Raw genomic sequence first — 144,179 nt, 5'->3', positions numbered from 1 at the left:
CTAGTTCTTTGGGGGGAAAAAAAGGATTAAGGGATGTCTGACAAATCTGACAAAACAGAAAAAAGTTTGAGAACACATACGCTACATTAGCAATGAAAACATACATCTAACTACAGATAGGGAGGAGACTACTTTTAATAAAATAATACTATTTATATCCTTATGGCCATAATGTAAAGCCAAAAAAACTATTTTCTAAGTTACTACTACGAAAAAAAATTGAAATGATTAGTGAAATCAACTCCCCTCAAAACTTCCAGATGTTGGGTTTATTTAAAAAGTCATATAATGCTTTCAAGAACTCATTTCACAGGGCTAATGCAACCCTGATAGCAAAAGCTGAGAAAGTGAAAAAAGAACCAAAAGTCAAATTCATTTATTAATACATATATATGTAAACACCCTAAATATAATATTTACAAATAGAACCAACAACACATTAAGAGCACAATGTAACACCTTTACCTAGGATTTATTTTAGGAATTCAAGGATAGGTAGTTAGAAAAAATATGTCAATGTAATTCACTAGATTAATAGAATAAAAATCAAATGGTCTTTTGATAAATGCAGAAAATGCAGTTGATAAATTTCTGAATCCATCCTGGGTTAAACTTATGGGTAAACTAGAAATAGAAGGAAACTTTAATATGATACAGATCTTTTTTTTTTTTTTTTTTTTTGAGACAGAATCTCACTCTGTCGTCCAGGCTGCAGTGCAGTGGTACAATCTCAGCTCACTGCAACCTTCACCTCCCGGGTTCAAAGCGGTTCTCCTGCCTCAGGCTCCCAAGTAGCTAGGACCACAGGTGTGCCCCACCACACCTGGATAATTTTTTGTATTTTTAGTAGAGACAAGGTTTCACCATGTTGGCCAGGCTGGTCTCGAACTCCTGACCTCAGGTGATCCGGCCGGCTTTGGCCTCCCAAAGTGCTGTGATTACAGATGTGAGCCACTGCACCCAGCCAGTAACAGTCTCTTTCAAAAGTCACTATTATCTGGAGACAAAAGTTAAGGGGCCGTTCTTTATTAAAAAGAAAGTAAAGAGACCTAAACACCAAAAGCAATGGGTAAAACTTTATTGACCCTTTGGTTTTAAAAAAATAAAAGCAGCAACAAAATATATTTTGAGGAGAAAATATGTACACAAAGAGCAGTAAAAAGGTTAGTATCTCTATCTGATGAAGAGTTATTGTAAATCAGTGTTATTTATTTATTCATTCATTTATTTTGAGACAGGGTCTCACTCTGTCACCCAGGCTGGAGTGCAGTGACATCATCACGTCTCACTCAACCTCGACCTCCCCAGACTCAGGTGATCCTCCCACCTCAGCCTCCCGAGTAGCTGGGACTACAGGAACACCACTGTGTCCAGCTAATTTACATATTTTTTGTAGAGACAGGGTTTCGCCATGTTGCCCAGGCCTCGAACTCCTGGGCTTAAGCAATCTTCCTACCTTGGCCTCCCAAAACGCTAGGATTACAGGTATAAGCCACCATGCCCAGCCATAAATCCGTATTTTAAAAAGACAAGTAATCTCCTCTTGCCCCCCAAATAAGTAAAGAATCATGAACAGGACAATTTCAAAAGAAATACAAATTGCCACAAAAAAAAATATTTAAAAAGTATTTAGCCTGATTAATAGCCAAAGAAATTTAAATTAGAATAACAATGAAATATCTTTTTCAGTTTCAGATTAGCAAAGATTAAACAGAATGATAATATTCAAAGTTGGCAAAGGTGTAAAAATACTCTACTGATGAAGTGCAAACTAGTTCACCTTTTTGGAGGTCATGAATTAGATAATGTGCAACAAAATTTTTTAATTAAACATAAATATTCCTTTTGATCTAGCTGTTAAACTCCTAGAATATATCTAAGGGAAATAAGCAAGTAGGTAAAAATGAATATATATGATTTCTTATTGCAGTATTGTTTATAATTTTTTTAATTAAATCTAAATGACGAATTAAATAAGTTGTGCCAGAGCCATATAACCATATACTCTTAAGCACTTGGAAAGAACAAACACTGTAACTCTATATATTAGCATAGAAAGAGGTCTGAAAAGTATTTTAAATTAAAACAGCTTGTAGAAGAGTAGGTATGATTTTATCTAAAAAAAAGATACATATGTGCTAATACGTGTGTTTATAGATGCATAGAAAAACTACTGGAAAAGTATACAACAAATCATAACAGTGGTTATATCTGTGGGGTAGAATTAAGAGGACTTTCTACTGTATGTCTAAAATTTTCGTGATTTATAATCAGCATATATTATGTTTACAATCAGAAAACTAATACCAGTACATTGCAGAGAGAGAGAAAGAGGGATCCTGCGTTCTCTTTAATGAAGACAAAGTCCTTGCTCCATCTTAATGGGCTCCTCAAGACATACCCAGGCAAAGCCACTGGGCTTGGGGCAAAAACTCAGCCAGCACTGTGAAAATAAATCTTGCAGTATAAAGCTCCACACACCTGAGCCTTGAGTCACGTCAGAGATTGGGCCCTCTTTAAGTCATCCGTATTGCTACTGAAGTAACTACTCCACATCTGGGAATGAAAGTACATTTCCCCAAGGAAGCTCCTGTTTCCAAATCTCCACCCTGGTTTACCATCAGCTGAGACTCTTGGCCCCTCTTGGACCATCTGCTCAGCAGACCTCTGATCTGGTTAACAGCTTCATTATTTTTAAACTGTCTCTAAGCACAGATTCAGAAGCAAGGGCAGCAAGAATCTCTCCTAAGTCTCCGAAATAAATCAGTCCCTATAATCTGCTTCCCGTGGCCCTCTGTGACTAGACCATGACAGGAGGTGTCATAATCATCATAACATCTTTGCCCTGAGCATCAGTACATAAAAGCAGGCGCTTAGCATGGGGCATCTGCCAGGTCAATCCAAGCCAGAGGCTAAGGGAGGGCTTTGCCAAAATGATTCTGAGTGTCACGGAGCTGTGTCTGAGGCCTTCAGCACCTGAGGGTGATTCAAGAAACAGGTCCAAGATGCTGGGTTAGCAAGGAAAGACAGACTCTGGGTAATTACGATCATGACTTGAATACCGTGTGTGAGTAATTAACAATCTATAAATGTCCTGAATGAGTGCACATATTGAGTTATTCCATCATTAAACACGGTGCCAATGTTAATGCAGTTCCTCTGGAGGGTTCATTAACTGGACAGAGTGTCAAGTCAGAGTGAATTTATTTTTTCATTTCTTCCATTTACTTTTTATTTTGTTTCCTTCCATTGTTCATAAATAGAGGTAGTAATTATGGGGGATGGAGGGGCAGCATTTCTCAATTCTTTTGCTGGATATTGTAGGGAAAGGTGGGAATTACCTGTAATCATCTTGCCAAGTCTGAAAGAAAACTAAGTGAAAGTAAATAATTAGCTGACAGATTTTGGATTTTTAGGTACTTTGAAAAGCCTAATTTCTAAATACTAGAAAGCTGTTGTTTTCATCATGCACTGTGTATATCTGACTCAGTGATCTTTAGGCTAGAGAAATCACTGTGCAGGACAATTCAAAAGACACAAAACTCCCATCTTGCCATGGAGGGCTGCAAGTGCCTGGAGAAAAGTTATCTATACCTAAGCCCCACCTCAGAATACTACCTGCTGCCCCAGCATCTCTGAGGATGAGCATCAGAAGGACCTGGCTGGGTTCTGAGAAAAATGGAATGTTAGAGAGATGAATAGATAGATAGAAAGATGGATGGGTGAACAGATGGATGAATGACTAGACAAGTAGAAAGACACAGACAAATGGATGGATAGTAGGTAGGTGGCTTCCTCTCTCCCTCCCTCCCTCCCTCTCTCCATGCCTGTCCATTCAAGCAAAGACCAGGGAATGTCTCCTACCTCAGAGAAAGAGGTAGCCATACTGCTTCCCAGGACCAGTTCTCTTGTTGGCTTGATCACACTCCTTCTGCCCCCTCCCAAATCTTATTCCTCATCTATCCCCTGTCTTGATTAATCTCTCTCTCCACTAAAGATTCAGCTTACAAACACCTTCAGTTTTCCTGTAGGCTGATATATATATACACACATATGTATATATGTATTCCCCCAACCATCTTCTCATCAGGCTAAATTCAATTTCATTCCCTCATATGCTTCTTCTGGACCGAGTTCTCCACATCCTACCATCTATGTTCAGTCACCTCCACCCACTGCAACTTGAGGCCCACCCTCCACTCCATGCTCCTCAAAGGTCCCCAGCCCCCTTTCCCAACCTAAATCCCATGGTTTCCTCTCCTTGAAATATCTGAACCACATTATGTGCCTTGAAACTTTACTCCTGTTTCTTTGTTTTCCACATCTCCAGCAATCTTTCCTGATTTATTCATTCTTTAATTTATTCAATAAATATTTATTGAGAACAAAATAAGTTTTGTTCCAGACACTGAGCTAGAGATGTAGGGAACACAAAATGACCAGTTCCTAGACCTTACTCTCAAGAGCTGAGAAAGAGAGCTAGTTATGTATGCAGGTGAGTTACAATAACACAGGTAAACATTCATTCATTGATTCAAAAGGATTGCTGAGCACTTACTAGGTGCCAAGCATAGTTCTAAGAACTAGGGATACAACAATGAACAAAACTGATAAAGATTCTTCCTTTATTAAGTATGTACTAATGGAGGAGAAAAACACTATGTGAGTAAAATATAGAGTAGGTCAAAATATAATGTGTTATGGAGAAAAATAAAGTATGAAAGGAGAATAGAGAGAGGCCTGGGGGAGGGAGGGTTTGTAGTTTGCAATGGATTGATCACGGAAAAGCTTACTAAGGCAGAGACATTTGCACAAAGACTTGGCCGGGCATGATGGCTCACTCCTGTAATCCCAGCACTTTAGGAGGTCAAGGCGGGCAGATCACCTGAGGTCAGGAGTTCAAGACCAGCCTGGCCAAAATGGCAAAACCCCGTCTCTATTAAAAACACCAAAAAAATTAGCTTGGTGTGGTGGTGGGCACCTGTATTCCCAGCTACTCGGGAGGCTGAGGCAGGAAGAATTGCTTGAACCCAGGAGGTGGGGGTTGCAGTGAGCCAAGATGACGCCACTGCACTCCAGCCTGGGCAACAGAGCAAGACTCTGTCTCACAAAAAAAAAAAAAAAAAAAGGCTTAGACGAGGTGAGGGAATAAGCCTTGTACATATCTGACGAAAAGAATTCTGGCAGAAGGAACAGCAAATGGGAAGGCCCTGAGGCAGCGGGGTGTCCAGTGTCCTGGGACAGTGAGGAGGGTGAGAGTGGTGAAAGGCGAGGTCAGAAATGTAGGGCGGGGGCAAGGCAGTGTGTAGGGCCTGTGGTCCCTCAGAGGCCTGGGAGTTCCGCTCTGCATGAGACAGGAGACCACCAGACAGCTGGAACAAAGGAATAACATGATCTGAACTACATGCTGAAAAGATCCCTGTCCTGCATGTAAAACAGACTCCTGGAACACAGGCAGAAGCATGGAAACCCACCACAGTCCTGCAGGATAGAGTTGGGGGTGTCTTGGAGCAGGGGAAGTGGTGGGAGAGATACAAAATGATTGGATTTGGGGGACATTTGTAAGGCAGAACTAACAGATTTAGTGCCGGATTCCAAGTGAGAGCTCCGCAGAGGTAGGAGTACCCAAAGAACCCACCAAAGTGCCCCCCAAGACAATCGGCTTCAAATGCCTGCCAGCCCAGGTTCAGCCGCCAGCTGACAACAGCACTAGTCAACCAAGGCCTTCCGCGGCTGGACTCCTCTCTCCCGAGCCCCTCCCACCTTCTCCCTGAAAGATGATCCAAAATGGTGGCCTCATTCTGAAGACGAGGGAGGAGGGGTATGATGCACGTTGGAGAAAAAGAAAAGAGGCCAACCAAGCCTCCTTTTGCCCAGTGCCAGTGGCCAACTTTCAGCTGGCCCAAGCTGGGGGAAGAGAAGAAGCATTAACATTGAATGAAATTACTGATTGTATTATTACACTGGCCTCGACATGCTAAGAGCAAGACCTACTGTTAACTAAAAGTGGTCAGAGGTGTACAATAATTTGCCCTAAATTTTCTTTCAATTAGGGTCAGGAAAAAACTAGTTCTATGGAATAAATGTCAAGGGACAGAAGACAAAAATACAGTTTTTATTATAATAAAGTCATGCTAACTCAATGAAACATTTACTTTGGGAAAACAAGACTGAAATAGTCAACAAAAGCTCTTATGGAAAGGCTGGTTAAAAAAAAAAAAAAGCAACCTTATATCTAATTGATGATATATACTGCCAACCCTAAGCAGAGTTTGCAGGAGCCCTGCTTTTATGGTTAAATCTTCAATAAAAGACACAGTCCACAGAAAAAGCCTCTCTCTCTGAAACAAAACTGCTAGAAGCTAGCAGGAAAACAAAGGGTTTTGTTGTTTCTGTTGTGGTTGCTGCGGGTGCAGTGTCATTGTTCAGTAGAAGTCCTTAGGTTTTAGGAAGCAGAAACCCTGGGCTGAATTTATGATTTGAATAGATAGTTCCACAGTAAAGGTAATCCTTCATTTGACATTTCTTCACTTAGTTGTTTTTTCCATATTGTTCACATCGAGCCTTGCCATTTGATTTATTCTTACCATAATGCACTTGTACATTTGCTGTTTTGATTATTATCTCATACTTAAAGCTGAGTTGGCACTTTCTTCCAGGGCCTTCATTTCCAGTGGCTTATAAATTTTATGAACAAATTACTTTTTATTTATCAACCCCTTCCTCTGCCCAGCAGTGAATTTTTTGGAAGGTTGGCAGGGAATGCACAAATACTATTTTTTAAATGAAACATCCTAATTGAAGAAGGCTGTGGTATTTGAGGGGGAATAAGCCAAGATACTCCTTTCTTTTAAATTATTGCATTACTCTAAAATAAAGAAATAAATATAATTTAGGAAACATAATATAAAGCAAATACATGTGCTAGTCTCCAAAAGCAGAATGAATTCCTTGGAGGAGGTACTGGGCCAGGATCTCATTTGTTCTGGTATATAGCTTCTAGGCTGGAATGTTTCCAAAGCAGTTATAATTCCATAACCCCATCAAGTTATGCAAAAAAAGTTGATAAGTTTATTATGATTTCAAGAATGACATTTGACTTACATAGGAGCAAGAAGCTGTCAGACTCTGGATTGACAGCATCCTCCATCAGCAGCACTGTAAAAAGATATTAAAGTCACCACAAGGGGGATAGGGTTGGTGCACATGAATAAACTCCATAGAAGAATGGATTCAACATTTACTTAGGCTACAAAACAAGCATTATTATCCCCACTTTGCAGAGAAAGATACTGAAATTCAGAGAGGCTGAATATCTTGCCCAAGTTCACACAGTCAGTGTTACAGCTTGGATCTAAACCAAAGATCTCTCTCTCCAAAATATTGCATTTTAATTTTAGATAATATTTTTTAACCTTCTCATCCTTCCCACCAAAATACACTATCCATCCTTCTAAAAATCAGAAAAATGGCCAATTTGGGGAGGTACAATAAATACTAAAAAGGCTGAAAGTCAAGAGTGTAGATGGTTTGATTTCTGGATGATGGTTTTGGAGGTAAAAAGCACAGCAGAGCCCAGGAGTCAGAAAATTCTGGGTTCCCCCTCCATTCCACCTCTCCCCTCTGCCGGTCATCTCAGCCACTCTCCCAACACCTGAGAGTCCAGCCTGAGAAGAATCACTTTCATTCGTCAAAAAAGGAAACTCAGAAACATCAATTGCCCAGATTTACACAGTAAATGCTATTCTGACTCCTTAATAACTAGACAATGGTAAATTTGAATTAACCCATATCCAGAATTCTAGATCTCATAATTATCTGGTGTTAAGGAAATTCAGCCGAAGAGAGAATCCCCGATTATGTCTGAAGTCACAAAAAAAGCAGCACCCACCTTTAATGGTATATATCCTGAAATTCTACCAGATAACCAAAAAAAAAAAAAAAAAAAAACCCCCATAAAACTAAAACAAGTAGCTCTAGGCACTAAAATAAGAAAATATTTTTAACAGTGCTAAGAAGCCAAACTTCAATTATAAGAATATTGAAGATTTTTATTGAGGATAAGAAAACACCCCAGGAGATTTCAGTTTTTACTCAGTATCACTTCCACAAAAAGGCAACTACATTATGCTGTTAGCAATTGCACAGGCTGCACTCCACTTCCTTGAGGAAAAAATGAGGAATTGGGCTCATATAAAAACATATGCAAGAAAGGAAGTGTCAAGATTTGTCTGGGAATATTACATATTTAACCTAAAGTGGGAGTCTAATGTTCACCTTAGCTTCCCAATAGGAATCCCTTTCTTTTTTTTTTCCTTCAACTTTTAAGTTCTGGGGTACATGCACAAGATGTTCAGGTGACATAGGTAAATGTGTGCCATGGTGGTTTGCTGCACAGATCAACCCATCACCTGGGTATTAAGTCCATCATTCATTAGCTATTCTTACTGATGCTCTCCCTCCCCCTACCCCCACCCCAGAGGCCCCAGTGTGTGTTGTTCCCCCGACCCAATGTCAGTGTGCTTTCCTCATTCAGCTCCCACTTATAAGTGAGAACATGCCGTGTTTGGTTTTCTGTTATTGAATTAGTTTGCTGAGGATAACAGTTTCTAGCTCCATCCATGTTCCTGTAAAAGACATGATCTTGTTCCTTTTTATGGCTGCATAGTATTTCATGGTATATATGTGCCACATTTTCTTTATCCAATCTATCATTGATAAGCATTTGGGTTGATTCCATATCATTGCTATTGTGAATAGCTCTGCAGTGAACATACGTGTGCATGTGTCTTTATAATAGAATGATTTATATTCCTTTGGGTATATACTCAGTAATGGGATTACTGGGTCAAATGGTATTTCTGCCTCTAGGTCTTTGAGAATCACCACAGGGTATTCCACAATGGGTGAACTAATTTACACTCCCACCAACAGTGTAAAAGCATTCTTTTTTCTCCATAACCTTACCAGCATGTGTTGTTTCTTGACTTCTTAATTATCACCATTTTGACTGGCATGAGATGGTATCTCACTGTGGTTTCGTTTTTCATTTCTCTAATCATCAGTGATGTTGAGCTTTTTTTCATGTTTCTTGGCCACATAAATGTCTTCTTTTGAGAAGCGTCTGAGGAACCCCTTTCTATGGGGAATTCCATACTGTTTGAGTTTTGATGTGGGGAGAAGATGGACAGTCACCCCTAGAGGAGCTGAAAATGTTACATAGTCCCTTGCCATGTGGGCACATTCGAAGCAAAGGTTCTGCCGATCAAAGAACCGCACCAGGCTTGGTAGAGAAAATTCTCTCACACTAAGCGATTTCAATCTTTCTTTTTTCTTCCTCTCTCTCTTTTCCTCCCTCTCTCATACTAGCAGCAGCAGCAGTAGCTGCAAGGCAAAGCTCCTGGCACAGAAGCCACATTTAATACTGCCCAGGAGAAAATATGTGCAAACCACACACCTGATAAGAGATGAATATCCAAAATATATATATATCAGACAACTCAATAGCAAGAAAACAACCTGATTACAAAATAGACAAAGAAGATGAATAGACATTTCTCAAAAGAAGACATACAAATGACTAGCAGGTATATTTTAAAATGCTTAGCATCACTAATAATAAAAGAAAAACTTCAGCTGAATTAAATTTAAAGAAGTTTAATTGAGCAACAAATGAGTCATGAACTGGGCAGCCTTCCTTGCCAGAGTGGGCCCAGAGACTCCAGCGCAGCCACATGGTGGGAGAAGATTTATGGACAGAAAAAGGAAAGTGAGGTACAGAAACAGCTGGATTGATTACAGTTCGGCATTTGCCTTATTTGAACACAGTTCGAACAGTTGGCTACAAGTGATTGACCAAAACTCAGTGATTGGCACAAGTATAGGTTACAGTATGGTTACACCTCCACTTGTTATATAGTTCATGGTGTACAGAAAACCCTTTAGGCTGAACTTAAAATATGTAAGGAGGCAACTTTAAGCTAAACTTGATTTAACACTCATCATCAGACAAATGCAAATTAAAACTACAAGAAGATATTCCCTCACACCTGTTAGATTGGCTATTATCACAAAGATGGAAAATAAGTGTTGGCAAGCATGCAGAAAAAAGAGAACCCTCGTACACTGTTGGTGGGAATGTAAATTAGTACAGCCATTATGGAAAACAATGTGGAGGTTCCTCAAAAAAATTAAAATAGAGCCACCATATGATCCAGCAACCCCACTTCTGAGTATAGATCCAAAGGAAATGAAATCAGTGTGTCGAAGAGGTATCTGTACTTGCATATTCATTGCAGCATTATTCACAACAGCCAAAATATAGAATCAACATGAATGTCCATTGACAGATGAATGGATAAAGAAAATGGGGCATATATATGCAATGGAATATAATTCAGCCTTAAAAAAGAAGAAAATCCTGTCATTTGCAACAACATGGATAAACCTGAAGGACATTATGCTAAGTAAAATAAGCCAGGCACAGAAAGACAAATACTGCATGATCTCACTTATATGTGGAATGTTAAAAAATTTGAACTCACAGAAGCAAAAAGTAGAACAGCAGTTGCCAGGGACTAGGGGCGGGACAGGGAGGAAATGGGAAGATGTTGATCAAAGGGCACAAAGTTTCAGCCAGCAAGGATGTATAAGTTCTGGAGCTCTACTGTACATGATAACTGTAGTTAATAATAATGTATTATATACTTGAAAATTACTAAGAGAATAGATCTTAAATGTTCTCACCACAAAAATACAAGTATGTAAGGTGACAGACATGTTAATTAGCTTGATTTAATAATTTCCGTGTATACATAGAGCGAAACATCATGTTGTACATACCATAAATATATATAATTTTTATTTGTTGATTATATATTAATATAGCTGAGAAAGAATTTAAAATTTTAAAAAACAAAACTGTACTACCCAGTGCTCAGTGGCTGTAGTGATGGTACTTTTCTTATAGGACCAGGCCTATGGCTGGTATTTAGACATTTTTTCTGGAAGTTCAGCCTCAAGACTGGGTGTCTCCAGTCCTCTATATATTTCTGTGAGCACCCTCTATCCTTAATAAACCAAAGTTCATTTTTGTTGTGTGCTACTAAGAATTCTGACAGAATCAAAACCCAGCTCGGACAGCACTTGCCTGTACAGTCCACCAACACTCTTTTAATGGATGACCTACATCACTAAGGAAAGTTTCAATTATATTTTCTACATTCTGATTACTAGGATATAGAGTGTGGACTATCATTTTGGAAATTTCCATTTAAAAAAGAAAGAAATGGTTTTGTTATCTAAATCAAATCCTCCAAAACAACAATGCTATTGTCTGAGTATCTGTGTTCCTCCAAAATTTATATGTTGACATCTGATCACCAGTATGATGGTATTAGGAGGTGGGGCCTTCAGGAGGTGATTAGGTCATAAGCATAGAGACATTATAAATTTAGAATTAGTGCCCTTATAAGAGACCCCAGAAAGCCAGCTCACCCTTTTCCCCATGTGAGCATGCAATGAAAAGCCACCATCTATGAACCAGAAAATGGGCCCTTAGCAGACACCGAATCTGCTGCCCCCTTGATCTTGTACTTCCCAGCTTCCAGAATTATGAGAAATGAATTTCTATTGTTTATAAGCCACCCAGTCTGTGGTATTTTTGTTATAGCAGCCTGAACAGACTGAAACAAACAATCATCCAAACACTTTATGCCCAATCATACTAGGCTTCCATGGTATTACTGTGATATGATGTATGACACAATGCATAACACATTCCACACTAAAGAAATGCTTAGGAATGCCCAGAAAGCATTTATAGGGCATGCGTTTTGTGTTTGTATCTGGGATGGGGGTGGGGAACGTAAGAAGCAGAGGCAAAGAAATGGTTATAAACATCACCACTGTTGATTCGAGTTCATTTGAACAATTTTTAATAATTCCAAACTCACAATGTGATACTACATTGTGACTTGTAATTGCTAATAACTTCTTTGAGGGTGAAAGTAGGATAGGAGTTGAGGGAGAGATTATATCACTAATGTCCCTTTTTACAATTCATACTCTGGTTTTTAAAAAGAGATAAAGAAAAACATCTATTAACAGTAAATTATGTAAGAGTCTAACTGGACCATCAACCTTAACTTGGTTATATGAAAAACAACTGGAGACCAAGCGCATTAAAAAAACATGTTTTATGAATGTATACGTATATAGCACATATTAGGTTGATGCAAAACTAATTACAGTTTTGCCATTGAAAGTAATAGCAAAAACCACAATTACTTTTGCACCAATCTAATATAAATTACTTGTAATGGCAAAACCACAATTACTTTTGCACTAACCTAATATAAATACATTTAAGATTTGTTTCGTTTCAGCACATGGAATTCTACTAGACAGAGGGCTGGAAACAAACAAACAAAAAACCTGGTTCTCCCTTCAAGTAGCAGGAGTCTGTAATGTAATCTAGAACATATAAACTGCTACATTACTAAAGAAAAGGCCATATCTCAAAGGATCTCCATCAGTTTGAAACAAAAGAAAAGGGAAGACATTGAATCAAAAGAAAATGAAGGAAAGTCAGGAGAAAAGGTAAACTTCCTTAAGACAGAATACAAGGCAGGTCACCATGGATGGTTGTTAAGACTGTTTTGACTGAATTCATTAATTAAATTGATCAAACAGTTCAATGTCATCTAAAAAAAAACATTTAATGCTTTTGATGAAACTGATAGATAATTAATTACATAGACAGACAAAATAGTCCATGCAGGTGTGTGCTGATACAGCAAGAAGTCTTAAAGAAAAAGATCCTAAGAAAAGGACAAAACCAAATGAATATGTTCCTGAAAAAACAATGCTGAGAAACAGAAAGAGGCAAATGATAGAGCAATCGCTCCTCAAAGGCTGTAAATTGTATCGGGTAAATGAAGACTTCTGATTAGCTCCTGGCTATGCTGCTAATAAGGGAAAATTCTTCAGATTACCTATGATTGCAGCAATTTTCAAAGCATTAGAATGTACGAGAGACAAGTGAATGATGGGTTCGAGGGGGTGAATGAAGAAAAAGAGTTAATATATTTTTAATAAAAACTGAAGGTGGAAACCAGCCATGGGATAATGTCGTGAAATAAAAAATGAGGTGGCAGAAGGGGTACCCTGCATCCCAAAAAGGAAACACTTCCAGTAGCAAGAAATAGACTGGCTCATAAAGAAAAGCCTTCCCCCTACTCTTTTCCAGCTATGTTTCAAAACAAACACTTTAAGATAGTTAATTTGATTTTTTTAATGAAACATGTCACACAAAGATATTTTCTGATGGCAATGTCTAATTATATGAGATCGAGAGATCACGGTGAGACTAATACTGCTTTTCCCTACCTTCCTTTTGCTGTGTCCTTAACAGGTTGCAAGATCCCCTACACAGATCCACACAAAATTTACCAGTCTGCAGTCAGTCAATACATACGCATTGAGCACCTACTACGTGGCAGGCATTCTTCTGGGTGCTGGGATTTCAGCAGTAAACAAAACAAAAAATCCCTGTTCTTATGGAGTGAATATTCTAGTTGAGAGGGGAGAAAGACAGGCAAATAAATAAATAATACACACAGGAGGTCAGATTGTCATAAATGCTCTGGAGAATGATACAGCAAGGTCAAGAGAACCAGAATGGTTGGAGTAAGAAGCTGCCTGATAATCATACACGCGAACAGGAATGAGTGACTAGGGCCTGAAAGAAGACCTTGGGTCCTGGACTTTTTTGTTGTTCTTTTTTAATAGTGTTAAAATACATATAACATAAAATTTACCCTCTTAACCATTTTTAAGCATACAGTTCAGTGGTGTTAAGTACATTCATGTTGCTGTGCAACCGATCTTCAGAACTCTTTTCATCTTGCAAAACTGAAACTCCAATGCCGTTAAGAAACTCCCCATTTCCCACCCACCAACTCCCCAGCCCCTTGTGACCACATTTCACTGCACTAGGTGCCTCACAGAAGTGAAATGAGACAGAATTTGTTGGGTTCTGGGCTTCTTGTGGTGACTACTGGAAACTGCAATACAGTGCCTACAGAGATCAGTTCTGAGATGGTCAAGATGAAAAGAAATGAGACTAATCCCAGCTCTTTAGGAGGCCAAAGCAGGAGGATAGCTTTAGCCCAAGAGTTTGAAATCAGCCTGGACAACATAGTGAGACCCTGTCTCTACAAAAAAAACTTAAAAATTAGTGGGGCCTCGTGCCGTGCACCTATCATCCCAGCTACTCAGGAGGCAGAGGCAGGAAGGTCACTTGAGCCTGAGGTCGAGGCTGCAGTGAGCTGTGATCATGCCACTGCATCCTCTCCTGGGTTACAGAACAAGACCCTGTCTCAAAAACAAAACAGAACAGAACAAAACCATAGTAAGGTTCTGCAGGTTAGAACTGACAGGGGACTTTTCCAGGCACAAGCAGAATTATAGGACCTTTCTACACTCCTGCATACGTGGCAGACTCCCAACTCTCAGGGTCTTCCTTGGCCCCTGTAGAATAAAATGTGAAAAGCCAAGCATCTTCTTACCTGAAGCAGGTGAAACTCCTGGGCTCCCTCTTGACTGCCCAGAAATCTGGCTATTGCAGGGCAGGCAAAACACTCCCATGGTGCCCAACACATGAAGTGCACCCTCCAGAATGTTCTACACAAGGCTTAGTTTAGTGTGAGTACTCTGACCTTCCTTCCAAAAGGAAGCCCAGTTTTGTTATAAGGGAATCACTCTGCTCAACTGCCAAAGGGCAGGTCTACTTATATCTGCTCCTCAGAAAACCCAATGTGCCCCCTCCCATGAAGAGCACAGGCCAGTGCACTGAGGCCACCTGCTCCCACTCCAGGATCCTGCTACCTGGGCTCAGCTCTGCTCCTTCTCACTCTTGGGCCACAGTCATTGCAGCATAGGCCCCTTAGCCACTCAGAGCAGGGCAGGCCTTTTCACCCACCCAACCCCAACACAGACACATCTCCCTTAGCATTCTCACTCACACAAGAGTGTGGTCAGACACTCCCCTAGCCTCCTGAGCCATGTGTTGGCACACCATCAGTGACACTGGAGCCACCAATATTAATAAGTTTCTTACTGGTGGAGGACAAGGACAGATGAATTGGGATCAATTTCAGATAAGTTGCCTTCGTTCATCACCCCCTTTTGTTTTTAATAATTTTTTTAATAATTCTATAAAAAATAAATAAATAATGTCTTTATTTTTATTTCCTAATTCGTATTTGTTATAGTAAAATTAGAAAATACAGGTAGACTAAAAGGAAAAAGAACCACACCATTCAGAGTTAATCATCGTAAATATTTTGATGTTTAGTCTTTTAGATTCTGTCTGTATTAATTACACAAACTGTAAAATAAAAACAGATTCAACCTGCTTTTCATCATTGTATTATGACCACCTTCATATATCCCTAATTTTAATTTTACAATATCCTCTTTCATTAATAGCTGTATCATATTCCATCAAATGGTTACAATACAATTTATCCCAATTTCCCATTGTTGACTTTTCATGTTGCTTCCAGAATTCTTCTTAATGTTGCTGTGAAAAGACTTTCTCAAAAGTCTAGCTTCAGGCATGTTTAATACAGGTATTTAAATGATATCATCTGGAATCAGTGTCTGTCCAAATTCTTTGGTTTCCAGTGGGTACACTTTATTATCAGTCAGACTCTCCCCACATGGTAGCAAGATGGCCACCAGCAGCTCCAGCCCTGATTATCTCTGCCAAACAAGTCTCAGAAGACACACCCATTGGAGTGGGTGCCTTCGCCACATGCCTAGGCCTCACTCAATCTGTGTGGTCAGAGAAATAGAACACCGGTTGACCAGCCCTCAGTCACAAGTTCATCCCTGTGTTCTGGAGGTGGGGGTGAGTCCCATCGAAACCACAAAGACAAAGAATTGGGGAGAAAGTGAGGAATGGAAGCTGAATAGCAAAACAACAGCCAGCTACCTGGAAATCACTCTCCTCTCCTCCTGTGAGCCACATCCTTCCATTGGGTCTCTGAGTCCTGAGGAACCACCTTCTGAGGGCTCTTACCCCCGTCACTGGCCCTCTCCCACCTCCCAGAACTGCACTGGGGTGGTAAAACTGTTCACCTCCTCTGCCCTCTGAAGGTGTTGTTCATACCCCATGTACCATAGTCAATCTGCACTCCCAGAGGGAGTCTTGCCAAAGCTCCCAATTGACTGTGACCTTCCTTCCTCTGTACTAGAGTTTCTATTTAGCAATTAATTATGTAACACTCTGTCCATGTCTTATATTTTTATTTAACTTTAACTGTATGAATCTTGTCTCTCCCCAGTTAGTCTTTAAAAGTGAATTTTTTTAAGAAGACACACACAATTTTTAAGGGCCCCCTCCAAACTACACATTTTGCCTAATTAGACATATATTTAATCTTTATAGGCCCCTCAGTTTGTCTCTTCTTTCCTTTCAGTTCCTTTCAGTAAGTTGAGCCACATTTGATTTACACTGGCTCACAAGAACTGATTGTTAAATTTTCAGGAACTTTGCAAGCAGATTGTTAAATAATTGGCCGTTCAAAATCTGCCATGGCAGGACTATTTACACCACAGAAATTGGCAAATATTATAAATTTTTTTCGGAAAGCTGGTTGTTAAACATTTGCCAATACCCCACCAGTCCCTTCTAACAGTTGCCTTGCATTCAAATGATGTTTTAGATTTTGCAAAGCCCCGCATGTCACTCCCATCAGATCCTGTGGGTTATGAAACACACAAGCTGAATGAGATTATAGCCAAAAACTAGCCAAAGCTCAGAGTAACAAGAATCTACACACACATATACAAGACATCTCCTTAGGCAATCTGTGGGTGAGGCTAGAGATCTAGATTTCTTGGTTAAAGCAGGTCTTCGCATTCCAATGTCCAGGGCAGGTCTTTGATGACGTGATAAGCCGAGCCTCCAAAGCAGCAGAAGCAAAGCCTGACTTTATGTTTAGCTTTTATTCTGAAGAAGTCTTCTGTAACCTATCCTTCCTGTTATTGCTTATGTATCTTTTGATCTTTCTAGAGCCAGTAAGCTGCACGTGTGGAATGTGGCTCTAAATCACTCTGGATTATCTGTATACTCCCCTCATTTTGGGTAGAAATCTGTCTCTTTGGTATAAATCTGTTCCTTTCCCAAATCTTTTCTTAGTAACCCCAATCTTTAACATGTTTCCATACCCTCATCTTTGACCTTTACATTTGTTCATGCAGAGTCACATCACACCCCTGTGAAATATGTAAGGCAGATTTACTAAGCCCATTTTACAGGTGGGGAAACTGACACCCAGAGATTTACTCAGGCTCACATAACTAGTTTACGGCAGAGCTGGGACTAAAATTCAGGACTCCAATGCCTTCAGCTCATTCATTAACCTATTCGTTGATTTATTTATTCAGCAATATTTAATGATGCTATTAGAATGGCTGTTACTCCTCAGTTGGGCTAATGAGATTCTTGGCTTTATTATTACAGTCTGACTCTTTCCCACTAAGAATGGTTTCAAAAATACATTCAATTCCTATACCCTGTATGGGAATTTCCCCCCTCATGGAACTGACCTCTCCACCCCAGAGTGTTCCACATCTCAGAAAATCTAACTTGGAACCCGCAACCTAACCAAAAAAGCAGCAGGCAATAATGCCAAGACGGTGCCAGTCTCTCGCTAAATCTGATCCCCTGTAAATCTCCCAAGTATCTCTTTTAGAGCAGCGTGGCTATAAGCAACAGAAAGCAACTCTGGCATCTTTAATAAAAATTGACTCCACTGGCAGGATGTGAGGTAATTTACAGAATCAAAGAGATCTGGAAACCCAAGCCTTAGAAAGAACTCGAATCAGGTCCAGGGATACACATGGCAGATACCCTCACCACCACAACCGGACTCTAACCATCTTTAGTCATGGTTTCACAAAACTCAGTATCCAAATCCCAGAGCAATTCGTTTGCATACCTTCCCATGGGGGAAGGGAGCTCTCTAGTCTAGAGCAAAATAGGGATGCTGACAATCCAAAAAAGGAAAGAATCCGACATAGTTAATAATCACAGAGGTTAACATGTATGTAGTACGTTAGAGTCTACAAAATACTTCCCCAACAATAGCTTTTATAAGGGCTCTATGAGATAAGCTGGACAGGTGGTGCTTTCCCAATTCCAGAAGATAAGAAACTCTTAGAGAGGTGAAGCGGCTTTGCCAAATCACTTCTCATTCCTGTTCTCTTTCTCCAAAGACTTCAATCCAATAACTACCCACCAGGCCACAAAAATACACGAGTATTCCCTAAGCCCTCATCTCTCTCCCAGACCTCTGTAATAAGCTCCTTATTGGTCTCCCTGCTGTCTCCCTTTTTCTCCCAATGACATTTTCTTTACACAGCAACCAGAGTAATCCTTTTAAAATACATCAAATTATTTCACTTCCAAGCTCAAAACCTCCTAATGGCTTTCTATCACAGAATAAAACTCAGAGTTTTATGTGGCCTACAATGCCTCACATGATCTGACCCACAGGCATCTCTTCTACCTTATCCCCTAGCACCCTACCATTTTCTTTCACTCTCACTGCACTCCAGTCACATCAGACTCTTTTCTGGACTTCAGCAGGCAGCAGACATTGTCATTTGAAGAATGACTCCCGCCTCAGGACCTTTGCACATGCGGTTCCTGCCGCTTGGAACACAACTTCTCCCAGACATCCAATTGGCTCTGTCCCCACCCAACAGAAGCCCTTCTGACTACATTATTGAAAATGCATATCCTATGCTCTCTGGTCTCTTATGAGATAATTAATTTCTAAACCCAAACACTTTTGAGAGTAAAAGGAGCTGTTATTAATAATTACCGCCAAGATGACATAGGATCACCTAAACCAATTTATTTCTCTTTATGGCATCTATCAGTATCTGTAATTACATTATGTATCCATGTCTTTATGTTTCCATTGTCCATCTTCTCCACTAAAATGTAAGTTCTTGAACATCAGGGCCTCTGCCTTGGTAATTGCTCTATCTCATAACCTAGAATAGTACCTGGTATATAACAGGCACTCAACAAATATTTATTGAATGAATTAATGAACAAATGACCCTTGTTTTCTGCTTAATAATGTTTTAAGTGCTGTGGTAAAAATATCTAGACATCTGAAACATTTAGGAAACAATACAATTCCAGATGGATGGTACTGACCACAGGTCTTACTTATGACAACCATCGGTGGCTATTATTGAGAAACAATTGGTAATTTTGATAAGGGAGGATTAAATGTAGCTATTTCATAAAGACATTACAGAAAGAAGAGATTTGAGCCGGGCTCTAAAAGGTAGGTAGGTTTTAAGCAAGAAAGAGTAAAAAGAATGTCCTCTCAGGCTGTTAAAAATCTGAAAAAGCATGGCATGAACAAATGACTATGAAAAGACCTGCCCAAAGGTCTTCTTTTACCTCTATACTCTCTTCCTAGGAGTTTGATTTGGGACATGTTGGGTTTGAGATGCCTGCAGGAGACGTCTAGCTTGTGTTTAGAAATCTGAGTTTGGAGCTTGGCCTAGAGATTCCAGAATTGGAAATCATCCACATAAAGGTAATAACTGCCACGGATGCCATCCAAGAAATCACAGCTCTCCTTAAGACTTATCCTAATACCCTACAGCTTTGGAGAGTTCAAACAGAAGATGGTATTCATGTTGAGAAACAATCCACACATTCAATCTCAAATCCAGCCAAGTAGCCATATTGCAAAAGCAAGCAAATCCAGAATGTTCCTCAGGTTTGTGCCTGCCCAATCTGCGTCCAACACAGACGCCAGAGACCAATTTAGACTAGGGGGCAGGGAGGCAGATGATCTTACAGCTCAGTGTGCCCAGGACCATGCTATTAATAATTATTAATAGCACCCCTTTCATGCTCAAAACCATCCCAGTTTAGAAGATAAATTATATGCTCAATCTACTAATTCTACAAATGACAAATTGCCCAAATAACTAATTTCTTGAATGACCCATTCCCTAAAGAACAAATTTGCCTAACGTAATTGCTTCTTGTAACTTTCTAGTTTAGTTACTTGGTTTTCATTTTGCTTTCATAATACCACTTTGAGAAAGACTATGTTTAGACTGCTTCTTCCCCAGCTCCCTAACACTTTAGCTGGAAACTTAACTACATCTGTGCCTCAGTTTCCCCTCACTGCCTCTGATTCTGTCCCTCAGCCTCCAGCAGCAACAGCAGGGAGCTAGGGTACAGAAAAATTGAGCATGTTCTTCTTATGAATATATTCTCCTCATGAATATATTCATGTTTTACGAATATATTCAACGAAAACATTCTTTTTATGAATATAGTCTTTATAAATACTGCCTTCTTGCACATATTCTTAAATATGAAGAGTTCATATGAATGTATTATCCTAATGAATAATGACCTAATGAAAAATATATTTATAACAATTCTCCCTATTCCAGAATATATCCTTATGAATATATTTTTATCATGGTCCTCAAGGCCCCTCTCTCTGCCTCTCAATTTCCCCAGCTTCTGTCCCTCAGGTTCTTCAGCCTGACTAATCAAAAAACTGTCAAATAGTTCTCAAAATGCTATCAGAAAATCAAAATGAAAACCAAAACTAAATAGTATAGATAACATAAATAAGCTTGGTGAATTTGTCTTCCAATGAATTGGGCCAGGTAACAAAACTAGCTTTCAGCAAATTGGCTTTCCATTAGTTGGCTTTTAGCAACCTGATCTATGGCCTTCCTGACCAGTCCCTCTAAAATAGATCTGCCATTACCCTACCCATCACCTCAACCCCACCAAAATTCTCTACCAGAGGATTTATTTCTTTCATAGTTTTATCAAAACCCAAAATAATTGTGATCCTTTATTATTTTCTATTATCCCCACTTGGAATATCCTCATGAGGGCCAGGGGCCTATTCAGTTCTGTTCCCCAGTCATTCCACAGCCCAATCACAATCTCTGGCACATAAGTAGAGGGGCTCAATAAATATTTGTTGAATAAATCAGCAATGAGTCAATGAGTGAAGGAATGCACAGGGAATCCCAAGAGAGTCCCTAGATTCATGATAAAAACAAGACAGGGAGGATCAACCATGTACTAATCCCTACCTCAGTTCTGACCAGCATTATTTCAACCACCCTCCTTATCCACTGAAAAATAAACAGAAATAGTAAGCAAAACTTTTTTAATTGGGCATGAAAGGAAGGGGAGGAAAGTGACTCAAGAGATGAGCAAGCTTTAAACCATTTTTTAATCAAACTGAACCTGTTTGACCATCTCAAATCAGAATATACTGGAAAAAATTTCTCCCCCAGATGTTACAACATTGCCATTTAGTGCAGCGCTACTTGAGAGCAGATGGCGATGAGTCAGGATTTAACAAAGACCTTAATGGCTCTTCTGCCAGCCCTGGGCCATCATTTGCATAGGAAGCAGATTTGGCTCGGCTGCTGATGGTGATCGCCTCTTACCCACTTGGATGTGACCTCATTTTCACATCTCCATTTTCCATCTCTGCCATATGCACTCAAAGCCTTCTGGGAAATACTGTGCCACAAAATATAAAATAAAAGCAAATCCTAATCATTTGAAGCACTATTTTAATTATTATTTTACTGACATGCCTCCTCATTAGAAATTCATTTTTAATCAGTCTAACGCATTTGAGTTAGTATGACATGGTTTCCCTTTCACCGATTTAATGTCGCAAGTCCAAAGTTTATAGCATTGCATCAGGGTAGTTATATGAAGGGAGCCAGTTTTAAAGACGCATATAATTTTATTGTGGATTCACACTGTTTATGAATTAGGTTTATAGGCCTCACCTCATCTCTAGACACACTTACAATCATCAGAAGGAGAGAAAGAAGACATTTCACACATGAAAGCATAACCTCTTTCCCATTTGGAAACAAATCACCCAACCCTAACAAACACAAAGGCGTTTATTTACAGTTAGACAATTTACCTGGGGGAGGGTGGATGGGAACAAGGTCTTCATTTATCTGCCATTTCAACTCACTGAGGTTCAGCCAACAATGTATTTCCTCAGGAAAGGACAGGAGACAGAGGGGCTGGAGAGTGATATTATTCATTGTACTTTCTGAGAGCGGGAGTTCAAGGGACACAGCAGGAATCTTGGAAAGTCTCGCTTGTTTTCTTTCAGGTCCCTCAGAATTCCCCAGCCCAAAGTTCCAATAACTAAGTCCCATCATTTTCTAGCTTTCAAATACCCAGTGTTCCATACCAAGCCCTTAAGCTTTAGCCTGGCTCCTCCTCTGTGTCTAGAAATCTTAAATAGTTAATTTACCAAGGATGAAGACTAACTTATAAAAAATTGAACAATGTCCCCTATTGCTGACTGCTGTCCATAAGACTATAAGATGCTGATGAATATATTCTGAAATTGTATATATTTCAATTCAATATATATTGAATATATTTTGAAATTGTAATTAAAAACCCAGGGAAGGTATAAGTTTTTAATGAAATACAATATAATAATAGAACATATTAGCATGTATTACACGTAATAAATTTCTGTTTCAAATATGTGTGTGGAAGTATATACGTACTGAGTCAAATATAAAAATATTATTAGCACACTCATGTAATGTTTAATATGTGCCAGGGACTGCGCCAAGTGCATTTACATGTATTAACTCATTTAATCTTCAAGATCATCCACAAGATGGGACTATTTTTAGCCTATGTTTACAGTTGAATGAACCAGGCACTGAGAATTTAAGTAACATACCCAAGATCATCCAGCTGGCAAGTGGCAGAGACAGGATTCAGACCTAAGCAATTGGGTACTAGAGTCTATTCTCTTAACCACCGCACCAGCCTGCCTCACCTAAATGTATTTTTTGCTATGAGTCTTCGTTTTTTTAAAAAAAAATAAAAAGGTTGATAAATACCAATTTAAGGGGATTAGATATAATGCATATCCTAGGTTCATTCCAATTTCAAATATTCCATGCAACTGTCCCGATACCATCAGGCCATATGAGGTACTGTTTTGCTCAGGAAATGTGGTCCCTGTGTCATATATTCTAGTGTCACTAATGATACCAGTCTTGCCACTAATCATAAACCAGAGGTCTTCTGCCTTGATCACCTGTCCCTGGGATAGTGCCAGTTCTTACGTTCAATGGTCCCAAGCCCTATGGCATCAGAGTTAATTTAAAAAAAAAAAACACCCAGCTGCTTATATTATGGCAAAACTATTACACCATCAGCAGTGAAAGCTGAGTTTTTGAGAGACTAGACTTTGGAGGTGGGGGTGGAGGGACTATAGAATTATGTCATAAAATAACCATTGCAAAGTTTATTTTCCTTATCCTACTTTACGAAGAACTGTGCTAACTACTAGCAGATCACATAATCCATAAGAGCATCCTTCAACTTACAGGCACAAAAGCTGACCTCTACTCTGCCACAGTTACATAACTCAGGCAAATCACTTATTAACAACTGCTTACATGAGTTAGAATTTTATGCTTTCCATAGCATGCTCACATTCATGGTTTTCAGGCCCCAACAACCACTCTCTGAGGAAGGCAGAGATGGCTTTTGGAGACAGGGGTGTCTCTATCCTCCCTCCCCATGCTTCTGCCTCCCTCTCTCTCTTCGCTCTCATCCATCGAACTCCCTTCCCAAGAAGAGAGATGGTCACGTGGGTCAGAACACAGCACAGTCACTGATGACAGCCAGCACCACATGAGGCACACTCTTTCGCACTCCTTGCTCTGTGCAGGCAGTCCATATGAAACATCCTCTTCTCTCTGGCTCATCCTCTCCATCCAGATCACCTTGGGTGCCCTGTACCAGTTCCGCGTCCCATTCTCCAGTTTTGCTGTGCTGCTTTGCTCCTAGGGTGGAGTCCACCACCTTCTTCAGAGGATTAGCCTGGAGCCACTCCACCCGGATGTACATAGAGCCATAGGTGCCCAAGAGTTGATGTCCCACCCACCACCCCTGCCTCCCAGTCGCCACCTAACCAGTGACTGAATACACATAAGTAAAAAGCACAACGTCCACACCTCAGGGGAAAAGAACCTGAGATGTCAGTGACACTCCAGAGCTCCCCACGATATCAGGCTGAGTCTGGGAGCTCATCTGGAATGCGCCCTTGCTTGGCTCTGCCCCTTCCCTAGTCTCTTCCTCCACGCCCTTGCAGGTCTCCCCTGGGGGCCCTTCCTTAATAAGTCACTTGCACCTGTATCCTAGCCCAAGAGTCTGTTTCTGGAATCCTCACCTAAACTGTCCCTCTGTTCTAGGCCTAAACCTAAGAAGATGGCCTCACCAGGCTTTCTACATCTCTATGTGGCCTACTCATCATCTAACCAGGTTAAGGTAGGGAGCCCTCCGCAGAAATGGCGGCCATCTCAGAATCGAGAAGGAGAGCGTAACAGCCTCGCTTAAGTCCTCATGCCTTAGCCGGATTCTCCAACTCAGCTTCCGCCAGAGGCATGCTTTGGAGGTCAGTGTTCACTGGTCAGCTATTAATATAGCAGAGATTTCATATCCATTTAGCTACTGTTCTTAAACAGCTCCTTACCTAGAAAACTGAGGGGAGGAGTACTAAGTGGATTCAGGTATTCCTGTTTCCCTGGTCCTAAAACTAACATAATAGCAATAGAAACCTCATCTCTAACTTCCTACAACTATGTTGCCCTGGGGATCCACTTCTGGATAGTAAAAGTCATCCCGTATAACTTAAGAGCTGGAAGAGGCCTTTTAAATCTATCCTTTAGTGTACAGATAAAAGAAATGGAGCTAAAACCAGGCATTTTCCTAACATCCCCTTAACTGACAGTAAAACTCTTCACTGAATCTGAGTCTCTGGGCTTAGAGCAGAGTGGTGGGTACTGGCACCTGAATGAGGCTGCAGAGGGAGGTGAGGATAGGTCAGTTGACCATTGTCTTCCCAAATCTTACCCCCTGAAAGCATCTCTGGGTATCTGTAAATAGTCACAGCAATTGTCTGGTTTGAACTGCTTAATCTTTTGCCCATTAAGATATATAGCTTGAAACACAGAGTAACTCTCATCATCGGCCTTGAAGAAAATTTAATCCATATACTGTCATCCCTCCATATCCACAGGGGATTGGTTCCAAGACCCCTGAGGATACCAGAACCGGAGAATGCTCAAGTCTCTTACATAAAATGGCACAGAGTTTGCATATAACATATACACATCTTCCCATATACTTTAAATCATCTCTAGATTACTTATAATACCTACTGCAATGTAAATGATAAATAAACAGTTGTTATACTGTATTTTTTGTATTGTTTTATTGGGGCTTTTTTAAAACATTTTTAATCTTTGGTACATTGAATCCAAGGGTGCAACCCCTGCAGATACAAAGAGCCAACTGTAGTCAGTTCAGTAAGGAGACTCAGACTACAGGGAATTACTCCAAATTTACCAACATATTATTATTTACATTTGACAGACAATTGAGGCTTAGAAAAGTTAAATACTGGCTGGGCGTGGTGGCTCACGCCAGCACTTTGGGAGGCCGAGGTAGGCGGATCACGAGGTCAGGAGATCGAGACCATCCTGGCTAACACGGTGAAACCCCGTGTCTACTAAAAATACAAATATTAGCCGGGCGTGATGGCGAGCACCTGTAGTCCCAGCTACTCGGGAGGCTAAGGCAGGAGAATGGCGTGAACCTGGGAGGCGGAGCTTGCAGTGAGCCGAGATCACACCACTGCACTCCAGCCTGGGCGACAGAGTGAGACTCCGTCTCAAAAAAAAAAAAAAAAGAAAAGAAAAGAAAAGTTAAATACTTTGAGTATGTTTCAAAGTTATCAAATGAAAGAACTAGCATTCTACCTACCTTAGGACCTACCTAAGATCAAAGTCTAATGTTTTCCCTACTTCCTGCAACCTCCTTATGTAGTCATGTGCTGCCTGTATAATACTTTGGCCCTCTTAGATCCTCCAGAGGGCAACACAGAGACTATATCATTCTCTCTGACTTATGGTCAAAGTCTGGATTGAGAAGAGGGGCCATGAAACCCCAAATGTGACCTAAGGAGGTACCTAGGTCACATTTGGGGTTTCATGCTCAGAGGATTCTGAAATCCTGAAACACCATCTTCCTAAATGCTCCTAAAGGAATGAACATGCCTTAAAGCCTTGGGCTCCCACAGTGGGACACGTTTCAGGTGGCTTTTATGCTGCCTTGAGCTGGGACACTTGGAGGATCCAAACAGCTAAAGGGAAAAAGGGGTGTGGGCTAATAGTCCTGCTGTTGAATGAGGCCCAGGATCTGTTAAGGTCCATGGGTCCCAGGGTTCCTAGTTAGTCTTTCAGTTTTTGCTTATAAACTTCTCTCTATACAGCCTCTATGAGGCTGTGTTAGGGAAAAATTTGAGACAGCTTCTTCTCTGGACAATATTCATTCTCTCATTGCACACCAACTCTGCAGTAGGCCCTCTTCTAGCCATCGGGCCTAGAGTAGAAATAAAAAAGAAGTCCCTGATGTGAAACCTCCTTTCTGGTCAATGAGAGAAAAGATGATAAATAAGCAAACAAAGCAATAAGTAAGATCATTTTAGATAATAAATGCCACAGAGAAAAATGTTAAAGCGTGAAGGAGTATCTTTTTATAAGAGATATGAGGTAGGGAGAGCATCAGTTCAGATAAGATGATCTGAGAAGGTCTCTCTGAGGAGGGAACTTTGATTAGAGGCACAAATCACCATCCCCTTTGGAGATCTAAGATTGGTTATCATGCCCGGTTGCTCCTGTCTTCCTAAAGAATCCCTTCCCCAAAGAATCCTTAATTTATAACAATCTTTTGGCAAGCCTGCCATACCAATTCAACACATAAGCCCAGACCTGTTCAGATTCCTCTTAGACAAAAGCTGGCATCTCTTCTACAGCAGCAATCACGTCAATATTATAACTGCTACCATTACTGCAGGGCCCCTGCAGGACATCTGCTTCCCAACTACAACAAAGAAAGAAAAGGAATAAACCAGGAACAGCCATGGATGTGGGCTTCCTAAGGCAAAATAAATAGTAATAAAAGCAGGTTTGGTCAAATAACTCAAGGTCAGCAAGAAGATATACACTATTTTTACATGAGAACCAAGAACTATGCTTAGCAAATGATTCTTTAAGGAGATCCAGTGAGAAAATTCTCACAGTGTAAAATCTGGGTTTTTTTTTTTTTATCTGGAGGAAATATTTTTAAAAAGCAGAAAAGGGAAATGAAAAAGGTAAGCTGCCCCTGAAGTCAAGACCACCTATCATCCTTCCTCTTCTGCTCTCTCCCCAAGTCTTAGAGCTTCTACTCTCTCTACCCAGCAAAAGGAGGGCTTGGGAGAGACTAGCTATGACTCACGCCCTGTGATAAGAGAATGAGGATGTTTGAGGCATGCGAGGAGTGGGGACAAAGAGAGATGGAGACTTCTGGAGACAAAAGAGAGAAGAGGGTCTGGCTGAACACTCTATCCTAAGAGAGTACCCTTATGGGAGCATCCCAATTGTCTGGTCAGGGAAGCCCTCCTTGTTTGTAGAGCACAAACATAATTTAACCAAAATAAAGCTGCAACCCCTCACATTTTGTTCTCATCCCTACGATGCCTTTTCTTTATACTCTGGATACTCTATTATCATGAACTTGGAGTAAGGAACTGAAAGAAATTTCTTTAGGGTTTTGCGTATTTGTGTTAGCTCACCAGGGAGAGGGATGTAGCCCACACCCCATGATTCCCCAGAGCCCCAATCCCAGAAGCACCTGGAACATCTTCAGTGTCAAAGGGAGCCATTCACAGCCATCACCTGACCAGGATAAAGGTGATTTTCGTGATCCACTTCTTCTTGCCACCCAGAAAAGTCCCACAGATTACCACCCCTTCCCACTCCACTCCACCTCACCCACTCCCACTCCCATTCCAGCCCAGAATAGACCCGTGACAGGTAACGTCATCTTTATCATTCTAATCTTTGGCATCATCCTTTCTTTTTCCTGTTTCTTTTCCCATTTTACAGATTAACGGTGATTAGGGCATTTTCTCAAGTTCACAGTGCCAGCAGACAGTTGAACTGAAACACAAACACCAATCATTCATTAATTCTTTTTCCAACTTCCTTATGATGACTATTTATATCAGATTTAAATCCATTAGCATAATAGAGTCTCTTTATGTGGTTATGGTGAACTGAGCAGCAGTCTTGAGCAATTATTCTGCTACTTTATCTACTATAATTCTGTAATACAATTTGTAGTATTTTTTATTTTGGTAATATGTGCCATCAGAAAATTTACCATTTTAACTATTTTGAAGTATAAAGTTCAGTGGCATTAAGTATATTCACATTGTGGGGGGGCATGGTGGCTCATGCCTATAATCCCAGCACTTTGGGAGGCCAGGGTAGGCAAATCACTTGAGGCCAGGAGTTCGAGACCAGCCTCCCCAACATGGCGAAATCCCATCTCTACTAAAAATACAAAAAAAAAAAAAAGTATATTCACACTGTTGTGAAATCACTATCACCATCAGTCTCTAGAATTGTTTCATCTTCCCATTCTTCCCAAACTGAAACTCTGTACCCATTAAACAATAACTCCTCATTTCCCAATTCCCCAACCCCTGTTCCATTCTACTCTCTGTCTCTGTGTATTTGATTATTCTAGGTACCTCATATAAGTGGACTTATATAAAATATGCCCTTTTGTGTCTGGCTTATTTCAACTTAGCATGAGGTCTTCAAGGTTCACTCATATTGTAGCATGTGTCAGAATGTCCTTCCTTTTTAAGGCTGAATAATATTCCATTGCATGTATATACCACATTTTGTTTACTCATTAATCTGTCGATGGACATGAGTTGTTTCTACCTTTCAGCTGTTGTGATAATGTTGCTATGAACCTGGTTGTACAAACATTTGTTCAAGTCTTTGCTTTCAGTTCTTTTGTGTATATACCCAGAAGTGTCATTGCTGGGTCAAATGGTAAATCTATGTTTAATTTTTTAAGAGAGGAAGAAAATATCTGGAAAAATATTCTTCTGTTTGAGCACTACACTATTTTTAGTCATTCTGGCCCTCAATTTTCCACTGTAAAAAATGGGAGGGACAATATTTACTTTCTATTGTAAATTTAGAAAAAATAATATATGTAAAGCAAAAAAAAAAATTCCTTTTTTAGGAATTGCCATACTGTTTTCTAGAGCTGCCGCACCATTTGACATTTCCACCAGCAATGCACAAGGGTTCTAATTCCTCCACATTCTCACTGACACTTGTTTTCTGTTTTTTGATAATAACCATTATACTGGGTGTGAAGTTGTATAATACATTTTAACCCAGTTAAAATACAGCTGCTCTCTCATTATAATTCTTTTTTAAAAAATGTTTTGGCCATTCTCTATTTTTTTCTCCAAGAACAATTTTGCTATTATGTGTAAGTCCCCAAAATATCTTACACAAATAATAATTAGAATTCTATTAAACATGTTTTTAAAAGTATGAACAGAATTCATACCTTTAAAACTTTTAACCCCATTCTCACCAAAGAACATAAGGTCTTCTCTCATTTCCCTTGGTAAAGTTTACAATTTTTTTCATATTGGACCTAAACATTTCTTGTTAAGATTATCCCAAAGTATTTCATATTTTTGTGCTATTGCAAATGGAATAATCAGTCTCATTTTAGAAAATAATTTTTGGAGGAAGAAGCCCCATAATCAACAATAACACTCACTTATGAAACATCTGCTACTTTAAGGTCAGTGATAAAGGTCAACAATGCCTGTCTTCTACGTGGAAATTTACTGTAAGAGAAAAAGAAAACATAGGTTAAAACTTCATTGGATTACCTCTGTTAAAAGCCCAGGGCATTTAAATTACTCCTAAGGAGGCATGCAAAATTGTAGGTAATTTAATGTTTAATCAATATTTGTTACAGCTATCATTAATTTTGGGTCAAATTCATGATGCATGCCTTTTCTTGTCTCCTACATGGACCTTACATTACACTGGCCTCTCCTTGTGGAGTTATACTCATTTTATTACTTTATTAATTTATCATCTATTACAGAATTCCACACCTATCATCTCTCCCTTATAATATATTGATATAGCTGTGATTTTCTTTTTTTATTATTGTTATAATTTAAGTTTTAGGGTACATGTGCACAACGTGCAGGTTTGTTATATATGTATACATGTAACAAACATGTTGGTGTGCTGCACCCATTAACTCATCATTTAACATTAGGTATATCTCCTAATGCTATCCCTCCCCCCTCCCCCCACCCCACAACAGGCCCCGGTGTATGATGTTCCCCTTCCTGTGTCCATGTGTTCTCATTGTTCAATTCCCACCTATGAGTGAGAACATGTGGTGTTTGGTTTTTTGTCCTTGTGACAGTTTGCTGAGAATGATGGTTTCCAGCTTCATCCATGTCCCTACAAAGGACATGAACTCATCATTTTTTATGGCTGCATAGTATTCCATGGTATATGTGCCACATTTTCTTAATCCAGTCTATCATTGTTGGACATTTGGGTTGGTTCCAAGTCTTCACTATTGTGAACAGTGCCACAATAAACATACGTGTGCATGTGTCTTTATAGCAGCATGATTTATAATCCTTTGGGTATATACCCAGTAATGGGATGGCTGGGTCAAATGGTATTTCTAGTTCTAGATCCCTGAGGAATCGCCACACTGACTTCCACAATGGTTGAACTAGTTTACAGTCCCACCAACAGTGTAAAAGTGTTCCTATTTCTCCACATCCTCTCCAGCACCTGTTGTTTCCTGACTCTTTAATGATCGCCATTCTAACTGGTGTGAAATGGTATCTAATTGTGGTTTTGATTTGCATTTATCAGATGGCCAGTGATGATGAGCATTTTTTCATGTGTCTTTTGGCTGCATAAATGTCTTCTTTTGAGAAGTGTCTGTTCATATCCTTTGCCCACTTTTTGATGGGGTTGTTTGTTTTTTTCTTGTAAATTTGTTTGAGTTCATTGTAGATTCTGGATATTAGCCCTTTGTCAGATGAGTAGATTGCAAAAATTTTCTCCCATCCTGTAGGTTGCCTGTTCACTCTGATGGTAGTTTCTTTTGCTGTGCAGAAGCTCTTTACTTTAATTAGATCCTATTTGTCAATTTTGGCTTTTGTTGCCATTGCTTTTGGTGTTTTAGACATGAAGTCCTTGCCTATGCCTATGTCCTGAATGGTATTGCCTAGGTTTTCTTCTAGGGTTTTTATGGTTTTAGGTTTAACATTTAAGTCTTTAATCCATCATGAATTAATTTTTGTATAAGGTGTAAGGAAGGGATCCAGTTTCAGCTTTCTACATATGGCTAGCCAGTTTTCCCAGCACCATTTATTAAATAGGGAATCCTTTCCCCATTTCTTGTTTTTGTCAGTTTTGTCAAAGATCAGGTAGTTGTAGATATGTGGCATTATTTCTGAGGGCTCTGTTCTGTTCCATTGGTCTATATCTCTGTTTTGGTACCACTACCATGCTGTTTTGGTTACTATAGCCTCGTAGTATAGTTTGAAGTCAGGTAGCGTGATGCCTCCAGCTTTGTTCTTTTAGCTTAGGATTGACCTGGCAATGCGGGCTCTTTTTTGGTTCCATATGAACTTTCAAGTAGTTTTTTCCAATTCTGTGAAGAAAGTCATTGGTAGCTTGATGGGGATGGCATTGAATCTATAAATTACCTTGGGCAGTATGGCCATTTTAACGATATTGATTCTTCCTACCCATGAGCATGGAATGTTCTTCCATTTGTTTGTATCCTCTTTTATTTCATTGAGCAGTGGTTTGTAGTTCTCCTTGAAGAGGTCCTTCACATCCCTTGTAAGTTGGATTCCTAGGTATTTTATTCTCTTTGAAGCAATTGTGAATGGGAGTTCACTCATGATTTGGCTCTCTGTTTGTCTGTTATTGGTATATAAGAATGCTTGTGATTTTTGTACATCGATTTTGTAACTTTTTTTTTTAAGTAGAGATGGGGTTTCACTGTGTTAGCCAGGATGGTCTCGATCTCCTGACCTCATGATCCACCCACCTCGGCCTCCCAAAGTGCTGGGATTACAGGTGTGAACCACCGCGCCCGGCAATATAGCTGTGATTTTCTTACTGACAACTCTTCAGTCAGAAAAACAATCTTTTATTTTACTACATCTCCTAGGAACAAATGTGAGTCACTTTACAATTTACATAAGACACTCTACTTTACTATATAGTTATTTTTGCTCATTACATAGAAAAGCTTCTATTGGCAAAATTCCTCTCTTGGCAAGGGAAAAAAATCGTCAACTCTGCTCTAGGTATTGAATGCAGTGTGGGTATATACTAATACCCATCAAAAATATAGAGTTTATGACTTTGCATATCCATATCCTCAGGAAATGTATGAAAATTTTCCTGTCCCTTTCTAAAAACAGCCTAAGAATGTTAAAAAAGAACAAAGTTACCACCTAATACATCTTCCTCCCTGACATTTTTCCCCTTCACATGGGGATAATTTTGTCAATAGAAGCAAAAGCAGCAAATGGCCCACAACATTTTGAATCCTGATGAGGTTGCACACCAACCCTATTTGCCCCCATCCTCCCCTGACCACCACCACTGAAGGGCCCACGAAAAGCACATTCATTGTGGCTCCTCTGTTTTTTAAGATTCATGCTTTGGCCTACAAGAGCAACAAAGGGTATTTTTGTATTATCCTACCAGAAACAAAAAAGGAAACAGACGCCCATCTAGGTGAACAGTGGGCCTCAGTCAACTCATTATACACCTTTTGGCTCATGCCACCTATTTTAATATACTAGTTCTCCTCCCCCAGCAGTAACTCCACTTACTTTCCAAGCCTTCATTTATGCACACAAATAGGCCAGGTAACAATAACATAAACTCCTCAAAGTTGGACAGAAAAATATTATAACCACTGTGGGCAATTCACAGCATTTTTCCATGCTGCTACTGGGTCTCTTCTGACTGTTAAAACCTCTGTCCTCAGAAGAAGATCATTGTATGTGGGACATACATTCCAATTTGGGGCCTGGTATATGATATATTTTATCAGATGTGATAGTACTATTATTTACTGCTCTAAGGAAACAGATAGTATTACTTATTACTGATTAGGTAAATGAAAGAAATATCCAAGTCAAGCATTAACTTGTTTTTATTGCTCAATTAGTTCTAAAAATTACTACCAAAATTCTATCTACTGGGATTAGAAGGGTAATCTCAAACTAATGACAACTCAGTGGAATAAACCAGGGAAGAAAGTCATATGAAAGATGCAAACCCATCTTCTCAATTTCCAACAATTCTAGTGAACAGAAAAATCTTGTCTCTGCTAAATTATGTTTCCATGCTCTGTTCTTGCTACCCAAATCCAATCAGACAGTATTCTCATGAAAATGATCTTGGCTCTACGTAATTTGATTTGTCTAAGAGCATAAACTAAATAGTAAAAAGAATCTTAACTTGGAAAAAAAAGAATTATTTTTGTATAAAGACAAGCAAACAGTATAAATCTAGCTTAAGGCTCGGAATCACCCACGAGCTTTAGCCATTTTAAGTCAACATCTCTCTAATAGACATTGTATACAGCCAAGGCCTCTGTGCAAGTATCCTGCACCATCTCTGTACCAATATGGATAAGCTAAGCTCTGCTGTGCTAACAAATAATCCTAAAATCTTGACAATAATATCTGCTAATTTCTTGCTCACATGATATGTCCACCATGAGAAGTTGCAGTGCTGCCCACACTGTCTGCACTTTGGGAAAACTGAGTATCACAAAGCAGGAACTGACTTTTAGAGCTTCTGCCCCACATTTCATTGGCCCGAGCAAGTGACATACCACTGCCTGAGTTCAAGAGGGCAAGGATATGTAGCTGTCCTCCTACAGCCCCTTAGCTGGTCTCTTTACCTCTAGTCTACATCCTGTCAAAGGCATCCCCCATCCCCTGCCCCCACTGCTCCCTGGGGTCCCTCTTCAAATGGGACCATATTCCTCCTCTGCCCAGAAATCTCCACAGCTGGACTTCTGTCAGTATGCGTATCACCACTGGAATGTATGGCAATGTGCCAGGAGAGTTCCAGAATAAACATGGTGACTTTCCCAGAATGCTGGTTTTACTTGAAGACATGGAAATATATATACTTGTTTAATAACATAAACTTGAATATATTATTAGATAAAATAAAAATGTCTTTCTCTAAAGAAAGTTGGTGTTTGAATTAGGTCTCATTAGCTACCCCACATCTACTGATGCCATGCGTGCAGGCTCATCTACTCTCAAGGGTACTTTAGTGGAAGAGGTTGAGAAGTCCTGGGCCCTACCTTATCTGGCAGCACCCTCCTTCTAGAGCAGTACTGTCCAATACAGTAACCAATAACCACATGTGGCTACTGAACATGTGAACTGTGGCTAGGGTGACTGAGAGACTGAATGCTTAGTTTTATTTATTTTAATTGGTTTAAATTTAAATAGCCACATGTGGCTAGTGTCTACTATATTAGACAGCACAGATATAGAATGTTTCTATCTGTGGTAGGCAGCATAACAGCCTTCCAAAGATGTCCATGTCCTAATCCCCAGAACATGTGAATATGTGGTTGCATGGCAGGAGGAATTAAGGTAGTGGACAGCATTAAGATTGCTAATCAAGTGACCTGAAAATAGATTATCCTGGGCTACCAGCCTGGGCCCAGTGTAATCACAAAAATCCTTAAATGTGAGGGAGGGAAGCAAAAGAGTCAGCATCAGAGTGACAGTGTGAGGAAGACTCGGCCAGCATTGCTAGCTTTGAAACTGGAAGAAAAGGGTGCAGGCCAAGGAACTCAGGCAGCCTCCTGGAACTTGAAAAAGCAGGAAAATTGATTTTCCATGAGAATTTCCAGAAAGAAACATATCCCTGGTGGCACCTTGATTCTAGCCCAGTGCAGTGAGACACATTTTGGACTTCTGACCTCCAGAATTGTGAGATAATAAATTTGTGTTATTGTAAGTCACTAATTTTGTGGTAATTTGTTACAGCCTCAAGAGAAAGCAAATACACCACTGTTGCAGAAACTTCTAATGGGCAGTGCTGGTCTCGAATCATTTCTCAACATTCTCAATGCAGTTAGTTACATGCAGCAACTCTAAATTATCTGTTGTTCTCCACACACACCGTGCAATCTCACGCTGTTCTGTCTGCCTCGAACTCCTTTCCCCAACCCCTCTCCACGGATAACCCCTGTTCATCATTTGGGATTTAACTCAGGTGTCAGCTCTTTAAGGAACTCTTTCACTACACCCTGGCCTAGGTCAGGTGTGCCTTTTCTGTACTCTTGAAATCTATGCATAGCTCTGTAATATGTGTGAATTTCAACCAAAATCAAGTATACAAAAACATCACTATCTTCATTTTACCTGCATGAAATGAAACCTAACTCTGAGCATGCCCCCTAACGGGCTGGCAGAAGCCTGAGCCTTCATTCTGGCCAGGAATTGCCCTCCACAGTGTTAGCAAACCGTCAAGAGACCCCTCTCATTATTTTCACTCTGCCCATATGGGTGGGTGACTGGTAAGATGCCGTTGTCCCGGTCCTCATGGCCCCTCTTCCAAGCCATGTTTAGGGTCCTGAAATCTGCAGCCAGACTGGATGGACATCCTGGTGCCTCAAGCCCAAGGCCCAGGAACCCCCAGGTGCACCACTCAGCCCAGCCTCTTAGATGCCTGTCCTCCACAGGGAGCTGCCTCCAAGCCAAGTTCTGCTACCTGCTGTTCCAGGACCCACCCACCCACCTCCTCCCATTCTCAGTGTCTTCTAAGACTTCTCTATCTGACCTCTCCTTCCCAGGACTCCTTATTCAGAGTTTCATGAAAAATAGGACCCTCCCTGAGACAAAGGGACATAAAAAGGGTTCAGCTTTCTGTTTGAAAGAGTGGGGGAAGAGAGAGAGAAAACACCATTTAAATCTCAGTTAAGTATCTTGCCCCATCTTCATTATAAATAGCATTCAAAGCATTGAATTGAAAATGTATCCACGCAGGAATCACAGCAACATTAACACCAAGGTCAGCACCAACACAGCAACCACCTCGCTTGAGGACTCACTACATTATCTTATTTCATGCAGCATCAGTTTCATGAGGCAAGTATTATTATCCCCATTATATAGATGAGAAAACTGAGATGCTGAGTTTTAGTGATTTTGCTCAAAGTCACACAGTTATAAAGTGACAGTACAGGGCTTCAAATCCAGATCAAAAACCCAGTACTGCCTCGCACCTGCATCTACAGCAAGCAGGGCAGGTGCTCGGTCGATTGAACTGGGCCACTTGGACCCACATCTACAGCCTTCGGGTCTTCTCCTGTTGTTCTTCTCTGAGTCCAAGTCCAGAAACAACACCCTTCCCTTATTTGCCTTAATATTACAAAGATAAGCAGTTGGGTTCAAGCAGCATTTCTTAAAAAAAAAAAAAAAACAAGATACTGGGGAAAATAAGAAATTGCAAATAGGATCAGACAAAGACATAAAGGACTCTAATCTCAAGAATCTCAGTAAAAGCTTGAGACCTCTTTACTGAACCCCCATTCTCCTGCCAGTAACTGCTCTCGAACCACAGACAACTTAGTGCAATGTGCACCGTATTATTTAGGGTACTTCTCTCTGACTTCCCTGTCCCATGTCAAAATTGCAGCTATTTTTATTTCTCAATATGTGAGAGCTATCTATGGAAGTACTCCATCTAAGGACACCGTCTTCTCAATTACAATCAGAGGAGCAAACCCGATTTGAGTTTCTCCCTTGGGATACAGGGCACCCCAGGGAATCATCCTACACGGGCTGGTCAGTTATCACCTCCAGCCACCCACTCCCTGGCTCTGTGACTCATCCCTCAGGGCCGCACCCTTCCCCCTTCCCCACATGGTCCACCCCTCAGGAAAGTGGTCTTTTATAATTAGAGTTTTAATATTTAAAATTAGCTTATGCATACGGTGACCATAACACAAATAGACTGCAACAGGTTATTCTCTTACAAGGCCTTTCCTGAGTATTTATCCAAATCTTCCTAATATAACAGCCTGTTCTAACAAGGGTGGACCAAATATCTTTTAACCCCTTAAGACCTAGAAGTGTGCCTGGTACAAAGGCAAACACTCACTTTTACCCATTATCTACAGAGATCCCCATCGGGCATTACTTCAGATGAAATTTTTCAAATAAAATCTTTAGCAAAATATCATTAGGCACTATTCTTATTTTTGCATATAAAAATATGCTTATTTAGCTTTTTCTTGCATTCCAAATTGACTAATTTTCCTCCATAATAAAAAAAAATCAGACTATTAGATCATACAGATCAGAAATTACTGGGTTATAAAAGAATATAATTTTTAAAAGAGCTAATAATATGCACTAATCCTTAATGTCAAAGCCAAAGATTGAGATTCCATATGAATGCATGAATCCATCAAGCAGAAGTCATTTTCAATTATCAAGAAGAAGAGATCTGTATTCTTTGCAGAAATTAGAAATGGCAGGAAATAACATAAACATTCATAACTGCTACAATTAGGACCAATAAAATTTTTAAATCAAATTAAAATCAGAGTGATGATAATAAGAGTAATGAAATTTATGTACCACCATGTGGCCCTATTTCCTCAGAGAAACCCCCAAGTCTATTATTTTGCAGGGATGAAAGGAATCAGTAGTCACTGCTTGCTTTTTCCAGGAGACTGGACTAAGGATTCACCTGCTCCAATAGGGAAATGTACCAAATGTCATCACACGGCTGTGGCTGATGCCTCTCCAGCTCCCCAAGACACCCAGCCCCGTCGGCTTCACTTGAGTTATGCAGTTCTACCAGGAGCCAGGGCAGGTTTTTTTTTGTTTTGTTTTTTGTTTTTTTGGCATATGTTTAAGGGGTACAAGTGGAGGGAGTTTTGAGGTTGTTTTGAAACAGAGTTTTGCTCTACTGCTCAGGCTGGAGTGCAGTGGCGCCATCTCAGCTCACTGCAACCTCCATCTCCTAGGTTCAAGCAATTCTCCTGCCTCAGCCTCCCAAGTGGCTGGGATTACAAGCATGTGCCACCATGCCTGGCTACTTTTTTGTATTTTCGGTAGAGATGGAGGTTTATCATGTTGGCCAGGCTGGTCTCGAACTCCTGACCTCAAGTGATCTGCCTGCCTCGGCCTCCCAAAGTGCTGGGATGACAGGCACGAGCCACCACACCCAGCCAGAGTTGTTTTTACATAGAGATATTGCACGATGGTGAAGTCTGAGTGTTTAGTGTCGCCATCACCCAAATAATGCATATTGTACTCATGAATTTCTCATCTCTCACCTCCTCCCACCCTTCCAAGTCTCCAATGTCTATTATTCCATACTCTATGTCCATATCTATATATTATTTAGCTCCCACTTATAAGTGGGAACATGTGGTATTTTACTATGTTTCTGTGTTGTTTCATGTAAGTTAATGGCCCTCAGTTCCAGCCACGTTGCTGCAAAATACATGATTTCATTTTTTATGGCTGAATAGTATTCCATTGTATATACAGATACATTTTCTCTATTTAATCATCCACTGATGAACACTTAGGTTGATTCCATATCTTTGCTATTGTAAATAGTGCTGTGATAAACATACAAGTATCTTTTGATATGATTTCTTTTCCTCTGGGTAGATACCCAGAAGTGGGATTGCTGGATCAAATGGTAGTTGTATTTTTAGTTCTTTGAGAAATCACCATACTTTTTCTGATAGAGGTTATACTAGTTTACAGTATAAGGATTCTCTTTTCTCCATCCTGCTAACATCTGTTATTTTTTTACTTTTTAATAATAGCCATTCATATTGGCATAAGATGATATTTCATTATGGTTGTAATTTGCATGGCTCTGACGATTAGTGACGTTGAGCATTTTTTCATATGCTTGTTGGTCATTTGTGTGTCTTCTTTTAAAAAAATGTTTTTTCATTTCCTTTGAAGCCAGGGCAGACTGAGCCTAGGAAATGCCTGATCCTATGGTTCCACATATCCCCTGCATTCATTTGGCACTTGTGGATCCCTATCCTGGGTAACCTGACACATAAGGGAATGAGAATCAGAAGGGGCTTTAGAACTGAGAAGTCAGGCTGGGTGCAGTGGCTCACACCTATAATCCCAGCACTTTGGGAGGCCAAGGTGGGAGGATTGCTTGAGCTCAGGAGTTTGAGACCAGACTGGGCAACATGGAGAAACCCCGTCTACAAAAAATGTGAAAATTAGCCAGGCATGGTGGCACACACCTGCATTCCCAGCTACTCGGGAGGCTGAGGTGGGAGGGTCGCTTGAGCCTGGGAAGCAGAGGTTGCACTGAACCAAGATTGTGCCACGGCACTCCAGATTGGGTCACAGAGTGAGACTCTGGCTCAAAGAAAAAGAACTGAGAAGTCAGATTTGTATAATTTAGCACACCCATGGTGGCTATATTTGTTTTTAAGGACTTATCTTGAAGATCCCACCCTATCAACATAATGCACATTTTTCATAATCCAGAATCAATAATAGGTATTAACATATTTAAGCCCATAAATCACCTTGAGAGTCTGATAGATGTCTCAAACCCTCTCACCAAAGAAAGTATACAAAAAGTATACAAAATACAAAAAAAAGCTATAAATATTTGTTTTTAAGGACTTATCCTGAAGATCCCACCCTATCAATATAGTGTACATTTTTCATAATCCCAAAATCCAGAATCAATGACAGGTATTAACCTATTTAGCCCACAAATCACCTTGAGAATCTGATAGATGTCTCAAACCCTCTCACCAAAAAAAAAGTATACAAAATTCATTCAAATTTTTTCATTCAATTTCAGGAGGTTCACAAGCCTACTAAAGCCCAGCCAGACCCTCAGGGGACCTATGAATTAATCCCAAGCTAAGAAACCTGCTTTAGGGTCTTTTTGCATTTCCTTGAAATACTCAGGATTAAAATTAACTGGCTTAATTTGAAGTAAGAAATTAAAGTCCTAAACTAATAAAGTTGATGCTTATTAATGTTATTATGTATCTGGGGCCATGTCAAGACAGCCAGATGTCTGGTCCCTAGTCTGGGATCACTGTTTGGATAAATAGGAGCTTGAAGAGAAACAAAATAGCTCTATGGAATTGTCACTGGACTGGGCATTTAAGTTTTATTCTAATGAAGTAGGATGCACTGTCCTGATGCCTTTTCCTGACACTAGTCTTAAGCAAACCTCACAGAGAGGAGAAGATACATATATAGAGAACATGTGCTCTAAGATGTCCTCTCACTCAAGAATCAGGAGCGTGATACGACATTCTGACAGGTTCTTCTTGCCTGCTGCCCAGGACAGCCAATGCACTGAGAACAGCACGTTTTGCAGCAAAGAGGAGTTTCATAATCACAAGACCAGCCAAGCAGAAGGATGAGAGATAATTCTCAAATCCACCTCCCTGACAGCTCAGAGTCTAGGGTTTTGAAGGATAATTTTGTGGGCAGAAGGCTATAGAATGGGTGCTGCTGATTGGTTAGAGATGAAATCATAGGAATGTCCCAAATGTCTTCATGTGCTGAGTCAATTTCTGGGGGGCAGGGGGTGGTGGGGTCACAAGACCAGGTGAGTCATGGGTCCAGGTGGAGTCAGTCAGTTGCCAGAATGCAAAAGCCTGGAAAATATTTCAAAGACCAACCTTAGGTATATTATCTATAGGAACAATTATGAAAGTTTCAAATCTTGTGATCTCTGGCTATGTGACTCTTGACAGTAAACAATTTTAGAAAAGCAAGCTAGGGAACAATACTGGTTATTGTTTACACCTATATCTCAGCAGAATTCAGGCCCCTCCCATAATGCTAATCTTATTGCCTTTCATTAGTATCACAAAAGCAATTTTGGTCCCCAAGCAAGGAGGGAGTTAGTTTTGGAAGGAAACTGTTATCATATTTGTTTTAAAGTTAACAAAGGCAGTTAGCTTGTGAGTTTAGAAACGAGAAGGGGCCAGGCGCGGTGGCTCATGCCTGTAATCCCAGCACTTTGGGAGGCCGAGGCAGGCGGATCACAAGGTCAGGAGATCGAGACCATCCTGGCTAACACAGTGAAACCCCGTCTCTACTAAAAATACAAAAAATTAGCCTGGCATGGTGGCGGGCGCCTGTAGTCCCACCTACTTGGGAGGCTGAGGCAAGAGAATGGCGTGAACCCAGAAGGTGGAGCTTGCAGTGAGCCGAGATCGCACCACTCACTGCACTCCAGCCTGGGTGACAGAGCAAGACTCCATCTCCAAAAAAAAAAAAAAGAAAGAAAGAAAGAAAAGAAAAGAAACAAGATGGAATCAGTAAGGTCAGATTTCTCTGTTATAATTTTTGCAAGGCAGTTTCAATGACAAGAGTACTTTATGAAGAACTGGACACACTACAGGCTCTTAAAAAATAAACATAATAAGCCATATATAATTTGATGTTTAAAATATAAAGAAAAATGGTTTCTTATTGCACCTGAGTGTCACGGAGCCAATTCATACACAAGTTAGAGACTTCTGACCTAGAGCCTCTTTCTGAACTAAGAAATCATAGAAAACCATGAATTGATTCTCCCTTCTTTGTGGGCCTTGGTCTTACACGTATCTTTCAGCAGTCCACTTCAGTTCTCTTACTCTTGTCCTGACACGGATATAAGCTACTGACAGAAATCATCAGTGATGGGATCACACAGAGGGTAGAGTGAGAAGATATGACTGTGGTGCCCATTCTTTACAGCAATTTCTCAGCCCAGGCTAAAACTGTGAAAAGAAGAGGAAGAGAGGGTCCTCGGGAAAAGTACGTTAGCAGTGGCGAGTATCCGAGTCACCAGCAGCATATCCATACAGGTCTACAGCAACCTCAGTTCTTGCCTCCTCGGAAGAAAGAATTTGACTGAGGGGCATAAGGCAGAAAAAGAGACTGAGGCAAGTTTTAGAACAGAAGTGAAAGTTTATTAAAAAGCTTTAGAACACGAATGAAAAGAAAGTAAAGTACACTTGGAAGAGGGCCAAGCAGCCATCTTGCAGGACAAGTGCAAGGTTTGACCTCTTGACTTGGGGTTTTATATGTTGCCATTCTTCCAGGGTCTTACATCCCTCCTCTCTTGATTATTCCCTTGGGGTGAGCTGCCCACACAGCACAGTAGCCTACTAGCATTTGGGAGGTAAGCAAGCGCACTGCGTTTACTGGAGTTGTATGCATGCCTACCTGAGGTGTTCTTCCCTTTATGGCCTCTGAAGGTCATAATATACCAGTTAAACTCCACCATTTTGCCTCTTAATGTGCATGCTTGGGCCCATTTGCCCAACTCCTGAGATCTTATTGGTAAGCTGCTGATCACCAGTTTCAGATGGTTGACAAGCAGTTTCTCAATTGCTGAAAATACTGACAATGGACAGATTAATAGGAGAAAAGGCAGACTAATTTATTGAATGTACATAAACCCAGCATGATTCCCCAACAACCCAATGGGGCACAGATGTTTATATACCCTTCTTCACAGGGGATGGGGAAGTTGGGGAATGTAGGCAATTCTTTAAAGGGGTAGTAAATGATTATTAGGGAGAATGAATGGACCAGGGAGCCAAAAATTATTGGGAAACTGCCTTTCCCTGGCACTGGCTGTGACCAATTATTATTTTAGAGACAGCTTAACAACTGCCTGACCATCACCTGATGGTTTCCTGCTGAGAGGTGACAGTGTGCTGGCAGCCCTCGCTCGCTCTCGGCACCTCCTCGGCCTTGGCGCCCACTCTGGCCACGCTTGAGAAGCCCTTCAGCCCGCCACTGCACTATGGGAGCCCCTTTCTGGGCTGGCTGAGACCACAGCCAGCTTCCTCTGCTTGCAGGGAGGTGCAGAGGAGAGGCGCGGAAGGGAACCGGGGTTGCGCGCAGCAGACCAGCTCGAGTTCCGGGTGGGCATGGGCTCGGCGGGCCCCGCACTCAGAGCAGCCGGCCGGCACCCCCAGCCGGGGCAGTGAGGGGCTTAGCACCCGGGCCAGCAGCTGCGGAGGGTGCACCAGGTCCCCCAGCAGAGCCGGCCCACTGGCACTGCGCTCAAATTCTCGCAGGGTCTCAGCTGCCTCCCCGCGGGGCAGGGCTCAGGACCTGCAGCCTGCCATGCCCAAGCCTCCCCCTAGCCGTGGGCTCCTGCATGGCCTGAGCCTCCCCGAGGAGCACAGCTCCCTACTCCGCGGCACCCGGTCCCATCAGCCGCTCAAGGCCTGAGGAGTGTGGGTGCGCAGTGCGGGACTGGCGGGCAGCTCTGCCTGCAGCCCCCGGTGTGGGATCCACTGGGCTCCTGAGTCTAGTGGGGACTTGGAGAACCTTTACATCTAGCTGAGGGATTGTAAATACACCAATCAGCACTCTGTGTCTAGCTCAAGGTTTGTAAACATACCAATCAGCACCCTGTGTCTAGCTCGAGGTTTGTAAATGCACCAATCAGTGCTCTGTGTCTAGCTAATCTAGTGGGGACTTGGAGAACTTTTGTGTCTAACTCAGGGATTATAAAGGCACCAATCAGCACCCTGTCGAAACGGACCAATCAGCTCTCTGTAAAATGAACCAATCAGCAGGATGTGGGTGGGGCCAGATAAGGGAATAAAAGCAGGCTGCCCGAGCCAGTAGGGGCAACCCGCTCCGGTCCCTTTCCACACTGTGGAAGCTTTGTTCTTTCGCACTTTGCAATAAATCTTGCTGCTGCTCAGTCTTTGGGTCCGCACTGCCTTTATGAGCTGTAACACTCACCGCAAACGTCTGCAGGTTCACTCCTGAGGCCAGCGAGACCACGAACCCAACAGAAGGAAGAAACTCTGAACACATCCTAACATCAGAAGGAACAAACTCCAGACACACCACCTTTAAGAATTGTAACACTCACTGCGAGGGTCCGCGGCTTCATTCTTGAAGTCAGTGAGACCAAGAACCCACCAATTCCAGACACACTGCCATTCCTGGTGGGGGCGAGGGCCCTTTCCTGCCCTGCTCATGTCTGTCTACCTACTGTAACAAGCATAGCTACCACCAAGATTCCTTAATATTGCATCCCTGCTAATGTCTCCATTTTTAACCGTTAGATCTCTCCAAACGACTCTAGTTATTTACATTACTTTTTTGTGGCATTTCAAGTTGTTTGCAAGGAAACACTATATATATAGGTGAAGTAGCCCAGGGAATTCCACTCCAAAATATAGCACCATGGTATACTGATATTTTAAATTAAAGGCACTTGAAGGTCAGCAGATGCTTGAAAGAGGCTCTCCTCTGATATTCTCTTATCTACCTTAAGACTGGATCTGCCAAAGAGAACACAATTGCCTTCCATCCCTGCTCTGAAATCTCACTGTCCATCACAGAAAAGAAGACTGAGGAATGCAACCACACCTGGATGGACTTTTTCACAAGATAATGCCTGCCTCTTGGGCTCATTCAAATTGCAAAAAGAATCATTTACAAGTTAATTTCTGTCTCCCTGTTTCATTCATTCTCCCTAATAGTCAGTTACTACCCCTTAAAAGAATTGCCTACATTCCCCAACTTCCTCATCCCCTGTGAAGAACAGTATGTAAACATTTGTCCCCCCACTGGGTTGTTGGGGGATCATTCTCATGCAATTCCCCTGGGCTTATGCACATTAAATAAATTGGTACACCTTTTCTCCTATTGATCTGTCCGTTGTCAGTACTGTCAGCAAACCTTCAGAGAAGTTTTCCTCCAGGGAAAGCTTTCCTTAGCTCCTTCAGCATAAGTCTAAGCATAAAACAAGAGAAAAAAGCAACAAGAGAGCTCAAAGGGGAAACGCAGGTGAGACCAACAGGATTGCAGGAAGCAACCTGCTCCTCTTAGGTTCAGGTGGTATTAAGACAGCCCTGCTGTGAATGTTGCTTTAAGGGTTGGATTTAAAGTGACGTGACTGTTGAAAGAATAAGGCACGCCCTCATATCAATGATAAGTCTCCTAACCAGGATTGACGATTCTTATGTATGGACTCCAATTATTTCAATGCCACATATTAAATTTCACCCCAAATTCTCAAAAGTGAATTCATTTTTTAATTTTAGGAAGAATAGATTTTCAAGTTTTACGTACTTTCAGTTAAATGATGGCCTTACCAAAAAAAAAAGGGTGTTGCCATACCCAAAGATTTTAGAAATCCTGGTCTAGAAAGCCCTTGAGAGAAGTAGTTCACAACTCTGGCAACGCTGGCTGCACATTGGAACCTCCTAGGACCCACTCCTAGAAAGTTTTATTGAATTTTTATGCCGTATACTCAGGCATTAGTATTGTTAAGGTTGAGAACCAGTTCTAGAAACTTGTTATAACAAATATGTACTTTTTTTTAAATATCCCAAGAACTGATCCCACATTCTTTTTGCTCTTGACTCCTTATAGCCGGTGTCTACGTCCTGAAATTATCAGTATGAGAGAAAAAGTAAGAAGTATGGCCTTCCCAGATTGGTGAGGCAGAAGATGACCTAGGGGCAGAGCATAAGATGCATGATTTGGTCCTATATAGTAGAAACACGTCAACAATAACTTACGCATACCCTGAGAATGACCCTTGTGGCAGATGCACCCGACAGCAACAAGTTAAGAAATTAGGGCTGCCACCAGGAGGTTGCTAGGGAGAGGGTGCTAAGTGAAGGTGCTACATAAACTGCGTGCTTTTCACAAGTGGTTGTTTCTCCTGTGCAGCCCACTCCCTCTGGACCGTCCCTATATATTCCCTGTATGCAAGTTCCCCCAAATAAAACCTTATGTCTTGTTTGCTGACTCCAGGTCTCTTCTTCGACCTCTTGAAGTTGGTGCCATCCCTAGTAAAGTTAATAGGAGTCTGGGCATCTGGGGTGACAGGTTCCTCCCCAACTCACATTCCTGCTCACACCTGTCCATAGCCTCAAAAAAGGATGTGATGACTGAAACTCATTTACATCCCCATTATTCCTGCATTATCATTGTTTGTAAATGCCATTTTTCTTTACCCCTGCCTAAAACAGAAATGAAAGCAAGAGAAGAAAAAAGGCTAATGCAACATTCCAGTAGAATCACAAAAGCAGGGCATGGGACTGCCTTATTAACTTCATTGTAGTGATGTGTTATAAAATGCAAATTGCCAAAAGAGGGCAGTAATTTGTTAATAAATATGTTAATTAGGCAGAGTAAATGCCATACTGCATGGAGGGGGGAAGAAAATCACTGATTGTAAACTCCACGCACAGCAGATTTCAGAGGGCAAGATGTAGTTAATAAAACTACCTTTATGTTTTATATTGCTGCTCTTTAACATAAATAGCTAATAAGCAATTTACATTAACGGTGTGGGCACAAATGTAAATTAGCCCATCTTTGGTTTATATTACTGCAATGCAGTCCTAATGCTAAAGTGTTGCATTTGGCGATTTCATTAAGGGAAAGATCTGAGAACCCCATACAGTCCGAGGGCCCGCTTCAAGGGATTTTAATATGAAACCAAAATTCCACTGCACATTCTTGTTCACCACGTGGGAATTTCCAGAAAGGGCTCTGCTATCAAATATTTTCCCTGTCCATGGCTATGTCCACAACTCTGAGCTCCTGTGGGTGTTCAAAATATCCTGCTCGCCAAAAATGCCTCACAACCCTGAGGCTGCAACAATATGGTCTTGTGCAATTGCAGTCTGGACTTCTGCTCAACTCTCTGCTTGCCGACTGGTAGCAGCCTGACTCAACTACAAACAAAGAGACCCTTGTTATCAAAGGGACTTTCACAGGTCCAGGTGGCTGGAGGAAGGAACTGAGGAGGACCTTCAGGGCTTTCTGAGTCTATATTCCCACTAGCCACAAAGATCGAATGCAAATGCTAGCAAATTCCAGCAACACACATTTGTGCTGCTTGAACCCATGGAAGTTTTCCATTTCTGGCCTCATTCATCTGCGACCTCTCCTACTCACAGGGTCTTTCTTTAGTCATGCTGTGCAAGCAGCTACTGTATATACCAAAAGTTAATTTTACTACACACTTCAGTGTGTCGCCGGAGGTGCAATAAATCACGAACCAATTTCCAATTTTGTTATGCCCTACTTGATAAGGACGTGAAGCATTCTTTCCCCCAGTATACATGTTTTTAAACATGAGGATTAGAAGTAGGAACACATCTCTTGATGCACAGTGACATTTTAGCCTTCCTTTACAAGAGAAGTTGACCCCTGCAGGTCCTATTAGAATAAAACATCAACTTGGGTCCAGAAGCTGCCTACAGGCCTTTAGAACACCTTGTAGAAGAAGTTTTGGTTTTCTTTTTTTTTTTTTTCCAACTTTAGCAAATAGATTCCTTTAGATGAAATACAAGTTGTTGGGGCAGTTTTATTCTCAATTGTGCTGCCTTTTTTTAAAGGTATAGAATAAGGTATTGAAAAGTTCATAGAATCCTGTTCTTAGAGATGGATAAAGAGACTTTAGCATTCCTTCTACAAATTTAACTTTTTTTAATTTGCAAGTAAAAATTGCTTACATGTTTATAGTATATAATATGATGTTTTGATATACATTATGGAATGGCTAAATCAAGGTATTTCACATATGGTAACATATGACAACTAACCCTTTATATTAATTCCCTTGCTGCTGTCTCTACTCACAATGACAATAAAGCCTATTTCTTGAGGTTATTCTGAGGTTTAAATAAGATTATACATCACTAATTGGCAATCACCACAGTAATAACTGTGTTTAGTGGTAATCATCAATGGATGCTAAAACTAGTGGGTAACACTTGGATGAGAAATAGGGTATTACGTAGTCTTAAAAAATGTCCCTACAAGAAAGATACCCACCAAAAAGTTGCTGGGTAGTTAATCTAGCGAGCAAAATGATACTGGAGTGGAGAGAGTCGAACAGGAGACACATATTACTTGGGTCTCAAAAAAAATGGAGTTAAGATTTAGAAGAAGAATGAAGAAAAGAAAAAGAAATGCTCCATTACAGTGCAGGAGAAAAATATATTTTCTCATCTATCACTAGATTCATGGCTAAGCCTCCTATAACAAAAGAGATTAACAAGAAAAAAGCATAGAAATCTATTTAATGTAAGTTTTATGTGACATGGGGGCCCTCATAAGGAAATGAAGACCTGAAGAAATGGGTAAACCTATGTGTTTTTTATGCTTGGTTTGATGAAGTGGACAGTTGTAGAAAACACAATTGGACAAAGGGTATGATCTAATGGTAATAAACTGGGGGAAACTTAACAAGACCTAGGTGTTAGATTCTTCTATGTCCCTGTGTCTTTAAAAATAAGGGGGCTCCCTTCCTCTGGATATAGGGAGGCTGCCTCTCACATGAGGGTCTTATGACTTGCGTCAGGGAAAGGTCAGAGAATCCTTACTAGGTTTATGATTTGTTTCAGAGGAGAAGGGAAGGGGAAGGTGAGAGTGACCCTCCAGCTTCTGCTGTTTTGTCAAATGCCAAAATGCCCTATTTTGGTGTAGTACGTCCTGAACCCCACCACCAGCAAAAGAAAGGGAGCCAATGATTAGGGTCTCCTCCACAATCACATAAACAAAGTACCACCCAAGCTACACATGAACTCATACTTTCACTTAGGCTCAAATCTCATATGCAAGGACGTAGGATGCCTTCAGGTAGAGGAGACAAAATATGAAACAACAGAAAGTGCAGAGAGTTTGAAGTAGAAGTCCTGGGTTCAAACCCCAGCCCCACCTCTTGCCAGAATCACACCTTTTGAAAGAAAAGGATATGAATAAATAAATCAATACAATTCCAAAACCTGACTATTACACATACATGCCACTCTCGGTCAATAAATAAATTTTAAAAGGATACATACAATCCCTTTGGAGAACAGTTTGGCAATATCTAGAGAAGTTTAAAATACACATCCTATGACTAAGGAATTTTCTTCCTAGGTAAATACCTTAGAGAAACTCACACACTTACATCAGGAGGCACATATAAGACTGTTCATTACAGTATTGTTTTTGGTAGCAAAAACTGAAAGCAACGTAATCATCCATCAAACAGAAAATTAATGTATAGATTGTGATATATTCATATAATTAAATACCATATAGCTATGCAAATGAATACAGTAAAAGGCTGTATATACCTATGAAATGGGAGAGTTCTCTGGCCCCTTCATGGGACTTACGATAGGGGTGGCTCATTTACTCGGCCACCACATTCAATCCCATATGGAAGGGAGCACACAAGTGGACAAGTGTGAGAACTAGAGTGAACAAACGCTGGAGCCGGCCGCTTCTCTCTGGTGGGAGCAGGCTCTATGCGGGCCCTGTGGCAGCATCCAAGCATGTTATGTTGCTCTTTTAGGAGGGTGTGTCTGCCACCCCCAGAGCCCCAGAGGGCATGTGTTAACAATCAGTGCTCTTTTAGCATTTGCCTTCTGCAGATGGCTGTTAAGCAGCTCAGTGGAGTTCAGGGTGACAGCCTTTTACACCCTGCCCTCTTGGTACCTGAGTTCTTGTCCAGCATCCAGGAAAAATCAGGTCACATGAATGAATTGAACTGTCGTGAATGTGGAGGACTTTATTGATGGTGGAACTGGCTCTCGGTGGAAAGGGAAGCTGAAAAGGGGGTGGAGTGGGAAGATAATCTTTCCCTGGAGTCTAGCCGTTCCTGGCCAAACTCCTCTCCAACCATAGTCTCCGACATCCAGCTGCTGCTTCTCCTCTCAACATTCAGACCCTTCTCTCTTCTGTGTGAGTCTCCTGAGTCTGGGGTCTGGGGCTCTTATGGGCACAGGATAGGGGGCAGGGCAGGGTAGGCTAAAAGGCAACATTCAGGTGGGAAAACAGGGATAGTTCTTACTTTGGGCCACAGTTTCAGGCTTGAGGGTGGGGCCCTCGCTGGAGAATCACCCTCCTGCCTCTATCATGGCGTCATCTACATGAATGACTCTTATAATGCTGAATGAAAAATCATGATTTTCCATGCCACATACAATATGATTAGAATATGTACAATATGTGTAATATACAATATGATTCCATAAATATATTATTTTAAAACATTACAGTTATGCACCACAAAGACATTTTGGTCAATGATGGACCACATATACAATGGTGGTCTCATAAGATTAAAATAGAGATAAAAATTTCCTATCACCTAGTGACTTCTTGATCATCTTGACCCTATGTAGTCCTAGGCTAATGTGTATGTCTGTGTCTAACTTTTCAACAACAAAAAAAAGCTTAAAAAATAAAAATAAAACATTTCTAAATAGAAAAAAAGCTGGCCAGGCATGATGGCTCACGCTTGGCCATCATGCACTCTGGGAGGCCGAGGCGGGTGGATCACGAGGTCAGGAGATCAAGACCATCCTGGCTAACACAGTGAAACCCAGTCTTTACTAAAAATACAAAAACTTAGCCAGGCGTGGTGGCACGCACCTGTAGTCCCAGCTACTCAGAAGGCTGAGTCAGAAGAATCTCTTGAACCCAGGAGGCGAAGGTTGCAGTCAGCCGAGGTCATGCCACTGCACTCCAGCCTGGGCAACTGAGTGAGACTCTGTCTCAAAAAAAAAAAAAAATGCTGATAAAGATATAAAGAAAATATTTTCATACAGCTATACAATGTGTCTTTTAAGCTAAGTGCTATTCCAAGAGTCAAAAGTTAAAAATTCAGCTTATAAAGTAAAAAAATTACAGTAAGCTAAGTTAAATTTATTACTGAAGAAATATTTTTATAAATTTAGCATAGCCTAAGTGTACAGTGTTTACTGTAGTAGTGTACAATAATGTCCTAGGCTTTCACACTCACTCAACACTGACTCACCTAGAGCAATCTCCAGTCCTGCAAGCTCCTTTGATGGTAAGTGCCATATACAGGTGTTTCATTATTTTTCATATCATATTTTTACTGTAATTTTTCTATGTTTAGATATGCACGTACTTACCATTTTGTTACAATTGTAGTATTCAGTACAGTAACATGCTGTACAGTTGTATAGCCTAGGACCAATAGGCTCTACCATGTAGCCTAGGTGTGAAGTAGGCTATACCATCCATGTTTGTGTAAGTACACTCTATGATGTTTGCACAATGATGAAGTCACCTAATGATACATTTCTCAGAGCATACTCCCATTGTTAAGCAACTCATGACTCCCTATATATTGTTTAGGACACATAAATAAATCATAAAAGTATAAGGAGTGAGCATAGCAACCAAATTCAGAAGACCAATTACCTCTCGGAGGAAGATGGAATCAGGAAGGGGTTTCAACTGTATTGGCTTTATTTAATAGAAGTGAGAAAACATATGCTTGTGGCATTATTCTTCATACGTTTGTCTTAAATATTACTTAATAATTATCTAATTTTCAAACAAAACTATATACATAGAAACCAACATATTCATAGAAGATTTCTGCAAGGAATCAAAAAGAAACTAAGGACAACACTTGCCCTCAGAGAGTGAACTGGGGGCCTAGGGTGGAAGAAAGAGTCACCCTTCATTATTATACAGTTTGAATTATACTGTTTGAATTTACACCGTGTGAAATGTTATTTTCAAAACAATAACAATTTTTCTAACAGCTTAGCAAAGAGGAGTCACTTGATACTACCATCACAAGGGCTTTTGTGCTAATCGTGGTCTAGCTCATTGCCTCGTGTATCTAAGCAGTTAATGAGCTCAACTCCCCTTCTCAGGAAATGAGATGTTAACTCTGTAGAGTGATACGGGCCACAGATGTCATGAACTCAAGGCACGTTAGTACCGCATTTCATTCTATGTATAATATTTTGCCTCCATAAAATCCTGTGTATGTGATCTTACAAACCTTCAGAAAAGCGAAAAGAATAATTTCAGTATACAGTCATGTTTCATTTAATGATGGGATATGCTCTGAGAAACATTTTTTTAGGTGATTTTGTCATTGTGTTCTTACACTAACCTGGATAGTATAGCCTACTACACATCTAAGTTATATGGTGTCATGCCAAGTGTCAGATTCCAACTAAGGTCCAAGGGTAGTTGGTGGAGTGGTGGGTAGCTGGAAAAACACTCAAAGAATCGTAGACAGTTTTGACATGGCTTTGTTCTATCTCTAGGTACAAGTAAGCCTGGGCACAAGCAAGCCATGGGCACAAGCGGTATGTACAGCATCAGCAGGGTAATTATATCTCTTGCAGACAACAGTGGCTCCAAGTCAAGCATAAGCTCATGTGAGTGATCACCTAATGCACCTTATGTGGTGTGCTTACATGACACACCTCATGTGGCGTGGTTACATAACATGCAGAGTTGTGCCCCTGTGCTCTAAACCCACTGAGTCATGCTGTGCCAGAAAGCCACCTCAGACTACTCCTGACTAAAGCACAGCCATCTGCCTTACACTCCACCCGCAAGGCCGAGGGCATCCTCCAGACAGGGACACATGCCCATAGGGCAGAGTCCTGAATTCATAACTCACAACAATACAGACAGCAACAGTTCCAGATTATGGCAGGCAACCACTTCATGGTGACGTTACCCCAATGTTGCTTTATACATTAAGCCAGGTTTTTATTTCCCTACCTTTAGAAGCACTGGAGCAGGCAACAACAGGTTATGGTTCATTCCCATACCTGGTCAGAGGAACTCTTTCTTCCTTCCATAAGTTTTGCCACGTGGCTTGACCCCACATAGGCCAGTGACCAACTAGCCACTTTTGTAACTTCTAGGTAGTTAACCACAAGGTTAACCCTCGATAAACTGCCCAGCTATTGGTGCAGATCATTATAGGTGTCACCTCCTTGGTAATCACCATTCATACCGCTCTAAGTTCAGCCCATTGGCTACTTTGCCCACCCCTGGTTTCAAACCATATGGTGTCAGTACTAGGTTGGACTGCAACAATGGTCCAGGAAGCAGTAGCACCTTGGCTAGACCCATCTGTGTACCACGCCCCATCGGGAATGGGAGAACACTTCTTCTTAAATGGTGAAGACTTAGGGTCTAGGGGTGCCTCAGGCCCCATGGCCTTATCTTGCATTAGGACTACAGGTCCCAAGACCTCTTGCAACTGTTCTGCTAAGGGACTTTGTACTCAGCACACTCTGCTGCTCTAAGTAGGTGCCCCACTTTGCTAAATTGGAATGTCTGTGCTTTCCCAGTCTCAGGGGTCATTATCCATGAATACACCCATCCCACTATCGATGACTGTAGCCCATCTCATCATGCTCCCATGAGCCTGAAGGGCAGATATGCGCTACTAACTGCTTTCCCAGTCCAAGAGGTCATTATCCATGAATGCACCCACCCTGCTATTGGGTAAGTCATCCACACAACAACTGTAGCCTGTCCTGCCATGTTCTCAGGGGCCTGAAGGGCAGCATATGCAGTTACCAACAGCTTGTCTATCAGTGAATATCAGAGGTCAGCTCCCTTCCATAGCTGGAACCAAAAACCCACTGGCATTCTGAAGCACTCCATGCACAATAGGCTCCAGCCAAAACTATCTGTGGTCACACACACATCCAGCTCGGGCTCCCCTGGTCAACTACCTGTAGGGCTTCTGCCTGCTAAATAGCCCACTTGGCTGCCAGGAAGGTGGTCTCAGCCACACCATCTTAATTCTAGGCAAGTAAAGCATTGCCACTTCTAAATCTGCAAGAGGATTAGAGGTTAGTATAATATCATTAACAAGACCATGACATATGGTGGGGCTACACATATAGCCCTGTGGCAACACTGTGAAAGTCCATTGTTGCCCTCCCGTGAAGGCAAACTATTACTGGCTCTCTGGAAAAGAATGTATTGACCAAGCCCACTACACAGTGGTACTGTCCCAGCTCTGCCAAGTGGTCCATCGAGTCCATGATAGATGGCACAGCTGCCAAGCCATGTAAAATATCCACCCCCAGAAGGTATTTACACACACAGAATGTATTTAAAGTTTCACTTTCATTGACCAGCTTTCATAGCTGTCTATGCTGCCTTACCCAGAAACTTATACAGGTTCCCATAGACAAGGCTACAATCTGAGCTGGTACCTACCAGTGCCAGTGCCCACTGTACAAATTAAACAGAAAAGGCTCTACACCCCTGCCTGGCTGCAGTACATAACCTTTGAACTGAAGCGCCTGGGGGGGACCAGGTCATGCAGCAATGTCCTTCTCCCCATTGGCCATTTTCTGGAATTGCTACTCCTGAGACAGCTGTCTCCACAAAGTTTAGAGTACTTCATTGGGCTGCTTATCAGTTTTCTCTCAGTCAACCCCAACCAAAATCAAATCTATCCACATTTGTGAGCATGTCACTCGTTGGGGCCCCCTTTTCTCCCATAGAGGGGGTCCCCTGAAGGTGGGGCATCTTCCCCTTCTTTACAATGCAGACTTCTTTGTCCTGCCAATGGCTTCCTCAATATCAGACCAAGTGGGGATCTCTAGCTGAGACGACAGACCCAGGCCTGCATTTACAGCAGCCTCTAATTCCTTTTCCAAGCTCTGTAGCCAGGCCTCCAGGCGCCCCACCTGCACCTGAAGGTCCCCATTCATGGCAGCTTCTAACTCTTTTTCTGAACTGTGGAGCCAGGCTTCCAGGGACCCACCTGTTCCTGGAGGGCCCCTACCTCTGCTGCATCCCTCAGAGAATGGGTGTGTACTTCTCATAGCGTAGTGAAAAACACCCATCCAACTCTGCCAGCAAAGGTTTGCTCCTTCTCAGTGCTCTGTGCTTCCAACTGCTTCAGCGCCTTCTCTGTGCTCATCTACCACTGCCCAGGTTTCCACTGGAGCCCATCTGAGCAGCACAGCTCAGGATCCTGTTCATGATGTCAATTGTTAGGTTGTAACTAAAGTCCAAGGGGAGTCAGTGGCATAGTGGGTAGCTGGAAAAACACTCGAGGAATTGTAAAGAGTTTCAACATGCCTTTACTTTATCTCTGGGTGTGAGCAAGCCTGGTCACAATCCTGGGCACAAGCCACGGGTGCAAGCTGCACGTACAATGTCAGCAGGGTAATTATGGTGTGGTTACATAATGTGCGGAGTTGTGCACCTGCGCTCCAAACCTGCTGAGTCACACTGTGCTGGAAAGCTGCCTCAGCCTACTCCTGACTAAAGTGCAGCTATCTCCCTTACATATGATATAGTCTGTTGCTCCAACCACCATTGTATATGTGGCCCATTGTTGACTGAAATGTCATTATGCAAAGCATGAGTATTATTTTGTGATAGTGACCATTAACATTTTTGGCCATACAATGTAGTCTACTGCCATTTCAAATTTAGTGCATTTTAATTCAAAAAATGGTTATTGAGTTCCTACTGTATTAGAAACTAAGGTAGAAACATGAATAAGACACAAGCCCTGATCTCTAGAACAGAAGCTTGTATTCTAATGAAGTACAATTGGCCATACTTTATCTTCAAAACTAATAATCTGAACTTGTTTTGAGAGCAGATTCATCACCACTGCTTACATTTATCTTTCTTCAACCTATCAATGAATAGCAAGCATCTTCCAATATTACCTCCTTGTTTTCAAGGTGTGAGAAAATGTCCATACTATGTGAACAACTCACAAAGACAACTGAGCAGATGTGCACATTGATTAGCATTGCAATCAAATCTTACAACCAACTTGATCTGCCACACATTTGATGATATGCATAATTGTTATCATGCCACCTGGTAATTAAGGATAATTGGTAAATAATTCATGTAAATTACTGTAATTGTTTCAGCTCCACAGTTAAGCCAAGCATTTCAAGGGTCAGCTGAGTGGAGTAAGAAGTAGTAAGTTGGCCCAACTGAAAACCCCCTGGATCAGCTAAGACAGAGGAACCCATGCCTTTACTTGCCCCACTAAAGGCCTCCAACTATCGTGTTTCCCAGGAGCCCCAAGCCGATGGCTGCACCCACCCCACTTCCCACCACAGCTTCCCAACTCTGACACTTCCAAAGTTTACAGTTGAGCTTGGTTTCCTTTAGGTAGTGGAGTTTTCTCCTATTCATGAATGAAAAAATGGTCAACAAGGTTAACACAGACCTTGGGCTTCGAGCTAGAAGCTTGGACAGAAGGCAAAGGAAGACGATTAACTCCTTTCTCCAGCATTGTGAGGGCCAAACGTGGGTTTTCTAAGGGCTGTGGCTGCAGCTTCCTTTTACCGCTCTCTTTTTTCTTCAAATTTTAAGTTCCAGGGTACATGTACAGGATGTGCAGGTTTGTTACATAGGTAAATGTGTGTCATGGTGGTTTTCTGCACAAATCAACCCATCACACCTAGGTTTAAAGCCCAGCACCCATTAGCTATACTTCCTGATGCTCTCCCCACCCCATGACAGGCCCCAGTATATGTTGTTTCCCTAACCCCATGTGTCCAAGTGTTCTCATCGTTCAGCTCCCACTTAGGAGAATATGCGGTGTTTGATTTTCTGTTTCAGCATTAGTTTGCTGAGGATAACAGTTTCTAGCTCCATTCATGTTCCTGCAAAAGACATGATCTTATTCCTTTTTATGGCTGCTTAGTATTCCATGGTACCACTTCCTTTTTAAGGACAGGCCCTCATTAGGGAAAACTGTCAAAGAACAGAACAAAAAAAAAAGCCTTCTGCCTAAAGTTTCTCCTCTGAAATTCTCCAATTTGCAGACTAGTACTCTGGAAGTGTAAAGGGGGCCCTCAGTCATTTGCACCTTGCACCTCTGGGTGCTTTTGTTTACTCAGCTTGGTTTCCCTACCCAGCTAGGAGTAGAACAGTAGTGGGAACTCGATGGGGTTCTTGCTTATGAATCATAGGTGGGAAATCATCCTAAAGGAAAGGAATGTGGCAGAGAATAGGACCTAGGTGAGAGCAAAGTGGTGACTGGGTGCCTTAGCAGCAGAGAAGCAAAGAGACTAAAAGGTAGAAGAGAAACTGAAACACACCCACTCTTTGAAAAGAATATACACATTGGTACACACAAGCAGTAATAGAGTACGATTTCTGTCTTAATTTCATAGACTGAGCTTGCCTGCTTCCCAGCTCACTGTACAACAGAAAGCCATATGTGTGTCCTGTTTGCTGAAAAAGAAAGGGCCTCAGCAGGCCTGGGTCCTGGCAGCACTGAGGCGAGTGCAGGTCTTTCAGGTCTGTCCCAGTGCTCATCTGCTAATCCTTGTTATTATCCCAGACTTGGAAAGTCTCTCTGCATGGTTAATCCATCCATGTATATGGACAGGGTTCTAGGAATATACTTCAAGTGCCTATTGCCTCTGGGCTCACATCATTAATAATGCCAAGGAACATGCCTTTGTTTTTGATGCCTAATGGAAGAACTGCAGTGACCTAGAAGCCCACAGAAAGCCCTAAGGAAAGAATAACCTTTCCAGGAATGTTGGAAAGCACAGTCCTAGAATGCTGGAAAGGCAGTGAGATTGAGGGCAAAAAAGGGTTCAGATGAGTTGAGCTTATAGGACAGAAACAAGCATTGTCCCTCCATGAGAAGACACCAGAACCTGTTCTTATGGTCTCCTAGGCGTGAACAGTAATGTGTTCACACAGAGCTACCAAAGATTTCCTAAAGAACATTCATAAGAACACTAATTCTATGGGATGTTAGTAGGTTCAGCAATCAAATAAATTTGGGAGCCTCTGGTTTAAACCAATTTAAACTGGTTTTCTTATTACAGGATGATACACTTTGGATCTGTGTCCCCACCAAATTTCATGCCAATTTGTAATTCCTAATGTTGGAGGTGCGGCCTAGTGAGAGGTGATTGGATCATGGGGGCAGATTTCTCATAAATAGTTCAGCACCATCCTCTTGGTACCATCCTCATGATCATGAATTCTTGAGAGATCTGGTTGTTTATAAGTGAGTGACACCTCCCTCTTCTTTCTCTCGCTCCTGCTCCTACCATGTGAGATGGCTCACTTCCTCTTTGCCTTCTGCCATGATTGGAAACTTCCTGAGGCCTCTCCCAGAAGCAGAAGCTGCTATGCTTTCCATACAGCCTGCAGAACCATAAGCCAATTAATCCTCTTTTCTTTATAAATTACCAAGTCTCAGGTATTTCTTTACAGCAATGCGAGAATGGACTAACACACAGGACTTCTCAGAGCCTTTGATATGTCAATATATGTACACTGTGGAAATCCAAGCTAGGAAAAGAATAGGCACTGTTTCAAAAACTCATGTGATAAGATAATTTTGTGAGATATCAGTGCATATTTTCTCCCTATGCTTTTCATTTTCCCTTTCACCATTAGAGAAAAAGGAAGGCTCTACTCTGTCTTGCCTCAGGGGAGAGGGATCTCAGGGCTTCTTGATTCTTATTCCCAAATCAAAGAAGTTTGGAAGAGAGAGAAGGTTAGAGGTCTTAAGAGCAGAGACACATGCTCCCTATTCCCTAGTTTTTCCCAAAGGCAAATCTTTGGGGCTTCTAACCTCATCAAAGACCTTGTGCCCCAAGCACAGGACAGAGGCAGCAGCAAGCCCATCTGAAGGGACTGTGCAGGTTGTTATAGTGAGCATCTTCGCAACAAGCACTGTGGGTAGCATTTCTCCATGCCTTGGCAATCGGTAAGACCACAGAATCTTGACACAACCCTTTGGAAGGAAAAGTTTGCCCAAGTTTGTCCGAGTTGAAATTTCCCATCAATCCGGAGGGATGGCAGATCAGAGCTAAAATCAGGTTAATTCATGAAAATAGAAGAATGTGATATTTCCCTGTATAATTAAGTTTGTGCACTGAGAGTCATATCTGCAGTGAGTATTGTCCATGGAGCCTTTCTGTTGTTGCTGATTATCTCACTAGTTTTTTGCAGAACATACATAAGAATAATGCTGAGGTAGATTATCCCGTCTGAAAAGAGACAACCACTGATCGATATTCTTGACTCAAGAACTGTTGCCTCTACAGAAAAGCTGTGATCTCTGAGTAAATCAGGAAGAGAATACCCAGAAGACCCAGAGGAAAGCAGGAGGCCCTTCAAGGAATTGTGTTGATGGAAATTGTGATGTTTGAGACCCCACTCTTTGAAGAAATAATTTTGAATGCCTAGAGAACAGCCAAAATTTTTAACAAAAATCCTAGGAGACACCAAGTAGATGCACACTGGAAATAAAGGGAAACTTCAAGGTCAAAAGTTGCTCCTCCTAACTGCCCACTGAGCCAGCTTTGTTCAAGCCCATGAGTACCACACAAGGAGCAGAGCTCACTCCCTACACGCACCAGGGCCTTTTGGCTGTGGCCCTCCCTCACTCATAATATGAAGATTGAACGTTGATGATCTTGAACACAAAATCTCTCTCCCTTTGTTTGTCTATTGCACCATTCTTCACAATAGCCAAGATATAGAGTTGACCTAAGAGTCCATTCACAGATGAAAGAATAAAGAAAAAGTGGCATATGTACACAATGAAATACTGTTCAGCCTTTGAAAAGCAGGAAATCCTGTCATTTGTGACAACATGGATAAACCTGGAGGACGTTATGCTAAGTGAAATAAGCCAAGTAGAGAGAGACAAATACTGCATGCTCTCCCTTACATGTATTATAGAATCTAAAAAGGCTAAACTCTCAAAAGCAAAGAGTACAGTGGTGGTTGCTAGAGGCTGGCTAATGGTGGATGGGGGAATACAGACATATTGGCCAAAGGGTACAAAGCTTCAGTTAGACAGGAGAAATATATTTTTAACATCAATTGCACAGCGTGGTTACTATGGTTAATAAGAACGCATTATATACCTCAAAATTGCTAAGAAAGTAGGTTTTAAATGTTCTCATAACAAAAAATCATAAGTATTTGAGGTGATAGACATGTTAATTGGATAGATTTAATCACTCCACATTGAATATATAAATATTACATTATAATCCGTAAATATATACAATTATAATTTATCAATAAGAATTTTTTATTTAACTGTTAAGTTCAGGGATACATATGCAGGTTTGTTATATAGGTAAGCTTGTATCATGGGGTTTTGTTGTACAGATTATTTTATCACCCAGGTATTAAGCCTAGTACCCATTAGTTATTTTTTCTGATCCTTTCCCTCTTCCCACCCCACCCCGACAGGCCCCAGTGTGTGTTTTTCCCCACCATGTGTCCATGTGTTCTCATCGTTTAGCTCCCACTTATAAGTGAAAACATGTAGTGTTTGGTTTTCTGTACCTGTATTAGTTTGCTAAGGATAATGGCCTCCAACTCCACCCATGTTGTAAAGGATGTCATCTCATTCTTTACGGCTGCACAGTATATGTTGTATACGTACATTTTCTTTATCCAGTCTACCATTTATGGGCATTTGGATTGATTCCATGTCTTTGTGATTGTGCGTAGTGCTGCAATGAACATATATATGCATGCAATAAACATGCATTGAACTCATGCATGCATGCTTTATGATAGAATTATTTATATTCCTTTGGGTATATACCCAGTAATGGGATTGCTGGGTCAAATGGTTATTTGTTTTTAAGTCTTTGAGGAATCACCACACTGTCTTCCACAATGGCTGAACTAACTTACACTCCCACCAACAGTGTATAAGCATCCATTTTTCCCTACAACCTCGCCAGCATTTGTTATCTTTTGGATTTTTAATAATAACCATTCTGACGGTGTGAGATGGTATCTCCTTGTGGTTTTGATTTGCGTTTCTCTAATGATCAGTGATGCTGAGCTCTTTTTCTTTCTTTTTTTTTTTTGAGACGGAGTCTCGCTCTGTCGCCCAGGCTGGAGTGCAGTGGCGCGATCTCGGCTCACTGCAAGCTCCGCCTCCCGGGTTCACGCCATTCTCCTGCCTCAGCCTCCCGAGTAGCTGGGACTACAGGCGCCCGCTACCACGCCCGGCTAATTTTTTGTATTTTTAGTAGAGACGGGGTTTCACCGTGTTAGCCAGGATGGTCTCGATCTCCTGACCTCGTGATCCGCCCGCCTCGGCCTCCCAAAGTGCTGGGATTACAGGCGTGAGCCACCGCGCCCGGCCGCTGAGCTCTTTTTCATATGATCGTTGGGCACATGTATATCCTGTTTTGCAAAGCATCTGTTCATGTCCTTTGCCTACTTTTTGTTTATTTGTTTTTGGTATTGCCAGACTGATCCATCGGTAGACATTTTGCCCACTTTTTAATGAGGTTGTTTGTTTTTTTCTTGTAGATTTAAGTTCCTTATAGATGCTGGACATTAGACCTTTGTCAGAAGCATATTTTGTAAAAATCTTCTTCCATTCTGTAGTTGTCTATATATAAATATAAAAAATATTTTTTACAAAAATGTTAATGTGATGATCCTAAGGCATTTAGCAGAGTACTTGGTCTATAGTAAACATATCAGGGTGGTAGTGGTGGTAATGGTGATAGTGGTAATGGTGAAACCACATATAATCAAAAAATAGATGGACGTTCTCTTGTAGCAAACTCCCCAGGGGAGCTAGTTATACTTAAGATGTGTTAAAGCAGGAGTGTCATTATCATTATAGGACGAGAAGGGAGTGATATCAGAGCTGGCAGCCCACCATCCCAACTCAGGCTCTGACTACAGAAGAAAGGGCACATAATGAAATTCCTCTCTCCCAAGAAGCATTTCAGGGTGTTAGACTGTCATTACTAATGACCTTAGATATTATCACTCATTTGTCAGAAATAAATCTTCCCTTGAGCACATAGAAACTGCAAATGGATTCTAATAGGGATTCTAATAGGACGAATTCCTACACTTCTAGATGACGTATCAAGCCTGCATGAGCTGTGACCGCATAAACATTTCTGATCCAATGGCTGTATAACTTTTTAAAATTAACTTTTCATTCTTTGAAATCCCCTAAAAGTACAGTGTCTTGCCTTTTTCCAGATTCATATGACTGTGAGGAAATAGCCCCATTACTATAGTCACTAAGTATTAATATTATTTTTTAATATGCATGTTCCCTATTTTCCACCTTCCCTTACTCCTTCCAATGGTTTTTCTTGCCACAAAAAGCCACCATTACCTACTCATTTCCATACACAGCAGCCATCTGGAATGGAGTGCTAAGGGAAGATATTGCTCTTTCAGAAATCTCCCTCCCACGCAAGATATGTGAAATGCAGAATTGATATTTTTAGCTTTTAAATCTCTTTATCAGGAGTCTTTCATTATCTAAGTCATCTGTTCTGAAAAACGTGCAGCCACATCAATAATTTTATGGCTTCCTTTGGAACTCAAAATATGTTTTAAAACCATAAATTTTATTTTGTCAATCTTTCTCCTCAAAACTGACAGCCTCAGAGTCATGTATGGATTATTTAAAAAGCAGTTCAACTAGCTTTTCTTTTGCAGAATTTCAGCCACAATACTAGGCTTAATTTAGCCTTGTCTATGCCTTGTTCCCTCGAGCAATGGCTACTTCATTGAAAATCAAACATGTAAGAAGGTAATGGATGAATATTTAACAAGAGGCAATAGAACACTGTGGTCAAGAGATCAAACCAGGTCTGGCCATATCCCAGCTCTGCCACCTACCAACTCAAAGACCTGAGCAAGTTACTTCACCTCCCTGGACTTCACTCTCTTTATCTACAAAATGGGCCTACAAAATAATCCATTTCATACCTAATGTAGATGACGGGTTGATGAGTGCAGCAAACCACCATGGCACGTGTATACCCATGTAACAAAATGGCACATTCTACACATGTACCCCAGAACTTAAAGTATCATTAAAAAAAAAACAAAAAGAAAAGAACGCATTTCAAAGGATTGCTTCCAGGATTAAACAAGTGCTAACTAAAGCACTTAGAATAGTGCCTGGCACATAGTAACACTCAAATTTTAGAACTGGAAAAAACTATTTTAAAATTTATAGAAAACCAAAAAAGAGTCCAAATAGCCAAAACAATCTTCTGACTTAGATAATGAGACTTAGATAACCTGACTTCAAACTATATTCTAAGGCTATAGGAACCAAAACAGCATGGTACTATACAAAAACAGACACATAAACCAATGGAACAGAATAGAGAACCTAGAAATAAAGCTGCACACCTACAGCCATCTGATCTTTGACAAAGTTGACAAAAATAAGCAACAGGGAAAGGACTCTGTATTCAATAAATGGTGCTGGGATAGCTGGTAAGCCATATGTAGAAGAATGAAATTTGATCCCTATAATTCACGATATACAAAAATTAACCCAAGATAGATTAAAGATTTAAATGTAAGACCTCAAACTATAAGAATCCTACAAGAAAACCTAAGAAACACCATTCTGGACATCGGCCTTGGGAAAGAATTTATGACTAAGTGCTCAAAAGCAATTGCAACAAAAACAAAAATTGGCAAGTGAGACTTAATTAAACTGAAGAGTTTCTGCACAGCAAAAGAAACTATCAACCAAGTAAAAAGACAACTTACAGAATGGAAGAAACTATGCATCTGACAAAGGTCTAATATTCAGAATCTATAAGAAACTTAACTGAACAAGTTAAAAACAAATAATCTCATTAAAAATGGGCAAAAGGCATGAACAGAAGACATACAAAAGAAGACATACAAGTAGCCAACAAATATATGAAAAAAATGTTCCACATCGCTAATTATCAGAGAAATGCAAACCAAAACCACAATGAGACACTATCTCACACCAGTCAGAATGGCTATTATTAAAAAGTCAAAAAAACCCACAGATGTTGGCAAGGCTGCAGAGAAAAGAGGATGCTTATACACTGTTGGTGGGAACGTAAATTAGTTCAGCCACTATGGAAAGCAGTTTAGAGATTTCTTAAAGAACTTAAAACACAACTACCATTCAACCCAGCAATCCCATTACAGAGTACACGGCCAAGCAAAAACAAATTGTTCTACCAAAAAGACACATGCACACGCATGTTCATCACAGCATTATTCACAATAGCAAAGATATGGAATCAACCTAGGTGCTCATCAACAGCAGACTGGATAAAGAAAATGTGGTACATATACACCATAGAATACTATGCAGCCATTAAAAAGAACAAAATTATGCCCTTTGCAGCAACATGGATGCAGCTGGAGACCATTATCCTAAGTGAATTAACACATGAACAGAAAACCAAACAGCACATATTCTCACTTATGAGTGGGAGCTAAACACTAGGTACTCGTGGATATGAAGATGGCAACAATAGACACTGGGGACTACTAGATGAGGGAGGTAGGGATGGGGGAAATGATTGAAAAGCTGAGCATGTTGGGTACCATGCTCAGTACCTGGGTGATGGGATCATTCATACATTCATAACCCAAACCTCAGCATCATGTAATATACCCAGGTAATAAACCTGCATATGTAACCCCAAATCTAAAATAAAAGTTGGAAAAAATAAATAAAAAGTTAAAATCCAGGATTATAATACACATTTCTCAAATTCTAACAAGAAATAGAAACATGAACATGTTCTTTTACATTAGGCTTTTCAAAAAATAAAAAATGAACTGGGGTTAATTGCGGTACTCTGATACTTAATCAACTTGTGAAAATTAAACTGGACCCTTCATAAATATTTGTTAGTGAAAGGAAGGAGAGAATGCCCACAATGGTCACATATCAGCCTCTGGCACAGAGTGGAAGTTCAATAAATACAGTCTAAGGATATTCAGATGTCAGAGCCTGCCCCCTTGAGATCTTGTCAGCTTGGGTAGAACCACCGAGACCTATGAAAACCCTGAAGTCCTCACCTGCTTTCTGCAAATTCCCAAGAGGTTTCATCCTCACGATCTCTGTCTCCTGGCAACCTGTGTCATCTCAACAATTGAATTCCACCCACTTCCACTTATAACACACACACAACCTAACTTTCATGAAACACTGGTAAGCTTAGCAGACTTTATCAAAGACTGGACCAAGAGCAGAGGAAGTCAAGTAGACTCTCTGAGGACATAAAAAACAAAGGTGAGTTCCCCTCACAGCAACACATACAATTTTTTTTTTTTTTTTTTTTTTTTTTTTTTGAGACGGAGTCTCGCTCTTTCGCCCAGGCTGGAGTGCAGTGGCGCTATCTCGGCTCACTGCAAGCTCCGCCTCCCCAGTTCGCACCATCCTCCTGCCTCAGCCTCCCAAGTAGCTGGGACTACAGGCGCCCGCCACCACGCCCGGCTAACTTTTTGTATTTTTAGTAGAGACGGAGTTTCACTGTGTTAGCCAGGATGGTCTCCATCTCCTCACCTCGTGATCCGCCAGCCTCGGCCTCCCAAAGTGCTGGGATTACAGGCGTGAGCCACCATGCCAGGCCCAACACACACAGTTTTAATAAATCAGGAATAAGTCAAGGAGCATCACAGTTCTTAAAATGTCCTTTATCCCACAACCACCACCTTGCCAATTTGTTGGCCTCATCGCCCTCCTGCTTCACTCCTTTTGGCTGACTCCTCTTGCCTCTCTCCTCCCTTCTCTTCTCCTCACCCCATTCTTCTTCTTCTAAAAAGAATGGAGCTCTCCCAGTACCCACCTACCCCTCAACTCCTCTTACTAGGTTTTCACAACCAAACCCAAGGCACTAAATAGGAAAGGGACATTCCCTTTAACCAGACCCAACCTCCTTGAAAAAGGAGTTTTCATTAAAACGATGAAATTTCTGTTCCTATAACATTATATGTATAAATCCCAATAAGGATGGATTACTACTTTCATTTTACATACAAGGAAATTGAGACTAAAAGAGGTTAAATCCCTTGTCCAAGTCTAAGGGTAGAGTTAGAATTTGAACCCAGGTCTGCATAATTCCACAGACAGCATTGCAAACACTGCACTACCAAAAAAAATCCCCAAGAGGCCATTTGGCAATATTCAAGTCTGTGGCAATAGTATGTCCCATAATCTCAGCCAGCTGTCCCTCAGAGATATGCCAGCACTTTCAAGGGGCTTGGGCAAATAGCATGAATTATTCAGCACAAACTATCAGTCCCATTACAGAAACAATGCAACAAACATAATCCGCCATCTTCTATGAAGGGTGATTTTCATAATCATTTGAGATGCCATATTCTTTTGATGTTATTTCTTCAGACAAGTTATTTGTGAATACAAGCTCTTAGAGTCTTTTCTACTTGGAATTATAGAATGTAATAATTCAGTGCATAATGGAGTATGTGTTCAATGGGAGTTTGATGATTAACCAAATGAATGACAATGTTTCCATCATGTGCAGCAGATGTGGGTAGCAGCGGGTGTAGAGGCCATGGAGTGGGTAGATATCTATTATTGAAGGGATTTTCATCTCAATTTCACTTCAGCCCAAAGAAGGTGAATTCAGTCTTCATTACTTAATAATGGCTCCACAGATCCAAACTCGTATTCATTGTACCACTCTTCTGTAAGAATTCATTTATTCCAAAAGACAAAGTATTTGTTTTGTTTTTGTCTTTTTTCTCAATGAAATTCCTTAGTCACTGAGTTATTTCAGGCCCTAACAGAAAAAAAGAAGGAACATTCAAATGACAGTGAGCTGAAGGCTTCAGTAACATTGATCTAAGACCACTGGCTCTGAAAACATCAAGAAAGCAGCATTCCTGCCTTGACAAAATAAGATCCTGGGGTCAACATCAATTCTTACCACACATGAGTACTTTGCTGTGTGTTTAGAAGCAATCAACACAAATCTGGAAACATTTGCAAAGGAAGAAATATTCGGTGGGAAAATTTTAAATTTTGAGAGCCTAAAGTAAATTTTTGCAAAAGTACTTTTTTCTAAGGCCACTGTTCCCTAAAATGTCTTCATCAGACCCCCTACTTTGGTGAATTTCCCATTGTCTTCATCAGACACCCACCCCCTTTGGTAAACTTCCTGAGAATTATAAGAACCTTTTAGACAGTTAGTGGCTTAAAAGAATTTTTCCATGATATTCAGTCTGCTTTTATCCCACATGTGCCACAAATCAGCAGCGTGGCCTTCAATAAGTCATTAAATGGCTGTAGGCCTCAGTCTCCTCCTGGGTAAGATGAGAGATTGGCCCTCATGCTCTCTAGAGCTGTCTTAGTCCATGCAGGCTGCTACAACAAAACTGTCAAAAACTAGGTAGCCTATAAACAACAAAAATTTCTTTCTAACAGTTCTAGAGGCTGAGAAGTCCAAGATCAAGGCACAAATAAATTCTGTGTCTGCAGGGCCCATTTCCCTGTTCATAGATGGCACCTTTGTGCTCCATCCACACATTTCTCAGAGGTTAGAACTGTTAGTGGTGGGGATACCACATCTCCATCTCTGGGCTCAGATTCCCTCCTAAGTTAGAGAAGTTGGTCCTGCACAGGAGAAAGGGCCGGGGCTGCCATCTGGGCCTTGCACATGCACAGGCAGGCCACCTCTACTCAGAAGGACAGTCTCTTCTTAATTCACTTAAAAAAAATTGTTCTGGGCTCCTTTAAAAAGAAAAACAACAACTAAATAAAAACATACCTTTACTGCCTATTTGATAAGAGAATAGAACACACAGGTACAAGAAGGCCTGTAATTTCTTCTTCATTTCTCTTAAGCAACAATAACAACAAAAGCCAACTTTAAACAAATGGAAGAATACCCCTTACAAAGAATCATGACAGAAATCAATATAGGATTTTAAGGACATTTGTTGAATGGACCTCAGAAGATACTGAGAATTGGATTTAGAGGATATCTCCTTAATTTCAAGGCTTTCTCTGATGTGTGTCAGACCTTCTGAGTACCCGGCCTCCATGTCTCTCCCCTCAGCCCTGACATCACTCTTTCCTATTTTAAGCTTTATTCTTAAACCTGGGAGCACTCAGTAGTAGTCCCAACTGCACAGCGAATGGGCCCAACCTGACCCAGCATGGGCAGGAGATATGGAGAAAGCAGGAGGCCAAAGGGGAAGGCAGGAGGCAGCTGTCACTCCACCATCCACGCTGCTCTGTTTAGGACCAAAGTAAGGGGAGCCTGATTCCCTCCTCCAAGACCATGCTCTCTTTTACAGGATATAAGGGAAGGCCTCTGGAGGAGGCAGCATTTAAGCTGCAAACAAACTGAGTCGGGCCTGCGAAGTATAGGAACAGAATATTCAGGCAAAAGGAACAGCATGACGTACAAAGCAGCCTAGAATGTTTAGAAGCATAAAGAAGAGCAGTGCAGCTAGAAAGCAGTCTGTGGGGTACAGTGGCTCTAGATGAGCTGGAGAGGTGGGCAGCCCAGACCAGACAAGACCAGACCTTTGGCTTATGTTGGGTTCCCTGAATCAGACCATGCACAAGGATTTGAACACAAGTAGTATATTTTGGAGGAAGTACAGAAAAGGCACAGGAAAGTGAGGCAGGGTGGGATGAAAGGCAATACACGGTGTGCTAGCAAGCAGTTTACCTCTGTGGGCAGCTGGGTCTCACTCCCATGGGAGACTGCTGGAGACTGCACCAAGCACACCTCAGAGTTCTACCACCTGAGCGGTAAGACAGTGGGGGTATGTATCCACCTATTCTTGTCCATCACTGATTGAGACCTGCTCCTGGGACATTAACTCCCAGACACTTTTTGTCTGCTACTAGCTAGAAAACCTCAGGTGGGGAGTTTTGGGTGGTCACAGCAGAAAGCTGCCGAATATTCAAGTACAACGAGTCCTAAAAGGAATATGGGCGGGACATCGGCCGTCTTGTAGCAGCCTTGTAGACAAAGGTAAGGACTTTGAATTGTATTCTAAGTGCAATGGGAAGCAACTGAAGGGTGTCAAAGCAGGCACAACACTTTCTAATATACATGTAAGATGACTGTTACTGCTGTGTAGAGAAAGGTTGGAGGGAGGGTAGCAGCACAAGAGTGGAGATGTCATTCATTCCAAAATGCCATATTGTTTAAGGTTAAGTAGTTGTCCCAGACCTCTCTCATACAGGCAAACCCCAAGTGTCTCCCGACCTCCTTCCTTTCAGCCATCCCCTCCTGAAGCCTCCCTTCCCTTTTCTTTCAGGCAATCTGGGTTCAAATCCTGACTTTCCCACTTAATTCCTATGTGACCTGTGGCAAATTACTTAACATTGCCAAGGTTATAAAATGGGATAAAATTCTTTCCATAGAGAGTTTGAGCAATAAATGAGATATTAAAGGCATAGCGCAAGTACCAGCACACAATAAAGTCAACTAATGTATGTACAGTTTAAAATATTATTAATACACAGTGAATATTCAAGTATGCCCTTACCACAGAGTAGTCCCTTATGGAGTCAGAAAGAAAATGAAGCTGAAACACATATGCACACACACGGGCACACACACACACAACTTTGTTTATTCTGATGATCTGCCTGGTTTGAAGTAATCTAAGCCAAGGTTTTCTCCCATTATCCTGAAAAATTGCGTACAGGCGCTGTATGCGCTGTTCCCTGAACATCTAAGAAATCATCTGACTTATTGTCTAGGCACTTCAGAATGTCAGCATGAAGAATGTCAAGCAAAATTTAAGGAATATTAAGCAACCATCTGATATTCCTAGTTCCAAAGCCAAAGAGGAACATTTTGTTCCTACTTTAAAGCTGTCATATAGGGAGAAAATAGTGACTTTCTCTAGAAATTCAAGTGCTATGAGAAATAATATGATGTCAAGGACTGGGTCCCACCCACTCTTCCCCATGTAAGTGAACAGCATGACTTTGGCAGCAATTAAAAGTTAATGGTTTGCCAATAATGAGCTCTTCATCAAAAAGATAAACTAGAAGCTATTTGGGACTTTTTCTGTTTTGACTTACACCAATTCCCTAGTGTCCATAATTTAAAATGGGCCAAATACCACATTCCTCACTTATTTAAATGAAAGCGGAAAATTACAATACTGACCCACACATAGACTGATCTTTTTTAACAGGTATTACATCTGAAAAACTAGGGGTGAAGGGAAGGCGTCTTAGTCCATGCCTCCCCCTTTCCCTGCCATACCCTGTGATTACTAAGCATGCAGACTCTGTGAAGACACTTACAGAATAATTTAAGAGCATCAAACCTGGAATCAGGAGACTCCATCTCTGGGCTTCAATTTTGTCATCAGTAAAATGAGAGTGTTGAATTACAGACCGATAACAAATCTTTCTGGACTTAAATATTCTATGCTGTCAGGTTCTGGTAAGGCAACTAGACCAATGCTTCCCCCCTGGAAAATGCAGGTGGCAGGAGGTGGTTCCAAACTTTTCCAGAGAGGAATAAAAGTGGTGGAAAAGGTGCAGAATCAAGGCACAAAGGGAGGAGGAAATAGTAGATATTGTTGCTAAGAGGATCTCCAGAACCCCCTGTGAAGAAGTACATGGTATAAATGAGGAATCAGTCATGAGACACAACCTCCTACCACCTATTGGAAAGATGAAAAGTTGATCTTCTCTACAATTCTAAAATATCCAAACTTTACAGTGCATATTCAGCTTTCAAAGTAGTTTCAAAATCATTTCAATCCTTGTCAACACCCTAAGCATCCTTCTGAATATCTAATAAATTTAGCAGCTTCTCCCAGAGTATATATGTCTAAGCACATACCTCCCTTAGTGTTTTAGTGCAAGATGTGTTGTCTCTGCACACCCTTACATTACAAGGACTGTGTTCTTTTAGATTGCATTTGACAGTTTCTTCTATCAGCTGCATGCTCATGTAGACCCACAATATTCTTTTGCCAATTCTATCCCCTGCAGGAGGAAATGCAGGATGTCTTAAAAATTCAGAGCGCTGGTCAGCTTTAGCAAATACTCGTTTCACTTCTCTTGTCAAATCCACAAAGACATGCAGATGTAGATGTACCACCAATATATGCCTAAGTCCAAGCTGTCAAAGAAAGAGCTGTAGCAGCCACATTTTACAATAATTATGCCTAACGTTTCCATAGTTGTTTTGTTCCTGCCACTTTGAAGTTAATATTTAGGACAATGAGTCTCAAACTTGAGTGTGGATCAGAATCACCTGGAGGACTCTTTTTTTCCTTCAACCTTTAAGTTCAAGGGTACATGTGCAAGATGCGCAGGTTTGTTATGTAGGTAACACGTGTCATCATGGTTTGCTGCAGACCATCCCATCACCTAGGTATGAAGGCCAGCATCCATTAGCTATTCTTCCTGATGCTCTCCCTGCCTCACCCTTGACTCCAACAGGCTCCAGTGTGTGTTCCCTCTCCATATGTCCATGTGTTCTCATTATTCAGTTCCCACTTATAAGTGAGAACATGCAGTGTTTAATTTCTAGAGGACTTTTTGAAGCATAGATTGCTACCCTTCACCACCCACTAAGTCTAGGATGGGGCCTAAGAATTCACATTTCTCACAGGTTCCCAGGTGCCTGATACTGGGTGGGCCAGCACCCACACTTTGAGAATCACAGGTATGGAGAAATCTGTGAGCAGTCAGTATGCTGGAACCTGCTCTTTCCTCAGCTCAAAAGAAGTCAGAGAAGGAAATCTGGGCTCATTTTATTTCTTCATTAAATTCAGATCCAACTAACATTTACTGAGTTATACAAGGCACTGGGTTAAGTGTTTTCCAACACTTTTAATTCTCGTAATGACCTCTGCTGTAGCTATTGTCATCCTCATTCTAAAGAGGAGCAAATCGAGGCTGCAGAGAGATTAAGTAACTTGCCCAAGACCACAGAGCTAATAAGTAGAAGAGCCAGAATTCAAGGTCAAGTCTATGGATTCCAAGTCTCTCAGGTAACCTCAGTGATGCTGTAAATTCCCACTGTCTATGAGGCAGCCATGGGGCTTGGAGTAGGAGTTGTAAATGGCATTGATGGAGGATGGGGACATTCCTCCAGGAACTGCGGAGAGGCATTAGAGGAACTCTCTTCACATGCACATCTGGCTAAGTGGGCTAAGACACACCAATTCCTTTCCCTGTACCTCAGCTCTGCCAACTGTGAAACAGAAGACCAAAATAGTTGCCACCTACCCCCCAGCTTGTTCTCAAGAATGAGATAAGAGCTCCCAGCTATTACATAAGAAACACTTTTCTCTCCAAACTCTAGGCTCCCTGAGTAGTCTGAACGGCTGCAAGCTTCCTGAAGGACGGGGCTCACCCTCACCCTCTTGAACCTACTGCAGTGGTCACCCTTTTATCCCATCCTCTGACCTCCACCCCTCCCCTCTATCCCTATCATTGACAGGCTGGGAACTCAGAGTTCAAAACGTGTTCCCAAAATGATGTGTGTATTTTAGAACCTCCACTTGTTCCTGCAGAGTGACTATCAGAGAATTTCTCTGACAGCCCAGTTGGACGCATTTTTAGGTGTTCTCCAGATTCTTCCCCAGTCTGTACCTCACAGGCCCCTAAGGCATAGTATGCTGGAGGCTTTGCCTGCTGGGGAACTGGCAGGAGGCATGTCACACCTATTTTGTAAGCTTGGAAGGGCTCCTGTGGAGAGCCTCATCCCCTCAGAATTAAGAATCCTTTGCTGTGCTTCACTGGTCCCATCTAATGAACGAGAGAAACTCTCAGGTTCCACATTAGTCAATGACAGAACCATCCAGAGAATACATAAGTGTTCTGGAGTCAAAGTGAGCAAATAAAAGATGGATTTCTTTTTGTTTCCTTTTCTTGGCTTCGTGTCTTAAAGGGATGGCCAACCTCCCTTCTCCCCAGTCCTTCCTTGTGGGTGTTTGTTTATTAATGGAGTGGAGTGAAACCCTGAAAGCTGTGCCCTTGCTCTGAAGTTCTGATTGTAATGGAAACAGTTGCCAGGGGGTGAAGTGTCACCGTGGTTATCTACTGATCAAGGACAGCATGCCTGAGAGAGAGAGCAGCCAGAGCCTCTGCCTGTCAAGACAAGCCTCATTCCGCCTCCACTCGCTCTGCCCTGCCAGTGGCTAATTGATTTGTGAAAACGCTTGGAGGTAGTCTGAGTGAGAAAGACACTTTATGTCTGCTTACGACAAATCCTCGGAGGAACAAAAAATCCATTTCATGCACACATTCCCCTGCTTGAGTCTTTCTTCCATTCAATTCCCAATTAGCTAAATCTTCAGCACCCAAAGAACTAAGCAGATGAAAAAAATCTTCTGATGGCCAGCTCCTGCCAAACAGAGAGAATGGCACATACAGAAAAGAAACCTGCATCAATGGTAATAAAATAAAATAAAAATGAGGAACAGAAAAGCAGGCAGTAAGGAAGGAAAATGGCCCTCTGGCCTTTAAGCTACAATTTAAGAGAATAACTAAATCCAAAAGTCAAGTTCTAACAGTGACCAGTAACAAGAATAACTCATGAAAAGCCTGAATCCTGTAGTGCAACCTCCTGGCAACCTCATTTAACACAAGTAAATTCTAGTACACTGATTTTCTGTTGACGTCCAGCAATCAGTCTAGTGTCTCTATGCATAGACTCAGAAGTACTGTCGGTCTTCTATAAACCCACCCCCTGCAAAATGGACCGGAGCATTGGTTTGGGATTTCCTGCTGCCCAACTGGGGATGGGACCTGCCTTCTGACTTTCCAGTTTAGCTTCTGCCTACAGTGTATTTGCTTTTCAAAAAGAGTTTGCCAGGGCTGCTGAAAAAGTTGAAGGAATGTTGATAACAGAACTGACTTTTCATCAAAAGCTGCTTCTTGTAAGTGAACTTGGCTCAAACTCAAAGCTCTTCCCCTGTTGCCAATTGATCCTTGGGTACCCTTGGGTAAAAGCCAGTAAAGTTATTCCTGGGCCTTTTTTATGTGCAAGTGTTAAATTTTTTTGAACAGCTGGGATAATGAGGCTAACTTCATTCACTTATTCACTCAGTCAGTATTTATTAATTACCAGAAATGTGCCAGACTCGTAAGTAAAACTTATTCTTTAATCACTAATTGTAATGTTTGTTCTGCAGAAATAACCACTCCACTGTTTTGGAGCAGTATACCATGAGAAAGTAGATGGAGAGAGAAAATAAAGGAACCCACTTTTTTCCCTTCTTCACAGTCTCTAAGTTTCAAAGGGCAAGGATAGTAGAGAGAGTTCCAGAGCATTGAGCTATTTTCAAACTGCTAACTACTTTGGATTACTTTGGCAACTCCTGTTCCAATGGTTTAAATCTGGTACAACACAGCACAATACATAGCTTTCCAGAACCATCTACATTCAGAACTCATTAAATACAACCTCACTAAGACATTTTCTAGGCCCGGGCGCGGTGGCTCACGCCTGTAATCCCAGCACTTTGGGAGGCCGAGGCGGGTGGATCACAGGGTCAGGAGATCGAGACCATCCTGGCTAACGCGGTGAAACCCCGTCTCTACTAAAAATACAAAAAATTAGCTGGGCATGATGGCGGGTGCCTGCAGTCTCAGCTACCCGGGAGGCTGAGGCAGGAGAATGGCATGAACCCAGGAGGCGGAGCTTGCAGTGAGCCGAGATCGCACCACTGCACTCCAGCCTGGGTGACAGAACGAGACTCCGTCTCAAAAAAACAACAAAAAAAAGACATTTTCTAAAATACCCACTTATGCAGCTGAGATTTTTTTTTTTTTTTCCCCAAACAGAGTCTCGCTCAGTCACCCAGGCTGGAGTGTAGTGGCACAATCACAACTTATTGCAGCCTTGACTTCCTGAGCTCACATGATCCTCCCACCTCAGCCTCCCAAGTAGCTGGAACTACAGGCATGCCACCACACCAGGCTAATTTTTTATTTTTATTTTTTTGTAGTGATGAGGTCTCACTATGTTTCCCAGGCTAGTCTCGAACTCCTAAGCTCCAGCGATCCTCCCATCTCAGCTTCCCGAAGTGCTGGGATTACAAGTGTGAGCCCCTGCAACTGGCTGAGAATATTTTTAGTGAATTTTAGAGATACTTGGAGGCTATTCTCCTAGCCATTGCCAGGCTCTCTCAATCCCCACAGGTGTCCAGGCAAGACATCAAAAACAAGTCAAAAAAAACCATGGCTGATCTTTTTAACCTCTTCAAATTCAGTCTAATTGCCATCATTCTTGTTCTATAAAATTGATAGATCAGGTATTTGTCCAGTCTCATAGGATTTAAATCTATCTTTCATTGCTGTAAAGACAAAGTAATGCAATTATAATTAAATAAAGAAGTTGTATTTGTACCATCCTTACTGGTTGATAAAACATTTTTATGGTTTACAAAGCATTTTTCATTTAATTAAAAGAACATTAAATATTCATTCAACAAACACTTTTTGACACCTCCCCCCATGGATATCCCTGGTGACTAGCACAGTACTTGACATATAAAGAATAAGGTACATTCTGTACCCTCAGGAAGTCCAGAGTCAAGTGGACGAGAAAAACAAGTCAACAATTATTACAATAAGATAAAAGTGCAATTGAGAAATATGAAAGTATAGTGGTAGGCAGAAGAAGGAAAATAGACATATTAAGAATTCAAAGTTCAAAATGGTATTGCGGGTCCAATTTACTTATAAGTGTCTAGGCTACAAGGATGTCTAAGTATACATGCATAGATAGAAACATAATAAAATGGTTTTGATGGTGGTGGCAAGGCTGAGGGTAGCCACTATTGTGGGGGAACGGCTGCTGGTGATAAAGGTGATGATGACGGTGGGTTTCAGAAGACAGGGATATTTATTGGGTGATCGGAATTGGTATCCTTTCTTGCTACAGTACCAATTCTCAACCATCCCTGAGACCTCTCTCTTCATACATTCCAGTGGTTCACCATAGAGCTAATATCCATCCGGCCACAGCAACAACAGCCACAAAATGTTAGCAGCAATGGCCTATTTGGTAACAAACCATGTGGAATTGCTGACAGCCTGTGGTCACTTAGAGATGCACCCAAATGCCAAGAAATCAAAAACGAAGCCCTCTGCTCAAACCTGCCTTAGATTAGTTGAGGGTCATTTGCCTGACCAGGAGAAACAACGATAACTTTGAGGAGGGTGAGAAAGCCAGGAAGGGGAGGAAGAAACTAAACATGAATTGAAAGCAGATGACACAAGCCCCTGGCTCATGTAACCCTGCAAGAAAGAGCATGAAACACGTTTCTTGCAGAAGGATGATTATCAGAAAGAAAAAAAAAAGATTGCAATAAATCCTAACCAAAACCAACAAAAGAAAATGTTGGACAGTTTGTTGGATAAATATTCAGTAAGGCTGATCCACCTCACTGAGTTGTTATAAAGAACAGCTAATAAAAAAAGATTGTCAAGGACACTGCAAACATAGAAGAACTAACCAATAATAAGAACATTAATAATAAGGGAGGACCTAGGAATAAAACCAATTCAATCAAGACCTACAATGTTGAGCAACTAGCACAGAAATAAAGAAAACAGATATGACTGTCTGGAGGTGGTCCAAACAAACAAGAACCAAAACCACTTTTTTGCTCTTAATTTTTAAAAGAAGACAAGTTTACAGGGTATACGACTATAAATAAATATTAGCCAACGAGCTCTTGCTTTTCCCTAGAGACAGCTCCCTTGCAAATGACTTCCTGGATGGAGAGGGTAAGGAAGTTGAAGTCTCTTACTCTCCTCCCCAGAGCTCAGGGTCCATGACAGGAAGACTTCCCTCCCTAGTCTGACAATTTGGGATTGGAAAAAAAACGCTGGAAGGAATCCAAAGCTGTGGTTCATTTCATTCTTTCATTCTCTGCTTTTGCCAAATGCTGACAATTACAAACAAATGTTTTCTTCACAAATACTTTCTTCTAGATGAACATTCTGCTCATTTTGGTTGCTTATGTATAAATGGCTTGAGAAACACTTTCTAAATCCCCAAGGTGACAGAATTTCCACGTAATGATAATGATTATTTAATATCATCATCACAATGGGCTGCCTGGGCAAATGAAATGCTTGCTGGGTCTAAAGCATTCACTCAAGTGAGGTAAATTAACGCTTTCCAGGGTATCAGATTTCCCGTTGGGGCCCTAAAGAAGATAATTCATTACCCAGGCATTCTCTACCCCCAACACTGCTGTCTACCAGCAAGTTCTTCAGTTGCTTTAAACTGTCAGGCTTCCCAGCCAGTGCAGGGAAGTCCAAGAGAGATAAGAATATGCTGAAAAGGTCCACACTAGGTGGATATTTTTAGTCATCTGAAGATAGTCCAGGAGTTATAATCATCATCATAACCCATGTGACGCAGCTCATCTTCCTTCTCAAAGCACTTACAACATGTTAATCATCCCCTTTGATCCTCACAATAATCCCTGAGGTATGCAAAGCAGGTATTATTATAGTCAGCACCTGGCTATAGTAGCAAGAAGGACATAGACAAATGATATGGAGGTAAGCCTCAGAGACACAGAAAAGCAAGACAGGGTGTAGCAGGAAGAGGGAGCAGGCCCCAAAACCACTAGCATCAAAAGCAGTGAGGGTTTGGGACCAGGGTCCCTATGGAGTCAAAACGCATATTAGCACATGGAGACAGAAACATGACGAGGCTTGAGGGTCTAATTGGGTAGACTGAGTTTAAAAGATGATCTAGTGATGATTTACTGTTTAAAGATTATTGTTTCTATGGCCAAAATCAAGAAAAATGGAAATGAAAATGGACTCTGCATCCATTTTACTATTTGTACTATGTGTCAGGTGTTTTTCTATAAAATACTAACTCATTAAGTCTACACAACTAATCTCTGCAAGACAGATATTATCAACCTATTTTATATTACAGATGAGAAGACTGAGGCCCAAAGAAGTTATGCTATTTGCCCAAGGTCACATATCTTCTAAGTGGTGCAGATGAGATTTAGGGACTAGGAGAAAGAAAGCAACAGAAGGTTGGGGGCACGGGCCGGGAATAACTGAGCCATAAGTTACAGGCAGCAACAATAAGAGCATCTAGATAAGCATTTAAGAATAAGGAATGAATGCTTCCTGAGCCCTGGGCTCTATGTCCTTCCTGCCCAGAGCATCGCCTGCTCTTGAAGCATATCAGAGGCTGGGCTCACAGAGCCTGGTGAGAGGGCCATCCGACTGAGGTGGAAGAGAGAGGATAACAGGCAAGATGATTCCTGGCCATTAGCCCCCTTTCACAGAGAAGGAAAGTAAGTCCTAGGGAGGAAAGTTCATGAAAAAGCTGGGGAGAAGTTGCTTTTCTCCTGCAACAGCAAGGGGAAGCTATAATGTCTGAAAACAGAAATCTAGGAGGATCATGGTAGCCAGCAAGCAGTTTGCCTAAAGCGTTAGGTTAATGTTGGTGAGAGCCAGAGATGGTGGAAGGAAGTAGAATGACCAGAGCCAAAGGAACATAAGAGAAGGCGTAGATTAGTGGAAAAAAGTCCTCTACTTTGGATTCCTTTGCTAGGACACCTTGGACAAGATACTTCTCCGAGCTCCATCCACAAAACTGAATCAATAAAATCCACCTCATTGTGACTCTATATATACGCGTCATCGTAACAATACATGTAGTCTGAGTGGCCGTTGTTATTCTTAAACTTTTGAAAGAAGTTTTGATGTCGAGGTAGATGGTCTCCAGGGAAGGTAATGTAACAGGCAAGAATTTGGACTTGGAGTGATCCTCTTCTTTGCAGTTAATAAAATGTTTCTGTTGAAAACCTACTTTCACCAATCCTTATGAATTTCAACCTATGTCATTAGCAAGACTTGATTCTAAGAAGCACATAGAAAGCCATTTCAGTGACCTTTTCCTTCTTCGAGATTTATAGAACATGTTTCTTCTGACAAGCACGAACCATCATACTTTAAATAAAAAGATTCCTCCTGGAGGGAGAATTAATCAAGAGCAATAACATTCTGCCCAACCTTCTTAGCATGTAAGGGTCACATCCAGTAACAGTGCGTGAAGACTTCAAACAAATTGCCTTCAGTCTGTCTAAAAGATTTGTCCAACAGAGCCCATTCGTGCTTGTTTCTGCAGAAACTTCGGGCACCAAGACAGCAGTTTCCAAGATGGAGATACAGCAATTGTAAGCAATGTTATTTATAGAATTATCTGCAAAGGTGCTTAGAAAGGTTCATCTTACAAGCCTGGAATAATTCAGAGAATCTTAGAGGTGGCAAGAACCTTGTAGACCACTAGGCCTAACCCCCAATCTAATCCCGCTGTTCAGTGTCCTTCCAGAGCTAACATGAGGCTTCTTTGTATAGACCTGGGTTTGGGGAACTTATTTCTAGAAGTGCTCAGAGGACTCTTGGAGCTGAATATAACAGTACCAGAGAGGCCGCCATATGCAAAAACATGGATGAACCTAGATGACATTAGACTAAATGAAACAAGCCAGACACAGAAAGAAAAGCACTTCATGACCTCACTTATATGTGGAAACTGAAAAAAGACATCAAGTGTATAGAAACAGCAGAAAAGTGGTTATCAGGGCTGGGAAAAATAAGGAGATGTAACATGAAGAGTAGAAAGTTGTAGTTCTGCAGGATAAATAAGTCTAGAGGTCTAATGTACAGCATGAAGACAATACTTAATAATATTGTATTATATACTGGAAATTTCCTAAGAGAGATTTGAGGTTCTCTTATTACACAAAAAAAGAACCTGTGAGGTAAGGGATACGTTAATTTGCTTAACCGCAGTAATCACTTCACTATGTATATGTGTATCAAAGCATCATGTTGTACAACTTCAAGTTATACAATTTTAAAAATGTGTAAATGCAATAGTACCAGGAGCCACTAAATGATTCATATTCTAATCCTCTAATTCTAGTATTATTTCTGAACATTTATATTTTATATTAATATAATCTTTTTTTTTTTTTTTTTGAGACAGAGTTTCACTCTTATTGCCCAGGCTGGAGAGCAATGGCGTGATCTCGGCTAACTGCAACCTCTGCCTCCCAGGTTCAAGCAATTCTCCTGCCTCAGCCTCCCAAGTAGCTGGAATTATAGGCATGTGCCACCATGCCTGGCTAATTTTTGTATTTTTAGTAAAGATGGGGTTTCACCATGTTGGCCAGGCTGGTCTCAAACTCCTGACCTCAGGTGATCCACCTGCCTCAGCCTCCCAAAGTGCTGGGATTACAGGTGTGAGCCACCATGCCTGGCCCAATATAGTCTTATAATATGCACACAGCCTTGCAGTGCTTAGCCCCTCTGTGAATGGACCCAGCATATCCTCTTCATCTTCTCCCCCTCTGCCAAGTCCCCTCCACAGGCCACAACACTGGCTCACCCTCCAAACACAGACCCAGAGTGAGCTGAGCACAATGGCCATGAGATGATCCTCCCTCCATGCCCTCCCATCTGTCAAGTGAGGACAGGGGAGGGCTGATGCCTAAAACCAGACCAGTCAGACTCCAACTCAGCCCTGTCCCTGTCCTTTGTCATCTGGCAGCATTCTGTCACAAGGCATTGCAAGTGGATATTAGTTTACTTAAGGTTCAGCATGGAAAGCCACCTGGCCACCAAAAGCTGGCAAAGAAATGAGGACTCCTGGCAGGTTATAACCAGCCTGCAGCAACTCCCGAGGACCTGAAAGAGGCTGCAGAATAAACTTGGGCTTCCCTCTTTACAACGTGATGTGGGACGCACAGTTCTTCTGTCATAGAGTCAGGCAAAGTTTATGTGTGGCTGTTAAAGTAGGGAGCAAACCTTGTGCTCCAATCCGTCTGATAGATTAGCCAGGAAAATATCACTGAAAACATTCCATGGAATTTGTTTTAAGGTTCCCAGTCAGCACAAGCTATTAAAATGAAACAAAGTCATAGCTTGCTCCTCAGTAAGTCTTATCTTTCTGTTTTCTGAGGATTTCCCATGATATTAGGATAAGGTTTGTATAATGTTTGCTTCAGGTGACTTAGTCATCATTAGAAGTGGAGAAGAGGGAAAAACTCAGTGGGTTATTTCTGCCTAAATGCCCCCTCAAAGCCACCAACTGCTTGGCCTGGCTTAACTCGAACAAGTAGAACAGTGGTTTTCTTTTTCTTTTTTAGAATGGGTGGCTCTCCAAACTTGAAATGGGGAGAGGGGCCTGAAGATGCAGTGGTATGACTGAAGCTACCAAAACTGTCAGCCAATACCATCCTCCTCTGTTTCAACACAAAAGAGAATCAGTTTTGAGAGCACAACCTTAGAATAAACTGTGTTAGACCTAAAGGTTGCAGGGAACTGGAAAGCCTAGCTGACCTCTCCCTGGCAGAACAAGCAGCTGGCTAAATCGTTAACTAGCAGTTCTCTCCTGCCCCACAGTGCCCTTGGTTGCCCAAAGGCCCCCTGAGCCCAAGACTCCAGGTCTTTCCTTTCCTCCAAGTCAGCTTCTTCTGTGTCCTGTTCCCTCAGAGCAAAGCACTGTACTTTCCAAGGTAACACCTAGCTAAGCTAATATAATCTAATCTGAAAGACTTAGTATTATTGGATTATTATGCTATTACTCCTAGAGAATACAATTTGCATTCTAGAGACACACAGGCTTAAACTGAAGGAGTGGGAATTTCCATTACACTGTCAGGAGAGGAAGGGATGCAATTTTACAAGCGGTGGGAATTTCAAGACCAAATGTGAAAACTTAAAACAGCCTCGCCTGTTCCTACAGCTGGGAAGGTTTTGAGTTTCATTATTTAAAAGCTACCAACTCAACAGGCCCGGTGACTCACACCTGTAATCCCAGCACTTTGGGAGGCCAAGGCAGGCAGATCACCTGAGGTCGGGAGTTCGAGGCTAGCCTGACCAACATGGAGAAACCCCGTCTCTACTAAAAAATACAAAAAAATTAGCTGGGTGTGGTGGCACATGCCTGTAATCCCAGCTACTCGGGAGGCTGAGGCAGGAGAATCGCTTGAACCCAGGAGGCAGAGGTCGTGGTGAGCCAAGATCATGCATTGCACTCCAGCCTGGGCAACAAGAGTGAAACTCTGTCTAAAAAAAAAAACAACTACCAACCCCTGCCTCTATGTAATCTTTTTTTTCTAAAATGTTCCCCCATCTCCTCAGTATTGATGTGTTCAGAGGCTCTTGGCTTTCTTTTGACTTGAGTAATAGTAATGATTGGTCATGCCAGAGCTGTACTTCATCAGTGGGTTTTTTTAAATAATATTTTAAAAATAATACTACCTCCCCAGTTATTTAAAAGTAACCATGCCCTTGTTCTCACGCATAGGTGGGAATTGAACAATGAGAACACTTGGACACAGGAAGGGGAATATCACACACCGCGGCTTGTCGTGGGGTGGGGGCAGGGGGGAGGGATAGCATTAGGAGATACACCTAATGTAAATGATGAGTTAATGGGTGCAGCACACCAACATGGAGCATGTATACATATGTAACAAACCTGCACGTTGTGCACATGTACCCTAGAACATAAAGTATAATTTTAAAAAAAGAAAAAAATTTAAAAATTAAATATAAAAAAATAAAAAAATTAAAATAAAAGTAACCATGCCTTACATTTAATTCTTTTAATTTTGGTCTATTTTTTAATAAGCCTAATAAGCTGCTTCAAAGATATGCAAGAACTCTTAGAAATAACTACCACTTATTGTATATATACTAGATGTCAATATAGTATACAATAGACGCTAAGCCAATTATATATGTGGTCTCATGACACACAACCCTATGAACTAGATGCTACTATTTCTTTTCTTTAGGCCTGAAAACTGATGTTCTGAGAATTTAAATAAATGTAGGCGAGATCACAGTAGTTGAAGTGTTGGAGGAAGAATTCAAACACGATTCTGTCTGCATTCAGAGCCTGCCGTCTTAATTACAAACTTTTCCTACCAGCTAAGGGAAAGGCAGTGTGGGGACAAACAACAATACTTCTACTATCTTGAGTTTAACAATCTTGCAGTAAGTGAGGTAGTAACTCCCAGGTGTGGTCCCTGAAACAGCAACATCATCATCCCCCAGCAAACTTGTTCAAACTGCAAAATTTAGGGCCCACCTCAGACTTTAAAAATCAGAAACTCTGGAGATGGAACCCAGCAATCTGTGTTTCAAGACACACGCTTAAGTTTGAGAACCCATAAACTAAGCATCTGTATTAGTCCATTCTCACACTGCTATAAAGAACTACCTGAGCTTGGGTAATTTATGAAGAAAAGGGGTTTAATTGACTCACAGTTCCGCAGTTTTAACGGCAAGCATGACTGGGAGGCCTTAGGAAACTTCATGGTGGAAGGTGAAGCGGAGGCAAGCAGCTTCTTCACATGGTCACAGGAGAGAAAGAGAGAGAAAAGGGGAAGTTCCACACACTTTTAAACCCTCAGATCTCTTGATAACTCACTCACTATTACAAGAACAGCAAGGGAGAAATCCACCCCCATAATCCAACCACCTCCCACCAAGCCCCTCCTCCAATTCAACGTGAGATTTGGGCGGGGATACAAATTCAAATCATATCACCATCAGTGTGAATACTTTGGAAATGGATCAATCATAACTGCTTTTTTAAACATTCATTTCTTGAATAATTCTTTTTCAGTAGAAACTTGCACATAATTTTATTCTAACTCCAGAGAGATTTGAACAAACACTGTTGCCATATGCTTGACAGGTGTGTAACATTGTGAGTGGAAAAGAAGTAATCAAGAGAAAACCATTTCTCAAAATCCTGTGAGGTAACCTAGTACAACTGACTTTAAAAGCAGTGTAACAGGTGTTTCTGAGTTTTACAAGATGAAGAGTTATCTAAGTTAGTTATATAATACCTAGTGAGTTCCCAGTAGTCTGCTCCCTGTCTGTGCAAAATTACAAGGAACGGCGTTAAAAAGCACCTGTAGGGCTCATTTGACGAGCCTGCCTCACCCTTCCTCTTCGCTCTGTGCTGCTTCTTTCTCTAATCAAAATAAGACAGGGGCCGGGCATGGTGGCTCACGCCTGTAATCCTAACACTTTGAGATGCTGAGGCAAGTGGATTGCTTGAGCCCAGGAGTTCAAGACCTGCTTGGGTAACATGGTGAAATACTGCCTCTACAAAAAATACAAAAAAAATTGGCTGGGTGTAGTGCTGTGTGCTGTAGTCCCAGCTACTCAGGAGGCTGAGGTGCAATGATCACTTGACCTGGGGAAGTCAAGTCTGCAGTGAGCCGTGATCGTGCCAGTGCACTCCAGCCTGGGAGAGAGAGACCCCATCTCAAAAAATAAAACATAAAAAAAAATTAAGACCGAGAGGCCAGCTTTGGTCTGGGTAACACTACCAGTTTGGGGTCTTCCACTCCCTCTAGCTGGAGAACCTCTGGGCAATCGCCCAGTGTGCAGGTGCTCTGTGCACCTGCCCTAATGACTCAGGTCTGGGAATGGACCATTTTCCAAGAGGCAGGCTCTACATTCAGTTTCTCAAACCCCTTGTGTCTTCCATTTCCTTGAAGTTTGTTCAATATTAGCCTAGGTGTGCCCTGAATAAAAGAAAATAGAAATTCATGGCATCATTTTGTCTTTACCTGAAAAAGAAAAACGATTTGAGTTGGTTTTCAAACAGGGCCAGAGGTCAGAAGTCGAAGGGCAACTTCCTTGCTGGGGCTGAGTCAGTGACTTCAACCTTCTCAGACCAGGGTTCAGCTGTGCACACCCTGCTTCCTGCAGGGAAGGAGTTGTTCTGGTAGAAAACAGTTTGGATTCTACAGGCCAGTGGTGCAATTCCAGCTCAGGAACTTGCTAGCTCCGAAGCAGTCATTCCTCCGTGTCTGACTTTGGGCGATGTATTTCACATTCTTCAGCCTGGTTTCCTGAACTGCACTGTTTGGGATGGAAAGGGCAGGAATATCAACCCAATGAGAATGGAGAGAAGTAGGACTCAGTGGCCTAACCTCACTAGACTACCTCAGGAAATGCTAAATTAATGTCAGCACTGCCGGCTGGGCATGGTGCCTCACAGCTGTAATCTCAACACTCTGGGAGGCTGAGGCAGGTGGATCGCTTGAGCCCAGGAGTTCAAGACTAACCTGGGCAACATACTGAAATCCCGCCTCTGCAGAAAATACAAAAATAGCCAGGCATAGTGGCATGTGCCTGTAGTCCCAGCTTCTCAGGAGGCTGGGGTGGGAGGATTGTTTGAGGTAGAGGTTGTAGTAAGCTGAGATGGCGCCCCTGCACTCCAGCCTGGGTGACAGAGTGAGACTCTGTCCTTAAAAAAAAAGGTTGGGATAGGGGGGTGGTCAGTGCTTTTCCTCTTCCCCTTGAAAGTAATGAGACAGATTTTCACCTGACTTTTTGGGAACACTAACCTGAAAGAGCAGTCACCAGGGGTCATATAAACAGGGTTTACGGCCCGATCATCTCACAAGCATATCCCAGAAAACTGGGATATATGTGTGTGGTTTCTAATCTTGAAACATAGGACAAGGCCAGGATGCCTCATACCCTGAAGAAGGGAAAAACTATAATCCCTGGTTCTGGATCAAGTCACAGGCTTTCTCCTCAGACCTCTGGGGAATGCTGGACTCTCTTCCTCTCCACAACACCCCACACATAAACACACTCAAAACACAGACAAATTCAGTATTCAGCTAATCCCTAAATATTCAAGGGAGCGACACACCAATCCACTGCAGAGAAGAGAAACACCACACTGGGTGCCAGGCTGTGAAGTTTAAAACCTTTCCCGGAGACATTTGTATTTTTCCCAAAAGGAGAGAGCCCTCTGCTGGTGAGTGGACACCGTGCTGGGGAAGGGTGACCGGACTGTCCACGTTAGTCACCCTTACCGGCTGTTTGCTCCTTTTCAGGCAGCAAATGTGTAAGTTATTACCAACTGGCTAAGTTTTCATCCGTGGCAGGAACAAATTCCAGTATTATTTAATGAATGTTGATGGTACAAAGCCCAAATCCCATAAAACCCTCTTGGCTGGACTGATTACAGTTTACTACAGCAAAAAGCGGGGATAAAGAGAGGATACAACAACTTTTTTCGGCTCTTCCATAGTTCATGGATAATCTCCTCGAAATGTTTCATGCAGACGGCTCTGCCCAGTATTTGGGCTGTAAAAACATCGTGTCAGACAGTTTGGAAGACGTTGTAAACAACCTAAATGTCCGTCAAAAGAAAATGAGTAGGTGAGTTATGGTGGATCCAAACAACGGAATACTATGCAGCTTTAAAAAAAATAGTGAGGAAGTTCATTCTGTAAGAATATAGAAAGATCGCCACATCGTTATGTTTGTGAAGGAAAAGCATAGAAACGATATGCATAATATACTGTCATTTGTGTAAGAAGGAGAAGATATGTTTGTGTTTGCTTCTACATGCATGAAGTATTTCTTACTTTTTTTTTTTTTTAACAGAGTCTTGCTCTGTCACCTGGGCTGAAGTGCAGTGGGGCGATCTTGGCTCTCTGCAAGCTCCACCTCCCGGGTTCACGCCATTCTCCTGCCTCAGCCTCCCAAGTAGCTGGGACTACAGGCACCCGCCACCACACCCGGCTAAATTTTTTTTGTATTTTTAGTAGAGACGGGGTTTCACCGTGTTAGCCAGGATGGTCTCGATTTACTGACCTTGTGATCCGCCCGCCTCGGCCTCCCAAAGTGCTGGGATTACAGCATAAAGTATTTCTAAAAGTTTGCCCAAAGAACTAATTCCAGTGGTTACATGTTTATAGGGGTGTGAGAACTGCAGGAATGGAGGACACAGGTGAGAAGAAACGTTCCACTTTGTTATATATTTCGACCTTTGATGTGACTATTTTAATCAAACATTAAGTAGTTTTTAAATGACAGCCAGAATGGGCATGAAGTTTCCTTTTACCCAACACTTTGATAACAGTTAACATTTATTTAGCACTTACTATGTGCCAGGCAACATGCTAAATGCCTTAGGTGTATTAACTCATTTATTTAACCCTCACAACTACCATATAAGGTAGGAACTATTCTTGTCATCCACATTCCAGAGACAAGGAAACTAAGGGACAGAGAGGTTATTTGCCCAGGTTCACACAGAGAAGGCCTCTCAGCAGGCTGACTCCAGATTTCTGCACCAACACCGTTCTATGCAGCTGCTCCAGAGAAATTATCTCCAACACAGTAAAGCTGATATCAGAGAATATTGTTGGCTAAAATTCCAGGAATCCTAAAGTTTGGAGAAATCCTTTACTAGTGGTCTCAAACATGAGATTTCCTTTGATTAGACAAACGTGTACAGCATTATTCACAAACATACACTCATAGATTCTCACAACTCAAACATGCATACATTCTCACATTCACAAATACACATCCTACAAAACTCACACACACCCTCTCACGCAGTCACACTCATATATCTCACACATTCACACTCACATCCTCTCACACGCACTCACATCCTCTCTCACACACACCCTCTTACACACACATTTCACACACACATCCTCACACAGTCACACACATCCTCTCACACACATCTTCTCACACACACACATCTTTTCACACACACATCCTCTCACACACACATCCTCACACACACATACATCCTCACATACACACTCATACATCCTCTCACACACTCACATTCTCTCACACACATCTTCTCTCACACATATTCTTACACACACATCCTCTCACACATCCTCTCACACACATACACATACCTTCTCTCACACACACACCCTCTCACACACTGACACTCACATCCTCACACACACACATCCTCTCACACACACATCCTCACACACACATTCTCTCACACACATTCATACATCCTCTAACTCTCACACACATCCTTTCACACACTCACACCCTTTCACACACTCACACACACCCTCTCACACATTCACACACACATCCTCTCACACAGTTATACATCCTCACACACACACATCCTTTCACAGACACATCCTCTCACACACACATCTTCTCACACTCACACACACATCCTCTCACATACACACACATCTCACACACTCATGCATCCTCTCAAACACACACACATCCTCTCAAACACACATATCCTCTCACACACTCACACACATCCTCTCAAACACACACATCCTCTCAAACACACATCCTCTCACACATTCACACACACATCCTCTCACACACACCCTCTATCACACACACATGCTCTCACACATTCACACACACATCCTCTCACACACACCCTCTCTCACACACACATGCCCTCTCACACACACACATCCGCTCACACACACACCCACTCACACTTACACATCCTCTCACACACACATCCTCTCACACACTGACACATTCCCACATACACTCATACCCACTCCCACACCCACTTACCAACTCAAACACACCCTCACACCTTGTCTGGCTCCAGCCTACCCTCTCCTCTGTCCCGCCCCACGCAGCCCCAGAGCGTTGGTCCTGGTACACTCCAGTCCAAGGATTCCTGGGCCTCTCTCAGGCCCACTCTCCCTTTGCCAATCTCAGGATCTCCTCTCCATGCATCAGCCTCTCCTGACTAAAATGTGGGCATCCGTATTTCTGTTCCACACAACCCACTTCTACCTCCTAAACGTGCTCCACACACATTTGCACAAAGAACTAATAACACCGGTTACTATCATTAGTGCTCCATGCTACCCAATTCCAGCTTTATTTCTCCTGACAACAAAGACTTTCTCTTCCTCAGGACCTTAAGAAGGAAAGATTGTTTTTCCATTCTACTTATACTTTCAGCTTCTCTGCTTGCACAGTGAATGAAGAATTTCATGCAATTTCATTTTTGACAAGAAAGAGTTACAACCTTCCATCTATCTTAGGACAAGCTGCAGCGCATCTCCTCCCGGTGCTGGAGGACGCACAAACACTATGAGACCAACATTTTGTTCTGCCAACAAGCCATTTAGTGTCCCTGGAGCACTGACCTGCAAATATGCTAGATGCAAAACCATTTAAAAGGGAGAATGAGATATAGCATTTGACACATGCACTTTTCATTTTTGGGGAGGGGTTGGCTTCCACTTTACAACATAACAATTCTTGAACATTTTACTGCGGCCCCAAACTCCCTGTTGCTCTGCTGTTTCAAATTCTGAAGGCCGAAAATCTATGTCTATGTCTATGTCTATGTCTGTGTTGTACATTATTTTATTATATAGTGGCTGTAAAAGCATATCAAGGCCAGGCATAGTGGCTCACACCTATAATCTCAGCACTTTGGGAGGCCAAGGCAGGCAGATGTCTTGAGATGGCTTGGGCCCAGGAGTTTGAGACCAGCCTGGGCAACACAGCAAGACCCTGTCTCTAATTTCTCTAATTTTTTTTTTTTTTTTTGAGATAGAGTTTCACTCTTGTTGCCCAGGCTGGAGTGCAATGGCACAATCTCGGCTCACCGCAACCTCCGCCTCCCGGGTTTAAGCAATTCTCCAGCCTCAGCCTCCCGAGTAGCTGGGATTACAGGCATGTGCCACCATGCCTGGCTAATTTTGTATATTTTTTTAGTAGAGACAGGGTTTCTTCATATTTGTCAGGCTGGTTTCAAACTCCTGACCTCAGGTGATCCGCCCGCCCGGCCTCCCAAAGTGCTGGGATTACAAGCGTGAGCCACCATGCCCAGCCCTGTCTCTAATTTTTTAAAAAAAGAAGAATATCAAAATTCCAGAATGCCAGGTATTCATCTGGAATTGTTCCATTTATAATAATTATTAACATTAAAAAGTACTCTTAAGTCCATTAAAAGTTCATCATCTCATTTAATGTCCCTCTGTAACTTTGAGGTTATTGTTCCCATTTTACAGATAAGAAAGCTGAGGTCACAAAAAGGAAAGTGACTGGTCCAAGTTGAAATTGATCGTAATTAGCAGAGCCAGAAGTTGAAACCAGTTCTGTTTTATTATAAATCCACACCACACTTTGGATCACACATCATCAGTGGCCCAAACTCTCAGCTCTTGCAAATAAAAATAAATCAACAGTTTTTAGTGTCAAGTCCCTGTACAACATGTGCTGGTCCACATTTCATGCCTTGGGGCTAGTTATTGCCTTGTATTAATTATTATCTTTCGTGTAGACTTTGCCTCCTAAGTAGTAACTAAATTGCTAGCTCTTTATAGTCAAAAATATGTCTTTTCCATCTCTGTGCCCCACACTTAGAAGAGCTTTTTGCACATTTAGGTGATTTTTAGATCACCATGATAATGATAGTAGCTTTCTGCCTCTCTAGACTGCCCAACAATCTCTGGACAAATCAGGCCTCTCTGCCTATAAAGATGTGATGCAGGCTGGCTGCAGTGGTTCATGAGTATAATCCCAGCACTTTGGGAGGCCAAGGAAGAAGGATCAGTTGGGGCCAGGAGTTCAAGATCAGCCTGGGCAACATAGTGAGAACCTATCTCTACAAAAAATGTTTGTTTAATTTGCCGGAGTTCAAGGCTGCAGTGAGCTATGATCACTGCACTCCAGCTTGGGTGACACAGCAAGAGAAGAAAGAGAAAGAAAGGAAAGAAAGAAAGAGAGAAAGAGAGAGAGTGTGTAAGACAGCAAGAGAGAGAAAGAGAGAAAGGAGGGAAGGGAAGGGGAAGGGAAGGGAAAGGGGAAGGGAAGGAGAAGGGAGGGGAGGGGAAGGGAGGGGAGGGGGAGGGGAGGGGAAGGGGAGGGGAGGGGAAGGGAGGGGAGGGGAAGGGAAGGGAAGGGAAGGGAAGGGAAAGGAAGGGAAGGGAAGGGGCAAACATGTTTCTCACAGGATTCTTTACACAGGCAAATAGGAAGCAGCTCAAATACCCCACAGGAAAAGAGAAGTTAAATGAACTATGAACTATGGGACATCTGCATGAGAGAATGTTACACAACTATTTAACATCATGTTTTCAGAAACTACTGAATAAGAGGAAAATGTTTACCAAATATTGTGATGCCTTTTGCATTTATAGCAAAGGAAAAAAAAAGCTTAGAGAAAAATACAACAAAATGTCAACTTTTGTTCTCTCTGAGGGGAATAAAATACAGAGAACTTTTATTTTCTCTTTCTGAACATTAACTTCTTTTCTGGTAATCCTTGGGGCCACTCATTTCAACGTGTGAGCTTCATTTCTCTTCACCTATAAAAATAGGAGCAATATTAATTTCCTCACAAGGCTCTTATAAATAGTTAAAACTTTTCCAAAAAGAATTGGTTTGTAAATGAAAAACAATGGTATTAAATTATACAATAAAATAATGGTATAATTTTATGCAGTTTTCATTACAAAGTCTTTAGAGGGAGTGATGCCCTGTCAACTAGGAGTGGAAATTTTAGTGGAATTTTTCTTTGAAAACCCTACAAATGTATCCATTCTTTTGAAAAACTAAGACTGTGCTTGTCCTAGAGTCAGTGAATTATCAGAAAATGATTCTCCATTAATAATCCAAGGAAAACAGCAACCCCCCTGCATCCCTAACCTAAATAGTTCAGCATCTCTTTGTATGGGATGGAGGCTAGACTTACCAGCATTATAACTTGGGGATCCCCTTGCTTTGCTGTTCACACAGTTGTGTGATCTAGATAGGGCAGGCATGACCAGGAGCTTCTCCCCAGCCTGCTCAGGGTCCACTGCAGGCCCGACACAGAGCAGGGGCAGGCCACATGGCATGGCTATGGGGCCAGCCAGGCTTCTCACCTGGAGGGAGCCCCTCCAGGACCAATTGCCACACAAAACAGCCATTACCCAGGCAGCCCAGCTACCACCAGCAGGTTCCACTCCAGGAGACCTTCCCTTGCAGTCTCCCCAGGAAGACTTTTCCCTCCTCTCCCTCCGCCACACTCCATCACATTCAGCTCTAGGCATGATAGCCAGAGCACTGGGTGGGAGACAGCCAGTCTGGAAAGCAGTTCCCTTCAGTGCTACGAATATGCATTCAGCACCACTCTGCACCCAGCACCAAGCACATCTGCTCTTTAAACTCAATAAATTAGCCAGGCGTGATGGCACGTACCTGTAATCCTAGCTACTTGGGAGGCTGAAGCAGAAGGATCCCTTGAGCCCGGGAGTTTGAGGTTACAATAAGCTATCATTGTGTCACTGCACTCTAGCCTGGGTGACAGGGTGAGACCCTGTCTCAAAAAAAGAAAAAAAAAATTAGAAAGAAAAACCTCGAGTCATTTTTACAACAGCTTTTCCTCCTCTCTATTTCATCCCCTTTCCACACAATCCAGCCATACACATGACTTCATTGGTAAGTAACCAATAGCCCCATGTCTCACCAACCTCAGCGATTTCAATTCTACAAACCCAGAGAAAAAGAACCAACCTTAATCACCTGGTAACACTTCAGCCTCACAGAATCCTTTGGGAAAAGCCAAGCTTTCTAGACGATCACAGGTCTTTTAAGCATCGAAACTTCTATGACATCTATGGTTTTGAATGGAAATCCTTCTCCATGACAGGCTGTGCTCTCTGCTTTCTTCCACAGATTACACTGAACTGAACTTCTCCCTGATGGTGCATCCTCAGGCCCCCCAGTGACTACCCTCATGGGGGCTGTTGATGGGTAGGGCCCTTTGCCTTTAGGTTCATTAGCCCCACACTGCTCTCTTCTGAGGTTTCAGTTTTTCTGTCTCTTTCATTCGGGGGCTCACTGTTTCTGCTTCCTTCCACCTTCCCAGCTCCCTTTTCTAATCCATTGCTAATTATCTGCTGGATGTTTGGACCTTGAGAGCTTGTTTGGAGGTTCTAGCAAGCGGGCACAGCTACTTGTATACCCTTGACCAAAGACTGGTCCTCCTCTATCCGGGATGGTCATCCTCTTCAACCAAGCGCACAGATTCAGGAGGGACACACATGGAGCAGTAAGTGGGGAAAGGGACACCCACCTAGCCAGCCAGATCAACCGAATCAACCCTGGTAATCAAGGGGGTGACAGATGTCACAGCCAGATCACCCTCACATGTATCTGCTGGGTGTTTGGAACCCACTGATCACACTTGTTTTCAGCGCATGCTCAGCGTGGGTTCCGAGGGCCTTTCCCATGAGTAAAATGCCCACGCCTCAGTTCATCAGCTTGATGCTGCCTCTTTTGCTCAGTCTTGTCAGCTCATTTCCTGGTTCTTGCTGTGTTCTAGGCAGATGATTCAAGAGATGTTTTAGACAGTCTCAGTAGAAGCTTTCACTGCATTGGAAGTCATACCTGGGAACTAGACTTAAAATAATAACTCTCCAATGACCCCTGGAGGAACGAGTGGGTGACTTGAGAGGAACACACTGCTGTAGCAAAGACTGGAAATTTCAAAAAAGAAAAAGAAACATAAAGAAAACAGGGAATAAGAGGAAGATTTTTATACTTTCTCTTTTTTTTCCCAGCTAGCTGGTTGCTTTAATTTTTCAAATATTTACTTCCTCAACTCAACCCTGTTCCATAACCTCAACAGAGGGTAAAGTAGACCACCAGAATACATGATGGAAAGTGTAATAAAGAGAGATGAAGATGATTCCAAACATAAGAGTAGGCATGATGTATTCTAATTCGTTCAATCACTTGGACCTAAAAAAAATTCTATTTTGTTTCAGTGACTAAACTGGATAAAAGGGTGAGACTTGTTGCTTATGAAACACACTGCTAGGTTTTCAGAGTTTCACAGAACCCTTCTTTGTGAACACAAAGTTGTGTTTCCAAGTTGTCTCCTCAGTCTTCAGAGCTATTTTTTCATCCATGTTACCAAAACTCCTCATGCTAACTTTGACCTTCATTCACTTAGTAACATTTACCCAGGTCCTGCTACATGCCTGGCACTTCCCAGGGCATAGTCCCAACAGCACTTCCCTCAGCTTTTTGTCCCTCTTTGATTAAAGACAACCAAAAGGCCTCTAGAACTTGTTAGAATTCTTCCTAACAAATGAACATAAATATACATAAGCGTGTTCACTGCAACACTGTTTAAATAGCAAAATGTTGACAAGAATCTAAATGCTCTAAAATGGGTAATTGATACAATGGAATATGCTGTGCATCTATAGTTATGGACCCGAGAATACAGTCATCTTGTATTAATAAGTGAGAAAAGATACATTTTACAGACAGACAAGTAACTACAGCATAATCGCTTTTATAGAACTCCATATTACTTATAAACATAGAGACGCATTTTTTAGTTAGAAGAATGTACACCAAAATAGGTGACAGAACTGTGAATGATTTTCCTCTCTTTTTGCTTGTCTCTATTTTCTAATGTTGTTTTAAGCAATTACAGATTTTTAAAAATCAACTAACATTTTTTAAAAATTTTTTCTCTGATCAAGAGAAACAACTCCATTGCCTTGTCAGTCACTGCAAACCTTACTAAAGTATGAGAAAGCCTCTCCTTAAAACCAAGTGCATTAAATCCAAGAGATGGAAACAGAGATGTCAATAATCTGCATCAGGAAAATCCCGAATGTTATGTCACAGAACTACTGGAACTGGTGTGCAGAGAGGATGCAGGCAGAAATACAGTAAGAAAAGAGACAATTCACCAACAAAGCAAATTAAAGAGGCTCAGGTCCCACATAGACCAGTGGGCAGGGATGAGATACAAAACAGAAAAGAGAGGAATGAGGGTAAGGGGGAAGTTTCTGTAAGAGCAGTTGCTCTGCCTCTTCTCTTCCCGCTCTCAGGACATAAGGCTCTGTATAGTACAAATCAAGGCTCAGGGTGAACTCACAGAAATTAATTGAAAGTATACACAGAAAATGATTTCACTCCAAATCTTTCCATCCACTCCTTAGAACACGTCCAGTCAGGCCAGGCGCAGTGGCTCATGCCTATAATCCCAGCACTCTGGGATGCTGAGGCAGGCAGATCACCTGAGGTCAGGAGTTTGAGACCAGCCTGACCAACATGGTGAAACCCAATCCCTACTAAAAATACAAAATTAGCCGGCATGGTGGCGCATGCCTGTAATCCCAGCTATTCGGGAGGCTGAGGCAGAAGAATCACTTGAACCCGGGAGGCAGTGGTTGCAGTGAGCCAAGATTGCGCCATTGCACTCCAGCCTGGGCAACAAGAGCGAAACTCCGTCTCAAAAAAATAAAAAAAAAAAAAAAGAACATGTCTAATCAAAGGGCTATCTCCAGCTAGGCATGGTGCCTCATGCCTCTAATTCCAGCATTTTGGAAGGCTGAGGCAGGTGGATCAGGAATTCGAGACCAGCCTGGCCAACATGGTGAAACTCCCTCTCTACTAAAAATACAAAATTAGCCAAGCATGGTGACAGGTGCCTGTAATCCCAGCTGATTGGGAGGCTGAGGCAAGGGAATCACTTGAGCCCAGGAGGCAGAGGTTGCAGTGAGCTGAGATTGTGCCACTGCACTCCAGCTAGGCAACACAGCAAGACTCGAAAGACTTTGTCTTTAAAAAAAAAAAAAAAAAAAAAGCTATCTCCCAAGTCAGGAGATCAGAAGACTCTTCTCTGAAGTACCAGTGGAAAAAATTCTTCTTACTGACGTGAGGGGAATCTCCCATAAAATGAGTCTCCTGGTACAATGATGTAGAAGCAAATCGATCATTCGACAAGCTTTACAAGCCTGCATGACTTCCAATTCACTTTTTAGTGCCTCATTCTTAATATGAAATGGCAACCTAGGATCACCAGATCTATGAGAAAACTCCTAAAATGAAAGAGTAGTACCTAAAATCAATGAAGGAAAAAGCAACTCGGAAGAAACCAAAATGATGCATGGGGCGGGAACACTTTTTTAATGCCCATTAATACCCTCAAAGAGACTTCATAGAGCAGAGAGGCAGGGCAAGATGGCAGAATAGAAGGCTTCATCAGTTGTCCCCCAACCCCCACAAAGACACCAATTTGACAACTATCTACACAGAAAAAATACCTGCATAAGAACCAAAAATCAGGCAAGCACTCATAGTACCTAGTTTTCACTTCATATCACTGAAAGAGGCACTGAAGAGATAGAAAAAAACAGTTCTGAATAGCCGATGCCACCCCTCCCCATCCCAGGCATCAGCTGTGTAGTGCAGAGAATATCTCTGAGCACTGCGGGAGGGAGAGCACAGCAATTGTGAGTCACTGAACTCTGTGCTGTCCTGTTAGAGGAGAAAGGAAAACCAGACCAAACTCAGCTGATGCCTGCCCATGGAGAGAGCATTTAAACCAGACCTAGACAGAGGGGAATCACCAATCCCAGCAGTCTGAACAGTAAACTTGAAAGGCAGTCTAGGCTATATGAACTGAAACTCTTAGGAAAGTTCAGGTGCTGAACTAGGCCCAGAAACGGTGGAATCAGGGGACACATGACATACTAAGACACTAGTTGCAGCAGCCAAAGGAATGATGGCATCACCCCTCCCCTAACCCCAAGCTGCACAGCTCACCCCTTCCTTCTACTTGAGGAGAGGAGAGGGAAGAGTGGGGAGGACTTTGTCTTGCACTTTGGATACCAGCTCAACCACAGCAGTATAGGGGACTGGTCAGAGTCGTGAGGCCCCTGTTCCAGGCCCTAGCTCCCAGATGACATTTCTAGACATACCCTGGGCCATAAGAGAATCTGCTGCCTTAAAGGAAAGGACCCAGTGCTAGCAGCATTCATCACCTGCTAAATGAAGAGTCCTTGGGCCCCTGAATAACCAGTAGCAATACCCAGATACATCAAGGGCCTTGGGTAAGACCTCGAGACTTGCTGGCTTCAGGTGAGACTCAGCACATTACCAGCTGTGATGCATATGGGGCAAAACTCCTTCTGCTTGAGAAAAGCAGAGGGGAAAGTAAAGGGGACTTTGTCTTGCACCTTAGGTACCAGCACAGTCACAGTGGGGTAGAACACCAAGTGGGCTCTTGGGATCTCCAATTCCAGGACTTGGCTCTTGGATGGCATTTCTGGACCTGCCCTGGGTCAGAGGGGAGCCCCCTGCCCTAAAAGTTGAGTCCCAGGCCAGGCATCATTCACCATAAGCTGACTTAAGGGCCTTTGGGTCATAAGGGAATATCAGAGGTAGTCTGGCAGTACTCCTCATGGCCAGGGGTAGTGGTGGCTACAGGGTGAGGCTCCTCTGACTTTGGAAAGGGGAGGGAAAAGTGGGAAGGATGGCATCTTGTGTTTTGACTGCCAACTCAGCAGCACTACAACAGAATACCAGGTAGGCTTCTAAGGTTTTTGACTCTAGTCTCTGACTTCCAGACAGTACCTCTGGACCCATCAAGGGCCTAGAGTACCTCCCTGCCATGAGGGGCAAGACACAGGACTGTCTGGCTTTGCCACTGGCTGATTGTAGAGCCCCAGGACCTAGAGTGAACATAGGCAGTAACCAGGGAGTGGTTACAGCAGGCCTTGAGCAAGATCCAGTTGTGTGCTGGCTTCAGGTCTGACCCAGAGCAGTCATAGTTTTAGTGACCACGGGGTGCTTGTGTCACCCCACCCCCAGCTTTAGGTAGCTCAGAACAGAGAGAGAGAGACTCTATTTGTTTGGAAGAAAGTAAGCAAAAAGAACAAGAGTCTCTGCCTGGTAATCCAGAGAATTCTCCAGTATCTTATCCAAGACCAAAACAGTAACTCTACGAGTCTGCAAGAAGCACAGCATTACTGGGGCTAGGGTGTCCCCTAAAGCAGATACAGCTTAGGTCAAAACAGCCAAGTCTTTTCAAATATCTGCAGAGCCTTCCCAACAAGGATGGGTACAAATAAGCCCAGATAGTGAAGTCTACAATAAATATCTAACTCTTCACTGCCTAGACACTGAAGAACATCTACTAGCCTCAGTACCATCCAGGAAGACCTTATTTAGTTCACCACATGAACTAAATAAGTTACCACAGACCAATCCTAGAGAAACAGACTTCTGTGATCTTTCAGACACAGAATTCAAAATAGCTGTACTGAGGAAACTCAAATAAATTCAAGATAATATAGAGAAGGAATTCATAATTCTTTTTGGGGGGACTCATAATTCTATCAGATAAATTTAACAAAGAGATTGAAATAATCAAAAAGCATCAAGCAGAAATTCTGGCACTGAAAAATTCCATTGGCATAGTGAAGAATGCATCAGAGTCCTTTAATTGATCAAGCAGAAGAGATACTTAGTGAGCTTGGAGACAGGCTCTTTTCGAAAATATACAGTCAGAGGAGACAAAAGAAAAAAACAATAAAAAACAACAAATAATGCTTACAGGATCTAGAAAATAGCCTCAAAAAAGCAAATCTAAAAGTTTTGGCCTCAAAGAGGGGATAAAGAGATAGGAGTAGAAACTTTATTGAAAGGGATAATAACAAAGAACTTCCCAAACCTAAAGAAAGATATCAACATCCAAGTAGAAGAGAATTAAACAACACGAAGAAGATTTAGAGTACCTCAAGGCATTTAATAATCAAACTCCCAAAAGTCAAGGATAAAGAAAGAATCCTAAAAGCAGCAAGAGAAAAGAAACAAATAACATACAATGGAACTCTAATACATCTGGCAGCAGACTTTTCAGCAGAAACCTCATAGGCCAGGAGAGAGTGGTATAGCATATTTAAAGTGCTGAAGGAAAAAAATTTCTAACCTAGAATAGTATATCCAGCAAAAATATCCTTCAAACACGAAGGAGAAATAAAGACTTTCCCAGACATACAAAAGCTGAGGGATTTCATCAACACCAGATCTGTCCTACAAGAAATGCTAAAGTGAGTTCTTCAATCGGAAAGAAAAAGACGTTAATGAGCAAGAAGAAACCATCTGAAGATACAAAACTCACTGGTAATAGTAAGTATTAAAAAAAACACAAAATATGATAACACCATAGCTGTGGTGTGTAAACTACTCTTACCATACATACAAAGAATAAATGATGAACCAACCAAAAATAATAACCACAACAACTTTTCAAGACATAGTACAATAAGATATAAATAGAAACAACAAAAAGTTAAAAAGCGAGAGGATGAAGTTAAGGCATAGAGTTTTTATTGGTTTTCTTTTTGCTTATTTGTTTGTTTGTTTATGCAAACAGTGTTAAGTTGTTATCAGGTTAAAATAATGGGTTATAAGATAGTATTTGCAAGCCTCATGGTAACCTCAAACCAAAAAACATCCAATGGATACACAAAAACCTAAAAGCAAGAAACTAAATCATGTCCATATTGTTATTGATAAGTAAGAACTTACATAATATTATGTCATTTACATAACATTGAATGCAAATGGACTAACTTATCCAATCAAAAGACATAGAGTGGAGGAATGGATGAAAAAACAAGACCTATTGATCTGTTGCACACAAGAAACACATTTCACCTATAAAGACATACATACACTGAAAATAAAAGGTTAGAAAAAGGTACTTCATGCCAACAGAAACCAAAAAAAGAGTAGGAGTAGCTATACTTCTATCCGACCAAATAGATTTCAAGACAAAAACTGTAAGAGACAAAGAAGGTCACTACATAATGATAAAGGGGTCAATTCAACAAGAGGCTATAACAATTATATATGCACCCAACACTGGAGCACCCAGATATATAAAGCAAATATTATTAGAACTAAAGAGAGAGATAGGCCCCAATACAATAATAGCTGGAGACTTAACAACTCACTTTCAGCATTGGACAAATCTTCCAGACAGAAAATCAACAAAGAAACATCAGACTTAATCTGCACTACAGACCAAATAGATTTAATAGATATTTATAGGACATTTTATCCAATGGCTGCAGAATACACATTCTTTTCCTGAGCACATGGATCATTCTCAAAAACAGACCATATCTTATGTCACAAAGCACACCTTAAAACACTCAAAAACTGAAGTAATATCAGGCATCCTCTCTGACTACAATGGAATAAAACTAGAAATTAATAATAAGAGGAATTTTGGAAACCATACAAATGCATGGAAATTAAACAATATGCTCCTTAATGACCAGTAGATCAATGAAGAAATTTAGAAGAAAATTGAAATTTTTCTTGGAAAAAATGATAATGGAAACACAACATACCAAAACCTATGGGATACAACAAAAGCAGTACTCAGAGGGAAGTTTTATTGTAGGCTGTAAGTGCCTACAATAAAAAAGAGGAAAATCTTCAAATAATCTAATGAAGCATCTTAAAGAACTAGAAAAGTAAGACCAAACCAAACCCAAAATTAGTAGAAGAAAAAAAAAATAAAGATCATAGCAGAAACAAATGAAATTGAAAAAAACAATACAAGGCCAGTGCCATGGCTCACACCTGTAATTCCAGCATTTTGGGAAGCCAAGGCCGGCAGATCATCTGAGGTCAGGAATTCAAGACCAGCCTGGCCAACATAGTGAAACACTGTCTCTACCAAAAATACAAAAATTAGCTGCACATGGTGGCATGTGCTGGTAGTCCCAGCTACTTGGGAGGCTGAGGCAGGAGAATCACTTGAACCCAGGAGACAGATGTTGCAGCAAGCCAAGATTATGCCACTGCACTCCAGCCTGGGTGACAGAGTGAGACTCCGTGAAGAAAAAAAAAGATCAATGAAACAAAAAGTTGTTTTTTTGAAAAGTTAAACAAAAATGACAAACCTTTAGCCATACTAACAAAGGGAAAAAAAAGAAGATACAAATAAATAAAATCAGAAATGAAAAAGGAGACATTACAACTGATACTGCAGAAATTCAGAGGATAATTAGTGGCTACTATGAGCAACTATATGCCAATACACCGGAAACCCTAGAAGAAATAAACAAATTCCTAGACACATACAACCTACCAAGATTGAATCAGGAATAAATCCAAAACCTGAACAGACCAATAACAAGTAACAAGATTGAAGCCATAATAAAAAGTCTCCCAGTAAAGAAAAGCCTGAGACTTGATGGCTTCACTGCTGAATTCTACCAAACATTTAAAGATGGACTAATACCAATCCTACCCAAACTATTCCAAAAAATAGAGGAGGAGGGATACTCCTTCCAAACTCATTCTATGAGGCCAGGGTTACCCTGATACAAAAACCAGACAAAGACATATCAAAAAAAGAAAACTATAGGCCAATATTGAATTGAATATTGATGAATATTGATGCAAAATTCCTCCACCAAATACCAGCAAACCAAATTCAACAATACATTAGAAAGATCATCCAACATGACCAAATGGGATTTATCCCTGGGATGCTAGGATGGTTCAGTATATGCAAATCAATCAATGTGATACACCATATCAAAGGAATGAAGGATAAAACCCATATGATCATTTCAACTGGTGCTGAAAAAGCATTTGATGAAAATCAACATCCCTTCATGATAAAAACTCCCAAAAGACAGGATAGAAGGAACATACCTCAACATAATAAAAGCCATATATGACAGACCCACAGTGAATATCATATGGAATGGGGGAAAACTGAAAGCCTTTCCTCTAAGATCTGGAACACAACAAGGATGCCCACTGTCACCACTGTTAATTCAACATGGTACTGGAAATTCTAGCTAGAGCAATCAGACAAGAGAAAGATATAAAGAGCATCCAAATTGGAAAGGGAAACATCAAATTATCCTTGTTTGCAGGTAATATAATCTTATATTTGGAAAACGCTAAAGACTCCACAAGGAAACTATTAGAACTGATAAACAAATTCAGTAAAGTTGCAGGATACAAAATCAACATACAAAAATCAGTAGCATTTCTATATATGAACAGTGAAAAACGTGAAAAAGAAATCAAAAAAGTAATCCCATTTACAATGGCCACACATAAAATTAAATACCTTGGAATTAACGAAAGAAGTGAAATATCTCTATAATGAAAACTATAAAACACTGATGAAAGAAATTGAAGAGGACACTAAAAAATGGAAAAATATTCCATGTTCACAAATTGGAAAAATCAGTATTGTTAAAAATGTCCATACTACCCAAAGCCATATACAATCCACAGATTCCACGCAATCCCTATCAAAATACTAATGACATTCTTCACAGAACTACAAAAAAAATCCTAAAATTTTTACAGAACTACAAAAGGCCCAGACCAGCCAAAGTCATCCTAAGCAAAAAGAACAAAACTGGAGGAATCACATTACCTGACTTCAAATTATACTACAGAGCTATAGTAAGCAAAACAGCATAGTACTGCCATAAAAACAGACACATAGACCAATGGAATAGAATAGAGAACCCAGAAACAAATCCATACATCTACAGTGAACTGATTTTGACAAAGGTACCAAGAACAGACACTGTGGAAAAGATAGCCTCTTCAATGAATAGTATTGGGAAAACTGGATATCCATATGCAGAAGAATGAAACTAGACCTGTATCTCTTACCATATAAAAAATCAAATCAAAATGGATTAAGGACTTAAATCTAAGACCTCAAACTATGAAACTACTAAAAGAAAACACTGGGAAAGTCTCCAGGATATTGGACTGGGCAAAGATTTCTCAACCAATACTCCACAAGCACAGGCAACCAAAGCAAAAATGGACAAATGAGATCATATCAAGTGAAAAGCTTATGCACAGCAAACAAAGTGAAGCAATCAACAAAGTGAAGAGACAATCCACAGAATGGGAGAAAATATTTGCAAACAACTCATCTGACAAAGGATTAATAACCAGAATATATAAAGATCTCAAACAACTCTGTAGGAAAAAAAATCTAATACTCTGATTTTAAAATGAGCAAAAGTTCTGAATAAACATTTCTCAAAAAAGGACATACAAATGGCAAACAGGCTTTTGAAAAAGTGATCAACACCACTGATCATCAGAGAAATGCAAATCAAAACTACAATGAGATATTATCTCACCCTTGTTAAAATGGCTTATATCCAAAAGACAGGCAATAACAAATGCTAGAGAGGATGTGGGGAAAAGGGAACACTTGTACACTGTTGGTGGGAATGTGATTTAGTACAACCACCATGGAGAACATTTTGGAGGTTCCTCAAAAAACTAAAAATAGAGCTACTATATGATGCTGGGTATATACCCAAAAGAAAGGAAGTAAGTATATCAATGAGTTTACCTGCACTCCTATGTTTGTTGCCGCACTGTTTAGAATAGCTAAAATTTGGAAGCAATGTAAGTGTCCATCAACAGATGAATGGATAAAGAAAATGTGGTACATATACTCAGTGGAGTACAATTCAGCCATAAAAAGTAATGAGATCCCATCATTTGCAACAAGGTTGGAACTGGAGATCATTTTGTTAAGTGAAATAACAAACATCACAACCGAGAGACAAACATCACATGTTCTCACTTGTTTGTGGGATCTAAAAATCAAAACAATTGAACTCATGAACATAGAGTGGTTACCAGAGGCTGGGAAGCGTAGAAGGGGGCTGGGAAAGAGGTAGAGATGGTTGCTGAGTACAAAAAAAAAAAAAATAGAACGAATAAGACCTACTATTTGATAGCACAATAGGGTGACTATAGTCAATAATAACTTTTTTTTTTTTTTGAGACAGAGTTTCACTCTTCTTGCCCAGGCTGGAGTGCAATGGCATGATCTCGGCTCACTGCAACCTCTGCTCCTGGGTTCAAGCGATTCCTGCCTCAGCCTCCCAAATAGCTGTGATTACAGGCAAGTGCGACCATGCCCAGCTAATTTTTCTATTTTTAGTAGAGATAGGGTTTCACCATGTTAGCCAGGCTGTTCTCAAACTCCTGACCTCAGGTGATCCACCTGCCTCAACCTCCCAAAGTGCTGGGATTACAGGCGTTAGCCATTGAGCCAGGCCAATAATAACTTAATTATACATTTTAAAATAACCTAAAGAGTGTAATTGAATTGTTTGTAACCCAAAGGATAAATTCTTGAGGGAATGGATACCCCATTCTGCATGATCTGCTTATTTCACATTGCATGTTTTTATCAAAACATCTCATATACCCCATAAATAATACACCTATTATGTAACTCAGAAAAAAATTTTTTAATGTTTTAAAGGCAAAAAAATAGAGACTTCATAAAGATATTGTATAACAACATAAGAACAGGGACCTATGAAAAAAGAAAAGTAAAAAATAAGAAAAAGCACCTGGAAATTAAAAATAAAATAGCCAAAATAAATGAATAAACAAACAGCCAAAAGAAATATTTCAATATAAAGTTTGAGAGAGAGGCCGGGCGCGGTGGCTCATGCCTGTAATCCCAGCACTTTGGGAGGCTGAGGCAGGCAGATCACCTGAGGTCAGGAGTTCGAGACCAGTCTGCCCAACATGGCAAAACCCCATCTCTATGGAAAATACAAAAAATTAGCTTGGCATGCTGGCGGGCGCCTGTAAGCCCAGCTACTCGGGAGGCTGAGGCAAGAGACTCGCTTCAACATGGGTGGCAGAGGTGGCAGTGAGCCGAGATCATGCCATTGCACTCCAGCCTGGGCGAAAAGCACGAAACTCTGTCTCAATAAATTAATTAATTAATTAATTAATTAATTGATTTGGGAGAGAAAGTCAAGAAATTATCAGAAAAATAAAAGCTTAAAAACCAGAGGGAAAACATGAGAAAAAATACAATAATTGATGCTTATTGAGTGCTTATCTTATGTCAGTTCTAAGAATTTTACATGTATTCATACATTTAATGCTTCACGGTTTTATGAGATAGGAGCTATTCTTATAATCAACCCATTTTACATATGAGAAAACTGAGGCATGGAGAAATTAAATAACTTGCCCAAGGCAAACAGCTAGTAAATAAATGGCACAGCTAGAATTTGCAACCAGAGCAGTCTGCCCCTTAACCAGTACGCTATACTGCCAGATGAAACATAAAGATCGAAATATCATGCTATCCTGATTGAAATAATGGAAGGACTCGAAATATAATTGCAAATGTTGTCGAAGAATGTATTATGAATGCATTGAATGATACCCTAGAGAAATTCAGCCATAAGAGGTTGTAGTGAGCCGAGATCACACCACTGCACTCCAGCCTGAGCAACAGAGCAAGACTCCATCTCAAAAAAAAAAAAAAAGAAGAAAGAAGAAAAGAAAAGAAATTTAGCCATAAATTTCCAGCTGCAAAAGCCAAAACCTCTCATTGAAGATGGCACCACTAAAGAGGATCTACATTATTTAGCAACCTCAAAAATCCAAAGCTAGAAAGTAAACACAAATAATGATTGAATTTAATTGATATCTAATAGCTGGATATTCCTGTATTGTAAGTCATAAAAGTTAAGAAAAAAAAAGTGTAAAGGCATTAGAATAGTAGTTGGTAAATAACATAATAGATACCAATTTCCAGTCAAGATCGGGCAATGAGTTCATGCTTTGATTTCCTCTTTATTATCCAAATATGTGAAAATATGGAATAAAATATATAAAAGGAGAAAATGTGTCATATTCAAAAAAAGACAAACATCTCCATGGAACAGAGGTGCAAAACTGAGAGCCAGGCTAAAGCTGTGGCTGTGGTGGCCAGAAACAGCTCCATGGGAGTCAACGAGTTTTAAAATTTCCATAAATAAGGCAGAAATCAGGCTTGCTGCTTGAGGAAATAGACTGAACAAAACATAGCCTACTTCTGCTTAGAGCTGTTGCAGTGTTTTTCAACTTTTATTTTCATTATTATCCCTCTAAAAAGATAAATGTTGTTTAAATTTTTCCTAGTGAGAGAAATTAAATGCTAGGGAATATAATTTTTAGGAGGCAGGATTGTGCTTTGAAGAGCCACAAACCATTGTAATATCTAAGATTATTCACCTTCTAAGAATCAAATGTTAAATGATCAGGAGCAACATTGCCCCTGTGGAGAATGCATACATTATAGCTTAAAAACCCACAGCCTTGCCACTAAGAATGGAGCCAAACTGCTCATTGGCCGTATGACCGGCTCTTGGGTACTCTACCATCACTATAGTGCAGGAACTCCAACCAGCAATTAATTTAAAGCCTCATTATAGATTTAGGGTTCTGAAGGACATTGTAAGGGAGAACCGCAAAAATGTTGAACAGAGAGGCATATGGGCAAAGATGGGAGAAGGAGAGACAAACGAAAAATGAAAAAAAAAAGGCTTATTCAAAATTACTGGTAAACCAAAATTCCAAAAAACAAAAATACATTGCTACTAAAGAAAGCCAACAAAATTAACAATCATGTATTCTCTCTGGAAAATTAATTTTATTAGACAGCTGAACAAAGACTAAATTATAAACAGTGAGCATTTACAAAAAAGAGAAAACAAAAGAATACAAAATTCTTCAACAAAAACAGGTTTTAAAATACCACAAGATAAGCGAACATTTAAAAGAAGCAATTAGAAATTTAGAAAATGATATATATTGATTGAATTTCAAAATACAAATACAGGACCAGGCACCATGGCTTGTACCTGTAATCTCACTACTTTGGGATGCTGAGGTGGGAGGATCACGTGAAGCCAGGAGTTTGAGATCAGCCTGGGCAGCATAGTGAGACCCCATCCATATGAAAAAAAATTTTTTATTACCCAGGCATGGTGGCACGTGCCTGTAGTCCAGCTATTAGGAGGCTTAGGCAGGAGGATGGCTTGAGTCCAGGAGTTTAAAGTTACCATGAGCTATGATCATACCACTGCACTCCAGCCTGGTCAACAGAGAAAGGCCTTGTCTCTTAAAAAAATAGATAAATGCAATAAACAGGACTATACTGTTCTCCCTTTTAGAGAGAGAGAAAGAGAGAGAATTTAAGTAGCAATGTATGAAACATGAAAGATAGACTGAGAGATTCCAAATATTTTAATGAATAGGATTTCCAAAAGAAGAAACTGAAATGAATGATGAGGAATAAATATCTGAAAAAATTGTTGCTGAACAGGCATGGTGGTTCACGTCCCAGCACTTTGGGAGACCAAGGCGGGCAGATCACTTGAGGCCAGGAGTTTGAGACCAGCCTGGCCAATACGGCAAAACCCCATTTCTACTAAAAATACAAAAATCAGCCAGGCATGGTGGCACATGCCTGTCATCCCAGCTACTTGGGAGGCTGAGGCACAAGAATCACTTGAATCCAGGAGGCAGAGGTTGCAATGAGCCGAGACCACACCACTGCACTCCAGCCTGGGCAACAGAGTGAAACTCTGCCTCAAAAAAAAAAAAAAGAGTTGCTGATCTTTTTCTAGAACTAAAGAAAGAAACCTGATTAATCATCGGATCAGTATGATCCAAATACTAAGTAGAATAAATACAAATAAAACCAAGCTTGGACACACTGAAGTGAAATGTTGAAATCAAGTGTAAAGAGACAGTCTTAAAATTCATCAGTGAGAAAGACAAACAACCTAAAACAGTGTGACAATTGTACTGACAGCAGATTCCTTGTTAGCAAAAGTAGATATAAGAAGTTAATGAAATAATATTTTAAAACATCAGAGAAGTGGTCATCTAAGATATTAACATAAGGGCAAATACGGGTGAGGAGCACACAAAAACTCTGTATTATCTTTGCTACTTTTCTGTAACTCTAAAATAATTCCCTTAAAAAGGTTTTTTTTTTAATGTAGTGAAAAGGAAAAAAAACAGTTAAGCTAGAATTTTATAGCCAGCTAATCCATCTGCCAAAGACATGAAAATAATTATATGAGAATATAGAAAAGCAAGAAGTGCATCAAACACAGTGAAAAGTTGTAAGATTACAAAAAAAAACTGACTAGCCTAGAAACTGATTCCTGTCTTCCTTTCTTCCTCCTTCCTTCATGAATAATTCAGTCCAAAATCAACTAGGTAGGGCCAAGCAAGGTAGGTCTCTGGAGGCTGTGGGGAGAAAAGTAGCAGCGGCAGCTCAGCATGGGGTATCAAAGCTGGAGCAAAATGAGATCATCTGTGCACCCATTTAGCACCATGCTAAATCTGAACAACCCAAATTTAGCATGGGTTGTCCAAGCTAAATCAAAGGAAGAGGGTGTCTACTCAGTAGAGAGGTGGTCATAGCCCAGCACAAAGGGTCAAAAGCCAAGTAGAATGAGATCATCTGTGCAGGGGGGAACAGAGGTGGTGGATGAAATAAATGCTCATGGGAGCATTTCAGAATTTGGATTTTTGGATTTGGAAAGCTCAAGCAGTAAGTATAATGCGAATATTCCAAAATCAAAAAAAAATGAAAAAAATTGAAACAAAATACTTCTCAGTCCCAAGCATTTCAGATAAGAGATACTCAACCTGTAATAAATAAATATGTTGAGAATAATAAAAGCCAGGTTTTTTACTTCAGAGATAAGTTATAAATAAAAGGAGAAAAGTAGAATGAACTCCATGATGTTTGCTTGGAATTGGAAGCATGAGTGGGAACTCATGGTTTTCAATATGTGTGTGCAGGTGTATTGTGTATAGAGCTTTGTCAATTGAGAGAGCCTAAGAAGATCAGCACCCAAAAGGTTTGAGCACACCTAGTGCCCAAATCTTCATTTCTGAATATTATTGTTTGCTAAAAAGAATCAGGGTTCTTGGCCGGGCATGGTGGCTCATGCCTATAATCCCAGCACTTTGGGAGGTCGAGGCAGGTAGATCACCTGAGGTCAGGAGTTCGAGACCAGCCTGACCAACATGGTAAAACCCCGTCTTTACTAAAAATACAAAATTAGCCATGTGTGGTGGTGCATGCCTGTAATCCCAGCTACTCGGGAGGCTGAGGCAGGAGAGTCGCTTGAACCTGGGAGGCAGAGGTTGCAGTGAGCCGAGATTGCACCATTGCACTCCAGCCTGGGCAAGAAGAGTGAAACTCTGTTTCAAAAAAAAAAAAAAAAAAAAAAGAATCAGGGTTTCTTGGGAAAATGCCTGTTTCCAAAGCTGGCAGGGGAAGTGCTCAAAAAATGATGAGAAGGGCAGGCTAACAATCTCTTCAACAAGTGATGCTAGGAGAACTGGATATTCACTTGCAAAAGAATGAAGTTGGATTCTTACTTCACGCCATATACAAAAAATTAATTTAAAATGGATCAAAGATCAAAATGTATGCACTAAAACTATAAAACTCTTAGAAGAACACATAAGGGTAAATCTTCATGACTTTGGATTTGTCAATGGTTTCTTAGGTATGACACCAAAATCACAGCAACAAAAGAAAAAATAGATAAATTGGACTTCATTAAAATTTAAAAAGCTTTGTGCATCAAAGAATCAAGAGTGAAAATGCAAACTTCAGAATGGGACAAAATATTTGCAAGCCATCTATCTGACGAGGATCTAGTATCCAGAATACATAAGGAACTCCTACAATTCAACAACAAAAAAAAGAAACAACACTATTTAAAATGAGTTGAGTATTAATTTCTCCAAAGATATATAAATGGCCAAAAAGCACATGAAAACAGTCTCAACATCATTAGTTATTAGAGAAATGCAAATCAAAACCACAATGAGATACCACTTCACACTCAGTAGCATAGCAATTAAAATGGGGGAGGGGAATCAGTGTTTGTGAGGAAGTGAAGTCATCGGATTGGAACCCTTATATATTGCTGGTGGGAATGTAAAATAATGCAGCCACTGTGGAAAACAGTTTGGATGTTCCTCAATGTGGTAAACATAGAATTATCATGTGATCCATCACTCCCACTCCTAGGTATATACCAAAAATAACTGGAAATAGCATTCAAACAAAAACATGTATGTGAATTTTCATAGCAGCACTATTCACAAGAGCCAAAAGATGGAAACAGCCCAAATATTCATCAATAGATGAATAGATAAATAAAATGTGGTATATCCACACAATGGAATATTATTAAACTATAAAAAGAAACGAAGTACTGATACATACTACAACATGGATGAACCATGAAGGCATTACACTAAGTGAAGGAAGACACAAAAGACCATATATTGTATTTATATGAAATATCCAGAATAGGCAAATCCATTGAGACAGAAAGCAGATTTGTGGTTGCCAGGAGGGCAGAAATGGGGAATGAATGCTTAATTATTAATAGTATGGGGTTTCCATTTGGGGTGACAAAAATTTCTCAAACTAGATATTTCACAATATATAGTGATGATTTCACAATATCGGCCAAGCATGGTGGCTCATGCCTGTAATCCCAGCACTTTGGGAGGCTGAAGCAGGCGGATCACCTGAGGTTGGGAGTTCCAAACCAGCCTGGACAACATGGTGAAACACCTGTCTCTACTAAAAATACAAAAAAAAAAAAAAAAGAAGAAGAAAGAAAGAAGAAAAACGTTAGCCAGGTGTGGTGGTGCATACCTGTAATCTTGGCTACTCAGGAGGCTGAGGTAGGAGAATCACTTGAACCCGAGAGGCAGAGGTTGCAGTGAGATGAGATCGCGCCATTGCACTCAGCCTGGGCAACAAGAGCGAAACTCTGTCTCAAAAAAAAAGAAAAAAAAAAAACAATATCATGAAAGTACTTAATGCCATTGAGCTGTCGAAACAGTTTAAATAACAAAAATTAGAATAAAAAAATAAAATTGTCATAATGGTAAATTTTATGTTATATGTATTTTGCCACAATAAAAAAAATTAAATGATCAAAATAAAATTATGGAGCCATGTCAAAGGACATAGAAACCAACTTGAAGCACTTCCCACTGGCCTGTCTGGGAAAATTCGAACATCAATAAGTAGTAATAGAAATAGATCCATTGAATAAAATAGAAATCCATGAAATTCAATATGAGAGTCCAAAAGAGGAAAGAGAAAATTTTTCCTTACAGTGCAATTCAAAATAATATTTATAAAAGGAATGATGAAACTCACCATTTAGTAAACATCATAGTAAAAATTAATTCAACCAAGAAGCATCAATGGATAAGAGTCAATAAAAGTTTGATGAGGAAAGAAATATATACATAGTCTCAAAGTCCCTCCTCACAAAACATTTTATAATTACAAAAGGAAAAAGAATAACTTTATAGGAAAAAAACCCGACAGACACCACCTTAATCAAGTGATCAAACTTAACATCATCAGTAGTGGGACAAACCAAAATCGTGTACCACCTGACAGGCTGCAATGAGAACATAGCATCTCTGCCATCAATCAGGTGTATGAAATTGGGCAAATAACTCACGTCTTTAGACCTCTGTTTCTTCGTCTGAAAAAGGAAGTAAGTAGAATAGATAATATCTAACATCCTCTCCAGCTCTAAATTTCTACTATTCTAATACTTATTAAACTCATCTAAATATATGTCTTCATGTTCAGAACTTGGCAGGGGGAGGTAGAAACCTTTCTCTCAGCTTAAGTGGTTGATGTTCTTACATAGGCAAACTGGGTGTAAAGTGCACAAAATGAAATACACAGTAAAATTTTCAAACTTGAATAGTTTAAATGACAAAAAAAATCCCTAATTTCATAGAGACTACTGGAAAAGTCAAAATTTAAGAGTTTTAAAAGCAATAATAATTATTCCTTTCAAAGGAATACCTGCGTTTAAACTAGTATAGGAAAACAATTATATGGGAATAAATGCTTACATAAATAAGTGCTTGAAATGCTTTTCTTCCCTTAAGAAAGGTGAACATGGCTACTCCAACTGGTCAACCCCATTAAGAAGCTTGGCAAAATCTCTGAGGTGTGGAAAAACTCCAGACCTTTCAAGCAAGGCACTCACACATCCCAATCACTAAGAGCATCTTCAATACAGGGAAGAACTCTCTACTTGGCTGAAAGTCACTGCTTTCTGAAGGGTAAGATTAATGTCATTTAGTTAAGCAGGAGAGAATGGTTCTGTAAAATAACTCAAGCCCTCACAGGGCAATTCAAATGATCAACAACCTCATAAATAAATGCAGTCATATCAATATTCAGCTGGCAAACCATCAAAATGTGAAGTCTGAACCAATCTTATACTATTTGGCTTCAGCTATCAGCTTTTTTGCAAACAGAAACACATTAATTGGTAATTACTAATCTTTTAAGGTTGGAAGAGCCAACTCATTATAATTATTTTTACTAAATTTTTATTATCCCTTCCACATACAGAACAAAGTATATAAATTGAAACTATCAGAGTTTGAATGGTTCAGGCAAAGAACGAGTTATTAACTCTTTTTTTTATTATTTTTAATTAAATTTTTATTATCCCTTCCACATACAGAACAAAGTGTATAAATTGAAACTATCAGAGTTTGAATGGTTCTGGCAAAGAACGAGTTATTAACTCATGTTTTTTTTAATTATTTTTAATATTCACACACTAAAAACATAACCTAATTATAGTGCACTTGGATCATTTGGGCCCCTTTCCTCTCTGTCATCACCTATATCCAGTCTGGTCACAAAATTATGCCAACTCTTCCTTCTCAAGTGTTTCTAGAATCCAATCCTCCATTCCCACGGCCACCCTTCTAGACCAGGCCCTCATCACACCAAGCATGGTTTAGTACAAGACTTGTACATACAGCATCTACTATGGCTTGCCAGGTCTTTCAAAATCTACTAATCAATCTGACATAAAAACTATCTCTCCATCTTTGTATTGCTGCAAATCTGACCAAATTCTCTCTACGCAGAATTTTTTTTTTTTTTTGAGACGAATTCTCACTCTTGTCGCCCAGGCTGGGGTGCAGTAGCACGATCTCAGCTCACTGCAACCTCCACCTCCCGAGTTCAAGCAATTCTCCTGCCTCAGCCTCCTGAGTAGCTAGGATTACAGGTGTCTGCCACCACGCCTGGCTAATTTTTGTATTTTTAGTAGAGATGGGGTTTCGCCATGTTGGCCAGGCTGGTCTTGAACTCCTGACCTCAGACGATCCACCCGCCTTGGCCTCCCAATGGGCTGGGATTACAGGCATGAGCCACCGTGCCCGGCCTACTCAGAGTATTTTTAATCAGGTTCATGGGACAGGTGCAAGACTTGAGGTACTCTCCTACAGATCTTCAAGTTCCCACCAATCCATTCGTTGACACTACTTTGGTACACACAGTTCTAACCCACCTACCTGTCCTACTATCCAACCCACATTCTTCCATATTCTGTTCTTCCATTATAAATTATCCTATCAAATTACTTGCTGAGACCTCAGCAACCCACACCTTCAGAATACTCCCCAGTAATAACTTCTGAGCCTCATTTGCAGGCACCCTCTCATCTGCCAGCCCTCCAAAAGATGGAGTATTCTAGACAGGACTCAGCCTTCTTCTCCTTTCTATTTTCATCCCATCCCTAGATGAGCTCATCCAGTCCCATAAATATCTTTATACTGACAACTCCCAAATTTACATCTCCAAGCTTGCTCTCTTTCCTGGGCTCCAGACTCAAATATCCAACTGTACACTCAGAATTTTTCCTGGGCATGTCAAACATAACATATCCAAAGACTTCTACATCTGAGTACATGGGGAACCATCGACTCAATTAATTAAAAAGTTTGGATTCGCCCTTTGCCCTTCCATTAATTTATCTCTAAACATCCAATACCACAATATATCTCTCTATCTCTCTGGAATATATCCCAAATTCAACCTATTGCTGTCACCATAGTCCAATTCATTACATTTCTCTTTCAGGTTATTGCAATACACTCCCAACTGGTGATGAGGTCCTGTCGTTCATTCAGACATTCAGTCAGAACAACAGGAATTCTCAAAAAGCAAGTTCACTTAACACGATGTACATTTAATTAAACCAATTGCTGTTGGAAATGACCAACTTGTTTCTTCTTTTTCTCATTCTCTCTCTCTCTCTACTTTCTCTCTATCATTCTTATTCTCTTCCTAATTCCTCTTTCTCTCTCCCTCTTCTTGTTTTCTTCTTTCTCTCTTCCTCTCCCTGTTGTTTTACTGACCAACTAGGTACATAGTATAGTAGAAAAATGCTAGGAGTTAAAAGTAAAAGGTTTATTCCTGTGGGCTGTTATGGTAATTATGATGAAGTCAGTTTCTATTTCTGGCCCTCAGCTGTCTCATCTATTAAATAAAGAAATTATACTGGATGGTCTCTGAGGTCCCTTAAAGTTCTAGAAATCTATTCAAAGTATTTATTGAGTAAAGCGCTATGTTCCTTGTTCTTTAAAGTAGGTAAATTCAATACTTTATATTTCCCTGAAGGAAAAAAAGCAAATTCGGGTTTTTTACAAGGCCTTTAATTAATCCTTTTCTATCAGGGGTCAGTGGCTCTCGATAGAAAAAATGCACCTCTCCCTTGGTATAGTCTGAATATTCAATACCTCTGTAGTTATTTCTGTCTTTGGGCCTTTCTTGGAACAAGCAGTTTCCAAGAAGAGGCCAACAGTCCACTTAATATGAAGGCTATCATTTATACTGGGCACTTTTTCTGTTCCAGGTTCTGTGCTAAGGCTTTTTTTTTTTTTTTAATTTAATCCTCAAGAAAAGTCTACAAAAGGTAGATATGATATCACTCCTATTTTGCAGAAGAGGAAACTAAGGTACAAAAAGGTTAAGAAATTTGCCTAAGGGCACCCAGTCAATAGACGGTAGAGCCAAAATTTGGACCAAGGTCTGACTTAAAAGCCCATGCTCTCAAAGATGACACTGTACTTCCTCCTCCTGAAATGCTGGACCCCTACAGCCTAACTTCAGGTCTCCATTACCTCCAGGACTGACAAAGCATATGGCCTCTGATGTCCTGGAGTTCACACCCTAGCCTCTGTAACTACAGTACAAAGGTTTTGAGAACAGAGACTCATAATTTCTCGTGGTATCTGGTGCCAGCCATGTGAGCACTCAATAAATACTCTTGACTGAGGAAAGCCATAATGAGAATCAACTTATACAGCTAGGACTGCCTAATGTGAACTCTGGTGATACAAAGTAAAATGTCTGGATGGGGGAGAGATTATGGTGACACTAGCAATATGGTCAGGCATCCAATAAAGTCTAATTTCTATAATCTCATTACCATTTGCAAAAATTTGAGAGAGCTATTGATACACCTAGAGAATTGCTTTAGAGAATGAATGAAAATTGGTTTAATTAAGACTGAAGGTATTTCAGTGAAATATCAGGTCAGAGCATTTATGAAAAAACTTCTCCTTTGAAAATGCTTTAAAAAGTCTTCAGAATTGGGGTGTAATTTGCATCATCATCTGAGCAGCATCAAAGCAGAATTTATTCTCAGGGAGACTTTGTACCTGAGGTATTTATGGGTTCTCTGGCCGAAGGGATCAATTGGCAATGTCTCTAAAACTCCACCCCAATCTCTCCTAGAAGCATCTTTAGTATAGATAGAAAACCCTCACTGAAGTATGAGACTATTGAACACCAGATATCTTCCTGTGACAGTGGTTTGGTGTTGATAAATAGGAAAGCCATTTAAATGTCCTCAGCCCTGGGACTGGTCATCTAAAGCTTCCCAAAACTTTAGAAGGACACAAAGATCCAGACTATTGTTTGGGGTGTTCTACATTTAGAGAACAGTAACACTGGAGGAAAGAGAGTGAGGGGGTTCAGGACACAGGCACTGTAAGGCCTTCAAGGTGATAGGCACGAACTCCCACTGAGGCCACCAATCCCCAAGGCAAAGAACAACATTGGTAATAGCAGGACAGATGTTTGAGAGGCTGAGAGTCTCCAGGGAGAACATGTGCATCACCCAGGACGAGGCCAGAGAAAGGGAAAGAGCCTGGGAAGTGGACAGGAAAGAGAAGGATTAATGTCCCAAGGATTCTGCCTGGTAAGTGCTCAAAGTCAAAACCATTTGTGGCCATCACCCCCACCTTGGCTTTCCAAGCCTGTCCCCTCAGATTGGTGTGACTTGGAAAAAGCAAGTTAGAAACATTGTCAAGTAACAGTATTTTTTTTTCTTTTTCTTTTTCTTTTTTTTTTTTTTGAGACAGAGTTTTGCTCTTGTTGCCCAGGCTGGAGTGCACTGACCAGATCTCGGCTCACTGCAACCTCCGCCTCCCAGGTTCAAGCAATTCTCCTGCCTCAGCCCCCCGAGTAGCTGAGATTACAGACATGCGCCACCACACCCGGCTAATTTTTGTATTTTTAGTAAGCACAGGGCTTCATCATGTTGGCCAGGCCAGTCTCAAACTCCTGACCTCAAGTGATCCGCCCGCCTCGGCCTCCCAAAGTGCTGGGATTACAGGTGTGAGCCACCGTGCCCAGCCAAGTAACAGTATTATATTTGCAGAAAAAAATGTTGATTATGGATATTTCTTTCTTTTTTTTTTTTTCTTTTTGAGATAGGGTCTCATCCTGTCACCCAGGCTGGAGTGCAGTGGCGCAATCACAGCTCACTGCAGCCTCGACCTCCTGGGCTCAAGCAATCCTCCCACCTCAGCCTCCCAAGCAGCTGGGATGCCACAGGTGCACACCACACCCAGCAAATTTTTTTTTCTTTGGAAAGACGGGATCTCCCTATGTTGCCCAGGCTGGTCTCAAACTCCTGGACTCAAGTGATTCTCCTGCCTCAGCCTCATAAAGTGCTGGAATTACAGACATGAGCCACTGAGCCAGCTTCTTCCTTCTCTGATACTTCCTTGGTAAGAACATTTTTTCCCAACCTATCTAAGAGTCTGCTTCTGATTTATCTTTGCTAGTTAACTGCAACACACAGCTAAAATAAAAGAATTCAACCAAAAAATGACAACAGACATTAAATTCAGGTAAGCAAATATAGTTTTCCTTTCTCTTTGCTCAAAAAAGGTAATATTATTGACTCTACCCACCAAAAGAACATTAAGCACTTTACCCATCCCACAGAACTCTCATTTTCCCTTCCTTCTTTTCAAAATGAACTTTTAAATTCCAACATGACATTCTAAGCAATCACTGAGAAGTGTAAAGGAGAGTGTAATAGCCATAATTAACACTGTTTATATACCAGACAGACTTACATTTTGCTATAAATATTCCACACAAAAATCTTTGAAAGAGGGACAATTATGCTGAGAGGTTTATCTGTATGGCATTTGTCAAAAGAAGAAAAAAACAGGCTGCATTTCCTATTTGAAAAAAGGATTGCCTGGAATAATGCAAGATTGTACACTCACCAAAGGGAAAAAAATGAGTCGTCATCTTGAGTCAAAATGATAAAGCACATCCACTTTTTAAAGCTGTAGGCCTCTGCCCCTGCACGCCAAGCTATCATTAAAACGCAGAGCACACACAAGGGGATATAAGCTCATCTCATCTTCAGTACCACACTAGTACCGGTCACTGAGAGAACAGGCAGAAACAGAAATCTCACTTTCACGTGTGCTCTGCCACAGAAAAAGTCCATTTTGCTCCTCACATTTTGCTCATTACAGCTCAAAATGAAATTACCATTTGAAACTAAAATCTTTCTTGCCTTTATAGTTCTTACTTAGAATATATTACATTCATTTTGTTCTTCCTCTGCCACTTGTCACATAACTGTTTATCTTAGTTTTGACGGGGAGAAAAACAAAATGTTTCAGTGTTCCTGTTTACTTTTCTGTCTTTTTTGCCCCCAAGGCTCTTGATTACAAATGTGGGCTTCAATCTAATTTAGCAGAAGTTTGCATACATTTTGCAGAGCGAGTTACAACTTCTAGGATGTGGTCCTTTGGGGGTCCTGAAGCCCTATTAATCCAATCTGGAAAATCAGTCCCTTTTTTTTTTTTTTTTTTTTTGAGACAGCATCGCACTCTGTTGCCCAAGCTGGACTGCAGTGGTATGATCTCAGCTCACTGCAACTTCTGCCTCCCAGGCTCAAGCGATTCTCATGCCTCGGCCTGTAGCTGGGACTCATGCCTGTAGCTGGGACTCATGCCTGTAGCTGGGACTACAGACATGCGCCACCATGCCCTGCTAGTTTTTGTTCGTTTAGTAGAGACAGGGTTTCCCAGTGTTGGCCAGGCTGGTCTCAAACTCCTGGCCTCAAGTGATCTGCCCACCTCAGCCTCCCAAAGTGCTGGGATTACAGACATGAGCCACTGCGCCCGGCAAGTTTTTGTATATTTAGTAGAGACGGGGTGTCACCATGTTGGCCAGGCTGGCCCTTTTCTGTCTTTATCTCGACTGATTTATCTGCAACATTTCCCCCTATTGACCACTTCCTCCTCCTTGAAACTCTCTCTTACCATGTCTTATGACATTTTATCTTGATTTTTCTCATATTTCTCTTTCTCAACCTAATAACCTTTCCCTTTTTCCATGAACCTCTAAAACATTGTTAGCTCCCAGATCATTGCTCCCTGATTATCACACTCTCATCTAGGGTGATCACATCCATTTTTGTCTATATCGATGTACAGTACTGTAAATGTGCAAAACTAAACTCAACTTTTCCTTTAAATCTGGTACTCAGCCTGTTTCTGATTTCAGCGATGACGCCAGCAACCAGTCACCCAAACCAGAAACCTCACAATTGTTCCTGACTTCTAATTTCCCACTAATCCGCATAAACAATAGCTCAACAAATAATTCCAGCCTGTTTTACCTTCTTGGTGTGTCCTGAATCTTTCACATCCACTCCCTCTTCACTGACACAGCTTCATTTCAATCCCTAATGTTTCTCCCATTTCTCTACCAGCTTCCCAACTGGTCTCTGTTTTGTCTTTATTCTTCACACTGATGCCGGAATTACCTTCCTGAAATGACTGCACACACACACATACACACACACACACAAATCTCGGACTTGGTTTCTCCTATAAACACTCACAGCCCTCTGTGCATACCATTATCATGACACCTACACAGTAGTCTAATGCAGGGGTCCCCAACCCCCAGGCCACACAGCAGGAGGTGAACGGCGGGTGAGTGAACATTACCACTTGAGCTCCATTTCCTGTCAGATCAACGGGGGCATTAGATTCTCATAGGAACGTGAACCCTACTGTGAACTGCGCATGCAAGGAATCTAGTTTGCACGTTCCTTATGAGAATCTATTGTCTGATGATCTGTCACTGTATATATTACATGTAATAACATATGCATATATACACGTATACATTATGTATTATAATACAATGTAATAATAATAGAAATAAAGTTCACAATAAATGTAATGTGCTTGAATCATCCCAAAACCATTCCCCCGATCTCCGTCCATAGAAAAATTGTCTTCCACAAAACCAATACCTGGTGCCGAAAAAGCTGGGGACTGATGATCTAATGTGTTACATTATTTGTGGTCTTCCCAACTAGAATATCAGTCGGTTGAGTGCAGCTTCCAGGTCTTAGTGAGCTTTGGTGATACCATGCCTGACGTGGCAGATGCTCACTTAACATTTGTTGAATGAATTAACTGGAAAGCACTACTAATATTAAATAAGAAGACTTGAAGAATTGAAAAGGGGAATTTGGAAAGAAATGTAGAAACAAGTCTGCCTCTCTGGTACTCTCCGATGGAGGGTGGAGGAGAGAATGTAATGCACATCTTCCTAACCTTTGTTGCATCATGCATCCTTTTGAGAATCTGATGAAAATTAAGGGATCTCTCCAAAGGAAAAAATGCATCTAAACACATTACACAAAAATCTGTGCACAATTTCAGGGGGTTCTCTCTACAGATGTTCTAAGGATCTATAATTCCAAGATGTCACAGAGGGTGTACGGGATGTACCAGAGATTGAGTGTGTCTGAAAATGATAATTTGTACTAGAAAAAAGGAAAGTCTCACTCTATCACACATTATACAAAACTACATATTGGATACAGTAAAGGATTAAGTAATTTTTTTACCAACAAAGTCTTAGGGAAAATATTTTTTATAATCTGGGAGCAGGAAAATTAAGCCATAAAAGAAAAAAGATGGGCAGATTTGTCTACATACACATCCTTACAATATAAAACGCCATGGACAAAGAAAAATGGCTCAGTTGGTTGGGCACAATGACTCATGTCTGTAATCCTAGTACTTTGGGAGGCTGAGGTGGACCGTTTGAGCTCAGGAGTTGGACACCAGCCTGGGCAACATGGCGAAACTCTGATGTCTACAAAAAAATACAAAAATTAGTCAGACATGATGGCACACACCTGTGGTCTCAGCTACTTGGGAGGCTGAAGTGGGAGGATTGCTTGAGCCCAGGAGATGGAGGCTGCAGTGAGCCAAGATCACACCACTGCACTACAGCCTGGGCAACAGAGCAAGACCCTGTCTCAAAAAAGAAAAAGAAAAGAAAAGAAAAGAAAAATGACAAATGTCTAAAGTGTATAAAATATGTGAAATACATAAAATCCAAGTAATTTGTATTTAGAAAATAGTGACTCTAAGTCAATAAAACAAAAAACAATAGAAAAATGCACAATGAAAAAGAATAGACATTTCACAAACAAATGCAAATGGTCAATTAGTAAGGAAAATATGTTCCACATTTACTAATCAAGGAAATATAAAACAATTAAGTCACTCTTCTTTATCCCCGATACTGACAAAAATTATCAAGATTAAACATATCCAGGGTTGTCAAGGATGTAGGAAAAATGGATACTCTTACACACTGATGGTGGAAATAAAAATGACTATTTTTTAGATGACAATTTGGCAGTATCTGTCAATATTGTAAATATACATACAGTTCTACCCAGAAATTTCACTGCCAAGCCTCTCTTCTAAAGAAATGCTTACACCTGTTCACAAAGAAGCACAAACAAGGATCTTCACTGCAGTACTGTTTACAGTAGAGAACGTTAAATGTCCACCAAAAGAAGAATAACACTATGGTATAAAGAATGAAGTTGATCTATTTGTACTAAGACATATTGCTAAATAGCAAGTGTGCATTATCATCCCAGTTACTTTCCACACTTAAATGCATACATACATTTGGGTATGAAAGGTTGATGTACACAGAAAACAGTGGTTACCTCTGGGGAGGGGAGTAAAATTCAGGGGAGATAAGAAATTAGAAAATGTTTACTTTTTTGGTGGGAGGAGACAAGAGTCTTGCTCTGTCACCCAGGCTGAAGTGCAGTGGCATGATCTCGGCTGACTGCAGCCTCCACCTCCCAGGTTCAAGTGATTCTCCTGCCTCAGCCTTCCTACTAGGGGGGATTACAGGTGCACACCACCACACCCAGCTAATTTTTTGTATTTTTAGTACAGATGGGGTTTCGCCATGTTAGCCAGTCTGGTCTTGAACTCCTGACCTCAAGTTATCCACCCACCTCGGCCTCCCAAAGTGCTGGAATTACAGGTGTGAGCCACCACACCTGGCCCAGAAAATGTTCACTTTTTATTCTATATTCTGTTATGTTGTTTGAACGTTTTGCAACCAGGCTAGATGGGGGTGGAGCAATTGTTTAAAGGGAACATTACACCATATTGACCAATTCCTCATTCATTCTGGCCTCTGAAATTTCTCACAGTTTTGTCTAACTTCTGTTGTTCACTGACACTTCATGTAATCCACAAATTTTGTGTGCCCTCTCTTGGTTCACACTAGAGCCTGCAGGCTCATATAGGCAGCCATCTCCAGCCTTGCCTTGGAGTCAGAGAGCCACATCACTGGCCAACTGCAGAGTCCTGGTGGCCTCGTCAAGAAGCAGGAGACTTTAATGACACCTGAGAAAGCCCTATGTCCTGCTTCTGCCATCTATGTTGTTCTCTTTGAGGATTTTTCAGAAGAATCCATGATTCTGTAAAAATGGGAAAGGTCAGCGACAGATCCATATTCGGTTGTAAATTAAATGGCGTTACTTCATGACTTGGCATGTGAGCTGTGAAATAGTTATGTTTATAAGAATGTTCTCTAACCTAATGGGAAACAAAAATGATAAAATAAACCAAATGATAAAATAAACTACAGGAGAGCACTGTGGTCATCTGCCATTAATCCTCGGCATCCTAGGAATTAGCCATGAACTTCATCTCTGGGCTTCCTCAGGATAATCAGCTTCTAATCCATGGGAGTTTTTCCCTCACACTTACTATTGCCAGGTTGAGTTTATGACTCTTAGGATACATTTTACAGATAATGCTTTAAATGCCTAAATAAATGACATTGTCCTGGTCCACCCCACCTACTAATCAGTTAACACTGCAGCCTCTTAATAAATTTAAATATATGTATATCTGCCCCGGTTTGTTCCTGTGATCAGGCACTTAGATAAGCATTTCTGATCTACTATCTCTTTCAGTCAGCCAGATATCCTTAAATATTAATGCTTCTTTTGTGTGTGTGTGTGTGTGTGAGACAGAGTTTTGCTCTTGTTGCCCAGGCTGGAGTGCAATGACGAGATCTCGGCTCACTGCAAACTCCGCCTCCCGGGTTCAAGCGATTCTCCTGTCTCAGCCTCCCGAGTAGCTGGGATTACAGGCACATGCCACCACGCCCGGCTAATTTTTGTATTTTTAGTAGAGACGGGGTTTCGTCATATTGGTCAGGCTAGTCTCGAACTCCTGACCTCAGGTGATCCGTCCACCTCGGCCTCCCAAAATGCTGTGATTACACATGTGAGCCACCACGCCTGGCCAATACTTCTTTTTTAAAATCATATTTCAATTTTTATTCTTTTCAAAAACCCAGATATGTTTCATGTAAACAAAAAGTATTACAGTAATATATGTGGAGGGGTTATGTCCCAGCATTTAGGGTAATATCAATGTTGGCATCTTCATTTTATGAAGAGAAAACAGACATGGAAAGGCTTAGGTTCCTGGAATTCACAGGAAAATGAGCTTGGAAATCTTACCAGGTTCATTATTCCCTTTGCCATGTATAGAAATGTTGGTCACACAGGCCTCAACTGTATTTCCATGGTAATCACCCCAGATAGCCCACAGGCTCAAGCCAGGCCCTGCACCCATACATAGGTGTTCACCCAAGATATGTGCTGGGTGTTGGTAAAGTACAGCTGATGCCCCAGGCTAGGAAAAACATAGAACTCTAGGCCTTTCACCTTTGTTTCTTCTCCCAGACCTGGGCCCTTTTGGGGCAGAACACTGAAGGCAGTGCATTAACATAAAGGCAAACAGAAATGTCCGTTTTTCCATGTTTAATGCCAGTTGGACAGTTTATTCACCCAGTCTACCCCCGTAAACACAGCTAAACTGTGCCCTGTGGAGAGGCACCTGTGGGTCAGATGAGCACTCCAAGTCCTGTGTCATGTATATCAAGGGCTCTCGGGCTACAGAGTGATTCATTCGAATCAGGATCCATTTTGCATGGTGCAGCTTTCTGTATGCCTCATTGAAGAAGGCTTCTCTGCACAGTGTATGTTATTATATAAGTAATAACATACTTATATGTTATTACTTATAATAACCCACACACCACAGATTTTAATGCATCCTAGAGAGCAAATTACTGGCAACAATAAGTTATAAGACATCCCTGACCAAATTAGTTGGTTATTCATCTGAAGACCAACAAACTAAGCCTCTATTGAGCCATGAAGGAAAGGGAAAAACATCGAACAATTATATAGATATTCTATAATTGGGGGTTGGAAAGTGACTATATTGAAATACTTTCCTTAGCATAGCTTAACTGCAAAAGGTCTGGGGAGGTCATTTGGTCCAGCTACTGCCTCATCCTGCTGCAGACTCCAGGGATCCATTAGCATAGTCCAGCAGAAAGAAAAAGACAGATACCAAGAAAATGTGTGTCTTGTTGCACATTTGACAGCTACATTTTTCCTAGGGCTTCTCCACTGGAAGTAGAACAAGATGTCATGAATAACTTAGGAGAAGTTTTTTTAAAAAACTGTCCTAGGGATATGTAAGAAAGTTGGCTAAGCCACAAAAAAAAAGAAGGAAAGCAACAGAAGGGCCCCCCTCAACCAGCTCAGATCACCCCTCACCTGGCCAATGCAGGCTGCTCAGCCAGCAGATTCCAATGCAGTAGCTGGCAGATGAAGGAGAAAACGGGGACTGGGAGCTATTTTTCTATTTCCATACTTTTAATTATTCTTAATCCATACTCCCTAGATGGCTTAATCACTAACAAGCTGAAGCTATGTTCTGGCATAACACTGGGTTAATTATGCTCTTTGGGTTGCAAAGGACAGAAATAAATTCACTTAGGCTACCTCAGGTAATGAGGGTTCACTGGTCAGTTACACATGACAATATATGTGGCTTCTTCTCTCTACCTACATGCCCCCGCGCTCTCACCAACCCCAACCCCCAATCTAGCTGGCTGATCCTGTCCATATTTCTCAGCTCAAATTCCAGAGTGTCTGTTTCACCAACGTAATTACCTAACTCCCACTGGTCAGAGCTTTCCCTGCCAGACCACCCTTCAAGCTGCTTGCCAGCCTATGAACTGGTTGCCCTCGGGTCAGGTGGCTGCCTCTGGTCCAATCAGCAGGTGCCCACTGCACAACGTACAGTTTAGGGCCACTTCCTTTGGCAAGGGGCTGTGTACCAAGGCAGCTTTCCTTAGAAAAGGGTGGTGGGAATTTCAGGTGCATCTCTATGTAAAAAGTGGCCACCAAATACTTAAGTACAGATAAACTACTGATTTGGAGGTAAGAGTCTTTGTAGGAGCAGGACCAGTTTTGCAGACTTACCACCTGTGCAGTTACACAGGGTCCCTGTGCTCAAAAGGGCCCACACTTGGGTAAATGCTGTGGCCATCTTTAAATATTACATGATTTTTGAACAGGGGACCTGCATTTTCATTTTGCACAGGGATTTGCTAGTTATGCAACTATTCCTGTATAGGACTTATTATTAAATTATAAAAAGTGAAAGGATTTTCATAGAATCAAATAATTTTGGATCCAATGATTCTTCTAAGATCATCTACTACAAATATTCATTTAACAAATAAGAAAACTGAGGTCAAAGAAAGGACAATTGGCTTAATTTAGATCCAACAGTGAGTACTAGCAATGTCAGACCAGAAACAGATTCTTACCCCTCCAAGTCCAGACTTCTCATTCTTTCATGGGACAGGCTTTCTCCTGGTGACAACTACCTGATGCTGGTCCATTTTGCCAGGACATTTGGTGGACTACTTGGAAATCTCATAAAAGAAAGGCTGATGGGCAGGGCACAATGGCTCACGCCTGTAATCCCAGCACTTTGAGAGGCTGAGGCAGGCGGATCACGAGGTCAAGAGATCCAGACTATCCTGGCCAACATGCTGAAACCCCATCTCTACTAAAAATACAAAAACTAGCTGGGCGTGGTGGTGTGTGCCCCTAGTCCCAGCTACTCAGGAGGCTGAGGCAGGATAATCGCTTGAACCTGGGAGGTAGAGGTTGCAGTGAGCCAAGATCACTCCACTGCACTCCAGCCTGGTGACAGAGCAAGACTCCGTCTCAAATGTAAATACATAAATAAATAAATAAATAAATAATAAAGACTGATGTTAAAACACAAATGTGGATCTTTTCTTGTTCAATCTTACAGCTTGTTTCTTAACCTTTGACCCCCTCAGAACAAATTCCACTGACAATCCCCAGAATCTAAAACAAAAGCTGATTGGCAGAATGTAAACTAATAGAATCTCTATGGAAGATCATTTGTAATAGATATCAAAATTACAATGTTCATACTCCTCAACCCCACAATCCCATTCTAGATATAGTTGCACATATGCAAAAATATGCATGCTTTAGACTATTCATTTTGATGTTATTCATAATAGCAAAAGATTGGAAACAACCTAGATAACCAGATAACCATAAACCGGAGACTACTTTTTTCTGTTTATTTGTGGTTTTTTCTGTTTTTTTTTTTTTTTTTTTTTTTGAGACAGAGTCTCACTCTGTCGCCAGGCTGGAGTGCAGTGGCATGATCTCTGCTCACTGCAACCTCTGCCTCCCAGGTTGAAGCGATTCTCTTACCTCAGCCTCCTGAGTAGCTGGGACTACAGGCACATGCCACCATGCCCAGCTATTTTTTTGTATTTTTAGTAGAGACGGGGTTTTACCATGTTGGCCAGGATGGTCTTGATCTCTTGGTCTCGATCTCTTGACCTTGTGATCTGCCGCCTTGGCCTCCCAAAGTGCTGGGATTACAGGCATGAGCCACCGCACCTGGCTGTTTTTTGTTTTTTTGTTTTTTGTTTTTTTTTTAAAAAAAGTGGATGATGCAATAAAATACTATGTAGCTCTTGGGAAAAAAGGAGTTAATCTAGATTTACTGATACAGAACAATTTGCAGTTCATCATTTCATGAAAAAGCAAGGTGCAAACCATATACAGTATGCTTCTGTTTGTGAGGGAAAAAGATATATAACCAAATATCCTACAATTATACATATGCAGAGAGAGAGTGGATATTTGTATATGTATAGAATTTGTCTGGAAGGGTGGGAGATGGTGGCTCACAGCTGTAATCCCAGCACTTTGGGAGGCCAAGGTGGGCAGATCACCTGAAGTCAGGAATTTAAGACCAGCCTGGCCAACATGGCAAAACCCCATCTCTACTAAAAATACAAAAATTAACCAGGCATGGTGGCATGTGCCTGTAGTCCCAGCTACTTGATAGGCTGAGGCAGGAGAATCGCTTGAACCTGGGAGGCAGAGGTTGCAGTGAACCAACATTGTGCCACTGCACGCCAGCCTGGGTGGCAGAGTGAGACTCCATCTCGAAAAAAGAAAAAAAAGAGAATTTGTCCAGAAGGATATACAATAAAGAGCAACTGTCTCTGAGGAAGGGACATGAGGGACTCAGGAATGGAAATTGGGCGGGGGGGGTTGTATTTGGTGCCTTGTTTTTCCCTTAAAATTTGTACTATGTGCACAAATTATCTCTTCAAAAACTAGTTAAATGAGTGCCTGAAAGAGGACCCCATGACGCTGCCAGTATTGCATCATATCTGCAATAATAAGCAACACACTATTGCTATCATTTTTGCTAAAGATTTTGCTGAAATCTTGTATATCAAACTTAGAGACAAAGGAAATTAAAAGTAGTTAAATTAGACTTTAAAAACCAATTCTCTCCCCCTCCCTGCTCTGCTATAGACAAAAGGAAAAACCTGAAAAGTTTTCAAAACCTGCATAATCCATTGCTTGTTTAGTCATTGGCACAGCTGCGTGATACAATGGAGAAAACGAGAAATGTTCCCAACTCTTCCTTTGGAAATTTGCCAGTATCATCTCCAAAGTATCCTTCAGACGTTATCCACTTATGTTTTTCCAGTGTACCCACCAGCAGAGTTCCCAAGCACTTTAACAAGAGCTGTATTTTGAATCAAAAGCATGAAGCGGGATACAAACCTCAATATTGCCCTAGTTTAGTAAAACATTTGCCTCGGGTGACAGCAGAAAAGGAAGCTTAGTCCTTCTGATTCCTAGCTAGGAAAGACAGGAAATGTGTTTCCCCCACATATTTTCTTTGTTGCTTCAGTTCCACACATTCTATAGTTATGCAACCCCCATGTGGTGGATCAAAGATGGCTACAAATTCTTTGACACTCCTCTCCTGTGGAGAAGGGATCTGTTTCCATTATTCTTGATTCTGGGCTGTCCTGTGACTGCTTTGACCAATGGAGTATCACAGAATTGGTGCTATGCCAATTCCAACCCTAGTCTCTAAAATAACCGGCAGAGTCCTAAGTGAGCCACTATGTAAGAGTCCAACTGGCATTCTAAAGAGAACATGTAGAGATACTCTAAGACTACATCGAGAGGGAGAAGGGCACAAAGCCTGTCAGCCATTCCTGTCAAGACACTAGGCATATGAGGGAAGCCATCTTGGATGCTTCAGCCCACACCAGACTGTTAAGTGACTCCAGTCAATGCCATGTGAAGCAGAAGAATCACCCAACCAAGCACTAAGCAAATTCCTGACCAAGGAACTTGTGAGATAATTAAAATGTGGTTTTAAGACACTAAGTTTTGGGGTAGTATGCTATGCCGCAATACATAACCAAGACACCACACTATCAAAAATTAAACACTAGCATCTGCAAACCTTTAATACTCAAAATTCAATCTTTCCTGAATTACCTTAGATTATTGATAGAACAATCTCATGCCAGGCAGACACAGCTACTAGGAGAAGGGGCCAGGTTCAAGTTAAGACAACAGAAGAATTTTCCAGCACCTCCTTTCCAGCCAGAGATAAGTCTCCATTGGCCAGTACTGCCAGACAGAACTCCAGAGATCATGGCCAGGGATCCTGGAGTTTCTCAGCTCACACAGGACCACCATTTCTCAGGGTGTCATTTGACCAGCCCCAACCACTCCAGTACTCTGCCCATGTCCACCAATGCCATGTCCACCAGCTCATGGGTGTCACATGTGATTATTCCTGGAGGTAGGTTAAGAACCAGACCCTCAGCCAGGTGTGGTAACTCACACCTGTAATCCCAGGACTTTGGGAGGCTGAGGCAGGCAGATCACTTGAGGTGAGGAGTTCGAAGTAAGTCAGCCTGGCCAACATGGTGAAACCCCATCTGTACTAAAAATACAAAAAATTAGCCAGGCGTGGTGGCCTGAGCCTGTAATCTCGGTACTTGGGAGGCTGAGGCAAGAGGATAGCTTGAACCCACGAGGCGGAGTTTGCCATGAGCCAAGATCAAGCCACTGCACTCCAGCATGGGTGACAGAGCAAAATTCTGTCTCAAAAAAAAAAAAAAGAACCAGACCCTCTACTCCAGCCCTTGCCCTTTCAGGCTGGGCTGAGGGAAGGAGGGCTAAGTCTTGGAAGGAGAGATTCCTGGATTAACTTCCTCAGCCCACAACGACTGGCAGTTGCCACCCACTCCAGCCATGTGCCTGTTCTCACCCACCCACAGGGTTGCCAAGGCCTGAGGGAGGTGGCACTGGCAGAAACCATAATTAGGGATTTCATCATATACTTTAGCTAGAATTGAGAACAAATTCTTCCTTACAACATGCGAATCTATTGTTCGACTTTCAAATATCCAACTAACTTTCAAACACATTTTTGGGAACCCATTAGATACGTAAGTAAGACACTACCTCTTCTGAACTGTAGACATGGCCTTGAAATTCAGACAAGAGCATGTCCAGGGTTGACACAATAATGGAAGATTCAAAAAACACATGATGAAAGAGAACAAGGAGGTCAGCAAACATGGTCCAGCAAGGTCCAGGTTGCACCAAGGCAAGCACAGACCCAGAAGCTATGAGGGAAGGAAAGGGGGAAGTACAAAGAGGGTCTTAATCCCTCCTGTGTCCCTGGCTTCAAAGGAGTGCATTCCCATTCGATTTCATAAAAGACTTTTCACCATTGCCTATATAGACAAATTAAAGCAGCAAGTTGACCATCTGAATAATCTATTGTTATAGATCAATGTCTGGATATTACTGGGGGAGAGAGGTGTTTGAGCTTTGAGCTTTTTCTCAAAGGCTAAAGGGACAAATTTTAGGATTTTCCCAAATTATCTCAATAATTTTTTCAACCCTTCACTTCAGACAAAATATTTAAGGAAATGCTATTTCCATAGTATTCTTGGGTCATACCTATAGAGCCACAGCCAAGGGAGGGGCACAGGAGGGAAGAAGGAGGGGTAGAGTCACCCAGATTACCTGTCTGGTTGCTTAGACTGGTCCAATTTCACTAAGAATCACACAAACCTCTTCATTCCTTCTGCTTTGTTCACCTGACCTTTTTCAATTTCTTTTTCCTTTCTCCATTACCCTAAGGGAGTAATCTAGCCACTCTGGCTTTCTTTGCATGCAAAATGTAACAGTTCCTTCTTTCTTCTTTCAGATAAAGGTAGTCTTGGGGAGGGGAAGAGAAAAGCGCCTGGCTTCTTCAAATTAGCTCTGAAATAAAAGTCACTGCCAGATGTTATATAAAAGGTGACGTAATCCTAAAGTACTTCATTACATATGCAGCTCTGCTGTTCAGCCCAGGAGGAGTTTATTACATTTTGTCGATCCCATTTTCTATACCCACATCATTTTTACATAATTTTTCCTGCCTGACAGACATCTTCACATTTTCACAGCAACCCATCAAGATAGCGTTACAACAGCACAGGGAACCAGGCTAGCAGTTTACAAATAATGGTGCTAATAAGTCAGATTTGTCCCTGAGATACAAATCAGGAGTAAATGGTCTATCCATGTGTGTGAAAAGCACATCTATTTCAGAATAACAGGGAAGAAAGCAGAGCACCGTTTCAACTGGCACCGTGTTCTTTCAGAACATGTACCAAACCTATTCGACAAGTAGGAAAATGGGGAAATGTCAATCTAAAGTTATTCTTGCAATTCTTTTCGTTTTCCTAATAAATTCTTGGCTCAGAGTGAAATAGATGACCATGGCAAATGCATTAAGATCAAACTTCCTGCCTTTTTGGATTGCACAAAATTTAGAAGAAAATACACCATTCGTACCAATGAAGTATCTAGCTACTGAGATGCTTTAAGTGCAAACACTGAGAGACACTTCCTCCCACTCGCCAGGTGCTAAGCATCCTTCCCTGTCTCCCTGGGCACTCATGGCCCCACTGCCCCCTGATGGTAAAAAGCAGCAGTGCAGGCTGGACCATTCTTCAAGGAGGATTGACAGACTGGAGTGGACGGTTCAAAGGCATGTGCCTTAAGGTCAGTGTGAGAGGCCAAAGACACTGAGCTCCTAGTTACTAGTCAGAAACAAACTTATGCGACTCAGAATTCCAGTGGGATGAGAAAATGCCTGTGACTCCCACCCCAAGGAATCATACATAGAAGGAAATTTCATCTTTAGAACCTCCTTCAGCCTTAAGGAAAGATCCCTGTAAAAATGAACTTTATGTTTTTAAACAGTAATTATAAACTTAGAGTAATGGAGGTTTTATTCTTTTATAAGAGTGGGACTTGAATATAGGAGAAGGGGAGATGTAAAGGCTTCATGGAGGAATTTTGACCCCCTCCCTTCCACTCCCACCCCCTCACTGCCTAGAAAATAAGAGGTATTAGCAACTAGCCCCAAAATAAATGTACCTAATGTCATACTTTTTTCCAAAGTCATCACATCCCATAGTTCTACAAGTAGCTTGTTTCACAGGTTCAAATTTTCTTCTCCTTTTTAAAGCAGTTTTTCTTTATATCAAAGTAATTCATGCACATAGTATAAAGAGTCAAACTGTTCTACAGCAGTCCAAGCAGTCCCTACCTCGTGTTTCCTGCTCCCAGAAGGCAGATACTTCCAGCTCTTTTAACTGAACCATTTACTTTTTACCTCTATATCTCTAAATGTCATGTTCATGTTGCTGCCTCTTGATTTTTTAGTTTAAGCTTCATATATTGACTTTGCACTATGGAAGATGACTTCATAAGTACCCGCACACACATACACAACCCCACCACACATATATACTTCCCAGTATAATTTTGGTAAGAGCAATAATCAATATTTATAGAGCTATAACTATTAAATTCTTGACCGCAAAGCCATGTGGTATATCCTGTTCACATTTCCTTTCCTGAACAAGTTTATATTTTCCCTGGAATTAAAAAAACAGTCTTTTCTTCACATGCTATGTTTTATATGTATTGATTATATTAGTTTCCTAGGACTGCCACAACCAAGTACCACAAACCGGGTGGCTTTAAACAACAGAAGTTTATTGTCTTATAGTTCTGGAGACTAAAAGTCTAAAATTAAGGTATCACCAAGGCCATGCCCTCTCTGCAGGCTCTTCCTGCCCCCTTCAGCTTTTGGCATTTGCCAGCAATCCTCAGCAGCCCTTGGCTTGCAGATGTGTCACTCCAATCTCTGCCTTGTTACTTGTTATATGGCCTTTTCCTTTTTTACTTTTTTTTTAACAGGGTCTCACTCTGTTGCCCAGACTGGAGTGCATTGGCATGATCATGGCTAACTGCAGCCTCAATTTCCTGGGCTCAAGGCTTCCTCCTCCCACCTCAGCCTCCCACAGTGCTGGGTTTACAGTTGTGGGCTACTGCACCTGGCCTATGTGGCCTTTTTCCATGTGTGTGTCTGTCTTCACATGGCATCTCTTCTCTATGTGTGTCTGTCTCTGTGTCTCTTCTCTTGTTATAAGAACACCAGTCATCTTGGATTAAGGGCCTACTCTACTCTTGTATGACCTCATTTTTAACTGACTTCTTAATTATGTCTACAAAGACCCTGTTTCCAATAAGTCATGTTCCCAGGTACCCAGAGTTAGGACTTCAACATATCTTTAGTTGGAGGTGGCAGCGAGAGCACAATTCAGCCCACACTGATCTCCACTAATTTATCCCCAACTCTGAGCAATTGTCTAAGTCTCCTCTGAGTGTATTCAAACATTATCTATTTTCTATCAATCAGGTTTCATCTTCTGTGTCAGTTCACTCTCAAATGGGCTTTCTCTTTATAATTGGCTACAACTACAGCACATATCCTTTCAGGTTCAAGTGGAAAAACAGGACATATTTCTCCCTCAGTAGCCTCATTGGCTCCCCAGGATCACATGCCAATCTCCAACCAGTCACTATAGGCAGGAGAAGACTGCACGCATGTGACTTAATCCTGGGTTATATGCTCCCTAGATAGAGCTGGGCATAAGACCAGCTTTATTTTACTAAATGACCTGATCCTGGAGAAGAGAGGATTCCACAAAGGGTGAATGGATGGATACTGAACACCAAAACTAAATTAACATCCACTACTGCAGCCTGTTAGAAAACACTTTAAGAGGGGTCATGTTCTCCCCAAGACTGGAACACAGATTTTGTCCTTCCAGAGAATTTCATAATAATCTCTTCCTTCCAGGAAGTTTCAGGAAGCAAAAAAGATATTGAACAAAAAATACATTCAGATCTACATTTTCTCCTTTTTCTGCTTTCATAGAGATTAATCTGGTAATATCTAAGGGAAAAAATACATGTCACTTTAGTACATTTTTACATCCTAAAATGTTTGGAGAGAAGGTACTTATTATCCCAAATACAAAATGTCATACACACGGAGGGAAATATCCTCTGGTCAAATCCCCATGATTTCAAATAGAATGATGCAGAAAATAAAAAATTCCAGCCAGGCAGGCAATAACCATCCTGTTCATAAAAACGCTCTCCTGCTGAGATGCCACAAGAAGTTTTCTTCAAATGAGCTTTCACACTGCAATCTAGTTGTCCAACATCATCTCTTGCCATCTGTGGAGAGTTTGGGAAACAATGGCCTCATTCCCCTCTCCACCTGACAGCATCTGCCTCTGTGAAGGAGTTCAGAAATGGTGAACTTTGAGTTTTCTTTCCATCCATTTTCCTTTCTTTTTTTTTTTTTTCTGCTTTTGACCTAATTTTTTACATTTTTGAACTACAGATCACAAACTTTAAACATTAACCTTGTTCACTGGAACAGATTGCTTGAATCTAAGAAAAATTAATGATCTTTTCCTGTCAGAGCCCTTCGATCAAAGCAAAACAAAGAACATAAGAACTAAGATGACAAAATCGAAAAGAAAAATATGGGAAAATGGGAGAGGATGGAGTCAGAAGGAAGCTAGGAAAAGAGAAAGCCAGAGAAACCAAGGAATAAAAAAAAGTGGATATGACTCAGAACCATTTAAAATAATTTTTTTTAAGTGGAGGGAATAAAAAAGTGAGAAAAACCCTAACCTAGGCTTGAGGACCTGCACTGTGGCCAACTGCTTCACCCCAACCCTGTGCACCTGTCGGGGTGGCCTCTCTGGGCCTCAGTCTTCCCCCACTGGGTGGAGTGACCCAACACATCTCCTGAGCCCTTTCAGTTCCAAGACATGTGATCTTGAGTCCTCCACAAGGGCTATGGAAGAGGTGGGAGCCACCTACTCAGTTAACACTCACATGGCGGGTGCCTACCCAGGAGGGGCATCATCTGTGTGAGGATGACAATCGAGCAGCCCATTACAGGCGCTGGCTTTCGCACTGCCTTTGCCGATAGAGCTGTCTTCTGCTCTCTGAGATCAGAAGGAGATCTAAGTGCTGGATGTAAAGCTGCCAAACCAGCAGACCCAAGAGAGGCACTCTAAGAGGAGTATTTCCTAAAAACGCAGCATTGAAAACCACAAATCTTGACATCCCATTCCCAGAACCCATCACCTCGCCTCCCCTGGGGTTTTAACCGTTTAAAAAACAGTGAGCTGCCTATTCCAGGTGATGGTAGCAACAAGGCCTAATTCCCAGACCAATGCCCTCAACCAAATACACCAAAGCAGAGATATAAGCTCTTCTATAACTTATTCTCTCTTCTATTTGCTGCAGGTAAGCTCCTGAAATTTTATAAAGTATTGAGTATTGAGAAATTTGGGCCAGCAGTGATTTTCAACCCTGAGACATTCAACTCAGCTAGAGAGTTGTCTCTGTGTGTGTGTGTGTGTGTGTGTGTGTGTGTGTGTGTGTGTGTGTCCCCTTCCTTATTTAATTGATCTGATGGGGGATCCAGGCATCAGCCTTTTTTAACCACTTCCCAGGTGATTCTAACACAAGGCTAGTGTGAGAACCACGGGGCAGAGGGATTGCAGTGTTTCCAGGGGGTTCCAAGTAGCAGGCAGAGCCTCAGACACATCTGCTTTACATTCCCATTGTTAAAAACTAATCATTCTTAGCAGAAGGGAAATTCCACCCACAATAGCAGTAGATGCTGTGTACTTTGGTCTGGCTTCTCTATCCCTCATAGAACCTGCAGCTGGTACAGACATTCCCCAAGCAAGGGTCCTAGAAAGCTACCGAATTCTCTCTAAACCAGTGCCATTTTAAACTTAAAGCTGACTTTGCCACATCAGAACTTACACTAATAATCCATGTACCTCCACATAAGGGAATGTATTTCAATGCCAAGCTCTTCAGGTTCTATAACATATTCATTGACAAAGCTACATCTTAGGGTAGTAGAAAAACTAGAGTCAATGCCCATATGTTCCTGAATATTAATCTTTCTCCAGCATTCCTAGAAGTTTGACTCTCTATGAAGTTTAAAAGAGCTATATCCAGCCAGGCACAGTGGCTCATGCCTGTAACCCCAGCACTTTGGGAGGCCAAGGTGGGCAGATCACCTGAGGTCAGGAATTCAAGACCAGCCTGGCCAACATGGTGAAACCCTGTCTCTACTAAACATACAAAAATTAGCCAGGCATGGTGGCGCGTGCCTGTAATCCCAGCTACTTGGGAGGCTGAGGCAGGAGAATCGCTTGAACTTGGGAGTTGGAGGTTGCAGTGAGCTAAGACCACACCACTGCACTCCAGCTTGGGCGACAGAATGAAACTGTCTCAAAAAATAAATAAATAAATAAATAAATTAAAAATAAAAAACAAGCTATATCCATTTCTCCTGAGCACTATCTCACAGTGAATTTTTAAAGTAAATTATCTGGCTTCTGTGGCCATCAATTTTCACTTTTTGAAATTTGGCAATGATAATCCTCACTGTAACCTACCAACCACATATTTGGCCCTTACAATGTATCAGGCACTCTAAGCTCTAGTATCTAGAGATGGACTAACCCTACAAAACAAGCATCATTTTTCCAAGTTCTCAATGAGATACCTCATGGCTAGTAACTGTTAGAACTGGGATTTAAATTCAAATCTGCCTGACTCCAAAAACAATAATCTTTTCACAATGCTCTACTGCCCACAGAAAATCTGTTGGAAGGTCAGTAACACAACAATAAAAGTAAATATTTGTATAGCAAATAACAGCATCACCCCAATGTTCTTTCCTACCCTGAGCCAAAGAAAGGCATTTTTAAGTCCCAGCCTTAACATCCTCAATCATGTCAAAGAAAAGTCCGTAAAGCATCCAAGTCCTTTGAGAATGGAAATACTTCCTGGTTAATTTGTGGGGTGTGTTATAAAGTCACTACTAAATTGTTGTGTAATCAGGTCCTATAGACATTGACTCATTATGACCAGTAGAGTGGGAACCGGAAGGTCCAAGAGACAGATGGACATATTTTGCAGTGAAGTAGGAAAGAAAATTATCACCAAGCAATGCCAATTCCTATGCAGGCCAGGCTCCCTGAGAGGGAAAGGAGATTTTGAGCATATGTCAGGAATATTTATTCAGCCACATTCAAAGCCAGATACACTCAGTGCCTACCCTCCCCAGTCTAATGGTGGAGTGTTAACCAAATAATCTCACAAACATGATTATGTGAAAAGCGCTAGGAAGGAAAAGCACAGTATTTTTTGACAGCATATAACGGAGCACTTCATCTAAATGGAGGGCAGGGAGCAGGCACATATAGTGAAGAAAGCCTTCCCTGAAGAATTTTTATTTTCTCAGTAAGAGTTAACTGTTCCCAAGTTAGCTGATGCTACATTCTGGATTGTGTAACAATGATGGCCAGACATGATCTACTGCCCTACCTTTATCTTCTTCTTCTTCTTCTTCTTCTTCTTCTTCTTCTTCTTTCTTCTTCTTCTTCTTCCTCTTCCTCTTCTTCCTCTTCCTCTTCTTCCTCTTCTTCTTTTTTTTTAATGGAGTCTCACTCTGTCACCCAGGCTGAAGTGCAGTGGTGCAATCTTGGCTCACTGCAACCTCTGCCTCTCGGATTCAGGCAATCCTCCCACCTCAGCCTCCAGAGTAGGTGGGATCACAGGTGTGCGCCACCACACCCAGCTAATTTTTGTCTGTTTAGTAGAGACGGGGTTTCACCACGTTGCCCAGGCTGGTCTTGAACTCCTGGCTTTGAGTGATCCTCCCGCCTCGGCCTCCCAAAATGCTGTGATTACAGGCGTGAGCCACCGCACCCAGCCCCACCTCTGTCTTCAAAGCCATCAACCAGGCCCATAAGATGATGGACATGAGCCATTCAAGTTGTCTGTAACTCCTGATTTTTCTGGCCTTCTCCTCTTCAAAGGCTTGAGTTTCTAGGTTTTAGTCTTAATGACATGAATCCACACCCCTCCCTTTTCCTGCCCCCACTGTTCTCCTCTTCCTCACTCTTAACACCCAGCCTAACAACTGCATAGCCATGAGCTAATGGCAATTGTCCCATATCTTCAAAGACAAGAATATTAGTGTTCTTTCCAGCCTTTTTGGAACAAAGAAAGTTGACCACAGCTCTCTACAAGCCAAGTGAATTGACTACGTACCTATAACATTTGGTCAGCTACATCCAGCCAGGCTTGTCTTACATAAGCAAGGAAAAACATCACCATAATGTACAAGCCCCTACCTTATTGGGTATGTTATACAAACGCTGGAGGGATATTGTACTTTGAATATTTAAATCCCAGTAGAGTTGGCCGTTCTCACAGAGACAACCCAGACTTAAAGAAGGACTGTCCTTCTCTTCTCAGTTATTAGTAGGCAGCAGCCACCTCGCCATCCCTTCCAGAGTCAGGAAAGGCTATTATCTGCCTCATGGATTTAGTGAAGCAAATAGAAGTTTGATTTCTTTTCAGATAAAAGAGATGATGCAAATGAGAATTTTATCTTGCCTGGAGGAGTGACAAAGTAGGAGAATGAATCCTACTTGATTACAATCTTCCATCATTCTGATTTTATAATTACTGAATGGAATCAATCAGCTTTCAATTGTTACCTTGGTGAAAGATTAAAACATCATTACTTGTCCTACATATTTCACACTTTAGCAAATTTTAATAAACGGAATGCATAAGAAATGGTTATATTATCTTTCATGATATTGGGATGCTAATGACATCTCTATTGATTTTAATTCACATTTGTTGGTCAAAACGAGTCATTCTCCAGTGAGGCATGGCATCCTATAATCAACACTAACAAATGGAGACCACTGAACATTGAAATGGCCCAAATGAAATCATTAATCAGAAATACCATAAAATGATTGCCAAAAAACTAGGGAGGTCTTATCTTCCTAATGAACATCTTTTACAGTATATTGATTCATTTGTAACTTTTGCACATTGGTGATTTCACTATTAAAATATTTTTAAATACATATATAAATAGCATTTCAAAAAGGCAAAATTGGGAGCACATCAATTTATCGATGAAGGGGATCATAGGCACCTCCATATAAAAGGTGAAAACAACTCCTGAAGATCATAGAGTACAAATAACTCTTCCTTAAAACTATTTGAGTCTGGAAAATTTGTAGCCCAATATGGGAAAAGACCACACAGAATTATCAGATAACGTAATACAGAATAAGAATTAAGGGCGTGGGTCTTGTAGTTAGATGTCAGGGCTTCAAATAACTTTGGCCACTTTACGTGTGTGTGCCTCAGTCCTCTCATCTGTAAAATAGGGATAAAATAATAATGCCCACTTCAGAGTGCTGTTCTGGGGATGACATGTGATCACATTTCAGCATACTCCAGTCTGCTGAAATTTGTGAAACTGCATTTCCGCAATTAAAAACAGCATTACATTTCACATGTGTGAAATTTTGATTCTCCCAAATTCTCTGTTTACATTTTTTCCAATACTTATTCTTCTCAATAGTTAGTAAATGGGACCATACTTCCTAGGAGACTAATCAACCGTGGGAGGGTCAGGTATGCAGAGTTGAGACCTGCAAGAGGTAAAGAGTAAGGGCGATAAGGAGATGAGAGAGAGCAAACTGTTAAATGCTCAACAATGTGAACCTTTACCCCCACAGCCCCCGTCTTTAATAGTCCTATAAAAATCATGATAGGCCAGGCACAGTGGCTCACGCCTGTAATCCCAGCACTTTGGGAGGCTGAGGCAGGCAGATCACCTGATGTCGGGAGTTCGAGACCAGGCCGACCAACATGGAGAAACCCCATCTCTACTAAAAATACAAAATTAGCCGAGCATGGTGGTGCATGCCCGTAATCCCAGCTACTCGGGAGGCTGAGGCAGTAGAATCACTTGAACCCAGGAGGCAGATGTTGCGGTGAGCCGAGATCCAGCCTGGGCAACAAGAGCGAAACTCCAGCCTGGGCAACAAGAGTGAAACTCGGTCTCAAAAAAAAAAAAAAAAAAGTCATGATAAATGCCCTCTGTGGAATTCCATTTCTTGTAAAAGGTGGAAAAGGCAAAGTTTTGCTCTGAGAGAATAAAATACAGACAGCCCTGGAAATACATGAGACTGGAAACTAGGGATCCCAGCTATATAAGAGCAAGCATCTGCAGAGAGTTGCTGGAAGGGTACTGGCGGCATGTGGGCTGAGTCTGCTTGACTCTTCAGGAGACAGGCAGTGGAGGGATGACAATGCAAGTCCCGGTGACACCACCAGGATTTCAATATAAAATCAATCCCTCAAAAGCCCCATTTTCTCAATTTAAGATTCAACGGACTTCCTTTCCATTTGAGTTTTGAAAGAACCTCATGACACCAATTCAACACACTGTTCTTCAAATTCCAGTTAAATTCATTCTGCCATCCTTTTTAATCAGCTTTTTATTATCCCACATCTTCCTTTAAGATTATTTGAAGCTATCAACTATTGAGATTTTGTAATCAAAGTGCTAGGTCAAAGCATCCCTTGTATCTGATTTAGAAAAACATTATGTAAGCCATTCATGCCTTGACCACAATGATGACAAGTATAGCGGTTATTGTTTATGGAGCGCTCATTATGAACCAGGCATCATGCTAATTGCTTTACTTACTTTATTATATTTACCTTCACAACATTCAGACAAAGTAGTTTCCGTTATTAGAGATGAGAGAACTAAAGATAAGAGAAGTAATTGTCCAAGGTCATAAAGTTGGTGGTGAAACCAGGATTAGTTCATTCCTTTAGCAACTATACATTAGGGGTATAATATATCAAATAAGCCACTTTAAAAATATATATATAGATTAAAGAAAAGAGAAATGCAGTAATATTTTTTAAGTATATTATCCACAAGAGCAACGTTCTCAACAAACTGAGAGCAATCACAAATAGAGAGCTTCATATCAAAGACCTTGGAGTAGGTTTTATTTTTCAGAATGAACCACATCCATACTTCCTATCTGACATGCCCTTAATGTAATTTTAACTGTGCTCACATCAAGATATGGTGGTCTAGTTTCCCTTCCTTGTATCTAGGAGGGCTTATGACTCTAATGCAAGTGACACTATGTACTTCTAAGACTAGGTCATAAAAGGTTCACAGTTTCTACCACGTTCTCTTGGGATGCTGCTCTTGGAACCCAGCTACCATACTATGGCAAAGCCCAACTATCAAGAACCCAGCTTTAGATGTTCCTGCTGACATCCCCAGCTGAGGTCTCAGCCAATAGTGAGCATCAACCTGTAGACGTATGAATGAAAGAGCCTTTGGATGGCTTTAGACCCCAGCAAACAAGTTGTCCCCAGTCTGCAAGTCTTCCCAACTGAGGCCCCATTCATCGTGGAGCAGAGATGAGCTGTACCCACTGTGCTGACTCAACTCTTCTGAATTTCTGACCTACAGTATCCATGAGCATGATAAAATAGTTGCTGTTTTACAACAAATTTTGGTGGTATGTTACACAGCAATGGGATCTGGAATAGCATTCAACAAATATCATTGGTGTTTACTAATTAAGCACCAAAGAATAAAAACATAAAATTGCAGATAGCCTAGAGAGTTGTGTCCACCTTTTCCTCAACTTTGGCCAAGTTACCCTTAGGTTCTTCCAAAAAGAAGAGCCTCTAAAGCTTAATGGAGAGTTTCTGAAATATTCATTAAAATGATCATGGTGGATACCACATTAAAGTAAGAAAAAGGTTTCTGGTATGATATTAAGTGGAAAGAAAGCAGAATACCAATTTTCCTTCATGTTATGATTACTCTGGGTAAATGTTATGTATGCACATGGGAAAAAAGTCTAGAAGCCAATATGGAAGCGTTAAGATAATTGATCTGGTATCATAGTAAAATCTTATTAATTTTTTTCTCACAACTGACATATAACTTCTGTATTATAGATGGAAAATATGTTAAAACAAAATCATCAGAGAAAGCCATTGGGCAAAGTTTCACTTTCCTCCTGGAAACTCATTCACATGACTGGAAACAACTTTCTTCATTACATGGCGCCTCTCTGCCTCACTTTCTTTTCCCATAAAATGATGATGATAATAATAATAATAGCACTTATTTTGCAGGGTTGTTGTGAGAAGTAAGTTAATTTGGTAAAGCCTTAAACAGTGCTTGCTGGGTGTGGTGGTGCACACCTGTAATCCTTGCTCTCCTGGAGGCTGAGGCAGGAGGATTGCTTGAGCCCAAGAGTTCAAGACCAGCCTGGGCAACATAGCAAGACCTTGTCTCAAAAAAAAGCTAGGGGATGCTGGGAGTCAGGACACATGGAGATTAATAAACGTTAGCTTGTGTTATTCTCTAATTCAACTTCTAATAATATAGATTGAGGTTATCTCTGTTAATTCTGCCTTTAATTCCCAAACCCTACCACCAACAAGCACAAGAGGACGGGACAACTAGGAATCGGGAGATCTTCGTCCTATGTCAACTAAGGAAAGGAGCTGTGTGACCTTGATCAAGTCTCTTGGCTTCCATTTCCTCAAGTGTAAAATGAAGTTTATGCCTACTTTTCTGAGTTCTTATGAAAAACAACTGATATAAATGTGTAAGAAAAGATTTGGTCAAAGTCCAAAACACATGCTATTTGTCTTTCTTCTTATTTTATCAACTGTATTAGTTTGCTAGGGCTGCCTAACAAAGTACCACAAACTGAATGCTTACACACAGAAATTAGTTGCTCACAGTTCTGAAGTTTATAAGTTCAAGATCAAGGTTAACAGGGTTGGTAACTTCTGAAGGCTGTGAGGAAGAATCTGTTTCCTGCCTTCTCTTCTTCTAGTGATTTGTGACCATTTTTGGCATTCTTTGGCTAGTAGACACATCACTCTGGTCTCTGCCTTAATGTTTACCTGATGTTCTCCCTGTGTGCCTATCTATGTACAAATTTCCCTAGGGCCCACTTTAATGACATCGTTTTAACTTGATTACCTCTGTAAAGATCCTGTCTCCAAATAAGGTCATATTCTGAGGTACTGGGAGTTAGGACTTCAGTATATGAATCTGGGAGGGACACAGCTGAACCCATAACACCAAGGAAGACATGAGGATCTAAAATGGGTAGCGAGGTCATTTAGGGAGAGCAGGACACAAATCCAGCAGACGATGACAACTTGCTTGATGTGTAGAGAGAAATGTGTGAAACACGTGGTCTGAAATCCCAGACTAAGCAACTCTGGCTGGATCACTTTACGAACCTCAAATTCAGCCCAGATTCATAAATCCTTGAAGAAAATTCAAGCCAATTTTGGAGTTTCTGACAAGCTCCAGAGGCTGAATGGATCAGGCACAATTTCACTTGGTATTTAGGATTATTGAGACTAACCTGAAACTTAATGCAAATTCATGGAACACAAACTCCTTACAAATTGAATAGATGCAAATACAAAGGGCTTCTGAGCCATCTGGACTGCACATGCTGAATGTTGGAAGTTTTTCCATCTCAATAACATAGGGGAGGCAGGGAGAACTAGGCTGGCAAGGTCTCCCCATCACCGACTCTGCAGTGTAGTACATTTGCCACTCCTGTGAATTTGCATTATTTCAAATAGTGCAATACACAAAGTAATAATAATAAAGTTTCACTTTGTGACCAAAATTTAAAACATATGAATCTCCTTAAATGTGGAAATTTGTCAAAATTTGCAAAATTTCAAGGGGGCAGGCTGAGAAGTTTGTAAGCTGTGTTTTTGTTACTGCATTGGAAAGTGTCACTTTAACGGGTTACAGAAATACCTGCCATCGTTAATCAACAAGCACTGTTGTGCATGCACAACCACACTTCGGCCAATGGTCTTAGTGGCCATCAGGGTCTTATTTTAAATTTCACAGTGGTTAAGAATTAAAGTCTTTTGAATAGTCTATAACAGTGTCATCCAACAGCTCATGTAAGTGATGGCCCTACTGCTGAAAAACGTGCTGGAAAATCAATAGCTGTGGACTGGAAGTTAGATGTGATAAAAAGTTATGAGGAAGGCCAGATATCAACCTTGATATGCTCTGTTGTTAAATTAAGAGGGAGCACTGTGTAAATGATGTAAGGCTGAGAAAACAAAGGCAAAAATAGACCACAATAGGTGTGGGGCTTTGCACTTTGAAGACACATCCCTTCTACTTTACTTCTATTTCTATGGGAAAATTAACTTGAAATTGTGCAAGGTTTGAATTAGGCAAGGTCTTTAGGAGCATGTCTTTTGAATTAAAGGCCACCATCCCATATTTTCTTAATAACTTTACTGAAATATATATGCCATAAATATATATATTTATGCCATAAAAATAAATATATGCCATAAGATTCACTCCTTCTACATGTATAATTCAATGATTTTTTAATAAATTTACTTACTTGTGTAACCATCCACATCATCTAGTTATATTTTTTATTTTTTCCAGTTTTTATTTTTATTACGCCAGTAAGATCTCTCAATGCCTATTTACAATTAATCCTCATTCCTTCCTCCAACCCCAAGCAACTACTAATCAACTTTTTCTCTCCTTAGATTTGCTTTTTTGGACTTTTCACACAAATGAAATCCTACAATATGTGGGTTTTCTGTCTGGCTTCTTTCACTCAGCATGATGTTTTTGAGGTTGAGCATCCATGTTATCATCGCATGTATCAGTATTTTGTTCCTTTTTGTTGCTGAATAGCATTCCGTTACATGGATCCTGTAGCAGTTTTTTTGTTTGTTTGTTTGTTTTGGTTTGGTTTTTGGCTTAAATTTAGATGGCTCAAAAGTATAGCCACTTCTTACTGTGTGTCAGATGTGGCTATGAAAATGTGTGGTAGATACTAATCAAATATGGCCTCCAACAATTCTTCCCCTCTCTGTATACAGATTGAGAGGTGGAGTCTATTTCTTCTCCCCTAGAATCTGGGCTGGCCCTATCACTTGTCTTGTCCAAAAGGATGTAGCACCAGCTGGTGGGGCATGGTGGCTCATATCTGTAATCCCGGTACTTTGGGAGGCTGAGGCAGGCAGATAGCTTGAGCTCAGGAGTTTGAGACCAGCCTGGGCAACATGACAAAACCTCGTCTCCACAAAAAAATTTAAAGAAATTAGCCGGGTGTGGTGGCATATGCCTGTGGTCCCAGTTCCTTGGGAGGCTGAGGTGGAAGGATGGCTTGAGCCCAGGAGGCGGAGGTTGCAGTGAGCCAAGATTGCACCACTGCACTCCAGCCTGGGCAACAGAGCCAGACCCTGTCAAGGGAAGCGAAGCGGAGGGGAGGGGAGGGGAGGGGAGGGGAGGGGAGGGAAGGGAAGGGAAGGGAATGGAATTCTGAGACTTCTAAACCCAGACCTTAAGAGAATTGCAAATTCTGCTTCCTCTTCTTAGAAGCCAGCTGTCATGCTGTAATGAAGCTGGCGCTACCCAAAAAGATATGTTGAAGTCCTAACCTCTGGTACCTATAAATGTGAGCTTATTTGGAAATAGGCTCTTTGCAGATGGAATCAAGTTAAGATGAGGTCACTAGGGTGAGACCTAATCCAGTTTGACTGGCATCCTTATGAGAAAAGGAAAGTCATGTGAAAACAGAGATGCACGGCAAAAATGTCACATAGTGACAGAGGCAGAGATGAGAGTGACACAGCTGCAAACCAAGGAATGCCAAGGACTGCTGGCCACCACCAAAAGCTGGGAGAGAGGCATGAACCAATTCTCCTCCAGAGCCTTTGGAGGGAGCACAGCTCTGTTGACTCCTTGATTTCAGACTTCTGGCCACCATAACTATGAAAGAATCAATGTCTGTCATTTTAAGCCATCCAGTTTGTGGTGTTTTGTTTGTTAAGGTAGCCCTAGAAATTAATACCCCTGTTCAGGAGCTGGGATTTTACTCTGGGTGCAAGAGAAATGCCTGGAGCTCCAAGCAGGGGTGTGGCATC

The 144,179-nt window shown here is 41.1% G+C and overlaps 1 long non-coding RNA gene across 1 annotated transcript; it reads right to left on the bottom strand.

The window, feature by feature from the left end:
* Positions 1–24,085: 24,085 nt before the first annotated feature.
* Positions 24,086–129,158, bottom strand: LOC104006414 (uncharacterized). Its single transcript, XR_008548232.2, has 9 exons — positions 128,931–129,158; positions 109,838–109,955; positions 92,011–92,975; positions 91,696–91,813; positions 84,285–84,579; positions 82,964–83,045; positions 29,801–29,870; positions 27,833–28,140; positions 24,086–27,040 (listed from the first exon to the last, which is right to left on the bottom strand). It is a non-coding gene; the product is annotated as an uncharacterized LOC104006414 (long non-coding RNA).
* Between the last annotated feature and the right edge of the window lie 15,021 nt (positions 129,159–144,179).

The sequence above is a fragment of the Pan troglodytes genome, chromosome 4 (genome assembly GCF_028858775.2).
Source record: "Pan troglodytes isolate AG18354 chromosome 4, NHGRI_mPanTro3-v2.0_pri, whole genome shotgun sequence".
Taxonomy (NCBI): Eukaryota; Metazoa; Chordata; class Mammalia; order Primates; family Hominidae; genus Pan; species Pan troglodytes.
Note: the sequence above shows the minus strand (reverse complement) of the source record. Positions and strands in the feature narration are given on the sequence as shown.